At 46.0% G+C, this 121,896-nt stretch overlaps 1 protein-coding gene across 1 annotated transcript; it reads left to right on the forward strand.

The window, feature by feature from the left end:
* Positions 1 to 38,320: 38,320 nt before the first annotated feature.
* Positions 38,321 to 108,689, forward strand: ST6GALNAC6 (ST6 N-acetylgalactosaminide alpha-2,6-sialyltransferase 6). The gene is given in 7 exon segments (XM_073540940.1): positions 38,321 to 38,865; positions 66,808 to 67,036; positions 99,577 to 99,753; positions 100,288 to 100,697; positions 105,383 to 105,490; positions 106,272 to 106,467; positions 106,470 to 108,689. Coding segments are annotated over 6 exon segments (1,089 nt in total). The 5' UTR covers positions 38,321 to 38,865; positions 66,808 to 66,991; the 3' UTR covers positions 106,623 to 108,689.
* The last annotated feature ends 13,207 nt before the right edge of the window (positions 108,690 to 121,896 follow it).

The raw sequence follows: 121,896 nt of genomic DNA on the forward strand, positions 1-121,896 counted from the left end.
TCATGAGGCAATATCCCCGACGCAACCTTCACCACAGGCGCAGGATATTTAACTTGCGCCTATCACGTGCTCGGCGACTGGTGGAGTGTTCCTTTGGCATTCTTTGTGCCAAATGGCGGGTACTCCAGTCTGCCAATCAGCTGAGTGAACAAAATGTTAATAAAGTAGTGAAAGCCTGTGTGGTTCTTCAGAACTTCACCAGGATACATGATTGTTCCTCCTCTGCTGGTGTTGTGCGTAGGCCGGACAATGTGCGTAGGGTGAGACCACTTATCAACCATCAACGTAGACCGATCTCTGGCCTCAAAGTGCGTGATCTTTTCACTAATTACTTAATGGCACCTCAGGGGGAACCTTCTTGGCAAGAGCATGCTGGATCTATGTTGGCAATGTTGGTTTGATGTGTGTCAAAATATATATATTTCTACCCCTTCTGAATCTATGACTGTTGAATTGATTTGGTAAGCGTATTTTGATAGGGGTTTGGACAATTAAGACAGAGACGTAAAGTGTAGTTGCCAAATTTTTACTTTTGCCTTTTTTTGGTATTTTTTTTAGTTTGTAAGGCAAACATATTCTTGCCCTATGAAAAACTTGGGCAATGGCCCAAATTGGCATATTTCAACATTGTTGTTAAAACAAAATTACAAACATATCCTACAACATACATAGTGCAATAACAACATTGCAACTTTACACATTTGTAATCCAAAGTAAAAAAGAGGAGTTATCCATCATCAAAAAGAGCTACACAAGATAATACTAACATTTATTCTGAAGGTTTTCAAATCATATTAATAAGCCACCATGACAGGCAAGGCTACCTTATGCGTTTCTGACACATATTACATGTCTGTAATAAACACAATATTTCACCGCACTATACTGGGAAAGTCAAAGGATCAAATTAGAAGACTGACTTGATAATACATAGAGAGAGCGTGATGGTCTTGAGGCTGTTTGCCTTGATTTTGGAATATAGTTAGCTGGCCTAAATTTGACTAAGTGAATATGGACAGCACGCCTTTTCTATGCATTATCAAGTGAGTACTCTATTTTGATCCTTTGACTTTGCCAGTATAGCGCCGTGAAATATTGTATTTTTAACAGACATGTAATAGGTCTCAGAAACGCATAAGGTAGCCTTGCCTGTCATGGTGTCTTAATCATATGATTTGAAAACCGTCATAAGAAATGTTAGTATTATCTGTTTTAGCTCATTTTGATGATGGAGAAAACCTCTTTTTTACTTTGGGTTGGGATTTTGACCACCAGTTCAAACACACTGGACATCTCCTCCCATCAGACCACTTAAGAACACTCATGTACAGTATGGGTTTACTAATTCCATGTTTTTAGCCACATATAAATTGTGGAATGTTGGGGAAGGAGAAGGCGGAGGAGCAGCCTGTGGTTGCTGCTGAATACTTTGAGCAACATCGCCCTGTGTGGGTGCATACTGTTGCCCATGCTGTTGGTGCTGACCTTCCTCCTGTGCTTGTTGGGGGTAGTGGCCATAGTAATACTGCTGAGGGGCATCTTGTTGTGGCGGGTAGGCCCGTTTCTCATACCCACAAATATAGCCATGTCGTCCCCAACCAGGTTGGGACCAGCCTCCAACACTGGGTGGGAAAAAGTGGCCATATTGGTGGGGTTGGCTAGAGCCAGAAATCTGTTGCTGCTGTTGGGAAGGTTGGGTAGGGGGAGGAAGGGGGTGAGGTGTAGGCCCACGTATTAGAGGATGTTCAGACCCTGCTTGAGCAAGCATCTGTGTGGGTGGTCTCATGCGCATTAGATTTCTGAGGGAAAACTGCCACCTCTCCAGATATTCGAAAAGCTCATATGGGGTATTGGGGGTGTGCTTGCATCAAGCAGGATCTGAAAACATCCCCTAATACGGAGCCTGACCTCACGGGAAAGGGCACGGAGATAAAGGGTCAGGTTACGTGAGTAGGCCTCCTCCCCATCATCTGTAGTGACTCGAGATAAATAATTTAGGACCCCTGTGTCCACATTGGTCCTGCTCTCTTGAACAGCTACCTGGCGCCTTCTTCGGCCTCGCCGGGATGTAACAGCAGCCTGTGGGGATCCCCGGATCTGGGCAGTTGGGCTGCTGCTCAAGTTGCCCTGCTCTTCCAGGATGGGTGATGGGGCAGCAGCAGACGGTCCTGGTGGTGTGCTTTGTTGGGCAGCCAATGGGTTCTCCTGTGATGACTCATCTTCACCCATGCTTCTTGTAGGGGGAGAAGATGGGCCAGCCACCTCATTCCCTACAGGATCAATTATGAGCTCTGTCTCTGAGCCCGTTCCTCGATCCGTAAGGTTGGATTGAGTTCTGTTATGAAATAGAACAGAGGCAAAAATACATCAATATTTTTGGCCCTGTAAAGTATCGGTGTAATGTGGTGTGAGGTATGTACTTACGGTCTCAGATCCAAAATTGGGGCGAGGAAGGAGAGGCGGTAATAATACACATATTTGCGTTTCACGTAGCCCGCATCCCCACTCCTGGACCGCTGCTGACGTTCCCGGCGGTATTGGTCCCGGATGCTTCGCCAGCGTTTCATCACATCTTCCACTGCAATGTGACAGGAAATATTATCAATTTCACATATTTGATCGGTGACATTTGCAACCAGTAGTCTAGGCATGTGGCCTTCTGGGGTGTGCTTTCTAGCCAGGCTGGCATATCTAATTGGCCCATCCAGGCCAGATACACAGGGTCAGAATAGTTTATGTATCAAGTAACTACACTTAATAACTTGGTTGGCTAAGAGGATGAGGAGCTTGTGGCCTGGGCAAAATTATGGCAGTGTGAAACTATGTGTCACATCAAAATCTACCCGCCTCATGAGGCAAAAAGGAGAAGGACGGGAAAGGGAGGGGGGCAGAATCTGTAATCATTTTTGTTTGTGAGGTATTTTAAATAATTTTTGGGCCTTGTACTTACTCAGTTTCTGCTGCTCCTCACGTGGCCGGTCACCAAAGTCATGGAACATCTGGCGACATATGCGCCTCCATGACGCCTCCCTTCTTGCGCGGTTGGCATAATTGGGATCCCTTTGGTCCCAAAGTTCTGGCCGCTCCTGCACTAATACTATAAGCATCTCCACATTAAGGAAATATGGCGCCATGATGCTGCTTTACTCCGAGGAGGCTGACTTCCTGGATGTCTGGAGCGCTTTTTGAGCTCATTTGCATGTCTAGGTTTCCTGATGATGGATTGGCCCATTTCCTGTCAGCAGCCAAAAGACCTGCGTATTTCTCGCAAGTCACACATGTGGTCCGTGTGTAATCCGTATTTTTTGCGCACCCATAGACTTGCATTGGCGTATTACGGGCGTAGTACGCTGACAATCGCAGCGTGCTGCGATTGGCACGGACCGTAGAATACGAACGAGAAATATACGGCTGTTGGGAGCAAACCCATAGAGAATCATTGGTCCGTGTGTAATGCGTGCTTTTAGCGCCTCTCACTCGTCCGTATTCCTCGCTAGTGTGACCCCGGCCTAAAGCTGTGTGCACACGGTGCGGATTCTGCTGTGGAAATTTCCGCGCAGATTTTGCTAAATCTGCAAGTAAAATGACCTGCGTTTTACCTGCAGTTTTAGTGCAGTTTTTGTGCGGATTTCCCCTGCAGTTTTCACCTGCAGATTTCTATAATGGAGCAGATGAAAAACCGCTGCAGAACTGCACAAAAGAAGTGAAATGCTGCAGTTTTAAATCCGCACCAAATCTGCGTGGAAAAATCTGCAGCATATGCACAGCGTTTTTTGTTTTACATAGCCTTAAATGGTACTGTACATCACTTGCAGTTCTGCTGCAGTTCTGCAGGGCCAAATCTGCTGCAGAACTGCACCAGAATCTTCACCGTGTGCACATACCCTAAAGGGGTTGTCCACTACTAGGACAACCCCTTCTTGATTAAAATGTTTTTCCCCCATAAAATAATAAGGGTATGTGCACACGTAGTGTAGTCTCCTGCGGATTTTTCTTTTCAAAAACCGCATCTCTTGGCAGAAACCGCACAGGCGGTTTTGCTGCGGTTTTGCTGCGGTTTTTAACTGCGGTTTTTTGGCAGAATTGTCTGTGGTTTTCTCCAAGAAAAAGATAAATAAAGTTGGACAAACTACACTCCAGAAGAAAAAAAAGTGATGTCATTTCCTGCTCCCACCCCTCCAGGCTCTATTTTGCTTTTAACAAATGATGAGTGACATAAATGAGGAGCAGAGTGTCCAGCGGGCTGAAGATTATAGCGTGCAGTGCCTATCGGTCCACGGGCCATTCAGAATCCTCATGCTGGGGTGTTTGCTGCAAATCCTGATGCAGCACAGAGAGCAGGTATGCGAAAGTAGATTAGGGTTTGATTACGTTCGGGTTGCTATTTTTTGGGATAAGGACTGTGATTATGTTTGGGATTACATTATGGATAGGATTAGGGTTGGTTAGGAATAGGGTTATGGTTTGAATTTGTATTAGGGTTGTGATTGGGTTAGGTTATTCATTAGTGTTTGGATTAGTAATAGACTTGGGATTGGGTATGGGATTATGGATTGGGTATGGGATTAGGGTTATGGTTGGGTTTTGGATTAGGGTTGTGGTTTGGTTAGGTTTGCGATTAGTGTTTGGATTACGAATAGACTTGGGATTGTGTATATGGGATTAGGGTTTGGCTATGGGATTAGGGTTATGGTTGTGTTTTGGACTAGGGTTGTGATTGGGTTAGGTTTGTGATTAGTGTTTGGATTATGAATAGATTTGGGATTGGTGTTTTTTTTAAATCAAACTTTAGATTATGTTTTTGATTATGAATATTTTTGGAATTAGGGTTATGAATCATAGCATTCTTCACATGTCTTTGTTTTTGGAGTGTGCTGTGTACTAAAAGTTTATTTTTATTTCCGGCTCAGCAGTAGCGCAGAAGGAGAAAGCGAGGCCGTAAATTTTGGGTGCACCCACTCTTAGTGGAGAGAACCGACAAAGGGCATTTTAATGTTCTTTATAACGATTTGAGGAGGTAAGTTGGTAAATAAATCAAGCTATTTAACAATTTAAAATGTGTATTAAAGTATGTAATCATTCACTAACCATTTTTTTATGTTTACTTTGCAGATATCCGGAAAAGTTTGTGTCGTTCTGCCGGCTTCCAATCACCGCCTTCGATAATCTGCTAGAAATCTTGGGTCCTCATCTTACATTTGCCGACACGGTCATGAGGAAAGCGATCACTGCTGAGGAAAGGCTGCTCATCACCTTGCGGTAAGTAAATAATTTTCGGTTTGTATGTCATTACGCCCCTTTCACACATTAGTGTATCCAGTACGTGTCATTATATTTTGAACATGTAACGGAGACACTAACACAGGTAGGTAGACACACTCAAATGAACGGGTCTATGTACATGTCAGCGTGTTTTTGCGGACCATGTGTCAGTGGTAAAAACATGCTTCCATGGCATATTTTGAGCAGTTGCACTGTCCACAAAGTGTCCTGCACACGTGTACATGGAGAACACACATTGATATCATCTGTGTGACATGCATTGCACTGTTGAATAAGCGCTATAAGAAGCGTTGTTCCCTAGCGGTAGGTGATGAAAACTCTGGCATCATTCTCCCATGCTCTGCAGGATTTCACCGCCATCAGGGAAGAATGTGATTTGTCTTCAGCACCTGCCACCTTGGAACTGGACTTTCTATAGCGCTTGTTTCCTGCCAGCCATCGATGGGGTAATGATGCAGCCCATGGGCAGCACACGGTTGCCATATATGTGCTGCACACATACTGGCACATTGACATGGATATGTTTGGCACTGTCTTTTACGGTACCACAAATATCCTGATCTTTAAAACACACCTGGAACAGGTCAACATTTCTTGCTGCTATAAGATGCCGCCACTGTGTTTCAGGGCTTATGTACACCATTCTCTAATTAAGCCCCCGGTGAATTCGCTAACGCTCTCCTGCTGGCTTCCTCGCTGCCTCGCAGAGGTTTCCTGCCGCTTGATCACTGTAGGAATTTTTGCTGCCCTCAACATGCCAGATAACTACAGCTGAGCAGTAGAGTGATGAAGCAAGCTGGATAGCGGGTGCTGTGCGAAACATTGTAGTGGCCTCATACTTATCTTAAACTCCCATCTGACGTGAACACCACAAGCATTTTTGGCAACTATTGTGTTTATTTCCAGCTTTCTTTTTACACCGGTGAGTTAGCGACAACATAGAATGCTTCATAGAAGACCTGAAAGGCGGTTTACGCATCTTATAGCGCCCATAAATGCTGACAGATTACATTACATTTTTGTGTGACATTTCTAATTTTTTTTTTTTTTTCTCTTTTCAGGTTTTTGGCCACAGGAGAGAGCTACACATCCCTACACCTCCAATTTAGAGTTGGTAAATCCACCATCTCTCAAATTGTGAGGTGCACATGTGCCATCATCTGGCAGAAGTTGCAGCCCATGGTGATGCCTTCCTCAACCGAGGAGACTTGGCTGCAGGTCGCAGCAGGCTTTCTGTCTGTGGCCAATTTCCCAAACTGCATAGGTGCAGTTGATGGTAAACATGTAAGAGTTCAGAAGCCACCACGATCAGGATCATGCTTCTTTAATTATAAGAAGTCTTTTTCGGTGGTCCTGATGGCGGTGGCTGATGCACATTACAAATTTGTTGCCATTGACTTTGGTGCTTATGGCAGTACTGGGGATTCTCGGGTGTTGCGAACATCACATGTTGTTCAGCAAATTCTTCAAGGTGGCGGAACGCTCCCAGCCCCAAGACCTTTGCCGGGTTCCACACATCCAGTGCTCTTTGTGATGGTATCGGATGAGGCCTTTCCATTAATGACAACCCTGCTGCGCCCATACCCACGAATGGGACTGAATGCCCGGCGGAGGATTTTTAATTATTGGCTGAGTCGTGCACGCAGATATGTGGAATGCACCTTCGGGATCATGACTAGTCAGTGGAGGATCTTTCACACTACCATCCAGTTGTAGCCAGACACCATTGACACCGTTATTAAGGCACGCTGTGTACTCCACAACTACTCTCGTGAGTACAGCTCCGAGGTAGATGTGGAGTACCAGCAGCCACAATGTAATCCAGTGCGCAATGTGGGAAGGCCATCCAACTTGGGTGTGCGTGTGAGAGAAACCTTTACTGACTATTTTATGAGTCCAGAAGGTGCCGTGCACTGGCAAAACTCCTGTGCTGGTGTTGGGCAGCCTGAACAGCAGTGAAATATCAGAGAAGAAGAAGATTGAGCGGCAGCAAAGAAGGACCCGTCAATTTTTTTTTGTTTTTGTTTTGTTTTGTTTTTTTGATTGATAACCACACAGTTTCTATGTTTCATTATGCAATAAAAAATATTTGAATTGCTAGTTTTCTGGTCATCATTTTTAAATTTGCACTAGCTGCAGTTTATTTTAAGAATTTGTAAATAGTATTCTACCTCCCATAGTACCATGAACTTACACCATCATACTTTTCCTCTACCCAATAGTGTTGTGCTGATGTACCCATGACACTGGCCGTATGTAGCCGTAGTGTAGCCCCCATAGACTTTTTAGAAAGAACACAAAGTAAATTTAACAATAAAAATTTATTATAGAAACAATAAATTTAATGACAAACATTGTCATTCATTTTTCAATTTGAAAGATAACAGATGGGCACAAACATTTTGGACCAACAACCAAAAGGTCAACCCCAAAATGTATTATTTAGTTCAAATTCTGGTACTGCGGGTAGTACCCATAGTTTGTTGCAGCATCCGGATTGTAACTTGGATTTGTTGCGGGTCCAAGCAGCTCACTACTGTATGGGCGACTGGGTTGATATTGTTGGTTTTGTGGTTGTCCATGTTTTTTTTTCCAGAATAATCCGAAAACAGACATCAAAATATCATCATAGCCCAAAATTGGTGTGGGATCATGCAAAGCTGTAAGCGACATTTGGACCAGGCTAGTGAAAATGTTCTGGCGATCCAGGGTCAGAGAGCGAACCTTGTTAGCTATTTGTAAGGCAAAAAATCAAATTCGTCTTCCGTGGTTGACTTTTTTTTTATCAAGGCTAGCGTCTCATTTGCTGCTTTTATTGTTTTATCCTCGTATTTTTTTTAACTTTTTTTGGTTTTGCTCTCCTGACACCGGCCCACCAGCCCTTCCTCTAACAACTGTTTCCGCTACAACTGAATGTTCAGCAGCAGCGGACGACGATGCGCCAGCTTCTGCTGACAATGGGGCACCACCAGAACCCTCTTCACCAGCTGAAGAACAGGTCACGGCAGCTCCAGTTGAAGGTCCTGAAGCTTCTTCAGAATCTTCCTCTGCCGGAGGGACAATGTTTCCTTGAGTGCTGTTTTAAAAAAAAAAAAAATGCCATGTTTACATGCTTCATAGCAGCAATGATTTTGAGGCAGCCAAAAGAATGTTCATCCACACATATTGATAACCTGGAATCATGATCATGCAGAATCAACGCATAATCTCAATATACTATTATACTTATCTTGCATAGACAGAGTGCAAACGCAAGACAAGTGACATGCTGTGGGGACAAAACACGTGTCACGTGTCCGGGAACTTAGGTCTGCCACCTCCACTGTTTGTACGCATAGTGGAGAGGGAATTTCATCACATCTCCTCCACTATGCTGTTCTATCTGGGCAACACAAATTTAACGCTGCTGTTGTATGCAGCATTCAATACGCAGCCGATTGTCGTACACCACCTACAAATAGAGGATAGATTTCTTCAAAACACTTTTTAAAAATAATATTTATTTACCTCCGCAATGTCCTGCCAGTTACCAAAAATTGTAGTTCCTCATAAAAAGGGAAGGAGTGTTGGGTGGGAGAGGATCCAATTTTGTTATAGCTTGCCACATATTTGTTGAATCTGTCCTTCACGGACCTCCATCGTTACTTTACATCTTTCTCTAAAAGAGAAAAAAACAAACAAAAATAAATTATAATATTTATGTCCAAAAATTAGTACCGTGTTACGAACATTACAATTACCAATTTGCAACTGTGTTGCATTGTTAAAAGAATCCCATTCAGGATACAGCTGGCGTAAAACTTTTGTCCAGCAGTGATTGCGGTAATATCGGTCCTTGTAGGCCTCGTCAGAGGGGTCCCGTATGGGTGGAAAATCATGTACCTACAATGTAGAGATTCAGCTCATTAGATACTATGTTAACCAAAAAAAATAAAAAAAATAAAAACATACATAACCACAGGGAAAAGCATAACGTCAAAAACCACAAAAAAACCCATAACCCTAACCCTAATCACTACCCCTAACCTTTACCCTAATCCCAACCCTTATCCCAATACCTACCATAATCCCTACAGTAATCCCTACCCTTATCACAGTCCCTACACTAATACATACAGTAATCCCTACCCTTATGACAATCCCTACAGTAATCCCTAACCTTATCACAATCACCACACTAATAAATACAGTAATCCCTACCCTTATCACAATCCCTACACTAATCCCTACCCTTATCACAATCCCTACACTAATCCCTACAGTAATCCCTACCCTTATCACAATCCCTACACTAATCCCTACAGTAATCCCTACCCTTATCCCAATCCCTACCATAATCCCAGCACTAATCCCTACCCTTATCACAATCCCTTCACTAATAAATACAGTAATCCCTACCCTTATCACTAATCCCTTACACTAATCCCTACCCTTATCACAATCCCTACCATAATCCCTACCCTTATCCCAATCCCTACCATAATCCCTACCCTACCATAATCAATATCCCAAACCTAATCCAAACTACATCCGGGGTCCCCAATTATGCCTGGGAAGGGTATAAATGTAGGCATTATGTTCCCAGGCTGTAGTGTCTGCGCAGCCTTTCTGGGTGTAAAAAATGGAGGACCACCCAAAAAAAATGACGTGGGGTCCCCCTATATTTTAGGGCCAGAAAGGCTACGCAGACAGCTGCGGGCTGATATTCATAGCCTAGGAAGGGGCCATGGATATTGGCCCCCCCTTGGCTACAAATACCAGCCCGCAGCCGCCCCAGAAATAGCGCATCTATATGCGCCAATTCTGGCACTTAGCCCCTCTATTCCCACTCCCGCGCAGTGGCGGGATGTGGGGTAATAAAGGGGTTAATGTCACCTTTGATCCGGTTAATAATGGAGAGGCGTCAATAAGACGCCTATCCATTATTATTCCAAAAAAGTAAAATTTGAAATAAAACACAGAGACTTAAAAAAGAAACATTTAATGAAATAAAAACACAGTTTTTGACAAAAATATTATTTCACACTCAATCCAGTGCGACGCCCTCGTTCTCCTAGAAAAAAGAAAAAAAACAAAACAAATTCATACCACCTGTTCCGACGCAGTCCATAAGCGAGGGCCCCACGACGATCTGCCATGGAGAACAGTCACATCATCAGATGTGACCGTCCTCCATGGTTGCAGAAACACACTGACAGGAGCTAAGCTCCTGCAGTGTGTTACTGCGCATGCGCAAGAGTTTACCGGAGTTCATTGACTCCGGTACTCTCCTTTACGGCACTGCTGCGTGGGAAAGGTCACACGCAGCTAGAGTGCCGTAAAGTGAGGTCCCGAAGCGCCCGAACACCGGTAAACTCCGCGAAAAAGTGCAGGAGCATCGCTATGTGGTGAGTATGTATTTAATGTTGTATGTCCTTTATTGTATGTTACATGTATTGTATGTATTATGTATGTGTTTTTTTTTCTATTTAACTTAACAATTGTGCACGGTTGCCACAGGGACTACTCTCCAATCCTATAGCCGGATGGGAGCAGCAGTCCCATACGGCGACTGAGCACAATTGTGGGCCTACCGTCGCATGGGTACTGACGCACACAGACTGACGCACACAGACTGACATACACAGACTGATGCACACAGACTGACACATACAGACTAACACATACAGACTGATGCACACAGACTGACGCACACACATACATACATGCATACATACCAAATCAATGAGACGGCCCACATCGATACCCATGCGACGGTAGCCTTCCATGATGTTAATAAAGATGGCGACTTCCTTCTTGTTCCCTACACTACACTCCGCCCACGCACTTCCTCTTCCTCCCTACATCACTTCCTTCTGCTGCGGTTTTTCACCCAATTCCGCAGCAAAAACCACAGATATTTTTATCTGCGGTTTTGCTGCGGAATTGCATGACTCAATGGAAGTCAATGGGTGCAGAAACGCAGCAGAACCACACAAAGAATTGACATGCTGCGGATTGTAAACCGCAGCAAATCCGCGCGGAAAAATCTGCAGCATGTGCACAGCGTTTTACAGTTTACCATTGAAAACAATGGTACTGTACAACGCACCTAAATCTGCTGCGGACCCGCAGCTGCAGAAACGCTGCGGATCCGCAGCAGAATCCGCACCATGTGCACATACCCTAAAGTCTACACTCATGTCCCGTCCCGGACCCGTTGACGCGTTTTCAGCATTCGCCTCTCGTTCGGTTATACTGACATGTGATGCCAGCCAGTCTGCACTGACATCACTGTCTCAGCCTTCGGATAAATCGAACATGAAGAGGAAGCCCGGGCTGCAGCTGATCTCTGACTTCTTCTTCCTGTTCAATTCGACAGGAGGCGGGGACAGTGACGCCAGCACTGATTGGGCGCCGGCATCACGTGTCACAACAACCGCACAAGAGCCCCGGGAGACTGAGTGCCAAAACTGCGGGAACGGCGCCAGCATGAAAGGTGAGTATAAGCTTTATTCTTTCATGGGGACCTAGCGAGGGGTATGAGAAGAAGGACAACTTCTTTAAGAACTGACCAGTCACTTGCTACTAAAAGTGAACCTGTCACGTCGTACATGCAGTCTAATCTGTGGACAGCTTGTTATAGAGAAGGAGAAGCTGAGCAGAATGATATATACAGTAGGTTTGTGGGAAAGGATTTATTATAACTTGAATTTTATTCATTGAAATCCCTGATATTTGTATGTACGAGTCCAATGGGCCTACTGGTGATTGACAATTATCTCAGCATGCACACTCATACAAGGAAGACTGTCAATCACTGAGCAGGCCATCCCACTGATACATACAAACTGCAGGGATTTCAATGAATAAAATACAAGTTTTTCTGAGACTTTTCTCAATATGATCAATGTTATTCCCTTCATCTGTCATTGGTTTTATCTCCAGAGGATCCTTTGTCCTGAGCAGCCCCCATGGAATTCATCAGCAGACAAACACATCATTGGAGCAGATCACTTGTTGCAGTTTTTTTAGGATGTGTATTGATAAAATTGCCAAGTATTTCAAAGTTTTTATCCTCTTAATAAATTACAATCATCATATTAAACAACATTGTGTACTTACAATTGCTCGTTTTGCCTTTCTACCCAGCTAATTAATTTCTACTCTATGGGGAAACAGGAAGTCTCTTTCCCCTGCATAAATTATTCCCCTCTTCAACTCCTGACCCAGCTATTCCCCCTGCCAGGGATTTTGCAGTGATGATTCTTGCAAGGAAAATTGACCTCCTGTTTCTACATAAAGCTCATACGGATTTAGCTTGTCAGTTTTTAATCAAGTGATGTCATAAACCTAAAGGAAAAGAGAATAATTAGCTGGGTAGAAAGTCAAAATGAGCAACTGTAATTACACAGTGCTGTATAATATGACTGCAATCTATTAATAGGATAAAAACTTTGATGGGAAGAATGCTTCTTTAATATGAATACTTAGACTTTTTAGACCAATACATTGTGTACTGAGTCGGCCTCCCTCATACATGTCTGCACCTCCAGCTCTTATACAGAATGTAAATGCTATAGATGCTGATCCATTGAATTTTAATAAGAAAATCTGAGTACTTGTGGAATATCAAGATTCCCAGTCATTAGCTGACATGATAAGATGCCTTGTGAATGTCAGTTTGATGGGACAATTATAGTATTATGCTCCTATTAGATCTGTCACTCTACATATGAGATGGATCTGGAGAATATGAGGCAGATGGAATCCATTAACATAATAGACAGCACATTTGCAAATGACAGGAAAGTATAAATCACTGAGTTGTCATCGTCTGAAAAGTTATTAAAAGTTTGATTTAGCCACTTCTTATCCACCATATTTTCCCAGACTTCTGGATGGATAGTCTGCTTAGTCCTGCACCAGTATGTACCAGAAGGGCATATCACATATAACTGGGTAGATATGCCATCTCCAAACTGGGAAAGTGTGGCGACAGCAGCTGTCGGAGCAGCGATGAAAACCATACTGGCTGTAATCTAGTTTTTCCAGAAACAGATTTAACAAAAAATAAAAAATAACAGAATGGTTTTGCTTAATGACTCGAAGACTTCAGATTTTTTTTTACTAAAGTTAAAAGGTTACTGCAGCTTCAGACAACTTGATCTTATTTTGCAGGTGATGTGATAAGTTTCCCATCTGCAAATCACTATATTTAGAAAAGATTTCAATTTACCATCAGAAAAAATGTTGCACTCAAGGTGTCTCCCTTCTGTCTAACTTTCTACCTACTTGCTGTTGTGAATCATTGCTTTCTAGCGGCAGAGAGGCTGGGACAGGGAGTGGGGATGGATATGTCTTTCTGCAGGAAGTGGAGAGGGTCTTTATCTCTCTATAGGAAATGGGGAGGGTCTTTATCTCTATAGGAAGTAGGCAGGTCTTTATCTCTCTACAGGAAGTGGGGTGTGTCTTTGTGCCTTTACATGAAGTGGGGAGGGTCTTTGTATTTCTACAGGAATGATGGACGGGTCTTTATCTTTACAGGAAATAGGGCGGGTCTTTATCTTTACAGGAAGAGGGTTGGATCTTTATTTCTTTACAGGAAGTGGGGCGGATCTTTGTCTCTCTACAGGAATGATGGGCTGGTCTTTTGTCTTTCTATAAGCATGATGGGTGGGTCTTTTTCTCTCTACAGAAATTGTGGGTGGATCTTTGTCTCTCAACAGGCAGTGGGGATGGATCTTTGCCTCTCTACAGGAAGGGGGTAGGGTCTTTGCCTCTCTACAGGAAGGGGGTAGGGTCTTTGCCTCTCTACAGGAAGGGGGTAGGGTCTTTGCCTCTCTACATGAAGGGAGTAGGGTCTTTGCCTCTCTACAGGAAGAGGGGTAGGGTCTTTGTATCTCAACAGGAAAGGGGTAGGGTCTTTGCCTCTCTACAGGAAGGATTTTGGTCTGACTACACCAGAGGAACGTGAGGCATTGGCTACACTTGAGGAATTGCTACATGAGCAACACCAAGAAAATACAGGTATGTTCCCCACAGCAGTTTTATCCAAGCCAAAAACATTTCCCCCTTTGTCCATCTGCCCGCAAGTTGAGATATTTACTAAATTAGTGTTGGAAGACTTTAAGAAGCTTCCAAGATATGTCAGAAATGATAACATTACGGCATCACAACGTAGAGCATTGGAGGAGTTGCGACAGATGGATGATGTAGTCATTAAGGCTGCAGATAAAGGGGGCAATGTAGTAATATGGCCTGTGGGGAAATACGAAAAGGAGGCCTTTCGTCAACTAAACAAGGATACCTATATGAGGTTATCCTCTAACCCAATAACATCACACATGCACGAATTACAACTGATTCTTCAGAAAGCATTTGATAAGGGGATTATTCCTAAGAATGTTTTCGAGGGTCTCTTCATAACCTGCCCCAAGATTCCTACTTTTTATCTGTTACCAAAAGTACATAAAGATCTTAACAATCCTCCTGGCCGTCCCATAGTCTCTGGGATTGATGGTTTATGCGATCCTATCTGTAGATTTGTGGACTTTTACCTGAAGACATTGGTGGAGGAGCTACCGTCTTATATCAGAGATACTTCGGATGTTTTGACTAAAATCGAAGGGATCTCACTTGAATCTGATATGTGGTTGGTGGTGGCTGATATTGAATCATTATATACTTGCATCTCTCACTCAGATAGATTGGAGGCGGTCCGCTTCTTCCTGGGACTGACCAATTGGGACAGCCAGTTGTGCGACTTGGTCGTAGAACTTCTTGAATTTATTTTGACCCACAATTTATTTGTTTTCAAGGATAAATTCTATGTGCAGAAGCGGGGTACTGCCATGGGGGCGGCCTGTGCCCCGCCGTATGCCAATTTATTTCTTGGCTACTGGGAACATAACCTCTTCCGGGATGGGGGGGCTCAGGCCGTTCACCATGTGCAGTATTGGCTCCGCTATATAGATGACTTGTTTATAATTTGGCAGGGCCCGCTGGGGGAGTTGAACTCTTTTATGGAGAGTTTAAACTCCAACTCTCTGAATATTGAATTGACATTTAAAGCTAGTCAGAATCGGGTTGAATTCCTGGATGTCGCCTTAGAGGTCGGCCCTAATGGAAATATTGATACTGATGTGTATCGTAAGGAGACCTCTGTCAACTCTCTCCTGCATGCAACATCTGCGCACACTAGATGTACGGTGGGGGCTGTCCCAATTGGTCAGTTTCTTAGGTTGAGGCGGATTTGCTCCACCGATGAGAAGTTTGAGAGGCAGGCAGTAGATTTAAAGAATCGCTTCAAGTGTCGGGGCTACAGCAACCGCAGTATCAAAAAGGGCTATTTGCGAGCTCGGAAAAGCACAAGGCAGGAGTTACTTTTCTCCAAGAAGGCAAAGATTTAAAATCAGGAAGTTCGTTTTATTTCGACACACAATTGCTTTTGGAGGGAGGTCCAGAATATTCTTGGCAGACATTGGTCTGTTTTAAAAACTGACCCATCGCTTAAACCGCATCTCCCAGATAGACCAATGGTGACGGCCAGGAGAGGTAGGAATCTTGGGGACCTTTTGGTACACAGCCACTATGTGGCAAAAGTGTCCAATCCTCTTGTTCCTTCTGGTAGTAGGCCGCGTAGAGGGTTTTTCCCTTGTGGAGAATGTTTGGCCTGTGCTAACATGATTAGGAGCACGCATTTTAGCTCCTCTGATGGCCAAAGGGAATTTGAGATTAAAGAATATCTCTCTTGTAGCTCAACGTATGTTATCTATTATGCGACTTGCTTATGCAAGAAAATTTATGTTGGTTTAACCTCTCGCCAACTACGCATAAGGACTAGAGAGCATGTGCGTGATATCAGTAATGCACATAAAATTGAGGATCTTTCGTTATTAAAAACTTTACCGAGACACTTCAGGACCCATCATGGCTGTAACGCTAAGGGTCTAAAAATCAGGGCGATCGATTGTGTACATGGGGGGATTAGGGGAGGTGATTTAAAACGGTTATTGGCACAAAAGGAATGTCAGTGGATTGTCACCTTGGACTCGATGACCCCGAATGGTCTTAATGAGAAACTTAGTTTCTCGTCTTTTTTGCGCTAAAAATACTTAACTATTGTTTGTTTATTCTTTTTTGCTTGTGGTTCCCTTATCGTATTTTAATTTGTCTGTTTCTTTTGTTTTTTAGCTGCTTACATCTGTGGAATGTATATGCGTACGTTTTGGAGAAGCCTTTTCATCAACCATCCAGTTTTGTGTGTGGAATATGGGACATTTCAACATCACTTTTTTTATTCTTTATTTCTTTCATACATATATAAAGTGTCTTTATTTTTTATTTTCTTCTCTGATATATGTGTGGTTATTTTTTGTGTATTTCATTATTCACACCTATTGTCCTATTTTTGTTCCCCCTTTTTTTGTTTTCTTTTTACATAGTTTTCTCTTGTGGTCGTATTTTTTATTTTTTATTCTCGTACCTTCCCCCCTTTTTCTGGTTTGGGATACCAAATTATGGTGTGTCTCTTACTACTCCTAAAAAATTACTATGGAGGCTCCATATCAATGCTAAATACTATGCTGCTCTATTTATCTGTATACACTAGATATCTTCCTTGTGCTTTTGATTTGTGCTGCAGTGGAGAGAGCATCGATAAGATGGCAGCCTCCATATAGGCTTCTCAAAAATGGCCGCCGTTGTGCGCATGCCCAGTGCGTCTGTACTCCTGCCCGTCCCATCTGGCCTCTGTACTATTAGTGCGCAGGTCTGTGACGTCACAGGAATTTTTCCCGGACCTGCGCACTGTAGGGACGCCGATATGTGATGGTGCTTCCGGGTGCAGCTCTGCACTGCGCATGCGCCGCTTTGGGCACCACGCTAATCAGTCTGCTTATAAAAAGGACAGACTCACTGTACTAACTATCCCTGTTGATAAAGCATACCGGGAAACGCGCGTCCAGGGTCTTCTTAGGGGATCTGTGAGCACTGTCGCTTAGTTAAATGGGTAAGTGTCCTTAATTGGCTTGTTTAATCTTTTTGCACTATGCACCTTATGTTCACCCCACCAGGGTTACCGCTTGTACCCTGGCTATATTATATGGGTGATTGGGTCAGTATGTATATAACTCCAGGCCTTTGGCATTAACCTTCCCATGACAAATCTCCTTTGATTACTTGCGTGGAATCTTTCCTTGTTGTTTGTACTACGTTGTATATTTTTTCAATTTATTAATAAAAATCTTACTTTTTATATATTACTAAAGTCAGCAATACATGTTGGGGCTGTCTATTGCTTTGGGGTCTGTGACGAGGCGTCTCGGACCACTGTAGGCACGCTCCACGGCTACTGCTAGTTGTTGTGGATAGGATCAGGGGTCTGCAATCCGCTAGTTACCAACCTCTCTGGTTTTCTGGGTTTAGCTTGCTTTTTGCTTTCTCCTCCTCGGTGACTCATTCATAACAGAATCACCAGCCATACCGCAAAAGCAGGAGAGAATTGTAAAAAAAAAAAAAAAAGTGTCAGAATTTATTTTTTTTTATATGTATATTTTCTCCTCTTTTTCTCTGGGGCCGTAGGAGGATTCTTTTTTTTTTTTTCTCCTTGATGGAGATTAAGCAATTGTCTGATCGTGTGGAGCAGCTCGCTGCTGAAGTGCGGGGAATTTCCGCCTATCTCACTCATTCACATGCTGTTGAACCAAGGATCCCTGCTCCTGATGTGTTTTCTGGGGATCGGTCTAAATTTTTGAATTTTAAGAATAATTGTAAATTATTTCTTGCCTTGAAGCCTAACTCATCGGGGAGCTCTGCGCAGGAGGTTAAAATTGTCATCTCCTTGCTGCGCGGCGATCCCCAGGATTGGGCGTTTTCTTTGACGCCTAAAGATCCTGTTTTGACTAATGTGGATGCATTTTTTCAAGCCTTGGGGTTGTTATATGATGAACCTAATGCTATTGATCAAGCTGAGAGAGCCCTATTGGCATTGAGCCAGGGTCAGGATCCTGCAGAGTTATACTGTCAGAAATTCTGAAAGTGGGCGGTCCTTACTGCATGGAATAATAGTGCATTGGCAGCTCTCTTTCGGAAGGGTTTGTCTGAGACTTTAAAAGATACTATGGTGGGATTTCCTGTTCCCTCTGGTCTTGACGATTCTATGTCATTAGCCATTCAAGTTGATCGGTGTTTACGTGAATGCAAGACTACACGGGAGGCGCTGCCACATTTTGAACAAATGTCTGAACCTATGCAATGTGATGGAGTTTTGTCTAGGGCGCAACGTCAGGAGTTTAGAAGGCGTAATAAGCTGTGTTTTTTCTGCGGAGATGCCTCTCATGTTATTTCTGTCTGCCCTAAACGAGAGAAACGCTTTGCACACACATTTGCTGTGGGTGGTGTACAGCCTAAGTTTCTTTTGGCAATTACTCTGATCTGCTCCTTATCCACATTTTCAGCGAAGGCTTTTGTGGATTCAGGAGCGGCCTTGAATCTAATGGACTTGGATTTTGCTAAACATTGTGGTTTTCCTATGACACCTTTGCGGACGCCTATTCCTTTGAGGGGTATTGATGCTACTCCTTTGGCGAAGAATAAACCTCAGTTTTGGACCCAGGTGATAATGCGGGTCGCCCCAGACCACCAAGAAAATTGCAGATTTTTGGTGTTGCATAATTTACATGATACCATTGTTCTGGGTTTTACCTGGTTGCAAATCCATAATCCGGTTTTGGATTGGAAATCTGTGTCTGTGGTGAGTTGGGGTTGTCGGTGTGCTCTTGGTGACACTCCTGTTTTCTCCACCTCTCCCCAGTTGGATGATGTTCCTGACTATTTGGCTGATTTTTATGATGTATTTAGTGAGAGTAAGTCTGCGTCTTTGCCTCCTCATAGGAGTTATGACTGTGCAATTGAGTTGAGACCTGGGTGTAAATTTCCCAAGGGTCGACTTTTCAATTTATCTGTACCCAAACACGAGGCTATGCGATCTTATAATAAGGAGTCGTTGGAGAAGGGTCATATTAGACCATCCTCTTCGCCCTTAGGTGCTGGGTTTTTTTTCGTGGCCAAGAAGGATGGTTCATTAAGGCCTTGTATTGACTATCGTTCCCTGAACAAAATTACGGTTAAATTTCAGTATCCATTACCCCTGATTTCTGATCTATTCTTCAGAGTTAAAGGTGCTTGCTGGTTTACTAAGCTTGACCTCAGGGGGCGTATAATCTTATTCGCATCAAGCATGGGGATGAATGGAAGAAGGCGTTTAATACTCCGGAGGGACATTTTGAGTACCTGGTGATGCCTTTTGGGCTCACTAATGCCCCTTCTGTCTTCCAATCCTTCATGAATGATATTTTCCGGGACTTTGTGGATAAGTTTTTGATCATCTATCTGGATGATATTTTGATCTTTTCCAGAGATTGGGATTCTCATGTGGAACATGTTCGGACTGTGTTCCGGATTTTGAGGGAGAATTCCTTGTATGTTAAGGGATCGAAGTGCCTTTTTGGTGTACAGAGGATTTCATTTTTGGGATTTATTTTGTCTCCGTCAACTATTGAAATGGACCCGGCCAAGGTACAGGCCATTTATGATTGGATTCAACCCACTTCTTTGAAGGCTCTCCAGAAGTTCTTGGGTTTTGCTAATTTTTATCATAAATTTATAGCTAATTTTTCTGGTATTGCTAAACCACTGACTGATTTAACTAAGAAGGGTGCTGATGTGCTGAATTGGTCTTCAGAGGCTGTTTCGGCCTTTCTGGAGCTGAAGCGGAGGTTCACTTCTGCTCCGGTTTTGCGGCAACCTGATGTCTCACTTCCTTTTCAGGTGGAGGTAGATGCTTCAGAGATTGGTGCAGGAGCTATTTTGTCCCAAAAAGATCCGGTGACGTCTAAAATGAATCCCTGTGCCTTCTTTTCCCGAAAGTTCTCCCCATCTGAACGCAACTATGATGTGGGGAATCGGGAATTGTTAGCCATGAAATGGGCATTTGAGGAGTGGAGCCATTGGTTGGAGGGAGCTAGACATCAAGTTGTGGTCCTCACTGACCACAAGAATTTGATTTACCTTGAGTCGGCCAAACACTTGAATCATAGACAGGCTAGGTGGGCCTTGTTTTTTATGCGTTTTGATTTTGTGGTCTCCTTTCTTCCAGGCACTAAGAATGTTAAGGCAGACGCCCTTTCTAGGAGTTTCTTTGCTGATTCTCCTATTGTGACCAAGCCTACTACCATCCTAGGTGAGGGGGTAGTTCTTTCTGCCATCTCTCTCGATTTGAGACGTGCTCTGGAAGAATTCCAGGAGGACAAACCTGAGCGTTGTCCTATGGGAAAATTGTATGTTCCTGACCAGTAGAGGAAGAGAGTGATGTCTGAAGTTCATTGCTCCGCATTGGCTGGTCATCCAGGTATTTTTGGTACCAGAGATTTGGTGAGTCGGTCTTTTTGGTGGTCCGCCTTATCTCATGATGTCAGGAATTTTGTGCTGTCCTGTGGGACTTGTTCCCGGTCTAAACCCTGTTCTCGCTCTAGTGGGTTGTTGATGCCCTTGCCGGTGCCTAAGAGGCCATGGACCCATATTTCAATGGATTTTATTTCTGATCTTCCTGTCTCTCAGAGAATGACTGTTATCTGGGTGATTTGTGATAGATTCTCTAAGATGGTCCATCTTGTACCACTCACAAAGTTGCCATCTTCCTCAGAGTTGGTGCCCTTGTTTTTACAACAGGTGGTTCGGTTGCATGGGATTCCTGAGAACATTGTTTCGGACAGAGGAGTTCAGTTTGTTTCCAGATTCTGGAAAGCCTTTTGTTCCAAGCTGGGAATTGGGTAAACGGAAAGAGCAAACCAGACTTTGGAGTCGTATTTGAGATGTTTTATATCTGCTGATCAGGATGATTGGGTTTCATTTTTGCCCTTGGCCGAATTTGCTTTAAATAATAGAGCTAGATCTGCCACCTTGATGTCGCCCTTTTTCTGCAACTTTGGGTTTCATCCTCGATTTTCTTCAGGACAAGTGGAATCTTCAGCCTGCCCAGGTGTTGACACTGTGGTAGAGAGAATGCAGCAGATTTGGGACCAAGTAGTGGAAAAGTTGTCTCTCTCCCAGGAAAAGGCCCAGCGGTTTTCTAACCTGCATAGGACCATTGGTCCCCGGTTTAAAGTGGGTGATATGGTTTGGTTGTCATCAAAGAATATCTCTATGAAGGTGGCTTCTCCAAAGTTCAAGCCAAGATTTATTGGACCTTACAAGATTTTGGAGATTCTTAATCCGGTTTCTTTTCGATTGGCTCTTCCTGTTACGTTGAAGATCCATAATGTGTTTCATAAGTCGCTGTTGAAGAGATATGTTGAGCCAGTAGTTCCTATGGCTGCACCTCCTGACCCTGTATTGGTTGAAGGTAATGTGGAATATGAGGTAAAGAAATTACTGGATTCTCGTCTGGCTAGACGGAGACTCCAGTATTTGGTCAAGTGGAAGGGTTATGGCCAGGAGGACAATTCTTGGGTCTCTGCCTCTGATATTCATGCCGATAGATTGGTCTGTGCTTTTCATCGGGCCCATCCTGATCGGCCCGGTGGCGTGGATGAGGGTTCGGTGACCCCTCCTCAAGGGGGGGTACTGTTGTGAGCTCATTTTCGTGTTTGCCTCTGGCTTCTGGTGAGGGTTATGGAGCTGGCTGTGCTGACAGAGGAGTAGTGAGTTCTCTATCTGGTCTCCCTCTGTTGGTGAAGGGAGGTAATGAAGCTGATCTAAATGGCAGAGACCGGCCACCTGAGGAGGAGGACTGCGATTGGACATCAGGAGTTTCTGATTGGATTTAAGGCAGCCGACTCCCTAGTTTCTTGCTGGTGATTTTTCCTGACTGTGGCTCCTGCCTTCCTAAAGGTAAGTTTTCTCTGCTATTGCTCATATGAGTTTTTGTCTGGTTTACTTAGTTTTTGTGTTCAGCCAGCCCTGGCTGGGACTGGGCTGAATCCCCATTTTGTCTCTGATCACTTGATCTCTTTTGCTCTGTCTTCAGAATATACCTGAGTGCTGATATAGTGATTTGAAGTCTAGCGACTTCAGGGCCTTTTTCTATCAGACGTGTTGGACATTCTTTTTTGCAGGGTTTTTTGCGTGATTGCAGACAGCAGCTTTTCTTTCCTGTCCTTTCTAGCTAGCGAGGGCCCCATTGTTTGCTCAGCCTATCTTTCTACCTGTGTCTGTGTTTTCATCTTGTTTCACCGACAATACTTGTTGGGGCTGTCTATTGCTTTGGGGTCTGCTCTGGGGCAGTTTAGATTTTCCCTTTCTTTCTTTAGGCTTATTTAGTTCTCCGGCTGTGACGAGGCGTCTAGGACCACTGTAGGCACGCTCCACGGCTACTGCTAGTTGTTGTGGATAGGATCAGGGGTCTGCAATCCGCTAGTTACCAACCTCTCTGGTTTTCTGGGCTTAGCTTGCTTTTTGTTTTTTCCTCCTCGGTGACTCATTCATAACACATGTGTGCATGGAGTGGAACAGAGCCGTGTTTTTACAGGGGGTACGGAGCGGAGCCACATTTGTACAAGGTTTACGGACTCGAGCCATGTGTGTACGAGGTGTACGTATCGTGGCTGCGTGTGTACAAGGTGTAGGGAGCAGAGCCGCATGTGTACGAGGTTTACGGAGTGGAGTCATATGTGTACTGAGCGGAGCTGTGTGTGTGCAAGGCATACAAAGCAGAGCATGGAAGCTGACTGGAAATGAGGTAATTTCGGGAGGAGATTGTGACGGAACCATGGAGGCACTTCAGGGAATGCTTCAGATCAATCACCGTGTCCTCCTCCGACAGCATGGACAGCGGGATCGCCTTGGAATCGGGGATGCCGGCCATGTGAGCAGATCATGATATGTCCTGCACCGGGAGGCTCAGGTGGGCACTACAATGGGAGTCGGGCTGCTATAGTATCTTTATAGAATCTTTCTCTGTTTCTCTCTCTTTTCTTTCTTTCCCTCTTTAATCTTTCTTTCTCTCTCTGTTCTTTCTTTCTTTCGCTCTGTTCTTTCTCTCTATTCTTTCTTTCTCTCTCTGTTCTTTCTTTCTTTCTCTCTCTCCTTTCTTTCTTTTTTCTCTCTCTCTGTTCTTCTTTTTTTCTCTCTGTTCTTTCTTTATTTTCCCTCTCTCTCTTTCTTTCTTTCGCTCTGTTCTTTCTCTCTATTCTTTCTTTCTCTCTCTGTTCTTTCTTTCTCTCCTTTCTTTTTTCTCTTTCTCTGTTCTTCTTTCTTTCTCTATTCTTTCTTTCTTTCTTTCTTTCTGTTCTTTCTTTTCCCTCTTTCTTTCTCTCTGTTCTTTCTTTCCCCTCTTTCTTTCTCTCTGTTCTTTCTTTCGCTCTCTGATCTTTCTTTCCTCTCTTTCTTTCTTTCTTTCTTTCTCTGTTCTTCCTTTCTCTCTATAGATATATCTATTACTTATCTGTCTGTTTGTGTAAACACTCCACTGGAGTATGTAAAATAAGAGGTTGGACAAAGAAATTACATCACAATTCTTTTTTTTTTGTTAAATAATAGATCTTTATTTAGGTTACAAAAACGCATACAAATCCGCATGAAAATCCGCATCAAAAACGCACCAAATCCGCACGGATTTTCTAATGCATTTTCTGTCAAGAGATGCAGAATTCATGCAAAAAATTCCTCAGGCAAATCCGCAAAGTGTGCACATACCATTATTGTAAAATCTGACAAACTGACCATACACCAATGACACCTATACCATTTTTTCAAGTATGTGTTTAAACACAGACGTATGAATAAGGCCTTAGAGACTGGGCAGTGATAGAATAATAAAATCCATATTGTAATCCTACAATGTCTGCTGGACATGGTATGGGGAGAGTTTATAGCTCAGTTAGTACACAGACACCATACTTCTTATTGTTTACCATGTAATGCTTTCTTGTCCACCACACTGCAGTGTCAAAAGGGGAAGTCAGCGAGACAGGCAGCAACATCGCATCAGAGAACTCTTGACCTCGAAAAAGAAGATCCTCAGATCCTAATATTGTGACATAATATTAAGAATAATATTTATTAATTGATATTACACTATTAAAGGGAACCTGTCACCTCGTTTTGCCGCTATAAGATGCAGCCACCGCCTTTAGAGGCTTATCTACATCATTCTATAATACAGTAGATAAGCCCCCGATCTAACCTGAAAGATAAGAAAAACAAGTTTTATTATACTCACCCGGGGTCGGTCCGGTCCGATGGGTGTTGCAGCAATTTTTGCCATTCGCGGCAGATCCGGTAGGTTTTCCACAACTGCCACGTAACGGATCTCTTACGGCAACACTGCTGTCATGATCCAGGACGGGGTTTCGCTTTGGCCCGTCCTGGTCTGACTGGGGGTTAATTATTCCGCCTCTCCCTGGCAGAGGGCGGCTATTTAATGCTCACTGGACCTAGGTCCGGTGTCAGTTATACTCCTGCCCTCGGCTGAGTTAGTTGACTTTGTGCATACGTGTGCCTTGTGCCTGATATCTTGCTTCCTTGTTTGGTTTTGATCCGGTTCTGTCCCTGTTATGAGTTCTGCCTGTCCCTCTTGTACTGCGCTACCTCTCGTGTATGACTCTCTGCTTGTGACCTGACTTCTCTCTGCTCATCCCCTTGGTACCACGTCGCCCTCTTGTGTATGACCTTTGGCTTTGTCTGACCTCCAGTCTGTTTATCCCTCCTGTACCTCGCTGTCCGTACTGTGTATGAACTCCGTTTTGCCTGACTCTGAGTTTTCTGTCTTCTCTGAAAGCAGGACGCTAAGCCCCTCCCCCTTGCAGTCACGTGACCGTAGGTCCCGTGCCGGCTTGCTAAACTTCATCACTCAGGTCCTGTGCACCTATACTTTCTGGCTGTCCTGATCCCCAGGGGTCCCTACAGTGTGGGTGAGTCCCTGCTCGGCGGAGGCTGTACGCCGGCGCTGTCAGGATCCTGATAACTGCGTTCGGCCTCATTCATTCCCTATGGGACTTGCGAACATGTGCTGCACTTGCGGCTTTGCACTTGCAGTGAAACAAAGAAACTGTTAGCAGCGTTTTTTTTCCGTTGCTGCAAGTACAGCATTTGCCGGATGGCTGCAAAACCGCATTTGCCGCACATGTCTGCAAGTCCCATAGGGTGCGGAAAAACTGCCGGATCTGCCGCGAATGGGAAAAATCGCTGATTTGACAGTAGCCTAAGTCCAGGGCCGGCGTTAGGGGCAGGCAGACCAGGCAGCTGCCTAGGGCCCCCGCTCCCCCAGGGGCCTCCAGCTAGCGGCACATCATGCCGCCGCTATGGGGCGGCCCTCCTGCCCCCAGCGCTTACTTCCCCCGCCACCGCATTGAAGGAGGCAATGATGGAGGAGAGAGCGTCAGCTGACGCTCCCTCTCCCATCATTCCCCGCTCTGCCTCTGACACAGTGGGTGCACGATGACGTCATTGGAAGTGCAGGAGACAGGAGCCAGGAGAAGCGCAGGCACGAGGAGAAGGAGAGGAGTGGGTTTTTTTTAATCAGTGTGAGTACTGGAATGTGGGGCCATTCTGGGGGAGCTATATACCATGCCGGGCTATATACCATGCTGGGCTGCATACTATGCTGGGCTATATCTCATGCTGGGCTGTATACTATGCTGGGCTATATACCATGCTGGGCTGTATACCATGCTGGGCTGTATACCATGCTGGGCTGTATACTATGCTGGGCTATATACCATGCTGGGCTGTATACTATGCTGGGCTATATACCATGCTGGGCTGTATACTATGCTGGGCTATATACCATAATGGGCTGTATACCATGCTGGGCTGTATACCATGGTGGGCTATATACCATGGTGGGCTGTATACCATGGTGGGCTGTGCTATATATCATGTGGGGCTGGGGTATATACCATGGTGGGGCTGGGCTGTATACCATGCTGGGCTATATACCATGTTGGGCTATATACCATGCTGGGCTATATACCATGCTGGGCTGTATACCATGCTGGGCTGTGCTATATACCATGTGGGGTGTTAGGGTTGCGGATCACATTAAATATAAAATATAATAAAGTGCGATCGCAACCCGGAATCCACCGTGCAGAGATGGTAAAACTGCTGCTCGGTAATGGCGGACGCTAACTGAACACAGGCGGAGTAACCGCTGACCCAGTGTGCACAGGAGCGAACTCTGTTACAGCACAGAGCTGCAGAAAGAGACGTCGAGGCCTGTTACCTCACAGACTACGGCTTAGGGAACCGCTACTGCGGCACCAAGGATTAACCCTAGAGAAACGCTGTGCCCTGTTAGCAGTCACAGGGTGCAGCCGACAGTTGTTACCGCACTGCGTGTGTATGCGGTACAGAGATGTCTCGTGCAGATGACACGCTCTGACTTAATGTGCGAGAGGTGCTGGAAGCACTGCGGCGCTATGCAGTGCCACCGCTCGGCGCTGACTCAGACTCTAAACCCTACAAACATACGTATCAAAGGGAAGGGGTTTCTTAATGAGTCATTCAGCGGTTCACAAGCATCCATCATCACACACATCACTATCCATTACTGTCTATACTAGCACATGGCCGTGGGGCCATGCGACACTTTTATAGCAGCGTCTCTCCGGGACCTTTCTAGTGGTTCAATGGGAACAGCATTAGGACCTGAGCATGTGACCTCAGACCTCCAATGAGAGGACTTCCCACGGGCATGCTCAGTGGACCGAAAGAAGGACTTAGTCCCAGGAGCTGCTCACTGCTGGCTATTGCAGGTTACAATAGCTGAACCCTGATTAGCAGCAGTAACCAAGCCAACAGCAGCAGACTGCTAGAGTTTTAGCATCCTTGGTTCTTTTGTTGTGCTTTTACCACTGATAATATGTCACATTCTTGCCTAAAATTGTAGTTTTATTCCTGAAAGCTTTATATGCTTGACAGCGTCTTTATTTGGCATATTGAGATGTACTTAAGTACTTGGGACCCGTTAAATGCCATTGATGGGTTTTGTAAATACATATTACGGTCAGTGGACCGAAAGAAGGACTTAGTCCCAAGAGCTGCTCACTGCTGGCTATTGCAGGTTAAAATAGCTGAACCCTGATAAGCAGCAGTAACCAAGCCAACAGCAGCAGACTGAGCAAGACGCCGAGACTGACATCTTTGCTGAGCAGGCTCCACTGCGGCTGGAGAGGAATGCGAGACCGCAGACGGCAAGGCTCGGGATTCCTGCTGTGCAGAGACAGGAACCCAACGTGGGGCTGGGCTATATACCATGGTGGGCTGTGCTAGATAACGTGTGGGGCTGTGCTATATACCATGTGCTATTGGGCTATATACTATGCGACTGTGTTATATACCATGGGGGGTACATCTTACATTATATTCCATGGGGGAGGCTGTGTTATATAATATGGGAGGGCAGTGTTATATAATATGGGAGGGCTACATTATATTCTATGGGGAGGTGGGCTGTATTATATTCTATTTGGGGCTACATTATATTCTATGGGGGGCGATTGCATCATACTTTTTGAGGGGGCTACATTGTATTCCATGGGGGTCTGCATTATATTCTATGGGGGGCTAGATTATATTGTATGTGGGCTTCATTATACTATGAGGGGGCTACATTATATTCTATGGGGGCTGTATTATACTATATGAGGAGGGCTACATTGTATTCTATGGAGGGGCTACATTATACTATATAAGGGGCTACATTATATCCTATGAGGGGGTTGCCATATATTCTATGGAGGGGCTACATTATACTATATGGGGGGGCTGCAATATATTCTAGGGGGGTTACTGTTGTGAATTCCCTGGCTCAAACTTCTGAGCCGAAGCTCCCCCTGCTCCCTCCGGTGGTTACTGGAGATAGCGGAGCTGGCCAGATTGACAGAGATCTGCCACCTGATGATGATGATGACGATTGGAGATCTGGGGTTACGGATTGGAGTATTTAAGTCTGCAGACTTCCTGAAATCCCTGCTGGTGATTGCTTTCCTGTGCATTCAGAGGTCTGATGTCTCCTGCCCTGTTCCTGCATTGTTCAGCTAAGTGATTCATTTGCTAATCCTTTGCATCTGATCTGGTTTTGTCTATCTCTGCTTGTTGTGTGGGTTCAGCTTGCTCCTGCTGGGGGCTGTGCTGGACCACCGCTCCATGTTACTGCTTGTGTCAGTTTATTCAGTCCCCTGTGATATTGGTCTTGTTTGCTTTGCTTCCAGTTAATACCGGAGTGCTGATATAGGGGGGGCGAAGTCGTGTTTTTTTGTACATCAGATGTGTTGGGTTTTTCAGGGTTTTTTGCGTGATTGCAGACAGCGTCTTTCCTTTCCTATCCTGTCTAGTCAGTTTGGGCCCCATTATTTGCTCAGTCTTTTTTTCTGCCTGCGTTTGTGTTTCATCTTGTCTCACCGACAATATATGTTTGAGGGCTATCTATTCCTTTGGGGTCTGCTCCGGGGCAGTTTAGATTTCACCTTTCTTGCTTTAGGCTTAGTTAGCTCTCTGGCTGTGCCGAGGCGTCTAGGGCATCGTTGGTACGCTCCACGGCTACTGCTAGTTGTGTGGATAGGATCAGTGGTCTGCAATCCGCTTAGTTACCAACCTCTCTGGTTTTCTGGTGGCTTAGCCAGATCCTGCCATCCTCCTTGGTGACCCATTCATAACAGGTTACATTATATTCTGTGGAGTGGCTGCATTATACTCTGGGGTAGCTGCATTATTCTCTAAGGGGTGGCTGCATTATATTATAAGAGAAGAGCTGCATTATATTATATGAGGGTTACATTATATTGTATGGCGGGGCTGCATTATACTCTGTGGGGTAGCTGCATTATGCTCTATGGGGTGGCTGTGTTATACTATATGTGGGCTGCATTATACTGTATCGAGGACTATGGGGAACACATTATATGAAGAACTATGGCTTGCATTATACTATGGGAAGTGAATTGTACTACATGGATGACTATGGCGGTGCATTATACTATATGGAGAACTATGAGGAGTGTATTATACTATATGGAGGACTGAGGAGTGTATTATACTATATGGAGGACTATGGGGAGTGTATTATACTATATGGAGGACTGAGGAGTGTATTATACTATATGGAGGACTATGGAGGATATTATATTATATGGAGGACTATGGGGTGTAAACTGTAGATGTGCTGCTGATAACATGATACTGTATGATGATCTATTAGTGATCCATTAGTGATCGTTCTGTCCCCATCATTCTTTCTCAGACGGTGGAAAGAGGCCGGGAAACAAGTGTTGAACGACTTCAATATTGTCGATCACACTTATTTAGCGGCCTGAACTCAGCGCATGTAAATACAACCGAAATGCCTTCTGTGTGATGTGCAATATGTTAGCATTTGGGGCCCCATTTTAAACTTTGCCTAGGGTCCCACTTTGCCTAAAACCGGCCCTGCCTAAGTCACTGTCAACAGTGTCTGCATTAGTCATACTCACCAATGAGGGAGGCAGCACTAAAAGTGCCTAGGGCAGCACAAACTCTAAATATGGCCCTGACTAGGGGAATCTCAGCTGTTAGGAGTCGGATTTCTGCGTTTACCCAGCAGGGATCCAGACTCTCACATTCTGCAGTCTCCTGCTCTTTATCTACTGCAGAGGACATTGCAGAGGAGATTGCCTTGCAGCAAATCTCTCCTGAGGCTAAGTCCTTCTGTCCTCCTACTGAGCATGCTCATGGGACGATCTCCCATTGGAGTTCGGGAGTCATGTGCTCAGGTCCCGCTCCAGATCTCATTGGTCCATCTCAGAGATCTGGAGGCTTGCGGAAGGTCCCGGCTGCTATACCGAGAAGGAGGCACCTAAGCCAAAGGCACTGCCGAGAACCAGCTGGCAGTGCTGGAACCTGGAGGGGCAGCAGAAGGAACAAGAGCCAATGGCACTACCGAGGACAAGCTGACGTTACTGGAACCCGGTTGCTAAGCAGGAGGTACCTGTGTCAGAAAACACTACCAAGGACCAGCAGACGTTGCTGGAACTCAGATACCGAGATGGAGGCACCTAAGCCAAAGGCACTGCCAAGAACCTGCTGACGGTGCTGGAACACAGATAGGTACCAGAAGGTACTCATGAAAAACAAAGTTGCAAGACCGCGAGCCGGCCACAGTTACTGAAACCCACAGTCTTACAGGGGGTGCTTGTCCTATTGGCACTACGAAACCAGCCTTTATTGCCAGATCCCACAGCCCACATAGGAAGCACCTAAACTGCAGGCACCATAGAGTCGGCTAACCCGACCGCAACACGACAGGACAACGTATTGGTGGCAAAGTGATGTTGACACAACCCGGAAACAGCTGGCATGCTGGAACCAGGCTGGGCAGGAGGGAGTACCCGTGCCAAAGACACTGCCAAGAACCAGCTGACGGTGCTGGAACCCGGAGGGGCAGCAGAAGGAACAAGAGCCAATGGCACTACCGAGGACAAGCTGACGGTGCTGGAAACCGGTTACTAAGCAGGAGGTACCTGTGCTAGAAAGCACTACCAAGGACCAGCAGACGTTGCCGAAACTCGGATACCGAGAGGGAGGTGGGTCGCCCCTCACACCCAGGGCAGCGGGGTACTCGGTACCGGGCCGGTGTCATGGGGAATGTGTCACAGCAGCAGTGACCCGGTCCGTGGCCCTGGGCGCCCAATATCAATGGCGGTGATGTTAATGGTGTTAAGGTTTATTTGAATAGTTTGTGACGCCACCCATGGTGTTTGGCAAGGGAGATGGTAAGCCAACACTGCATGCAGATCCACTGGGACTGATGGTGTGGTGCAGCAAAGATGGTGTAGCTCCCCACAGGTGGAGCTGTAGTCCCAGGGCAGTGTAGGTGCAATGGATGAGGAGAGGCGCAGAATGGTATGGATGCTGGTACCCAGATGTAGCGGTGCTGAAGGTGTTTGGCGGCGAATGAATGGAGGACACCAGGGCTTGCAATTTCAAAGCTTTACTCACAGTTCATGGTACCCAGTGGTGCCTGCCTCCGTGCTGTGTCCTCCGGGTTAGAGACTCAATCAACCTCCCGGGCAAATCAGGGTTCTCCTCTCCAACACTCCACCAACATGTGCCTTTCCTGAACGACTCCTCTATTACGCCTTTTAGTGTGAAGAACTCCAGTACCATAGTTCTCTGGAATTCCTCCTGCCAGATGTTCCTAGAACTTCACTTGTATGACAGACAGCTGCAGCCTCTATCGGGGAATCCTCTCAGAGTCCTGGCTCGCGAATCGGTTGCTGTTGTGTCCCAAGTCTTGGATGGGAGTAGTGCATTTACAGCCAACTACTCCACCGGTGTCTGCTGCAGAACCATAAGTGCCCATACAACCTCGGGGACCGGGCCCCGGCCTTGCGCTGAGAACCTATAGGCAGGGTTCCTCTTCCAACCCACAACTACTCTCTGTTCTCCTACTTCATTCCGCGCTGTTCCTTCTCTCTCTTATGGAAGCTTAGGTTGCAGTTCTAAGTCTTTCTCCTTCTGTTCCTTTCCCATGCCAGCTGGCTCAGATCACTGAGGCAGCTGCAGCACTCCTTCTCCTCTTCCTCTCCTAGGGAGCTCATTCCACTAAGACCAGTCCTCAGCCTCTCCTGACTGACTGTCTTCCTCCGCCTTGACCTCCCGTCAGGCTGACCTCCTGTCAGCCTGCTCTCCGACACAGACTCCTCTCAGACTGACCTCAGACTGATCTGTAATTCTAAACCTTCCCAACCTTTTATATATCTCAACTCCACCCACCTCCCAGCACATCTCGTGTTACGAAGCCAAGAACCACGAAAGGTGCTCTGCTACCCTCTAAGCATGGAGCCGCAATGTGGTCCTGCTGAACTATCCTGTGTGTGGGATGCAGGTGTTGGAGTGTGGAAAGGAGTTCCCAACTTACCCAGGTGGTGGGGCACTACACCTTAGGAGAAGGTGCAGTACCTCTGTGGCGACTGAGCCTCAGGGGTGCCACATGTACACCCAATAATCAGCCGTGTTGAGAATGTGGGCGATGCGGCGGTCGTTTCTCAGGCACTGCAGCATGAAATCAACCATGTGCTGCAGACTCCCAACTGCCCAAGAAACACTGTCCCCTGCTTGAGGCGTCATCTCTGCCTGCTCTGCATCACCCCACCCTCGCTCTACATACTGACTACTAGAGCATTGTGTACCTCCCTCCTCTGGAGAGATGTCTTCCTCCTCCATTGACTCCTCCTCATCCTCCTCACAAAGTGTCCCCTGCCTAGGCCTTTGTGAGGAACCACGTTGCGCAGACTGTCCAGAAGCAGATGGCATTTGTGACTCCTGATCCTCCACCTCTTCCAAAACCTCCTCCCTTAGTGCTTGCAGTGTTTTTTGAAGCAGGCAGAAAAGGGGGACAGTCATGCTGACTAGTGCATCATCTGCACTCGTCATCCGCGTGGAATCATCGAAGGCACGCAAAACGTGGCAGATGTCCTTCATAGAGGCCCACTCAGTGGTGGTGAAGTGTGACCGGCGCACAGTGCGACTTGTTTGCGCCTGATGCAGCTGGTACTCCATTACTGCTGCCTGCTGCTCACACAACCGCTCCAACATATGTAACGTTGAATTCCACCTGGTGGGTAGGTCACATATAATGCGATGTTCCGGAAGGCGGAATCGACGCTGCAGAGCTGCAATGCGCGATCTTGCCATGCTGGAACGCCGCAAGTGAGCGCACTCTATGCGGACCTTGTGCAGCAGTGCATCAAGATCCGGATAGTCCCTCAGAAAGCTCTGCACGACCAAGTTGAGCACATGTGCCAGACATGGGATGTGAGTGAGGTTGCCTAGGCCCAGAGCTGCCACCAGATTTCGGCCATTGTCACACACTACCAAGCCTGGCTGGAGATTCGCTGTCACAAACCACACGTCGCTCTCCTGCTTGATTTCATTCCAGAGCTCCTGCGCTGTGTGGCTTCGATTCCCCAAAGAAATTAATTTCAGTACGGCCTGTTGACGTTTGGCCACGGCTGTGCTCATATCGGTCGTAACAGGTAAGCGTTCACGGGTCCATGCGGAGGTAGACCGTGACGGCTCCTGCAGCGCTGATTCTGAGGGACTGGAGTATGAGGAGGAGTCAATGTGTACAGACTGGATTCCTGCAATCCTTGGAGTTGGCAGAACACGTACAGCGCCACTCTCAAGATCTGTACCAGGCTCCACAACATTGACCCAATGGGCAGTGAGGGAAAGGTATCGTCCCTGTCCATGGTTACTGGTCCACGCATCCGTGGTCAGGTGGACCTTGCTACTGATGGCGTTTAGTAGCGCATGTTTAATTTTTCCCTCCACATGCTTGCCTGCTGAAATAAAAGCGGCTGGGCACAGTGTATTGTGGGACTGCCAATGCCATGAATTTACGGAAGGTGTCAGTCTCCACCAGCCTGAATGAAAGCATTTCAAGGGCCAGTAGTTTTGCAATGCCAGCATTCAGAGCCTGTGCTCGGGGATGGTTTGCCGAGTATGGCCGCCTTTTATCCCATGCCTGTGCTACCAATGGCTGTAGAGTGGCCTGGGAGTGTGAGGATGACAGGGAGCGTGGTGCTGTGGGTGGAATGTCACTGGGTCTCTGGACAACAGTGCCAGAGGTTCTTCCATGGCGATCCTGTGAGGAAGCCGAACCAGCTGTGTGTGAGCTGGAGGAAGAGGCTACAACAGGAGCTGAAGAGGTGGTAGGTGGTGCTGTAGGTTGGCCTACGTCTTCAGTGTGTCTTTGTAACTCCACCACGTGCTTGGTCTGCACATGTTTCCACATATTTGTGGTTTTGAGGTTGCTGACACTTTTCCCTCTTTTGACTTTCTGATGACACAGCTTGCATTTGACAAAGCAAATGTCATCTGCAACTGTGTCAAAAAAGGACCATGCACTGCAAGTCCTGGGAGCGCCCGTTTTGGGTTTTGGAAGAGGAATGCTCCTAACGGGTGCTGAAGTGGAGGCTACAGGCAACCAAGTCTGCCCCCTCCCTCTCCCTCCTGTTTTGGCCGTTCGGGGAATCTCTTCCTCAGTGCTGCTCCCACCACCTTCCTGTTCCTCACGCCATGATGGGTCAAGGACCTCATCATCTACACTCCCCTCTTCAAACACCTGCTTCTCCTGGGTAGTCTCGCCAGTACAGTACGCACCAGAAAGTGGCACCTGAGTCTCATCATCTGATGCGTACTGAGATGTGCTTACCATAGGCACTGGCCCACCCGCCTCTTCAGATTCAGAGGGACAAAGCAGTTGCGCATCACTGCATACTCCCTCTTCTTCACATTCTAGAATGCTGCTTGGCTGGCCCCCTGTTTCCAAGCCAAGAGATTCAGAGAACAGAAGTACAGATGGCTCCTGTCCAGGGCTCTCTGACTGCCTGGGCAATTTGGCAGGTGGTGAAGAGACAGATGGTTGCTCTTCAGTGCTCTGGCCCTGAGAGGATGTGGAAGTAATTGAAGTCGATGCGTTAGCTTCCATCCATCCGACAACGGCTTCAATTTGTTCATCCCGCAGCAGTGGGGTACGGCGAGGTCCTACAAAGCTGCGCATAAAGGACTGTTCCCTGGTAAAACTGGGGGATGCTGAGTCACTGGTGCCCGCAGCAGCCACATAATCCCCACGTCCTCTCCCTGCTGAAACTCCACGCCCACGTGCCTTACTCCCTGCCTTCTTCATCTTGGTAGACTGATAAAGATAGGCAGAAAAGTACTAAGGGCTTAGTGTGCTTATTCCTGAACAGCGGCTAACAGGTATAAGAAACACTAATTTTATAAAGTGTGTGGACTACACTTTAATATGAGCTAATGTGGCCTACACAACTGTCAAGTGGAGTGTTTGGTGAACTTTATTTACGTGTTTTTTTTTCGAAAAAACAAAAAGGATGTGACCAAAGATGTGAAAGCGATAGTATCACAAACTTTTTGGAGCTATTACAATGCAGGATGCTAACCTACAATGCAATAGATGAGGCTCCAAAAAATAGGCTAATACTAATCTGGCTGGGGCTGCAGGGCACAAGCCAGAAAAAAGGCTCCTCTATCTACTCCTATATAGTGTTTGCAACCAATCTAGCTGGATACAGATGGAAGCACACTAATAGGAGAAGTCCTGGAAAAATAAGCAGCACTACAGCAAAAAAGAACAATGTATGAGGCAGTGACGCACGCTAAGCGGACTACAACCAGAGGTGGCTGCAGAACACTACAGCGTGAGCTGCACTCACACACAGAGACCTCACAGACAGCCGTGAACAGTGTAGAGAACTGGGCACTAGCACTGAAAGACTGCAGAAAGGCTCCGCTATCTACTCCTATAGTGCTTGCAAACAATGTAGATGGATACGGATGGATGCACACTAATAGGAGAATTAATGAAAAATGAGCAGCAATAAAACAAAAATAAATATGTATGAGGCAGTGACTGCAGGACACACTACAGCGTGAGATGCACTCACACAGACCTTGCAGACAGCTGTGAACAGCGCTGCAAGGCAAAAGAAAGCTACAGTGTTTGATAATGCAGCCTGGATAAAGCACATTACAGTATATAGCAAATCGCTATCTCTAACTGTCCCTCAGAGTCTTGAACAGCAGCCTGTCCCTAACTGAATTCACAGCAGAGTGAACCCTAAATGGCGGCGGCGGCTTTTATAGTGCATCATGACATCATTTCAGCAGCCAACCACTGCCATGCCATTAGTTAACAGGATGTGCCCACACTTCTGAGGATTCCTCATTGGCTGAATCAAACCAAACTGGCTCATAGCATTAAGGGAACTTACGATTCCGGTATTCGATATGCAAAAAGTATCGGAACTCAGTATCGGAATTCCGATACCGCGAATATCGGCCGATACCCGATATTTGCGGTATCGGAATGCTCAACACTATCGCTGAGTGAACCGGGCAGACTCTCACAGATATACACTCACTGGCCACTTTATTAGGTACACCATGCTAGTAACGGGTTGGACCCCCTTTTGCCTTCAGAACTGCCTCAATTCTTCGTGGCAGAGATTCAAGAAGGTGCTGGAAGCATTCCTCAGAGATTTTGGACCATATTGACATGATGGCATCACACAGTTGGCGCAGATTTGTCGGCTGCACATCCCTGATGCGAATCTCCCGTTCCACCACATCCCAAAGATGCTCTATTGGATTGAGATCTGGTGACTGAGGAGGCCATTTGAGTACAGTGAACTCATTGTCATGTTCAAGAAACCAATCTGAGATGATTCGAGCTTTATGACATGGCGCATTATCCTGCTGAAAGTAGCCATCAGATGTTGGGTACATTGTGGTCATAAAGGGATGGACATGGTCAGCAACAATACTCAGGTAGGCTGTGGCGTTGCAACGATGCTCAATTGGTACCAAGGGGCCCAAAGAGTGCCAAGAAAAAATTCCCCACACCATGACACCACCACCACCAGCCTGAACCGTTGATACAAGGATGGATGGATCCATGCTTTCATGTTGTTTACGCCAAATTCTGACCCTACCATCCGAATGTCGCAGCAGAAATCGAGACTCATCAGACCAGGCAACGTTTTTCCAATCTTCTACTGTCCAATTTCGATGAGCTTGTGCAAATTGTAGCCTCAGTTTCCTGTTCTTAGCTGAGAGGAGTGGTACCCAGTGTGGTCTTCTGCTGCTGTAGCCCATCTGCCTCAAAGTTCGACGCACTGTGCGTTCAGAGATGCTCTTCTGCCTACCTTGGTTGTAACGGGTGGCAATTTGAGTCACTGTTGCCTTTCTATCAGCTCGAACCAGTATGCCCATTCTCCTCTGACCTCTGGCATCAACAAGGCATTTCCGGCCACAGAACTGCCGCTCACTGGATTTTTTTTCTTTTTCGGACCATTCTCTGTAAACCCTAGAGATGGTTGTGCGTGAAAATCCCAGTAGATCAGCAGTTTCTGAAATACTCAGACCAGCCCTTCTGGCACCAACAATCATGCCACGTTCAAAGGCACTCAAATCACCTTTCTTCCCCATACTGATGCTCGGTTTGAACTGCAGGAGATTGTCTTGACCATGTCTACATGCCTAAATGCACTGAGTTGCCGCCATGTGATTGGCTGATTAGAAATTAAGTCTTAACACACAGTTGGACAGGTGTACCTAATAAAGTGGCCAGTGAGTGTATGTACTCCATAGAGTATATAGGACTCCTGAACGGCTGTATAGAGCGGGTATGAGACAGACTTCTGAGTGTCCTCGGTGCCGAATGGAGGGGGCTGGAATTCTCCATATGTTATGGCAGTGTCCAAATCTGAACCCATATTGGACAGCGGTGCTTAATGCTATAGGAGGAGCGTATGGTTGTAGGATTGAGTGGGATCCTGTGGTGTGTATACTGGGATATGTGGAGGAGGTCCAGGTACATAATAAATATAAGGTGGCTATAGCTAGATTATTATATATTGCGCGAAAACTGATCGCAAGATACTGGATAAATGGAGATCCGCCGACGTTGAGGGAATTTTTCAGACAGTCTGACTATATTGTGAATATGGAAAAAGACATTTGCGTTAAGAGAAAAAGCATAAGAACATTTGTGACACTGTGGATACCTTAGGTGGAGAGAAGATGACCCTGAACTTAGGTTACACCATGCATTATTTGCTGCTCTTGTATGCAAGGGGAAGGGAGGGAGGGAATTTCTGACACTAATGACCATTGTTAATGTTTTCATGGCGATTTTTGTTCTATTGTTTTGTACTTTGAATTTGGTTAAATAAAAAGTTATCTGATTTAAAATAAAAAAAATGTACAAATATGGAATGTGGATTTAGCTGGTTAATCCCGCTGCCCTACACATCGCTATCACTCCGATACCACACATTCCAAGTTTAAAGGGCAACCGAGATGTGCCAAGGTAAAATCAAGACGTGCATGAAAGACGTACATCAAATGTGCCTATATAAGTAATGTCCACATAAGTATCATATATGCAGATAACATTCCCCCGCTTTACTTCTGTAATGGTTACATTATTTCAGCAACACTGTAGACATGTGGACACTAGGACCCTGATGCTCTCATACACTGCTTCCATCTAGCAGCTGCAGACTTTAGCAATCTGCAGAAAGGGGAGAGACCCTCACACAGAAAGAGACCCTTACACACTAAAGGCTATTAGATCACAGACTGATTGGGGAGAAAAAAAGAAGAGATGATTGCATTGTGACAGAACATCTGTGTAGGTGGATTTATGTGACAGACCCTCACATAGACAAAGACCCTTTAATTTTGGATTGAGAGGCCTGGAATATAGATAAGAGACCCTGGAGCTGGAAGATAGACCCTGATAAAGGAAGGACGAAGAGCTCATCCGGGTGAAGGTATAACGTGATCAGAAGAGAGGATCCCCCCAAATGTAGAAGGATTGGCACCAATGTTACGTAGAGGAGGAACTCCCCTCGAATACTTCGAGACAGTCTCTTCTAGGCTGCTCATAGGTAGATGTATAGGGATGTGCTGTGTATTGGGAGCGAAGGATTGATCCAAGGAGGAATATCGTGGCTACCGGCAAGTGTAACTATCCTGACCCCCAAGACCAGGCCTGGTGACCAGAGGGGATCCCTGAGTGCTCCTATGGCCCCGGTGAGTGCAGGGGGGAGGGTGGCAGGAACAGCAATGACAGCTGTTCTTATATAATGAGTCCATGTCATTGCCCCCCTGTCCTGTATTGTGAGTGGGTACTGTGATGCCAGCTGGTCGCCGCTGCCTTCATAAAGCTGTCGCAATATTTCCTATATGGTGGCCGAAATATGTCTCTGTTATGATTCGTAACTAGGAAAGTCGGCACACCAATCCTCTGTGGGTCTAAACAGGTGTTGTTTTGGTGGCCTAGTACCAGGAGAATGTGTTATCCTAATTCTGGGAGAATCAATCCGAGTACGCAGATTTGCCCTATACAGTATACATTGAAAAAGAAAAAAAGTCCTTCATTTAATAGGGTTAATTCACGATTAAAAAAAATAAATAATGAAATAGCGCCACCCCTGACCATGGAGGGTGTCTGGTAGTGAAACTCAGTCCCACTGAAGTTAGTGCAGCTGAGTTGCAATACCACACACAAGTCAGAGTTGGCGCTGTTTCTGAAAGAACACAGCCATGTTTTTTTTTTTTAATTCTTGGACAACCCCTTTAAATATTTGGGACTTTAAAAATAAATGCACTTCTGCCGCTTTGCTAGGGGGTGTGACTCAGTATTAGGCCCCCTTCGTAACCATTATAATCTATGTGGCTACGCACACGTACTGTGTGTCCATGTGACCCACACGTAGACATGTTAGTTTTTTTCTGGCATCACGGATGACAATACATACCATAAACGCACACATGGATGACATAGTGTGTGACATCTGTGTGAGATGTACCGAAATAGAATGCAGAATAGAAATGACAGATTTTTAGGCGTTATATGTGCAAAGATATAAATAGATATTCTTGAGATATATAATTAGTGATATCCGTGTGTAGTTTACTGTACATGTATTAACCTAATAAATAAATGTCCCCAGCATTTTTTGTAAGCAGCAAAGGTAAAGCAGACAACTGAGAGCTGATATTATCAGGCTGGGAAGGTCCATGGTTATTGGGCTCTTCCCAACCCAATATACTAGCCCACAGCTGACTCAGAAGTGGCGCATCACATGAGTGCTGCAATTCTGGAGCTTCGCCTTCGCTCTTTCCGATTGCCCTGATTCGGTGGGTAATGGAGTTTGGAGTTGTCAGCTGTGAATTGTCCAAAAACCCAGATGACATCAAACCCTGGTGTTAGTAATGGAGAAGAGTCTATCAGAGACGTTCCCTGGTTCACCACTTTATAAAAAAAAAAAAAATCCCACGCAGGTCTGCCGTAGTCAACCAAATCCTACTTGGTCCAAGCAAATCCGGCAAAGTCAATCAAATCCTTCTTGTAAAGACTTTGGAACCTCATTCTGATTCTCTATAGTGTTTGCAAACAGCCACTACTGGATTACACTGCCCTCTGCGTGACCCAGCGGCTGATGTCACCACTGTTCAGAGTCGCTAGGTCTTGCACATCACAGTGTGATCCGGTAGTGGCTGTTTGCAAACACTATGGAGCCTCAGAACAAGGCTCCATAGTCTTTACACAAAGGATTTGATGGATTTTACTGGATTCGATTGGACTATGTCGTATTAAGTGGAATACGTCGGACCTTCGTGGGATTTTTGTTTTAATAAAGTAGTGAACCAGGGAAAGTGTCAGGGAGTGTTTATTTGAATAAAGTATTTTTTTCGTGTATGTTTTTTTTTATTACTTGGTTAGTAATGGGGGTGTCTGATTGACGCCTTTCCATTGCTAACAGGGCTTGATGTCAGCTGTATTTTTGTACAATGCACAGCTGACATCAATCCCAAGCTCCACTACCCCTATTGCCAACGCACCAGGGCTAGCGTGAAGAGTGTAGCACCAGGATTGGAGGATCTCATGTGATGCACCAATTCTGGTGCTGCTGTGGTCTTGTATTTTTACACTGGGAAGGGCCCAATAACCATGGACCTTACCAGTCTGATTATATCAGCTCTCAGTTGTTTGCTTTTCCTTTGCTGGTTTAATTTTTTATTTATTAGCGTAATACATGTACAGTAAGCTCCACACGCAAGCCATTAATTATATATCTCACGGATATCTGTCTCTATCTTTGCTCGCCTTTAAAACCTAACAATCAGTCATTTCTATTCTGCATTCTATGCCACTACATGTCACACGGACTGCACATGGTTGTCACACCGAGAGTGCACATGGATAGTACACACATACACACGGACGGCCAGAAGAAAACCACAAGGATAGCAAAAATGGACAGTTTCACGTTTTGTTTTTTTTTAAGTGGATGTGTGATTTTATGGGAGTGCCTGCTTGCGAAATGTGTTCATAACTTAAGAGAATTTTTGTAATAATGTAAGGGGGGGCAGAACTATAATCGTGGTCAGAGACACTAAAGCATCAGTGTACCGGCTTTACCTCACAGAAAATTGCATTTCACTGTTTATCGTACCTGCGTCTTCAGGTTTGGGTCCCCCTGGACACTTCCCAAGCGCCAATAGCCCTTCACCGAGGTGACTCCCAGGAATTGAGACACAGTCCATAGTAACTTGAATGGTTTCTTTACTGATAACTTCACACAATATATCCACAGTTGGCACACCATGGGATACACATTCATCGTTACTTGCTTCCTCAGCTCTCCCTACTTTTCTGTCGCTTCTATACGGCACACGTCCGGACCGGACCGTCTTAGACTGCTTCCCAGTTTCTTCCTGGCCTAACCTCGCTATGATGACAATTCCTTCTGCCTGTTTCGCCCCAGTCTTGAAATCATCCGCCACCCGGTTTGGTTGCCTCTGGAAAAGCATCCGACCCGTCTGTACCGTTCCCTGCGAAGCTTCAACCTCCTTCTGTTCCTCACTCCAACCGACTCCCGCCCTAAAGGCATCTGCCCAGGCTATGAGTCGCCACATCTTCTCTCTACTATACTGGCCCACTGTATTGATGTCCAGTGGCCGTGGATAACGTGGGCTTTCGCTGCTTAACGTTGCGTGGCTGCCGATCCGCACTGGGCCTATAGCCCATGTGGACACTTCGGGCACCCTGGCCTCGTCTGAACTAACTTCCCTTCTACCCTAATCTTAACTCCCGGCAGCCCCTCCTACACTTAACCCTATCCTACCTACTACAAGTCCTACACACTAGAGTGCCCCCTCTAGTGTCCCAAAAAGAGCACTATGCTTTCCCTATACTGGATAGCAAGGGTAGTGAAATCTGGTATATATAACATGTGGGGCAAATAATTATAATGAAACACATATGTATGTATAAATACCAAAAAATATGCCACCAACATGTATTACCTACGGACTATAATTGACCAGTTGTACTATATAACATAACAAAGAGGGGGGGGAGGACGAATCCAAAATACAACCAATGGTCATAGTAAAATTGCTTTATTAGTGGGATCAGGCAAGGTACAAAACAACATGCTGCAGTGCCATAAAAATATAAAAACATAAACAGCACATGGGGACACAGAAACTACAGTTGCCACTGCTGTACATAACAATAAGGACATATTAAGTACAGGCAACAATCAGATGTATACATTCACATGAATTATAAGTTACCTGGACATAATGACATCAAGCTAGTGCACACAATGGAATGACATAATAAGTCCTGGCAACAATTTATGATATATATTTACATGAATCGTAAGTTACCTGGACAAAGTAATAAAGAGCAGATGGCACACTGGGGGTCCCTGTGACCGCCCCAACGCGCGTTTCGGAACACCTTCGTCAGGGGGCGCAGCAGGTAGCATGACAAGCGCTGTTTAAATAACGGGCAGAAACCGGAAGTAATGCTGACGTCAAAACCGGAAGTCATCATCCGTTACCATGGTGACGCGCATAACAACGCTGTATGGCTTGTAAAGCCAAACGGCGATGTAAACTAATAACAGGGAGATGCCCACGCCATCCCCGGCATGACGACAGGAGAATGTGACGCCCAGAAACAGCGGGGCCCCGCAGGACTGGACGCCCATAAAACCTGACGTCAGCACAGGAAGTGCAGTGGGAGCCGCACATATGAAAAGGGATTGCACTAACAGAGGCGCCACCATGTTGGATACTGGCAAATGTGTATAGATCTCATAGATCAATAATAGCAGCTGTACATACAGAACAAATAATATGTCATATTTATATAAGCTCAAAGCTAAAACATAAGGCATTATAATAGATATCATTGTTATTATTCCAGGCAGCAATGATGGGGCTAATACATGTACACGTGTCTAAATAAATATATACACTACTATGTCAATCATATAATGATAATCCAATACCAAATAGATCAAAGACGGATATATATATGTAGCCCCCATATATGCACATATGCACACCCATACACACATGCGCACCACACATACACCCGCATGCACGCACATGAACTGCTGCAGCCCTCTAAAACACAGGACATTATAAGAGATATCATTGTTATTATTCCAGGCAGCAATAATGGGGCTAATACATGTACACGTGTCTAAATAAAGATATATGCTACTATGTCAATCATATAATGATAATCCAATACCAAATAGGTCAAAGACGGATATATATAGCCCCTATATATGCACAAATGCACACCCATACACACATGCGCACCACACATACACCCGCATGCACGCACATAAACTGCACATGCACACACATGCATCTGTCCACATGCTCATATATGTAACAAAAAATAAAGCCGTCCCATACAATAAGAATGAACAGCAAAGGCCACTCATATAATACTTACAGTGTCATATAGACACAAATGCACAGAAAGGATGATGGTAACAACAATAATGAACCAAAAAAGTATATATAAGTCCATAATGCCATATAAAATGTTCATAGACATGCAGCTGTATAGACTCCCGGCGCATCACCAGTAGAGAGGGGATACTTCATGGCTATACACGTCCACACCAACGGATTCATCAAAAAGCCCGTAAAACGACAGGATGCAAACTAAAACAATAACAAATAAATAAAAGATATTAAATATACATAAAATATATAGGCAATAAAGCAAGGGGAACTCCGCAAATACCTATTCCAAAAAAGGGGCAAAACTGAGGTTTTCATTTAACCCCTGGGTATGCACAGTCCTTAAAGTCCAAATCCAGCGGGATTCAAGACGTGCTAACTTAGTAGAGAGCTTACCTCCCCTAATACTAACATCAATAGCGTCGATGCCCCTGAATCTAATCAAACTACTGTCACTCCCATGGAAAAGTTTGAAATGACGAGGAATCGTCTTTAATAGGGATACATCTACCTGGCCAACTGATGCCTCAATGCCCAAAACATGTTCCCGCACACGCACCTTCAACTGACACATGGTGAGACCCACATAGATAAGGCCACATGGGCATGTTGCATGATAAATAACATATCGTGTTACACATGTGATCGATTTCTTAATATTGTAGATCCCACCACTGGAGTCAGGGAAGGTGGCGGCGCGATCCATATTCGGGCAGGCGACACAGTGGCCACATGGATAGCTACCATAACGCAATGCCCTACTATCAAGAAAGGTAGTTCTTGGCTCGCCTACATAGAGGCTGCGAGTAAGGTGATCTCTCAAATTTCTCGCTCTTCTGAAAGATAATGCCGGTCTCTCAGGTATAATCTTTGATAAAATAGGATCTACCTTTAAAATATGCCAAGATTTCTGAAGGGCTTGCCGCATCCTAGATGCCTGGGAGTTATAGCCAGTTACGAATCTCACTTGTGATTCATTAGATGGATTGACACCACCCCTGTCACCATAGAGAAGAGACGACCGTAAACTATGCTTTGCACGATGATAAGCCCTTTTAATAGAGCGGCTCCCACTGCACTTCCTGTGCTGACGTCAGGTTTTATGGGCGTCCAGTCCTGCGGGGCCCCGCTGTTTCTGGGCGTCACATTTTCCTGTCGTCATGCCGGGGATGGCTTGGGCGTCTCCCTGTTATTAGTTTACATCGCCGTTTGGCTTTACAAGCCATACAGCGTTGTTATGCGCGTCACCATGGTAACGGATGATGACTTCCGGCTTTGACGTCAGCATTACTTCCGGTTTCTGCCCGTTATTTAAACAGCGCTTGTCATGCTACCTGCTGCGCCCCCTGACGAAGGTGTTCCGAAACGCGCGTTGGGGCGGTCACAGGGACCCCCAGTGTGCCATCTGCTCTTTATTACTTTGTCCAGGTAACTTACGATTCATGTAAATATATATCATAAATTGTTGCCAGGACTTATTATGTCATTCCATTGTGTGCACTAGCTTGATGTCATTATGTCCAGGTAACTTATAATTCATGTGAATGTATACATCTGATTGTTGCCTGCACCTAATATGTCCTTATTGTTATGTACAGCAGTGGCAACTGTAGTTTCTGTGTCCCCATGTGCTGTTTATGTTTTTATATTTTTATGGCACTGCAGCATGTTGTTTTGTACCTTGCCTGATCCCACTAATAAAGCAATTTTACTATGACCATTGGTTGTATTTTGGACTCGTCCCCCCCCCCCCCTCTTTTTCCCTATACTGGAAATGACAAACCATGACATACAATAAACATTATCACAACTATTGTATGTGCAATAAAGCAATAATACAATAAAATGTACAGACAAAATAATGTTAATACCCAGAAGGGGTAGCAGTACCATTTCATACGTGCGGTAATACATGTAAACATGTAGCAGTACCATACAATAATATTAACTATACATTACATTACAGAAAATGATATCAACCTGTTAAGGGGAAGGAACAAAGGGAAACACATTCCTTCATCCCCTTACAATAAACTTGAAAATCAATCATAAAGCGAAGATGCTGGAAAGGAAAGGAAAGATTGGGGCTCAGCGATATTAATGTCACAATCTTAGAATGTGTCTCTGAATTATTATATTGTAATAATAAAAATAATCATTTAAAGGGGTTTCCCTGATAACAGAGAGCACTTGAAGTTTTCAGAGAGTTCCATTCAGTCTATATATACGAAATTACCTGCCCATTTGAAAGTAAGGAACAAGACCTACTTCATGCTCTTGGCGGATTCCCCTTACCATTCAGGCTGAGGATTAGACCGGATTCAGACGTCCTGACCTGAATCAATATTCGCCTATGATACTGTTGAGTTCGGGTCACAAGTCCGGCGGGAGGTCTAGGCATCACCTACTCGGACTATGTATCATGGACGTCTGAATTTGGCCTTATGGAAAAAAAGTCTTTCAACTAAAAACATATATTGGCAATTTCTCTATGCAATCACTTCCTGTAAACTCTGCCCTGTGTGAGGTTTTGTAGAACAGCAGCCTCTTACTTCCCCGGACGCACTGTGCTCCATTGTACTCGGCAAAACTTTTTGAATAGAAAAAAAACTCAACTTTTGATTTTGACACGTCCCGATCCTATATCTCTGTGGAAGCCCTGCATGTATTTGGACATTCCCTAATTATTAAAAACGGATCTCAAAGTGTCACGCTGCAGGAACCCCCAGCGATCAACAATAATCTGTGTGTGACTGTTCAATTTCTCCTGCAGCGCCACCGTAAGAGAAATGAAGCATTACACAGTGTCTATTCAAATCAGTGGGCTGTCTATGTAATACAGGACAAGTCTGAGGAGGTTTCGGGATGCAGTGAGGCAGCAGAGCAAGGGTTAAAGGATTTAATTAAAGGGAGTCTGTCACCCCATTTTAGCCCTATCACCTGCCGGCACCGCCATCAGGGGCTTATCTACAGCATTCTGTAATGCTGTAGATAAGCCCCTATGTAACCTGAAAGAAAAGCAAGTTAGATTATTAGATTATACTCACCCTGGCGTCCGGTCCGATGGGTGTTGCGGTCCGGTCCGGCGCCTCCCATCTTCATACGATGCCGTCCTCCTTCTTACTTCTGCCGCAGCTCTGGCGCAGGCGCACTGCTCTGCCCTGTTGAGAGCAGAGTAAAGTACTGCAGTGCGCAGGTGCCAGACCTCTTTGACCTTTCCCGGCGCCTGCGCACCCAAGTACTTTACTCTGCCCTCAACAGGGCAGATAAAGTACGCCTGCGCTGATGCCGCGGCAGAAGTAAGAAGGACGGCATCGTATGAAGATGGGAGGACCCGGACCGCGACACCCACCGCCCCTGCCCCCCGGTGAGTATAATCTAACTTGTTTTTCTTATCTTTCAGGTTACATGGGGGGCTTATCTACAGCACTACAGAATGCTGTAGATAAGCCCCTGATGGCGGTGCCTGCAGCTGATAGGGATAAAATGGGTTATCAGATTCCCTTTAACAGGTGAATACTCCACGCAGGGAGATAAAGCAATTTAAATGAGGGAACAGGTGATTAAACGCAGGGTATATGATCGGGGAAAATAGCAGTAACTATAACAACAGAAGTTCTTTTAGTTGACTTATCATGTAGGCCAGTTCTTGGGTAATGGATGTTGCTGAACCGAAGATGGCACCCACTACAGCGGGCGCAATGCTGATCCGATGAAGTCCTATGGATAACGAGGATCCGTCTTCTGGCGGCAGCGGTTGGCTTCCAGTACCTCCCGCTGAGCCTTTAGTCCATTTACTGATGCAGCCAAGAGGGGATAGGTCTCGACACTCTCCGGGTTTAACGTAGACCGGTGGACATATACGGGGGACTCAGGGCACAGCTTACGGTCCCACACTGAGTCTCTCTGAGGTAATGCGTGCACAGTACTCATGAGCTCGGAGCGTTTGCCACCTCGCTTCAGGGTGACCCACATGTGTCCTGCACATCTCCCCTGTCGGACGCTGCTATTCGCCGTGGGGATCTGCGGGCGCGGGTCTGCTCTGTGACAGGACTCGAGAGTCTGCTCTGTGACAGGACTCGAGAACTCACTTCTCCCTGTTGCGTGCTGTCTGTTCTCACCGAAATTAAGTACTTCCGCGTGCGCTTTGGCTGCAGCTGCTTAGCCACACACCCTACTCCCGGATGTGTCAGTTTGTCCGGTATCATTAGCTTTCCCCCGGACAACAGAGGAGACAGCCCCGAACAGTTCCGGACCCGGCACAGAACAGGTATCTGTCGTCCGATCCTTCTTCCTACACAAGTCCATCAGAGAGAGAGATGCTCTCTATAAGTGTTCTCCACTTTTGGCAAGAAATTAGGATCCTTTTCCCAATAGGTTTTTAAAAAAACTAATTATAAACTGAAAAAAAACAAACACATTTTATATGCACTGAAGAAGGTTGGGGAAATATATAATGGCCGCAATAATAACATGTTATACTTTAAAATCCCCAAAATCTCGCATCCCTATGCCTATCCTATGATCTGGCATCCTGATAATTCAAAATGTCACAAAAATGCTCCTGTGCCGTATTATAATAAAAATCATATGATAGTCAAAAACTTTGAGGACCTCAGTCTGTGGATGGCTTCTGAAAATGAATAGGGGATCAGCTACGTAGTCTCCATTAATGAACTACAGTATTTAGGCTGTTATACAAGCCAATATGCCATCCTATCAAAGTTGACGACTTTTGCGCACTATTGGTGATCCTTAGTTAAAGGGAACCTATCAGGGTGATTTTACTATTACAACTAGTGGCATAGTTGTAAAGATCATCAAACAAGAAAACAAATGGTACCTGTCTTGTAGTATTAAGTATATGTAGTATTAGCCTGTTTTGAGAAATCAAGCTTTGAATACAGATGCAAATTAGTCTGGAAGATCATTAGGATGTGTCATTACACTCTGAGTTTATGGACACACCTCCAATGCACTGTCAGACTAATTTACACATCTGATTAATTCATCTGGCTTGGTATTCTTTGAATGGCACACTTGCAGTCATAGAATCATAGAATCGTAGAGTTGGAAGGGGCCTCCTGGGCCAACTGGTCCAACCCCCTGCTCAAAGCAGGATTCGCTAAATCATCCCAGTCAGATGTCTGTCCAGCCTCTGTTTGAAGACTTCCATTGAAGGAGAACTCACCACTTCTCGTGGCAGCTTGTTCCACTCATTGATCACTCTGTCAAAAAGTTTTTTCTAATATCTAATCTGTGTCTCCTCCCATTCAGTTTCATCCCATTGCTTCTAGTCTTTCCTTGTGCAAATGAGAATAAAGTTGATCCTTCTACAATGTGACAGCCCTTTAGATATTTGTAGACAGCTATTAAGTATCCTCTCAGTCTTCTCTTTTGCAAACTAAACATTCCCAAATCCTGCAACCTTTCCTCATAAGACAGGGTTTGCAGACCGGTCACCATTCTGGTCGCTCTTTTCTGAACTTGCTCCAGTTTGTTGATGTCTTTTTTAAAATGTGGTGCCCAAAACTGGACACAATATTCCAGATGAGGTCTGACCAAAGAGGAGTAGAGGGAATAATGACTTCACGTGATCTAGACTGTATGCTTCTGTTAATACATCCTAGAATTGCATTTGCCTTTTTTGCTACTGCATCACACTGTTGACTCATATTCAGTCTGTGATCTATTAGTATACCCAAGTCTTTTTCACATGTGCTGTCACTTAGCCCTATTCCTCCCATTCTGTATATGCTTTTTTCATTTTTATTGCCCAGATGTAGTACTTTGCATTTCTCCCTGTTAAAAACCATTCTGTTAGTTGCTGCCCACTTCTCCAGTTTATTTATATCTTTTTGAATCCTCTCTCTCTCTTCTCTAGTATTAGCTATCCCTCCTAGCTTTGTGTCATCAGCAAATTTAATCAGTTTACCCTCAATTCCTTCATCTAAATCGTTGATAAAGATGTTGAACAATACAGGGCCCATGACAGATCCCTGTGGTACCCCACTTGAGACATTCTTCCAACTGGATGTGCAGCCATTTACAACCACTCTTTGGGTCCGATCACTAAGCCAGTTATGAATCCACCTAACAGTTGCCTTGTCCATTCCATACTTAGTCATTTTTTCAATAAGTATTGTATGAGAGACTTTGTCATCTGATTATCTTTTCTCTCTGGTGATTTAGGTATTTAGGCACTTATACTTTATAGTTATTCCATTCTTATGGGCAAGAACAACTGCAGTGTAAATCACAAAGGGTGGGGGGGGTGAAGAAGAGGAGCATTTTGAGTTTCCAAACAAAAGAACATCAATGGTGAGTAGGCATTATCCATTGCATATCCAGAGAACCTGTCAGGTTTTTGGTATGTAATATGAGAACTTCATGATGTAGCGGCAGAGACCCTGATTCCAGCGAGGTGTCAATTACTGGGCTTCTTGGTGTAGTTTTGACAGTATCCCTGCTTTCTCTGATGTAGCCATGGTTAGAATGCTGAGTTGTGTATAACCCCGCCCACACATTGTCTTGGGTACATTGTAATCAAGTGGACAATCAACTGTGGGGGCGGGGTTACACATTATCCAGACTGGTGTGCCTGTGATACCTTGTCTGGCAGTGATAATCTCCTGCTGATAACACATTGACTGTATTGAAACTACAGCACACAGCCTAATAAGTGACACATCATTGGAATAAGGGTATTTGTCTCTACATCATGCTGCTCTCAGTTAGAATAACAAAAACCTGCTGACAGATTCCCTTTAAGATGCGTCCATACATCCATATAGTTTTTTGAATAAATGATATTGCTACTCTCTGCAAGTGACAAGCGAATACTATAATCATCATTACTCAATAGTGTCCCCTGAGAGATGCTAGTGCAGAGAAAATCACTGATGATGAATCATAAACCAGCCAGTGAGAATGGTTCTTATATGTGAGGAGGGGCGACACAATTAGGTGATTATTTTAATTGGAATTGTGGGTGTTAATTTGAGAAAAGCACATATATTTCAGATCCAAGCTATGATATGTAACGTAAACCTGAAACATAGCTGTACACCACATTGAGTGAATGAAAATAAATAACCCGACAAGACATGATTTATATGGTTTGTGAAGTTTAGTTAATGCAGGATCGGTTCCATCTTGCAATCGCTTTGTCCTGATTTGTTCTTGCCGCTTGTTTTGCAATTTTGGTCAATGCAGTCAATGCTTTCTTGTTAGGCTGATGACTGTAAAAGTAATACGTGTGCAGTCATGGGGTACTGCAGTCCGCCTTGCAGTCATCGCTCACTGAAAGGGAATACAACATCCAACAGTAACGGATTATTTTTGGCCCTGTTTTTGTATAGATCAACAGTATAAGTGAATAGAAGAAGCTTTGTAATATATCTTAGCAGACAAATAGGTTTCTTGCTCCACTTATGAGCCATATCTTTTCTGCCTTCTAAACTCATCAGTCACTAATTTAAAAAAAAAAAAAAAAAAAACATCAGCCAAAATCCATCTTGGCAAAACAAGACAGGGAGTCAGCTCGTAAAGGGAACAGATTATAGCAGCCTAGCGGTCATGTCAGACTTGGGGCAAGAATAGAGTGAATGCGCAGGAAATCACACTTTTTGTGCAACCGCGCATTGTGTAAAAAAAACCCAGACTTTTCAAAATCTGGTGAAAAAAGCTTTGATGAATCGCTTTCTATACATACATAAATCTGCGCATGAACGTGCATCGGTGCCGCCCCTTTACCGAAACCTGAACACTGCCAGGGGGAATAAAGTTAATTTCCTCCTGGCAGCGGGGATTTAAGTGACAGTGCCGGTTCAAAACGCTATTAACCTGCAGACTGACCCTGTATTTGCAGGTTAAAAGCCTTTTTTTATGTGACGGGTTCCCCTCAGTGCGTTCTGAAGCTCCCTTGTGAGCTTTGCTGTGTTGACTTGGACAGAGTCAGCAGATGGCAAGAGATTTAGTGGCAGCTCCTCTTGTGTTGCTGAAGACTATTGTGTAGACTGAACAGGCTGATGATCTCTTGGCGAAGTAGCAAAAAGTTTGTTCATTGGGTGAAATGATCTTTAGATCTGCACAAAAGAGCATCATTCTCGGCAGCACATTGTCCTATGTAAACAATGACAGCCTATGGCCATGACCAATTACAGATGGTAGCGTGCAGTTGAAGCAGTCAGCGGTCATTTAATGCTTCGCATTGAATAGTGTAATTGGACGTTCAGATAAAGTAGGGTAGCAACACTATACACAAAGATAAGGTTCTGGATGTAGCTCCCCTGCCAGTTTTTCAAAGGAAGGTGCTGCCCTATAGACATGGATGAGACGCTGCATGCACCTTCCCTGCCAGGTTTTCCTAAGAAGGGGCCGCACTCCTTCACTTTCAGGAGTTAAGTGGGCTTTTATAGCCTGTGGAGTCTGACAGCCTGCTTGCTCATAGCAAATAGTAAGGCTGTGTGCACACACTGCGGATTTTGGTTTTGGCTGCTGCGGACCAGCAGCAGATTTTGCTGCGGTGTACAGTACCATGATTCCCTATGGGAATCAAAAACCGCAATGCAGACGGTGCGGAATTTTCCGCGCGGATTATCTGCGGTTTTCAATCCGCAGAAAGAATTGACATGTCAATTCTTTCTGCGGATTCTGCTGCGGTTTACCATCTCCTCCATTGAGGAGATGAAAAACCACAGAGCAATCCGCAGGTAAAACCGCAGGTCTTTTGACCTGCGGATTTTACAAAATCCACACGGATGAATCCGCACCTAATCCGCAGCGTGTGCACACAGCCTAATAGTCTGCTTCAATCACCTGGATAAGGTTTCTTTCACATTTCAGTTTTTTAGGCGTCAGTCGAAATCCATTGGCGTGACGGATCGAGTCAGTCGAAATCCGTTGGCGCAATGGATCCGTCAAAAATTCTGAAAAAAACGGATCCTTCACATCCGTTTTTTTTTTCATCCGTTTCGTCCGTTTTTTGACTGATCCGTCGTTTTAAAAAGATACACAGACAGACAGATCTATAGATAGATATCTATGGAATAGATAGAATACATAGATATATCCATAGATATGTAGCCATATATATTTAAAAAAAATCTTGTGGGCTCCCGCGCAACTTTCTGTGCCAGAGGGGGAAAGCCAATGGCCGGGGGCCAATATTTGCAGCCGGGGGGGCCAATATCCATGGCCCCTTCCCAGGCTATGAATATCAGCCCGCAGCTGTCTGCATAGCCTTTACTGGCTACTAAATAGGGGGACCTCAAAAAAATGACGTGGAGTCCCCCTATATTTTATAGCCAGAAAGGCTATGCAGACATCTGCGACTAATATTCATAGCCTAGGAAGGGGCCATGGATATTGGCCCCCCTGGCTACAAATACAAGCCTGCAGCCACCCCAGAAATGGCACATCTACAAGATGCGCCAATTCTGGCACTTAGCCCCTCTCTTCCCACTCCCGTGTAGCGGTGGAATATGGGGTAATAAGGGGTTAATGTCACCTTGCTATTGAAAGGTGACATTAAGCTGGGTTAATAAGTGAGAGGTGTCAATAAGACACCTATCCAGTATTAACCCTATAATAGTAAAGGGTTAAAAAAAAGATACACACACATTAATTAAAAATTCTTTTAATTAAATAATCACACCAAATTTTTGACAAAATTTATTAATCAGCTAATCCAAAAAAAGACCATGTTTTGTAAAAATAAATAAAATAAATAGTACAGACTCTCCGACTGAACGACGGTGAACTGACAGCGTGGAAAAAAGTTGAGAAACTTTCCCATGCTATTAGTTCATCCCCGGTCAGCCGGGGAGCCTGCACAGAGATGAATTCAATCATTCTGCACTGGTTTACAGCGGGGGCCGGTAGCATTAGCACTGGTCCCCGTTGTTAACTAGTTAACCCCTTGTGATGGATTGTAGCAGGAGACCTGATTGAAAGGCAGAGAGGTATGTATATTGTTTTTTTATTTTTTTTTTTTTTTACAGAACATGGTTTTTTTTGGATTAGCAGATTAATAAATTTTGTAAAAAGCTTGGCGTGATTATTTAATTAAAAGAATTTTTAATTAATGTATGTGTGCCTTTTTTTTTAACCCTTTACTATTCTAGGATTAATAATGGATAGGTGTCTTATTGACACCTCTCAAATTATTAACCCGGCTTAATGTCACCTTTCAATAGCAAGGTGACATTAACCCCTTATTACTCCACTTGCCACTGCTACAGGGTAAGTGGGAAGAGCCGGGCAAAGCGCCAGGATTGGCGCATCTAATAGATGCACCTTTTCTGGGCTGCTGCGGGCTGCTATTTTTAGGCTGTGGGGGGGTGCCAAGATCAATGGTCCCTTACCAGCCTGAGAATACCAGCCCCCAGCTGTCTACTTTAGCAAGGCTGGTTGTCAAAAATGGGGGGAACCCCACACAGTTTTTTAAAATTATTTATTTAAATAATTTTTAAAAAAGCGTGGGAACCCCTCTATTCTTGATAACTAGCCTTGCTGAAGCTGACAGCTGAGGGTTGCAGCCCCCAGCTGTGAATTTCGTCTGGCTGGTTATCAAAAATAGGGGGAGACCCACACCTTTTTTTTTTATTATTTATTTATATTCAGCGCAGGAGCGGCAGATGAATACTCCCATCTGCCGCTCCTGCTTTCACTGCAATTAGTAGTAGTAGGTGTCGGATGATGGGATCAGTTGTCCCATCAGCTGACACCAGAGGTAAACTGAGCATGCTCAGTTGAAAAAACGGAATCCGTCGCCAGATTCCGTCATGTGATGGACTACGACAGATCCGTCGCCCATAGGCGTCCATTCTAGCATACGACAGACGGCCATGGATCCGTCGCTGTCCGACTTTTCGACAGAGACAACAAACGTTCCTATGTGCGTTGTCTCCGGCCGACGGACAAAGATTTCCCGACAGATCCATCGAATGACGAATGAAATGTGCGGCCATCAGTCGCTAATGCAAGTCATTGAGAAAAAACGGATCCAGCGGCATCAGACGCAGGATCCGTTTTTTGCAAAAACGACGGATTTCAATTGATGGCAAAAAACTGAAGTGTGAAAGAGGCCTAAGGAGACTTGTGATACCTTCTGACCAATGTTCTTCACTGAGAAGGAAAGGAAGAGGTGTTCCTACTTTCTGCACTGCCAACATCCAGGGAATGCAGGATTCTCTCTTCATCGGAAGAGGTTTCCAGATAAAAAAACGGTTGCTCTAGCTGTTGGTTTATATTAGAGAATGAAGGCACTTTAGAGGTTAAAGAAAGTAGTGTTCTTAACAGGGCTCAATCCTGTAGAAATATAAAATAAGGCCCTCTGGAAGATAAAGCCTGTATCTCACTTACTCTCCTTGTAGACGTAATGGCCACAAGAAACCAGGTCTTGAGGGATAGATACTTTATATCTGCTGACTCCAGATTCAAAAGGAGCTTTATCGAGTTGCTCCAATAATAATAATAATCTTTATTTATATAGCGCCAACATATTCTGCAGCGCTTTACATTTTAACAGTTTCAAAACACAAGTCATAAGTACCGTATATACTCGTGCATAAGCCGACCCGTGTATAAGCCGACCCCACTAATTTTGCCACAAAAAACTGGGAAAACTTATTGACTCGTGTATAAGCCGAGGATGGAATCCATAGACTATGCCCCCTTATGCTGCCCCGTAGAATATGCCCCCATATGCTGCCCCATAGACTATGCCCCCATTTGCTGCCCCATAGACTATGTCCCCATTTGCTGCCCCATAGTTTATGCCCTCATATGCTGCCCCATAGAATATGCCCCCATATGCTGCAAAAAAAAGCCATACTCGCCTCTCCTGGGTCCATCGCCGCTGTCTGCCGCTTCTTGTGTCAGTGACTGTTCAACTAGCAGAGTGGCGGCGCGCACTAATCACGTCACCGCACTCCCTGCTGCCTAAACGTCACTGACACAGGATGCAGCAGAGACAGCAGTGAGCAGCGATGGACCGGGGGACAGGTGAATATCGCTATACTCACCCATCCTGCCGCGGTCTCTGCAGCCTCGCTCGCTTCTCCACTGTCTCCCTTCCTGTCTTCAGCAGTCACGTGGTGCCGCTCATTACACTCATGAATATGCGTATATTCATGAGTGTAATGAGCAGCAACACGTGACCGTTGAAGACAGGAAGGGAGACAGTGAAGAAGCAAGCGAGGCTGCAGAGACCACGGCAGGACAGGTAAGTATAATCTCTGACACCCCCGCTCCCCCTCCCCCGCCGACCCCCAGGTATATGACCCGTGTATAAGCCAAGAGGGGGGACTTTCAGCCCAAAAAATGGGCTGAAAATATCTGCTTATAAACGAGTATATATGGTAACAACGTATACAATAATTAAAGAAAAATAAGACGATCCTGCTCGTGAGAGCTTACAATCTACAATGAGGTGGGGGAGATACAAAGTACAGGTGTGTATTTACAATGATGTATTTACAATGATGGTCCAGCCATCTTGAGGGAGTGAGGGATGGATGGAGATAGTGAATGGGCTACTCATGCACACTTACACATGTAATGATTTTGATTAGTGAACGTGATAGGCCACTCTGAACAAATATGTTTTGAGGGAGCACCTAAAACTATGCAAATTGTGGATAGTCCTAATTTCTTGGGGTAGAGCATTCCATAGGATTGGCGCAGCGCGGGAGAAGTCTTGGAGTCGGGAGTGGGAGGTACGGCTAAGTGCAGTGGTAAGTCGAAAGTCGTTTGCAGAGCGCAGCGGTCGGTTAGGCCGATAGACAGAAATGAGGGAGGAGATGTAGGGGGGTGCTGCACTGTGGAGAGTTTTGTGGGTGAGAACAAGTACTTTGAATTGGATCCTATAATGAATGGGCAGCCAATGTAAGGACTGGCGAAGAGCAGACGTGTCCGAGTACCGATTAGCCAGATAGATGACCCTGGCTGCTGCATTAAGTATGGACTGGAGAGGGGATAGTCGAGTAACGGGGAGGCCAATTAATAGAGCATTGCAGTAATCCAGGCGGGAGTAGATCAATGCTACAGTGAGGGTTTTAGTTGTTTCCATGGTGAGAAAAGGGCGCATTCTAGAGATGTTCTTTAGGTGTAAGCGGCAAGAGCGGGCAAGAGATTGTATATGGGATGTGAAGGAGAGATTGGTGTCATACATAACACCCAGACAGCGCGCCTGCTACCGGGGTGTTATTATAGTGCCACCCACGGAGAGGGAAATGTCAGATTTGGGGAGGTTAGTAGACGGCGGGAGCAGAAGAAGCTCAGTTTTGGAGAGGTTGAGTTTCAGATAGAGAGCGGACATGGTGTTGGAGACTGCGGACAGTCACTGGCGTTCTGTAGTACAGCGGGGTAAGGTCGGCGTATATAGTTGTGCATCATCAGCATAAAGATGGTACTGAAAGCCAAATCTGCTGATAGTCTGTCCAATTGGGGCCATGTAGAGAGAGAGGAGAAGGGGGCCAAGGACTGAGCCCTGAGGTACCCCGACAGCAAGAGGAAGAGGAGATGACGTGGAGCCAGAGAACAAAACACTGAAGGAGCGGTCAGAAAGATAGGAAGAGAACCAGGAGAGAGCAGTGTCCTTAATGCCTAGTGACTGGAGCCTAGAGAGTAGGAGATGGTGGTCAACAGTGTCAAAAGCTGCAGATAGGTCAAGAAGAATGAGCAGAGCGTGGTCACCGTGGTCACCGTTACGTTTTGCTGTCAGAAGGTCACTGGTCACTTTGATGAGTGCAGTTTCTGTCGAATGTAGGGGGCGGAAGCCGGACTGTGAAAGGTCTAGGAGGGAGTGAGTGGAGAGGTAACGGGTAAGGCGGGAGTTAACTAGGCGCTCCAAAAGTTTGGAGATAAAGGGGAGATTGGAGACTGGTCTGTAGTTTTTTGTGCAGGATGGGTCGAGAGTGGGTTTCTTCAGTAGTGGAGTAACGATGGCGTGTTTGAAGGAGGATGGGAAAATGCCCGAGGAGAGGGAGATATTAAAGATTGTAGTTAGGTGAGTGTGATGACTGGAGAGAGAGACTGGAGGAGATGTGAGGGAATGGGGTCGGTAGTGCATGTGGTCGGACGAGAGGAGTCTGGAGACTTCTTCTTCTGTGATGGGATCAAATGTGTAAAGTGAGCCAGGGGAGATGCAGGAAGAGATGGGAGTCACAGCACTTGGTGGTTGGGAGCAGATTTCCTGACGGATATTATCTATTTTTTCTGTAAAGTGTGAGGCCAGGTCATCAGCACAAATGTCTGTGATAGATGCTTGTGCTTTTGGCCTGAGGAGGGAGTGAAAAGTGTCAAAAGGTTTATTGGGGTTGTTGGCTAGTGAGGAGATCAGGGTGGTGAAATAGGTCTGTTTGGCAAGGTGAAGGGCAGCATTATAGGTTCTTAACATGAATTTGAAGTGGATGAAGTCTTCTGGTGTGTGGGTTTTTCTCCATAGGCGTTCAGCACTCCTAGAGCATTGCTGGAGAAGTTGAGTTTGTGGTGTGAGCCTGTTTTATTCTGTGCTTGGAGGTTCTGAGGGTGAGGGGAGCTACTAGGTCAAGGGTGCTTCTAAGAGTGTCGTTGTAGTGATGAACAGCCAGATCAGGACAGGAAAAAGAGGAGGTTGGGGACAGTGATGAGTGTAGTGAGTCTGAAAGTGTCTGAGGGTTAATGGCTTGTAGATTTCTGATTGTGTTGTAGGTAGGAGTGAGCTGGTGTGGGTGAGGATTTGTGAGCGTGAGGGAGAGTATGTTGTGGTCAGAGAGTGGAGGTGGTGAGTTATTTAGGTGGGAGATTGAACAGAGCCAGACAAAGACCAGATCAAGGGTGTTACCGTCCTTGTGTGTCTCAGAGGCTCAGAGCTGCGAGAGGCCTAGAGAGGTGGTTAGTGATAGAAGCTGGGATGCAGATGTGGAAGTAGGGCTGTTAATGGGGATGTTGAAGTCTCCCAGGATAAGAGTTGGTAGTTCTGAGGACATGAAGTGCGGCAGCCAGGCAGAAAATTGGTCAAGGAAGTGGGTGGGTGAGCCTGGGGGCCGGTATATGACCGCTACTCTGAGGGAGAGGGGACGGAAGGCCTGATGGTGTGGACCTCAAAGGAAGGGAATGAGAGTGATGGAACTGGGGGGATGACCTGGAAAGTGTATTGTGGGGACAGGAGTATGCCGACTCCACCACCATGTCTGTTTGTGTGTCTCGGGGAATGAGAGAATTGTAAGCCACCATAGGAAATGGCAGCAGGAGAGACCGTGTCAGAATCCAAGACAAGTCCTAGTTTCCATCTGGGACCTGAATCTGTGATAGTAGGTTGGATTCTTTGGACAACTTTCATAAACCTATGGATAAGTGTTTCCTGGGGCAATCTTTTCCCTAGCAATGCTGAAAGGGCAGATACCTAAACTCTGATAGTATTAGTCTTGAGACCTTTGTCAAAACCTTCTTGCAGGAAGTCCAGGATGTTCTGCAAGGTAGGAGAATGAGAGGACACCTGGTTCTTTACACATCAAGCTGTAAAAACCTGATTCTAGAATAGGTTTTGTTGGTGCTTGCACCTATGGAATGGAGGAGGGTATTGACTACAGCTTTTGGTAGCCGCATCTTATAACAAAGGGGGCAATCAAACTCCAACCTGTCAGATGAATGCGATCCAGGGAGGATAACATTGTCTGTCCTGAGTGACCAGATGAGGGATGATGGGAATTCTCCAATACATTCCCCTGCTCTTAACCATCGGAGAAGTGAACCATGCCCTTTAGGGCCAAAAAGGGCTTACTATTATCACCAAGGCCTTCTCTCTCTTGATCTACTGCAGGACTTTGAGAATCAGCGATATAGGGAGAAACATATATGCTAACTGGAATCTCCATGGTATTGATAGAACGTTCAGTGCCCAAGGTCTGTTGTAGAGGGAGCAAACAATATCTACTTTTGTATTCTCTCGGGTAGCCATCAAGTCTATCTGAGGGCTCCCCATTATTCTGTAATTTGATGGAAAATGCTTTGGTCCAAAAACCACTCCTCTGGAAGGGATAGATCGCTACATAACTTGTGTGCTAACATATTTCAGCTCCCCTTGATACGGCTGTCAATTGTTTCTTGTGCCTCCCTGGTGACATATGGGATACTGTTGTCTGATTGTTGGACCTGGTCCTTATGACTTTCCCTTGAATGGTTGGATAAAGGTGAATGAGAGCTCTCTGAACAGTTCTAATCTCTCTGAGGTTGGATGACAGGAGTTTCTCTCTCGGAGACTCTGCCGCATTCACTCTCTTGCCCTTCAATTTGGGCACCCCATCCTGTTAGAGATGCATCTGTTGCTATCTGTCCATACAGGGGGAGCAAAGTGTCTGCCATTCTTAAAGTGAAGCCACCATCTCAGGGAGGATATCGTTTCTCTGGAAAAGAACATCAACTCATCCAGAGAACGTAAGTTTCTGTCCCCTTTGTGCAGTATCTCCGTTGGGCCTATTCGATCGCCTCACTGGCTGCTACCATCATCCCAATGTCCTCATCATCTGTCGAAGGGACACTTGTCTGGGTTGTTTCAATAATTTGACTGTGGCCGTGAGCGCTCAGAGTCCTTGCACAGGAGGGTCAATTCTGATGACTCCTTTATAAGCCAATCGTCCAGATATGGAAAGATGCTTATACCTTTCTATCTGAGTCCTGCAATTACCGTTCCCCAACTTTTGTAAAGACTCGAGGAGCAGAGGAGATCCCGAAGGGAAATGAGGCGAGCTGGAGAGGAGTTAACTTGCGTTCTACCCAGACCGCTATTGTAGGGAAGTGGACTGACCTATGGACCTGTCTGAAGAGGAACAGTAAATGTAGGATGTGCAGTAAATATTCTTGACGTGAACTGGTGTATACGTATGGGGAAACAGCTAGAATTAGGAAGAGACGGTGCAGTACTGAGGTTTGGCCACTAGAGGGAGACAAAATAAAGCAGGGAAAGGACTTAACAGCAGCTAATGCTTAAGAAACCGCAAAGTGATGGTGGGCGGAGTTACGGGGACTCGAGAGGGGAATTCCCCGGCAGGGGAATAAAAAGGGAGAGAGAGAGCACAAGAGAAGCCATTCCAGGAGGAGGAGTTCAGCGCAGGAAGAGACTGAAGAAGAAAGCGCTCTGGAAGGGACTGGAAGGAGAGACAGTCAGGGGGTGGTCCTGACAGGATAGCCGCAGGACAGAGGACGCCCGGGGGTACCAGACAGATGGACTTGGTCAGGGGAAGCGCTGTGGTGGTGGGCCTAGGGCAGCCACAGTGAAAGAAACGCGAGGGACGTCGCTTTCAGGGAAAGCAGGAGGTGAAAAGTTACCTGGGCCTTTGCGTAGAAGCTGTCGTGCTGCTGTGGTCATCGGGAGGACAGCCAATAAAGAGGACCTGTTTGAACACACGTTGGTTTCTGTCTCCAGTCTGTTTGCGGCGAAAAGGGACCATCCCCCAGTTGGCGCACGTACTACACTATTAGAAGATATCTTCGATGATTCACATGGATGGGAATATGTAGATATACATCCTTTAGGTTGATGGTAGCTAGTTAATCCCCTTGTTCTAAAAGGGGTAGAATCGATTTTATTGATTCCGTGCAGAACCTTGTTTTGATTATGAACTTATTCTAAAACCTGAGATCTATAATCAGTGGCGGATTATAATGAGGTCAATTTGGGCAGTTGCCCCGGGCCCAGTGGGGTTAAGGGGCCCACAGCCCAGGCCAGTAAATTGCCCCATTATAATCCGCCACCGCGCAGGGCCGGATTATAGGCAGGGCAGGCGGGGCTTCAGCCCCGGGGTCCCCACCACAAGAGCTTCTAAGGGGGCCCCCACCACATTCCTGCTGGCTGCTGCAATGGCACTCCATCTTCTCCCCACCTAAAAGTGAGTGACCGTGGGGGCGGCATTATGTGCTCTGCTACCAGCAGCATCTACAAGTAGCGTGAACGCTGATGCTGCTGGTAGCGTGCAAAGGCTTGTGATGAGATCACAGGAGGGAAGGTGTCAGGGCCCCCGATCATGTGACCCCTGTCTCCTCCCCTCCTGTGACCTCATCACAGGTCCTGTGCGCACAGCACAGAGCACTGAGAGCAGCCATGTATGTGGAGTGCGGCTCTGCGGGTGGAGGTCTGTGCTGGAGGCTCCATTATTCTCTATGTGGAGTGCGGCTCTGCGGGTGGAGGTCGGTGCTGGAGGCTCCATTATTCTCTATGTGGAGTGCGGCTCTGCGGGTGGAGGTCGGTGCTGGAGGCTCCATTATTCTGTATGTGGAGTGCGGCTCTGCGGGTGGAGGTCGTGCTGGAGGCTCCATTATTCTCTATGTGGAGTGCGGGTGGAGGTCAGTGCTGGAGGCTCCATTATTCTCTATGTGGAGTGCGGCTCTGCGGGTGGAGGTCGGTGCTGGAGGCTCCATTATTCTCTATGTGGAGTGCGGGTGGAGGTCAGTGCTGGAGGCTCCATTATTCTCTATGTGGAGTGCGGCTCTGCGGGTGGAGGTCGGTGCTGGAGGCTCCATTATTCTCTATGTGGAGTGCGGCTCTGCGGGTGGAGGTCGGTGCTGGAGGCTCCATTATTCTCTATGTGGAGTGCGGCTCTGCGGGTGGAGGTCAGTGCTGGAGGCCCCATTATTCTCTATGTGGAGTGCGGCTCTGCGGGTGGAGGTCAGTGCTGGAGGCTCCATTATTCTCTATGTGGAGTGTTCCTCTGCGGGTGGAGGTCGGTGCTGGAGGCCCCATTATTCTCTATGTGGAGTGCGGGTGGAGGTAGGTGCTGGAGGCTCCATTATTCTCTATGTGGAGTGCGGGTGGAGGTCGGTGCTGGAGGCTCCATTATTCTCTATGTGGAGTGCGGCTCTGCGGGTGGAGGTCGGTGCTGGAGGCTCCATTATTCTCTATGTGGAGTGCGGCTCTGCGGGTGGAGGTCGGTGCTGGAGGCCCCATTATTCTCTATGTAGAGTGCGGCTCTGCGGGTGGAGGTCGGTGCTGGAGTCCCCATTATTCTCTATGTAGAGTGTGGCTCTGCGGGTGGAGGTCGGTGCTGGAGGCTCCATTATTCTCTATGTAGAGTGTGGCTCTACGATTCGTGACCCCCGTCACGTGACGAGGGGGGCCCACAGAGTCTGAACTGCCCCGGGCCCTGGCTACCCTTAATCCACCCCTGTCTATAATAGTTCTAATAATCTATAATAGTTCTCACTTGTTTTGGAGTTTTTTGGAACTAGAAAAATCCCTGGCGTAAACGTCTAAGCTCCTTTCCTTCAAGAGATCCTCCTCCAGGACCCTCATCTCAAGAAATTCTCTGGTAGATCTCTCTAAAAGGAATTTCTTTTTCTCACGCAACCTTGGTGTTGTGACGAATCTTTTAGAGGGATACAAAATAAATTCTATATGATAAACATTTTTTATGATATCTAGGTGTAAGGTAGAGACAGGACTGTAGTCGTGACCTGAATAACTGCTATATCCATGTCCAGTCCTTCCCCTACAGAAAAATGTACTCTTGTCTTCTGCATACCTGCATCTCCAGAATCAGCGTCCTCTGAGCGCTTCCCAGGCGATAACGGTCCCTCTTCCAGGCGACCCCCAGCAATGGAGACATAGTCAGAGTCAATTTTAACAATTTCTTTACTGAGTATTTCACACGTTACGTCCACAGTTGGTACATTGTGATATTTGCTTGTTTCCTCATCTTTCCCTTTTTGGCTGTTACTTCTGTGCAGTACACGCCCGGACCGAACCATCCTAGGTTGCTCCCCAGTTCCTTCCTGGCCTAACCTTGCCATGATGACAATTCCTTCTGCCTGTTTTGCCCCAGATTCAAAATCATCAGTCAGCAGGTTTGGTTACTTCTGGTAAAGCATCTGGCCCATCTGTACCAAACTCGTCATAGCCCCAGCTTCCTTCACTTCAGTTGTCCAGCCGAATCCTGCCCTAAAAGCATCGGCCCAGGCGACACGTCGCCACATCTTTCCGTTTCTGTACTGGCCCACTGATATGACACACAGTGGCCATGGGTAACGTGGGCTGCAGCGGTTGAACGTTGCGTGGCTGCCAAGCTATCCTGGCCTATAGCCCATGTGGACAATAGGGCACCCTGGCCTTGTCTGACCTAACTTCCTACGAGGTCCCCACTTACTACCCGGCAGCCCCTCCTACACTTGAACTTCTATGAACGTCCTATCAGCTATACCTATAGAGCCCACTAGTATGCCCCCCATTTAGTGGCCCGCAACATAACTACACTTACCCATGATTATGTAAACTAAATACTAAAGTGCCCTCCTCTAATGTCCCCAAAAGGATGCACTAACTTACCCTAACTGTACATGCACAACAGTCACATTATATTACGTAGTAACATAATACAGAAACACAAGACAATATGTTACAACTTTACACAATGGTAACACATACATGTGGCAATGTACCATTAAAGACGAGTGATAATACATATTTCTATGAGGATGAGAGGAAGGGAAGCAAGAAAAACATCATATCTCACTCCCTTACATAGGACCCAGAGATACTTTACTAGGCCCTGCCATTGGTGAAAGAAAAAAGACAACTTTCCCCCTACTGGTGGAATCCTGGCTTCAGAAGTCCAACCTCTTGTTGGAAAAAGAGGAGGGTCCCCACGTCCTCCATGCTATCTACTAGAGAATTTTTGCAACGCTGTACCGCTGCTTGAGGGAGGCTTTTGCTCCAAGTCCTGCTTATTTGACTTGGCCTTCTACTTTGGCCCTGAAATGAGAACTGAGATTTGAGGAAAGATTTTCCTAAAGTTGCATATTCACATCAAAGCATATATTTGTCTCAATCTGACAATTTCAACATGACTGGCTTACTAATGTTCACCATACACATTAATTGAACACTACCTCCCCCCCTTTACCTGCTGATTTCCATGGGGCCAGCCCACCATCTGATGTCGGGAGCGAGAAGGATCGGACACCTGGAATTCCATCGCACAATAATTTTGTTTTCAGAAGATAATTTTTTCCCCTTTGAAAATACATAAATACTTGGCCCAGTTCTCATAAGAATCGGGGAGTAAGGAAGAGATAGCTGCCTGACAATCAAACATTCTGCCGTGTTTGGGGACCTTCCTATTCCACCGATAGATTATAAAGGGGGGGGATTGATCAGGCGTCTTGAATTTCAACGGCTGGTTCTTTGGTTCTTGGGGTGTATACGGTAAGCTGCCGTCTCTGGCCACCTTAAGATTTCTTCATCCTTCATGTTTGTACCAGACAAGGCGAGTCTTATTAGAGCAGCATGAAGTCAGATATTTGTGGAGGAGTTTGCCTCCATGTGTAAGGGACAGGCCATATACAGTGGAGCTCCAGGATTTGACCCACTATTCAATGGTTTATGTTGTTTCTAATTATTTTTATAGATAAAAAAAAGGAAACAATCAAAAATTAGGGTTAAGGTTGGAATTAGGGTTAGGGTTCGAATTAGGGTTAGGGTTGGGATTAGGGTTAGGGTTGTGTTAGGGTTAGGGTTGGAGCAAGAATTGAGGGGTTTCTACTATTTACCAACTTTGGGGGTCTAATTTCTCCTGTTACCCTTGGGAAAATAAAAAAAAATTTGGGGCTAAAAAAATCACTTTTGTGGGAAAAGAAAAGATTTTTTATTTTCACGGCTCTGCGTTATAAACTTCTGTGAAGCACTCGAGGGTTCAAATTGCTCACCACACATCTAGATAAGCTCCTTGGGGGGTTTAGTTTCCAAAATGGGGTCACTTGTGGGGGTATCTACTGTTTAGGCACATCAGGGGCTCTGCAAATGCAACATGACGCCAATCCATCAAAGTCAGCATTCCGAAATGGCGCTCCTTCCCGTCTGAGCTCTCCCATGTGCCCAAACAGTGGTTCACCCCCACATATGGGGTATCAGCGTACTCAGGACAAATTGCACAACAACTTTTGTGGTCCAATTTGTCCTGTTACCCTTGGAAAAATAAAAAATAGCGGGCTAAGAAATAATTTTTGAGGAAAAAAAATGATTTTTTTATTTTCAGTGCTCTGCGTTATAAACTTCTGTGAAGCACTTGGGGGTTCAAAGTGCTCACCGCACATCTAGATAAGTTCCTTAAGGGTTCTAGTTTCCAAAATAGTGTTACTTGTGGGGGGTTTCCACTGTTGAGGCACATAAGGGCGTCTCCAAACGCGACATGGCATCCAATCTCAATTCCAGCCAATTCTGCATTGAAAAAATCTAACGGTACTCCTTCCCTTCTGAGCTCTGCCGTGCTCCCAAACAGTGGTTTATCTCCACATATGGGGTATGGGAGTACTCAGGATAAATTGCAAAACAACTTTGGGGGTCTAATTTCTCCTGTTAACCTTGTAAAAATAAAAATTTGGGGGCGAAAAGATCATTTTTGTGGACATTTTCACAGCTCTACGTTATAAACTTCTGTAAAGCACTTGGAGGTTCAAAGTGCTCACCACACATCTAGATAAGTTCCTTAAGGGGTCTAGTTTCCAAAATGGGGTCACTTGTTGGGGGTTTCCACTCTTTAGGCACATCAGAGGGCTGAACGCAACATGGCGTCCGATCTCAATTCCATCCAATTCTGCGTTGAAAAAGTCAAACGGCGCCCCTTCACTTGCAAGCTCTGATGTGCGCCCTAAAAGTGGTTAACCCCAACATATGGGATATTGACGTATTCAGGAGAAGTTGCACAACAATTTTTGTGGTTCATTTTCTCTTTTAACACTTGTCAAAATAAAAAAATTGGTTCTGAAGTAAATTTTTTGCAAAAAAGAGTTAATTTTTTTCTTCCACATTGCTTCAGTTTCAGTTTGCTTCAAAGGGTTGATAAACTTCTTGAATGTGGTTTTGAGCACTTTGAGGGGTCTAGTTTTTAGAATGGTGTCACTTTTGGGTGTATTCTGTCATGTACTCCCCTCAAAATTACTTTAAATATGATGTGGTCCCTAAAAAAAATGGTTTTGTAAATTTTGATGTAAAAATGAGAAATCGCTGGTCAACTTTTAACCCTTATAACTTCCTAACAAAAAAATTTTATTTCCAAAATTGTGCTGATGTAAAGTAGACATGTGGGAAATGTTATTTATTAAGAAAATTGTGTGACATATCTCTCTGATTTAAGGGCATAAAAATTTAAAGTTTTAAAATTGCAAAATATTCAAAAATTTCCCCATATTTCCATTTTTTTCATAACTAATCACAAGTCCCATAGAAGAAATTTTGCCACTAACATGAAGTAAAATATGTCACGAAAAAACAGTCTCAGAATCATCGGGATCCGTTGAACCGTTCCAGAATTATAACCTCATAAAGTGACAGTGGCAAGTCACTTCCCTGCAACAGTGATGACGCCCCGATAGTTCCAGCTTCAGGGCGTATTTCGGACCGATGACACTGTGCCTGTTCACCCCTTTACACAGGAACAAAACAAAGGTGGGTACACCTGAACGAAACTTTGTTTGCAAAATGTGCGTTGGGTGTGGTGGGCACCTGGATATCTGCACTATAGTAAATATGCATGAATTTACTTTATTTACATTCTTGCAATAATCTGGGTTGATCATGTGTAGCATGGTTAGGGTTTGTATTGCATATTGCATAACATTATGTCATATGACTTAATCAATTTGATGAGTTATTATATGTGGATATGTCCTTTATCTTCTGATTGATGATTTACTTAGTCCATTAGCACTTGCACTTTATCTTACTTGGACTGTTTTTTTTTTTTATCCACGTATTCATAATATGTATCCCCCAGGAGTATGCAGTTAATATATATACTGTATGTGTATATATATATATATATATGTATGTACAGTATGTGTGATTGGTTGCTATGAGTAACAGTTTTCCTTGCAACCAATCACTAAGCATCTCTCATTTCACCGGAGCTGTTTAAAAGAAACTGAGCTGTGATTGGTTGCTAAGAGAAAGTTTTTCCACTTGACAGAACCTTAGCAGACACTGACATGGTGGGAGAAATCTAGCATCCCTGGGAACATAAGCTTCCAGCCATTGTCTGCCCCCCAAAAAGGAGCAGAGAGCACATGACAGAAATGAATCCCCCCCCTCCCGTGCCCATATACCCATCACACATCCTCCATCCATAGGCAAATCCATCAGCGCTCTGATTCGCACCCCAGGCTTCTATTAAAGGGATCATTGGTATGGAAGTCAGGGCAAATCCACTCAGCGCTCTGGTTCTGATGCCAGGCTGACTGGAAGATGTGGGATAATAGGGGTAGTAGTCCTGTGGCTCTGGCTGACGGGATGAAGTGGGATAATAGGGGTAGTAGTCCTGTGGCTCTGGATGACGGGATGATGTGGGATATTAGGGGGAGGAGTCCGGTGGCTCTGGCTGACGGGATGATGTGGGATATTAGAGGTAGTAGTCCTGTGGCTCTGGCTGACGGGATGATGTGGGATATTAGGGGTAGTAGTCTGGCAGCTGTGACGGGATGATGTGGGATATTAGTGGTAGTTGTCTGGTGGCTCTGGCTGACGGGATGATGTGGGATATTAGCATTGGTAGTCCGGTGGCTCTGGCTGACGGGATTGTGTGGGATATTATAGTGAATGTGGCTATGGGGAGTGGGCGGGGCGCTACACTCAGCTTTTTTATATACATATATTAGTGTATATTCATTATAATTTGTTATAACTAACCGTATTTAGTTACTATGCCCGGGCAGCGCCGGGCTCTTCAGCTAGTCTCTATATATAAAACTGAATGTGTGTGTGTGTGTGTATATATCACCAACCAATCACGAAGCAGCTTTTATTTCACCAGAGCTGTTCTAAAGAAGCTCAGCTGTGATTGGTTGCTATGAGCAAGTTTTCCCACTTGACAACACCTCAGCAGACACTGACATGTGGGAGAAATCTAGCATCCCCGGGAACATAAGCTCCCAGGCATTGTCTGTCCCCCAGAAAGGAGCAGAGAGCACGACAGAAATTAATCCCCCCTCCCTGCCCATATACCCATCACACATCCTCAGTCCCATAGGCACATCTTCCCTCTTAAAGGGATCTTTGGTATGGAAGTCAGGGCAGTTGCCTTCTAATGCTCTGGTACTGACCCCAGGCTCTCTTAAAGGCATCTCCTGTATGGAAGTTAGGGCAAATCCCTCAGTCATCTGACTCTGACCCCAGGTTTCTATTAAAGGGATCCTCAGTATGGAAGTGAGGGCAAATCCATCCAGCGCTTTGGTACTGACCCCAGGCCTCTCTTAAAGGGATCACCGGTATGGAAGTTAGGGTAAATCCCTCACTGCTCTGATTCTGACCCCAAGCTTCTATTAAAGGGATCATTGGTATGGAAGTTAGGGCAAATCCACTCTGTGCTTTGGTACTGACCCCAGGCCTCTCTTAAGGGGATCCCCGGTATAGAAGTCAGGGCAATTGCCTTCAAATGCTCTGGTACTGACCCCAGGCCCTCTTAAAGGGATCACCAGTATGGAAGTTAGGGTAAATCCCTCAGCACTCTGATTCTCACCCCAGGCTTCTATTAAAGGGATCATTCATATGGAAGTCAGGGATAATCCAATCAGCGCTCTGGTTCTGACGCCAGGCTGACGGGATGATGTGGGATATTAGGGGGAGTAGTCCAGTGGCTCTGGCTGACGGGATGATGTGAGATATTAGGGGTAGTAGTCCGGTGGCTCTGGCTGACGGGATGATGTGGGATATTAAGGGTAGTAGTCCGGTGGCTCTGGCTGACGGGCCAATGTGGGATATTAGGGGTAGTTGTCTGGTTGCTCTGGCTTGCTGCATGCTGCGATTGTCACCGATTTTCGGATCGGATTCGACAATGCATGTCTATGGGGGCGAGAAAAAATGGGAGTCAAAACGGACCCGATGTGTGAGTTGCGATAAAAATCGCACCAAAAGCCGGCAATTTTTTTTCCTAAAGACAGTAAAATCACAGTGTCCAATTAAAAAAAGCAACAAAGTAATAGATATAGACACATTAAATATTATATATATATATATAATACATGTTATAGAGACACATTTATATATATATTTCGAGTTCATACAGTTCTTAATTGCAGAATAGCCGCTGACACATTAGCCGGCTTTTGTATAACATTCTCCTGCCCGACATGAAGTGACACATGGTTTACATATAGTTAACCATTTCATTTCATGTTTTTTATTTTATGTCTCTCACTATTAATTATATGAGGGCTTGTGGGTTAAATTTTGGGCTTGTAGGGGTTCATTTAAGGGGTTAATTCGTTGTATTAAATTACGGGGACTCCCTGCAGCCTCAGTGACGTCAGCGGGAGTCTCCGCAATTTAATACAACGAATTAACCCCTTAAATGAACCCCTACAAGCCCAAAATTTAACCCACAAGCCCTCATATAATTAATAGTGAGAGACATAAAATAAAAAACATGAAATGAAATGGTTAACTATATGTAAACCATGTGTCATTTCATGTCGGGCAGGAGAATGTTATACAAAAGCCGGCAAATGTTTCAGCGGCTATTCTGCAATTAAGAACTGTATGAACTAGAAATATATACAGTATATAAATGTGTCTCTATAACATGTATAAAATATATATATATTTATTTATTTAATGTGTCTATATCTATTAATTAGTTTGTGTGGGGAAACCTGTCATTAGGCTCCATTATATGTCCATTTTGCTTCCCTGAGAGAAAATCTCGCCAGACGGATGTCAAAAGGATGCTTACATGCGATTAAAATCGCATCAATGAAGATAAATCGCATCAAAAATGCATCACTGGTTAAGATACCTTTGTGCGATTTTGGACCATTAAAATGGGACCGATTTTTTTATTCGTTGTGTGTGACTCCAGCCTAACTTCCATACCGGGGATCCCTTTAAGAGAGGCCTGGAGTCAGTACCAAAGCGCAGAGTGGATTTGCCCTCACTTCCATACCGGGGATCCCTTTAAGAGAGCCTGGGATCAGAACCAGAGCGCTGAGTGGATTTGCCCTGACTTGCATACCAATGATCCCTTTAACCCGTTTCCTACATTAGACGTTCTATTCCGTCCATGTGACCTGGGACCTAAGTCCCAAGGACGGAATAGTACGTCTAGCGCAATCAGCTGCGCTCACGGGGGGAGCGCAGCTGATCGCAGCCGGGTGTCAGCTTATTATCACAGCTGACACCCGGCACTATGTGTCAGCGCCGGCATGAGGAAGCCTGCAGCACTGCCTGTGACAGATCGCTGATCTGTCACAGCGATCTGTGATGTGACAGATCAGCGATCTGTCACATGACAGTTATGTCCCCCCTGGGACAATGTAATAAAGTTAAAAAAAAAAAAAAGTGTAAAAATAATTTATATATTAAAAAAAAAAAAAAAAAAATCGCTAAATAAACTAAAAAAAAAAATTCCCTAATTCATTTTTTGAAAATAAAAAAAAATAAAAGTACACATATTTGGTATCGCCGCGTCCATAACGACCCGCCCTATAAAACTGTCCCACTAGTTAACCCCTTTATTGAACCCCTTAAAAAGTAAAAATAAAAAACAAAGCAAAAAATAAAGCTTTATCATACCACCGAACAAAAAGTGCAATAACGCGCGATCAAAAAGACGGATATAAATAACCATGGTACCGCTGAAAATGTCATCTTGTCCCGCATAGAAGGAGCTGCCAAACAGCATCATCAGCGAAAAAATAAAAAAGTTATAGCTCGCAGAATAAAGCGATGCAAAAATATTTTTTATATAAAATTGTTTTCATTGCATAAAAGCGCCAAAACAAAAAAAAGACATAAATGAGGTATCGCTGTAACCGTACTGACCCGAAGATTAAAACCTCTTTATCAATTTTACCGCACGCGGAATGGTGTAAACGCACCCCCCCAAAAGAAATTCATGAAACGCTGGTTTTTGTTCATTCTGCGTCCCAAAAATCGAAATAAAAAGTGATCAAAAATGTCACGTGCCCGAAAATGATGCCAATAAAAACGTCAACTCGTCCCGCAAAAAATAAGACCTCACATGACTCTGTGGGTCAAAATATGGAAAAATTATAGCTCTCAAAATGTGGTGATGCAAAAACTATTTTTACAATAAAAGCGTCCTTTAGCGTGCGACAGCTGCCAAATATAAAAACCGCCATAAATAGTAAATCAAACCCCCTTTAGGCCTCTTTCACACGAGAGAGAGAGAGAGAGAGAGAATTTTTTTTTTACGATCCCGGAACGGCATTACTGGGTTAAAAATGATCCCGGAGCAAAGCTTCCGGGCATGCGCACATGAAAATAGCGGACCGTCAAGAAGAAAAGACGTTGCAGTGTCCGTCTCATCCGCCCGGGAGCCAGAAAAATTTTGGCGGATCGGTCAAAATATGGGGGTGATGGACGACCATCAGTCAAGATCCGCCAATAATGTTAGTCTATGGGGGGAAAAAATGGATCCGCCCCTTTTTTCGCAGATCCGTTTTTTTTCAAGAATTGGCGGATTATGACTGATGTGAAAAAACGGAAGTGTGAAAGAGGCCATAGGGCTAGGGGTGTGTTGGGGTTAGGGTTGGAGTTAGAATTGGGGGGTTTCCACTGTTTTGGCACATCAGGGGCTTTCCAAACGCGACATGGTGTCCGATCTCAATTCCAGCCAAAAAAGACAAATGGCGCTGCTTCCCTTCCGAGCTCTGCCATGCGCCCAAATAGTGGTTTACCCCCACATATGGGGTATCAGCGTACTCAGGACAAATTGCACAATAACTTTTGGGGTCCTGCTACTCTTGGGAAAATAACAAATGGGGGTGAAAAGATTTTTTTAATCGTACGGCTGTACGTTATAAACTTCTGTGATAAGTTCCTTGGGGTGGTCAAGTTTCCAAAATGGGGTCACTTGTGGGGGGTTTCCACTGTTTAGGCACATCAGGAGCTCTCTAAACTTGACATGGAATCCGATCTGAATTCCAGCCAATTTTGCAGTGAAAAAGTCAAACAGCGCTCCTTCCCTTCCGAGCTCTGCCATGCGCCCAAACAGTGGCTCCCCCCAACATATCAGGTATCGTCGTACTCAGGACAAATTGCACAATAACATTTGCAGTCCAATTTCTCCTGTTACCCTTGGTAAAATAAAAAAATTTAACCTGAAGTAATTTTTTTTGTGAAAAAAAGTTAAATGTTCATTTTTTTTTTAAACATTCAAAAAATTCCTGTGAAGCACCTGAAGGGTTAATAAACTTTTTGAATCTGATTTTGAGCACATTGAGGGGTGCAGTTTTTAGAATGGTGTCAATTTTGGGTATTTTCAATCATATAGACCCCTCAAAGTGGCTTCAAATGTGATGTGGTCTGTAAAAATAAAATGGTGTTGTAAAAATGAGAAATCGCTGGTCAACTTTTAACCCTTATAACTTCCTAACAAAAAAAAATTTTGGTTCCCAAATTGTGTTGATGTAAAGTAAACATGTGGGAAATGTTACTTATTAAGTTTTTTGAGTGCTGTATCTCTGTGATTTAAGAGCATAAAAATTCAAAGTTGGAAAATTGCGAAATTTTCGCCAAATTTCCGATTTTTTTTCACAAATAAACGCAAGTTACATGAATTAAATTTTACCACTAACATGAAATGCAATATATCATGAGGAAACAGTCATTTGAAGGCAATTGCCCTGACTTCCATACCGGGGATGCCTTTAAGAGAGCCCTGGGGTCAAAACCGAAGCGCTGGATAGATTTGCCCTGACTTCCATACCAATGATCCCTTGTGACAGAGGATGTGTGATGTGTATATGGGCAGGGAGGGGGGGATTCATTTCTGTCGTGCTCTCTGCTCCTTTCAGGGGGGCAGACAATGGCTGGGAGCTTATGTTCCCGGTGATGCTAGATTTCTCCCACCATGTCAGTGTCTGCTGAGGTGTTGTCAAGTGGGAAAACTGTTGCTCATAGCAACCAATCACAGCTCAGCTTCTTTTAACCAGCTCTGACTTCCATACCAATGATCCCTTTAATAGAAGCCTGGGGTCAGAACCAAAGCGCTGGATGGATTTGCCCTGACTTCCATACCAGAGATCCCTTTAAGAGGGGCCTGGGGTCAGTACCAAAGCACAGGGTAGATTTGCCCTAACTTCTATACCAATGATCCCTTTAATAGAAGCCTGCGGTCAGAATCAGGGCGCTGAGGGATTTGCCCTAGCTTCCATACAGGAGATCCCTTTAAGAGAGGCTGGGGTGAGAATCAGAGTGCTGCGGGATTTACCTTAACTTCCATACCGGTGATCCCTGTAAGAGAGGCCTGGGGTCAGTACCAAACCGCTTAATGGATTTGCCCTCACTTCCATACCGGGGATCCCTTTAAGAGGGGCCTTGGGTCAGAACCAGGGCGCTGAGTGGATTTGCCCTATCTTCCATATCGGAGATCCCTTTAAGAGGGGTCTGGGGTCAGAACCAGAGCGCTGAGTGGATTTGCCCTGACTTGCATGCCAATGATCCCTTTAATAGAACCCTGGGGTCAGTACCAGAGCATTAGAAGGCAATTGCCCTGACTTCCATACCGGAGAGCCCTTTAAGAAAGGCCTGGGGTCAGTACCAAAGCGCAGAGTGGATTTGCCCTAAATTCCATACCAATGATCCCTTTAAGAGACCCTGGGGTCAGAACCACAGAGCTGAGTGGAACGGTCCTAACTTCCATACCAGAGAAGGTAATGCAACAGACATGCCCAGGAGTGATACGGTGGTGGGTTTAGTACAAACTGTATTGGATGACCCGGCTGCGATCCGGAGGATAGCGTTTCCGTTTCCTTTGTGAGTTTTGAAAATAAAGACTTCTAAGATGGCCTAACCTGGGTCGCTGCCTTTTTACCGCACTGTGTGATCATCGCTGCATTACACCCCATTGATTAGTGCTGCAAAAATAATTACTTTGAGTTGCTGTCACATATGGGATGTCACAGGAGATGATATTGATTTATCTCCACTTCTTAAAATTAACGCTGGTCTGCATGCTGATTAAAGGGAAAAAACAAATCCCCCCCTCCCCCAAACCTCTCATCGTTGTATGATCAGGCACTACTCAGTGTTACATAAACTAGATCCTCAGCATCTCATTCCCGCTCCCACTTGCTTCATCCCCATTACTCTCCCACCCTCCCCGTTTCCTCTTGTCTTCGGGAGGGATGGGGGGGTAGACTTCAAACCTTCCGATTTAGTTGCCATAGTAACGCATTCAGCTTCTGTTAACACAGTATGGGTCTCTGACATACAATAAAAAGTGTTATAATGAGAGGTGGGAACTGATCATGCAGTGCAGAATTGGGGTAGGAAAGCGTGATGAAGAGTAGCATAACCTGTGGGTTTATGGCAGGGGTGGGGAACCTCAGGCCCAAGGGCCATTTACGGCCCTCGATGACCTTCTATCAGGCCCCCGAGCAGATTTTCAGGGACCGCATTCTTGAGCAGGGAGCTGTATTTTGATTATCACAATCTCATTAATTTCTTCTTGCTCTGTGAGCACACACACAGTGTTCACTACTGAACATTGAAGGGCATGCAATGAAAGATTAAGTCATGACACCTGTGCCAGAGTCAGGATGTACTTTGTGGGCGGAGTTTGTACGGCCCCCGAAGGATGGAATAAATATCCAAAAGGCCCTCGGCAGAAAGAAGATTCCCCCCCATGGTTTATGGGGTAAACTACCATCAGTGCAGGGGTTTGCGGCACATGATTAATATTAGCCATTAATAAATATATTATTCAGGTTCTTTTGCATGGGTAAAAATGATTAAAAGTCAGATAGAAGAAAAGGAGAGGAGGTGGAAAAGAGTTTGCACAGTGAAACCAAAGATGACCAGCCAAAATGGCAATATAAATTGTCTTCTAAGCGGGCAATAGTACGCCTCCCCTCAAACAATGGGCAGTATACATAGTAAATGGTGAACCCATTCTTGTCAACGGTCTTTGAGGGTCATGGAAAAATGGAACACTCCCACAACAACAGCAGAAAGAGTTGCCAATCTCCTGGGTACCACAGGAAGCCTTCTGCAAAGTTGCACATTCAAGAGGTGGAATAGGGATCTAATAAGGCCTCGGCTGCATAAAGTGCATTTAGGGGGCAGGAATGGGACAGGGCTGCAAAAAATGTACATGTTTATCCCTTTAAAAAAAAAAAAAAAAAAAAAAAAGTGGCAGTCCCATGATTTAAGTAGTTGTCTTCTCTAAAAGGTGATTTTGTTGGAGAGGTTTCGCTGTAAATTTTGTTCTTCTATACCAATAGTAGTGCACCCCCTCTGGGGCCGTGCTGCACCCCCTCAGGCATGATGCTGACCCCACTTATATAGAAATGCCACTAATAGTCTATTAAAGTAAAATTCTATCATAAGCCTTGTGCAATGGATGCATCCTCTGGTTCTGTTTTGGAAAGATTACACCCTTAGTTTAGGTTGCCCCCCTATAGGCATCACGGCACTAAATTCCCATCTTAATGGACGAAGCAGCAAATTAACAAATGAAGCAAACTTTTTTTTTTTTACTCTGAGCCAGAGTCTTCATTACTTTCGTAATTTACCATAATACCTTTCTTAGTGGAGCTAGAAAACTAGACCAAATGTCGGACTCAAAATGTGTTGTACTCTACTTTTAATCCAATGCTCCAGTCAAATTTGTATTTTTTGTGTTTGTTTTTAGCTACCTATACTGACAATTTGGAACCCCAGCTTCCTGCTGCCTTTACCCCACTTATACTGGGCTTCATTAAAAAGGTCCAATCAATAACCTTATATGTTTATACCATATATTTCCTTCCCAGTAGGTGAAAGATGCAAGAATAGAGCCTGAATAGAAGTCACGTTGCATGTTCAGTGACTAACACTAGTGTAATAATGTTTTATACACATGCCCTCATTACTCCTACAATAAAACATGCAAATTTCTAATACCGCATTATGCAACGACTATTATTCCTCACAACTGCTGACCTCTTAACCACGCAATAAATGCAGCACAATAGACTTTTTTAGCTTATGTTGCATCCTACCTTTATCTTTTGTGCTGTGCCCTTTTGCTGTGAACAAAGAAAACCACAAGCAGTATAAGGATGGTTGATATTACAGACCTATAGGGTGGAACAAGACCACTGGGATTTGGTTGTTGTTAGGGAGTGACTTGTGCGTCCCACTTAGGGTTCCCCTTTATTAGCGAAAGTAAGCCGTTAACATAGAGTTGTATGGCTATTTGAAGAGCCGCCATGTAATACTTCATTTCCCCTGCAGTGGCCTCCACCATTATGTACAGCCTGCGGCAGCTTGTTCCTGTCATTTAAGAAGCAGGATGTGTGGTGATCTCTGCTGATCGCCCACCTGGATTTATTTAAAATTCTTAGTAAGTTAACCCCACTAAGCTCTGCTTTTAGATTAGCCGTCCATGGGTGGTTTTCATAATATACGGTATATAATGGACCCTTGAGCAATTTTTTTTTCTTTATGTAAGGCATGATAGTGCGGTAAAGAGGCAGTGACCCAGGTTAGTCCAGTTCAAACGTATTTATTTTTGCAACTTACAAAATATCTCAAACTTTATCCTTCGGTTCGCAGCCGGATTGTCTATAGCAGTCCATATGAAATCCATTGCCGTGGGTGACTGCGCTGCTGTAGCACTCGTCGGTGTGTCAATGGCTTTACCTTCTGCGGCCTGTGTTCAGTCTCACACAGACCTGTCCTGCACAGAGTCTCCTGCTCTGATGCTTGCAAACTGTTACGCTCCTAGGTGGCACACAAGGTTCGTGGACCCACTGTGCCACAGACCGGACTTACCGTGGAGGGGCATGACTAAGCAGCTACCTTGGTGTTCGCTGGAACCTCTAGTGGTGAGGTCAGACTTGTGCGACAGATAAAAAAAAAAAAATCCAAACAGAAAAAAATAGGACCAAAGAGCAATAAATAAAATATGTAAATTTTATTGTTTACAAAAATTGAATAGAATAAGTAATATATGATATATAACAATATGAAAAAGGGAATCCGCGACACCTAGATGCCACATTCAAACTAGGTTTGGTATATAAAAGGCAGGTTAGTTGGTGAAATCCATATATAACATATGCCCAAAGAATATACAATTGGCCATAAGAGAACAGCAAGTGTGGAGATAGAAATAAACAATAGCCGCCAGATAAGAAATTTATGAGTAGCTGAATAAGCAAATATCTCTCAGTCATTGAGTATAAAGTGCAATATACGGTAAGTGGTCCAAAAAACGGACCTACTAATAATGGTGCATAAGAGAAAATAATTGCGCAGCAGATAGCTGCCAGGCGGCACTCCAGGGAGACGCTACGTCTGCTTCTCAGACAGAGCAGGGTGGCCACTTGGGACAAGTTCAGACAGGACAGCCTCTTAGGCGGTAAGTAAGCCGGTGTTCCCGCATGGTGACAGAACGGAACAGCATGCAAGGGCTCTGAGCACAGAGCTATACATACAAAATACTGACCCATCCAAACATTAACTGAAAATTGAAATGGGAATCGTGGACATTGGTCACTCCCAATAGCGGGATTGAAGGGAGAGATCCACCCCACTACCATCCTGCAGATCTCACAAAAAAATAAAAGCCCATGTCATGTTTTCTTAAATCTGACTTGGTCAAATAGATTGACCAAAACGACTTTCTCTCTTTCATCTTCCATTGTAACCACAGCTGTGGCTGTAATTACAATGCTCTCCAGTGGGTTTAGTATACTTCTATGCGCATCCTGGGGGACACATAACGACCCTCATATATGATTCCTCTCACTGCCTCATATACCCCCTCTGTTCAAACTTGGGGGGGTTGAACACCTGTTACCATACAGGATGCCGTGACAGGGCATCCGTCTTTCCTTGTGCCTTCCCAGCTCTGTGGTCCACCATGAAGCTAAAATTTTGCAGACAGAAACCTGACCATGTGAACAGTACCTATATGAGCAGGATTCAGAAAGGTAATGTCTGATGTTGACATGCTGTGTAAAGGCTCATTCATACATCAGTATTTGGTCAGTATTTTGCATCAGTGTTTGATGCCATAACCAGGTATGGAACTTATCGAGAAAAATTATAATTGAAAGACTGACTCCTGTTCTTTGTTTTGGAGACATTCCTGGTTTTGGCATACAAATACTGATGAAATACTGATCAAAAATACTGATGTGTGAAAGAGGCCTATCTTTAGCATAAGGTGCGCAGACCGTGCGCTGGCCGTGCGCTAGTAGGATTTTAGCGTGTGCAGCGCACTTTTGAAGGTGCGCCCGTGTGCGCCGAACGCACCATGTTGCATTTTGGCGCGCTCGGCGCACCTTCAAAAGTGCGCAGCACACTCTAAAATCCTACTAGCGCACGGCCAGCGCACCCTATGCTAGGGTGCGCAGATCGCATGCGGCCGTGTGCGATAGTAGGCGGCGATGACCGGATGGGGCGGGCATGGAGCCGGCAGGGGGCGGGGCTTAGCGGCGCCGAGCGCTGTGTGGAAAATACGCTAGTGTGAAACTAGCCTAAGACGGCTTTATATGTGCATGTGGGTCGCCCTTCTAGGGCTGTGCGGTACTCGGTACCGGGCCGGTATCAGTGGGATGTGTCACAGCAGCAGTGACCCGGACCGTGGCCCTGGGCGCCCAAGCAATAGGAAGATGTAGTGTCTGGCACAGGGGATGTAGCAGTGTCAGGCGGACGGACGCAGGAAGGAATGGTGGACACCAGGGCATGTAGTTCCAAAGCTTTACTCACAGTCTGTAGTGCCCGCTTCTGTGCCGTGTCCTCCGTGTCAGGGACTCAGTCAACCTCCAGGCAAGATGGAAAGCTCCCTTCCACACTCCGCCAACTTATGAGCCTTTCCTGAACGTCTCCTCTATAGCGCCTTTAAGTGTGAAAATATCCAGTACCGTGTTCCACTGGAGTTCCTCCTGACAGATATTCCCAAGAACTCTACTTGCACGGCAGACAGCTGTAGCCTGCTTTGGGGACTCTCTACTCCTAAGTCCCGGCTCTCTATCCGTATTGCTGTTGTGCCCTCAAGTCTTAGATGGGAGTAGTGCATTTACATCCCTCTACTCCATCGGTGTCTGCTGCAGAACCATTAGTGTTCATACAACCTCGGGGACCGGGCCCCGGCCTTGCGCTTAGAACTTCTAGGCAGGGTTCTTCCTCTAACCCACATCCTCTGTGTTCCCTTTTACTCCTACGTTCCGTACTTGTCCTTTCCCTTCTATGGAAGCTCAGGCTTCAGGTCAATGTCCTTCTCCTTCTTTCCTTTCCCATGCCAGCTGGCTCAGGTCACTGAGGCAGCTGCAGCACTACTTCCTCCATCCCTCTTCCAGGGATCCACACTCCTCCCGAGTGGCATCTTCTCTCACTGACCTCCTGTCAGACTGACCTGTAATCCTAAACCATCCCGCTCATATATATATATTCTGACCTCCACCCACCTCCCAGCACGTCTAGTGTTCCAAGCAGGGAACCACCAAAGGTGCTCTGCTTCTCTCTAAGCAAGGAGCCGAAATGTGGTTATGCTGAACTACTCTATTGTGTGGGGTGCGAGTGTTGGAACGTGGTCAGGAGCCTCCAACTTACCTGGATGGTGGGGCACCACACCTTAGGAGAGAGAAAGGTGCAGTACCTCTGTGGCGACTGAGCCTCAGGGGCGCCACATACCCCCCCATTAAACACAGCACGTCCGCGGGCTGCAAGGTAAACAAAGTTGACAGTACAGGAACATACAAATTTTTACAATGCTGAATAAACATTTTCTTATACTAAACTTCCCAATATGAGAGGCACTCATTCTTGAAGGTTGCAAACTGTTATTAATTAACTACCTAAAATTCTAAGTCAAAAGGTGCAATTTTTCCATACCATACTTAATTCAAAGTGCTATTATCTGTTACTCACTATCACTTCAGTATTCTTCATCTTTCCATCTCTAGTACGCATTTTCTTTTCTCTCTCTAGTGCACATTTTCTACTTTCTTTCAAGTGATAACCGTGATGCCTGGTTCACCAAATACGTTTTCAATTCTTTATTCAATTCTCTCATCTCTGTATCAAAAACATTCCTAATTCTATATAAAAGCTATCATAAGACACATTATCAAATACTTCACATTAAAACTTTAAACAATAATTCTTGTAAGTGCTGGACACCGCTCCCAGCCGGGATCTCTTGCAGTGTCCTTTGATTGGAGTCATGCTCCAAATGAGGTAGACTTAATCTTCACAAAGTGTCCATATGTAAAACCAAGAGAGGGCACCTAAAGAGGTGCAACTATTTACAAGTAAAAGTTTTTGGATCACTCCAAGTTCATGATCGCTAGTTCACTAGGAAGGCTGCCAACAACACAGGGCAACACTGGGAAAAACCAAAACTGAACCATGATGGTCAAAAATAGAACAAAAGGCACAACGGTGCAAATAAACCCTCTTGGGTAACGAAAGTTAGTGCAAATTTTTAGTGCTGGTCCCCTCCTGGGGTTCTGGAAGCTTGGGAACTGCTACCAGATGAAAGGAACGCACGGGCAGTCTTTAGGCACTCTTCTTCCTGTGGGGTGAAACCTGTGGCATTCTGTACCTTGGGCACATCTTGACACAAAGGGGCAGTAAATGGTCTCTGCCTGCAGGTCTGGATGAGATCCTCTGGGACTCGCCTGATATTCATGGCATACCAGCCTCTGAAACCTTCATGTCTGGTAAAGGTCACCTTGTCTCCCGGGCTCAGGTTCCTGGCAGGGTGTCCCTTCCTCAAGTGAGGCTCCACATCCCTCCGGTTGAAAAATACATCGGAGATTCGGCTAGGGTCACGAATAAAGCTGAACCCCTTCTCATGGTTCACGTTTAGGTCGTGGCCCCAACCTGCCGCATCTCGGGGACCAAAATGACCGGCATGGACCCGCTCCTTCTGGTCCAAATCTGGGCCTAGTGTTGTGAGTTCATTTTTCCCTTCACCATTGAGGTCTGATGAACTCCCTCCTCTGGTGAAGGAAGGTAGTGAGACTGATTACCAAACACCTGGGCAGCTAGATGATAGCTGGGTGGCTGGAATTGAGGACTGGATATAAGGCTGCCGACGCCCTTCTTCCTGGCTGGTGACTTTCCTGCTGGATTCTTGGAGACCAGTCTGATTCCTGCGTCTCAAAGCTAAGTTTTTCTGCTCTGCTTTGTACTCTTCAGTTTTGTTTTTGTTTTGCCTTGTTTTTTGGGAGTTCTGCCATCCCCGGCCAGGGGTGAGCTGAATTCCATTTTTGTCTCTGATCTGTTGATCTTTTGCTCTGTCTTCAGAATATACCTGAGTGCTGATATAGTCTTTTGAAGCCTAGCGATTTCAGGGCCTGTTTTTCCTATCAGTCGGTTGGCTCATTTTGATAGGGTTTTTGCGGATCGCAGACAGCAGCTTTCCTATCCTGTCCTATGTAGTTAGCTTGGGCCCCATCATTTGCTCAACCTATCTTTCTATCTGTGTTAGTGTTTTCATCTTGCTTCACCATCATTATATGTTGGGGGCTGCCTATTGCTTTGGGGTCTGCTCTGGGGCAGTTTAGTTTTTCCCCCTTTCTGTCTTTAGGCTATGTAGCTATCCGGCTGTGATCAAGGGGTCTAGGGCACCGTAGGAACCCCCCACGGCTACTGCTAGTTGTTGTGGATAGGTTCAGGGGTCTGCAATCCGATAGCTGCCAACCTCTCTGGTTTTTCTGGACTTAGCTGGTATTTTATTTTTTCCTCCTTCGGTGACTCATCATAACAGCCTAGTACCGCTTGCCGGCGCTGCTCCCTCTCCCGGTGTTCAGCTGCCAGTTGCCGGATGGTGGCTTGACAACTAGCCCAGTGCTCATCATACTCCCGCTCCTCCCGGGACCGATCCAGGCTGGTCTGGCACTGCGGCGTCACCTTCAGGGGTTCCGGTGTTCCCCCCTGGGGACTGGTATTCCGATCCCAGACCAGATCTAGCACGACCTGGCCATCCACTGCGACTGTGGTGCATCCCAGGGCCTCCCCAGGTGTCGGGGCATCGGACGTACCTGGGGCCTCCTGGCGACGTGGTCTCTGCTCCAGTGCCGGTGGAAGCGGGCCAGTGGCAGCAGGTGGTGGTTCCGGGTCCGCGGAGGCCTCTGGTGGGACCTGCGCAGCCGCGTCAGGTCCAGGCGGGAGCTTCTCTTCTTCCGTCTCTGCTCCCGGGGCTTCATATAAGTCTTCATGTGGCGGCAGCAAAGGGGTTTTTTCAGATGATGCCGGTGATGCGACGGCGGCAGGCTCCACTGAATCTGCCTGGGGAATCTCCGGTGCAGCGGCGGTGGTCACCGCAGATGTAGGCCCCTCTTGGGCGCGCTGCCAGTTCAGCCTCCACAAGGCCTCCTGCCTCAGCCGCAAACATTGGGTCAGCCGGGCGATTTCATCCTCCAGCTGCTGACAGTTCATCTCCGCTACGGGGTTGGAGCCTTCAGCCATGGCGCGGGGGAGATCCACTACCCGTGCTCCGCAGGCCTCCTTCCCTCTCTCTCCAAGATGGCGTTCTTCTCCCTCCTCTCTCGGCCCCTTTCCCGCCACTGGCTTCTGCCCCTCCTTCCAGGGGCGGCGTCTTCTTCCAGCGCCTCCATAACAAGCCAGTATACGAACCCCTCGGGGGGTGGGCCATGTTGCTGTTACATAGTAATTCAGGCAGGGGAGGCCCAAGACTCTTCTCGGTCTTTTCCTAGGACCTCCCATCTCTTCACGCCCTTCTTCTCCACGCCAACGGCCATTTATAAGGTTCATTTCACAGTCTATTAAACTGGGTCTTCTGCACATTCTCAAAAGTTTTAAGTCCAACGAATCTTAGGCACACAGAACCCGATGGCATCGGGTCTCGTCATCCTGTTCGTGACGCCAAGTTGGGTCGCCCTCCCTGGGCTGCGGGGCACTCGGCACCAGGCCGGCACCAGTGGGCTGTGTCACAGTGGCGGTGACCCGGACCGTGGCCCTGGGCGCCCAAGTAATAGGAAGATGTGAATGGTTTGAATGTTGTTAAATGAATAGTTCGTGACGCCACCTGTGGTGTTAGGCAAGGGAGGTGTTAAGCCGACGCTGCACACAGATCCTCTGGGACAGATGGTGTGGTGCAGCAAGGATGGTATAGCCCTCCACAGGCAGGGCTGTTGTCCCAGGGCAGTGTAGATGTGGAGACACTTAGATGGTGTAGTGTCCGGCGCAGGGGATGTAGCAGTGCCAGGCGGACAGACGCAGGAAGGAATGGAGGACACCAGGGCATGTAGTTCCAAAGCTTTACTCACAGTCTGTAGTGCCCGCTTCTGTGCCGTGTCCTCCGGGTCAGGGACTCAGTCAACCTCAAGGCAAGAAGGAAAGCTCCCTTCCACACTCCGCCAACTTATGTACCCTTCCTGAACGTCTCCTCTATAGCGCCTTTAAGTGTGAAGATCTCCAGTACCGTGTTCCACTGGAGTTCCTCCTGACAGATATTCCCAAGAACTCTACTTTCACAGCAGACAGCTGTAGCCTGCTTCGGGGACTCTCTACTCCTATGTCCCGGCTCTCTATCCGTGTTGCTGTTGTGCCCTCAAGTCTTAGATGGGAGTAGTGCATTTACATAAAAAAAGAGAAATTAATCCAGCTCACCGCACTGCCTTGCTGGTAGGATCCATATCCTGCGCACGGATTTGACTAGGCAGTCAATCAATAATAGGAAAGAAAAAAGAAGTTCCAGCGCCAGGAATGGAAAATTAAAAATCCATTTTATTGTGCCATTGCACATTAAAATTCCAGCAGGTACAGCATATCTGTCGGATGACTACAGAACATCCGACAGATATGCTGTACCTGCTGGAATTTTAATATGCAATGGTACAATAAAATGGATTTTTAATTTTCCATTCCTGGCACTGGAACTTCTTTTTTCTTTCCTATTAGTGCATTTACAGCCCACTACTCCACCGGTGTCTGCTGCAGAACCATTAGTGTCCATACAACCTCGGGGACCGGGCCCCGGCCTTGCGCTTAGAACTTCTAGGCTGGGTTCTTCCTCTAACCCACGTCCTATATGTTCCCTTTTACTCCTACGTTCCGTACTTGTCTTTTCCCTTCTATGGAAGCTCAGGCTTCAGTTCAATGTCTTTCTCCTTCTTTCCTTTCCTGTGCCAGCTGGCTCAGATCACTGAGGCAGCTGCAGCACTCCTTCCTCCATCCCTCTTCCAGGGATCCCCACTCCTCCCGAGTGGCATCCTCTCTCACTGACCTCCTGTCAGACTTACCTGTAATCCTAAACCATCCCGCTCATATATATATTCTGAACTCCACCCACCTCCCAGCACGTCTAGTGTTCCAAGCAGGGAGCCACCAAAGGTTTCCTGCCTCTCTCTAAGCAAGGAGCTGCAATGTGGTTTTGCTGAACTACTCTATTGTGTGGGGTGCGAGTGTTGGAGCGTGGTCAGGAGCCCCCAACTTACCTGGATGGTGGGGCACCACACCTTAGGAGAAGGTGCAGTACCTCTGTGGCGACTGAGCCTCAGGGGCACCACAGATATACTCTGTAACAATTATGTGGGTACTATGGAATCTGCTTGCGTAGGATAAAATGAATCTGAGACCAAAGTTGAGACAAATAAGTGTATTTAACAAAGCAAGAAGTGAAACAAAAACTAACAGAGATTTTCCTGCAATTGTAACGATGTGCACAGCACAAAACAGAAATGCTCAGCAAACTTTAGTGGTCGCGCCCCGCTATTACGCACAAGTCCAGCAGTAATATGAATAGAGAGTACGCACGGCACTTAACGTATAAGTCCAGCAATTATATGAAGCAAAAGTGCGCATGGCTCTTAAACGTAAAAATCCAGCAATAATATGAGCAAGAGTGCGCATGGCACTTAACGTAGAAGTACAGCAATACACAGGTGGAGCATTAACAGGACAAGGTTACTAAATGTACCTTTTGGGCTGAAAAGTCCTGCTCAAGTCCAGCACTGCAGCTCACACAGATACAGTCCAAGAAGTGATAACAATGTCAGAATTTCTTACTGACCACGGAAGTTCCAGAGATGAGTAGCACCACACTAGAAGTCCGGACAATAAGTAACACCGGCCAGGATCAGGATGCCACACCAGAGGACTAAAGGCAGCTGTAAGTGGAGAGGCAGAGCACCGAGTAACGAGCAGCAGCAGGAATTCCAGAAGCAGACCAGGAGGCAGCTCAGAAGCCAGCAGCAACAAAATACTCAGGCAAGGTGTATCTCCTGAGCCGGACTTAAATAGCATGACAGACAGAGGAAGTTCAAGGGCAGGGCGAAGTACCAGTCTCCATCTTGGACGAGGGCAAAACAGGCTCCATGGAACATCCGGAACCCTTAAATACCCTGTAATTCAGTTTTCCAACCTTTTCTCGGACTTCATTTGGCCCTTGCCACTTGGCCATGAGCTTACTTTCTGCGGTGGACACTAAAGGTACCGTTACACTTAGTGATGCACCAGCGATCCCGACAACGCTATGGATCGCTGGTGCATCGCTAAGTGGTCACTAGTGAGCTGCCACACAGGCAGATCTCACCAGCGACATAGCAGGGGTCGGGGGTCGCTACTTACCTGTCAGATGCGGCGATCCTGATGTCCTCCCGCCCGCGTCCACGCGTCGCTCGTCCGCGACACAGGAAGCCCAGCAGGAAACGCCCGACTAGAAATGGTCCAGGACGTTCTCGCGCGATCAGCGATAACCAGCGGGGGAGCGGTCGGAGGTAAATATCAGACATAGCGATATCGCTAGCAATATCGCTATAACGTCACAAAAACCAGTGACGTTACAGCGATATTGCTAGAGATATCGCTATGTGTAACGGGGGCTTAAAACTAATACCTGATCCCCTTGTTTAAAGGACCTGACTGTGGCCTTTTTATTATATGCTGCCTGGGCATCCAGAAGGTGTTACTTTACTATTGGCATCACCGGCGCGACCCGGTCCTAAAAACTGGCCACATGCTCTATTATGCTTTTATGGGGAGTATACTCCTGTTCCCACGTCTCTTTGGCTACGTCCAGAAGACCCCTGGTATGTCTACTGTATAATTGTTCAAATGGAGAGAACCCTGTTGAGGTCTGTGGTGCCTCTCAGACAGCAAACATTAAATGGGGCAGTAGCATATCCCAATACTTCCTATCGCTGGAGACCACTTTTTTTTATCATAGATTTAAGGGTCTTGTTAAATCTTTCCACTAGACCAGGTGTCTCAAACACGCGGCCCGCGGGCCGCATGCGGCCCCTGAGGCAGTCATCTGCGGCCCGCAGTGCACCACATGTCTCACTCCCTGTTGATGGCTGTTCTGTGTGCACAGGACCTGGGATGAGGTCATAGGAGGGGGAGGATTCAGGGGTCACATGATCAGGGCCCTCAGTGTATGCAAGACTCTGCGGTCTGTGCTGGTTGTCATGGTGCTGGATGCCGGTAAGTTTATGTATGGGGTCAGGAGGGGTTTACGGGGTGGATGTAGCAGAGCCGTGTGTGTACAAGGTGTACGGAGCAGAGCCATGTGTGTACAAGGTGTGCGGAGCCACGTGTGTACGGAGTGGAGCTGTGTGTGTACGAGGTGTACGGTGTGGAGCCGTGTGTGTACAAGGTGTATGGACCGGAGCCGCGTGTGAACGAGGTGTACGGAGCGTAGCCGCGCGTGTACGAGGTGTACGGAGTGTTACGTGCTACAGAACCATGTCCCTAATGCATCAGCCCACAGGCTGCGACCCTGGGCAGAGGGGACACGATATTCTCCTTTTGTCCGCCCTCCCCCCACCTTTGTAATTCCCACAGTAAACATCGGCAGGCTCCGGCCACCTGCGGCTTTTGTAATGCATGTCTGGCCTGCCGCTTTTCTATTGGCCTGCCCTCTGTATCTGTGTGATATATTCTGTGTCCTGTGAGTAAAGTGTTGTCAGACTGGAAATACGTGGAGAAGCAGTGATCTTTTATATGAGCCCATGTAACCAAGGAAATTCAGCCAGCGTCATTCATTCAGACTCCAGCAAACGCAGAGCGGACGTCCGAAAACACGGGGTAGTACTGAAAGAGGTACTCCAGCTTGGTAGACCCCGTTACACTGGTGGCAGCGGCGGGATATGTTACCCCTTCTACAGGAGGAAAGGAATGAATGGAAAATAACTACCAGAAGTTAAAGAGGACTACATTAAAAGATCTGGTGGAAGCCCGAGGGTTGATCGCCAGCAACAAAACAAAAGCGGATTTGATAGCAGCCATCATTGAACACGACAGTGCAGCGCCCCCCAATGTGAATGTGGAGGAGACCGAATTCCAGAGGGAGGTAAAGAACAGACTGGCGTTCTATGGCCCAAATCCTGCAGTAGAGATCCTTCATTTCAGCGGGCACACCGCGTTTTCCCTGGCGTCCTCCACTTCAGCGGTCACACCGCAGGATATTTAAGGCTAGAGGAAGCAGCGCCATACAAAATAAGTGACTTAGATCACTATACCAGCGCATTACCTCTCCTTATATATATTAAATTCAGATATGCTTTTTTAGAGAAGTTCTGATGAAGATCCGTTGTCGGATCGAAAACGTTTAACATACAATCTGGATGCAAATAAAACAAAGGATCTAATCCACTTTGCCATTTGAGTGCCAAGTTTTTTTACATTATTACGTGGGCTGGAGACCCTACTTGTGCACCTACTACCATTTATTTGAAGAGTGCCTTGTTGCTTCTATATCATGATGCCAGGAGGCCGCAGTTGTCCGGATCAAAGGTGGTCACTAGGGGCCCGCCCATGGACCTGGAGGGCCCCAAACCACTGAAGATTGTAGGGGGACCAGCTAGAAACCCGGCCTACCACAGTCCCCCTGGGGCGCGATGCCACACCTGTCGTCAGCTGGGTCACCTGCAAAGACAATGTCCCAACCGGACTCCGCATACCCAGTGGCCAAAGGCAGGAACAGCTACCTTCAGCCGGGCTGCTGTACACTGCTACCAAGGTGAAGCTGACCCGGCATTGGGGGCTACGACTAACCAAGGGGTAGAAGAGATGGCGGAAGAGCTGCATGAAGTAGACCCCGTGCAGGCAGCCCGGGCAGATAATCGACAACAGCATCGACAGGTCGTGTGGGTTAATGGGAAACGTATGCAGGGACTAAGAGATTCTGGGGCAACTTTGACCCTTGTGAAGCCTCATCTCGTCCGGGACCAAGAGAAGGCGGACCGGACAGTGGCAGTCCGTGTAGCAGGGGGAGCTATACATCGACTGCCCACTGCCAGGATTCACCTGAACTGGGGAGTCTGGGATGGCCTTCTTGAGGTCGGCTTGATGGAGGATTTGCCTGCAAACGTCTTGCTGGGAAATGACTTGGGGCCCATGTTGTCTGCATTCTCGGTGGCCCCTCTGGCTGAGACCTATCCTGTGACCACCTGGAGACAAGCTCGAGCTGCGGAGGCGGAATCACACTCAGAGGAGGCTCAGGTAAGACATCCCAGCCCTACACGTATTCCCATAGCTAGACACATCTCTTGGGCCACCCCAGATGAATTTAAGAGGGAGTTACTTGAGGATCCTTCATTAGAGGGATATCGTGGGAAGGCACAGGAGGGGAGAGAAGTACTGGAAGGGGAACAGTTTGTATGGAAGCAGGGACTCCTCTACCGGATCACTGAGCAGCACCACACAGGGACGAGCCCCACTATAAAACAACAGCTGGTAGTTCCCAAGAAGTATAGGCAGAAGTTACTGCGAATCTCTCATGATATACCCTTGGCCGGGCACTTCGGCGTCAGTCGCACCAGGCATCATCTGACACAAAACTTCTTTTGGCCGGGGGTAACCTATGATGTTCGTCAGTACTGCCAGACCTGTGACAGTTGTCAGCATTGGCAAGAGGGGGGATCGATGCAAGGCCAAATTACGCCCCCTCCCCATTTTGGAGGAACCATTTAGCCGAGTAGCGGTCGATCTGATAGGGCCGTTAGCCAAACCCAGTCCGTCCGGGAAAAGGTATATATTGACAGTGGTAGATTATGCCACATGGTATCCAGAGGCGGTTGCGTTACCTAACATTCTGGCAGAGACGGTGGCGGCCGCCCTGCTCCAGGTTTTCTCACGGGTTGGATTTCCCCGGGAGATTATCTCGGACCAGGGTACCCAGTTTACAGCAGAGGTGACCAACCAACTGTGGAAGCTGTGCGGCGTAAAGTCCATTAGAAGCGCCCCGTACCACCCGCAAACCAGTGGGTTGTGTGAACGCTTTAACGGGACATTAAAACAGCTCATTGGGACTTTTACCAGGATCTACAGGGACTGGGAGAAATTCTTGCCACACCTCCTGTTTGCCTATTGGGAGGTGCCCCAAGAATCCTCGGGATTCTCCCCGTTCGAGCTGGTATACGGGAGACGGGTAAGGGGACCCCTAGACTTAGTGCTGGAACACTGGGAGGGGGAGGGCCTCATAGAAGGGGTACCTATTGTACCCTATGTGCTGGAATTCTGGGACCGCCTACAGGAGCTGACCCAGGTTGTGCGTGAGAACCTGCAGGCGACCCAGTGGCGCCAGCGCGTACGGTACGATCGGAGGGCCAGAAAGCGCACTTTGGAAATAGGACAGAAGGTCCTGGTGTTAGAGCCCACTAAGCAGAATAAGTTTCAAGCTGCATGGCAGGGGCCCTACCAGGTAGTCGGGAAAATAGCCGACACAACCTATAATGTCGCCGATTGTGACGACCCCAGGGTTATCCGCATGTTCCACGTGAATATGCTGAAGCCCTACCGGGAGTGCCCTGAAGAGGTAGTCGCCATTTGTGCACCTGAAGCAGAGGATTTAGCCGGACTTCCCTTGCCGGATGTCTTAGGGGAAAGGACTCCGTTTAAAACATGGGACGAGGTACACTTGGGTGAAGACCTAGGCCCCTGGGAGAGACAGCAGGCGGAGGCGTTGTTGAGGCTGACACAGAATATGTTTTCAGAGAGACCGGGGTACACTCGCCTGGCACAACACAAGGTTGAGACCCAGGATCAGACCCCCCTACGACAAAACCCCTTCCGCGTCCCTGAGTCTGTACGAGAGGGGATGCGACAAGAGATACAAGAGATGCTGCGTTTAGGGGTCATTGAAGAGTCAGATAGTCCCTGGGCATCCCCCGTAGTGTTAGTGCCCAAGAAGGATGGGACTACACGGTTTTGTGTAGACTATCGTAAGCTCAATGAGAAAACAGTGACGGATGCATACCCCATGCCGCGTGTGGATGAGTTGTTAGACCGGCTGGCAGGGGCAAAGTATTTGACCACCATCGATCTATGCAAAGGCTACTGGCAGATTCCCCTTAGTCCTGACTTTATTCCCAAGTCGGCATTTGTCATCCCGTTCGGCTTATTCTAGTTTCGAGTTATGCCATTCGGGATGAAGAATGCCCCGGCAACCTTCCAAAGGCTGGCTGACCGGCTTCTGGATGGTCTCCAGGACTATGCTTGTGCCTACCTGGACGACATCGCCATCTACAGTGCGACATGGGAAAAGCATCTAAATCACCTAGAGACAGTATTGGACAGGATCCACAGGCCGGAATCACCCTGAACCCAAACAAGTGTCAAGTGGGCAAAGCAGAGGTTCAGTATTTAGGGCATTGGGTGGGAAGTGGGAAACAGCGACCAGAACCAGCCAAGACTGAGGCCATAGCCAAATGGCCCATCCCACGCACTAAAACCCAGGTCATGGCGTTTCTAGGGGCAGCGGGGTATTACAGGAAATTCGTTCCCAATTACAGCAGCGTAGCCAAGCCCCTCACTGATCTGACCCATAAGAACCAACCCAGCCAGGTAACCTGGACCTCAGAGTGTGAGGAAGCCTTCCATCAACTAAAGGACGCCCTCACCAATACTCCTGTATTGGCCGCACCCAATCCAACTAAACGTTTCCTGGTTCACACAGACGCTTCTATGTTTGGATTGGGGGCAGTACTGAGCCAAGTCAGGCCGGACGGCCAAGAACACCCGGTAGCTTACCTGAGTCGGAAACTACTGCCCCGTGAAGTAAGCTATGTGGCCATCGAGAAGGAGTGCCTGGCGGTAGTATGGGCACTCAACAAGTTGCAACCATATTTGTATGGACAACAGTTTTCCCTCCTAGCGGACCATAATCCCCTAGTCTGGCTTAATCGGGTCTCCGGAGACAACGCCAGATTGCTGCGGTGGAGTTTAGCCCTACAGCCTCTGGACTTCACCATCCACCACAGACCCGGCAAACAAAACGGTAACGCCGATGGACCAAGTCGACAAACGGAACTTGTACCAACCCCATAAACTTCGGTCATCCCCAAACCGATCCGTTGAGGATCAGACTGTGTATGCCGATCACGTCGCTGAAAAGGGGGAGCCGTGTTACGTGCTGAGCGAAGATATGCGTGTATTTTGGCATGGGGGGCCCCATGTGAAAGTTCGCACAAGGGCCCATAACTTTGTAGTTACACCACTGCTCACGCTAGAAGAGAGGAAGAGTACGCCGCTCCGTAGTGGCTGTGGCCCTGCGTGATGACATCCCTCTGGCGCTGTGTAATGACATCATGTCAGCGCGCAGAGAGCGGAGATGTGACTTTCCCCCCATTGCTGGATTTTGCAGGTGACTGTGGCTGTGCGTGTACAGCGAGATGATAGCGCCGGCTCACATGCAGAGCCGACAACATCATCCGCTGAGGTAAGCTGTATATCGCAGCTGACAACCTATTTGAATGGCCTCAATCGGTATTAGCACCGATCGCGGCCATTTAACCCCTTAGATACTGCTATCATTTGTGACTGTATTAAGTTTGAAAGGAATGCGGCCCGAATGCTTAAATTTTTTTTATGTGCGGCCCATTCACTCTGCCGAGTTTGAGACCCCTGCACTAGGCCATCGGTCTGTGGATGGTACACCGATGTGCGTAAGTTGTTTAATCTAGCGCAACTTACACAGTTCCTTTGACACCTTGGACATAAAAGAAGTACCCTGATCCAAAGGATCTTTTGAACCCCTTGGTGACCATCCTGCATGTATTTCTTTTGGTCACTGGTAACTTACAAATATAATTCAAACTTTATCCTCTGGTTCTCAGCCGAATCGTCCATAACAGTTCGTATCAAATCCGTTGCCGTGGACGACTGCACCACTGTACCATTCGTGGATGCGTTAATGACTTTGCCTTCTGTGGCCTGTGTTCAGTCTCACACAGACCTGTCCTGCACTGAGTCTCATGCGCTGATGTTTGCATACAAAACACAGACCCACCCAAACCTTAACTTGAAATGGGAATTGTGGATATGGGCCACTCCAAAGTCCCAGACTGGAGGAAGAAGTCTGCCCCACTACCATCCTGCAGATCTCTCCAAAAATAAAAGCCCATGCCAGGTTTTCTTAAATCTGCTTGGTCAAATATTTTGATCAAATCCACACCCTCTTTTATGTTGCATTGTAACCACAGCTGTGGCTGTAATTACAATGCAGTCTAGCTGATTAAGTATGCTTCTATGCGTATCCTGGGCGACACATAATGACCCTCGTATATTATTCCCTTCACTGCTTCACACTTACTTAATTTCAAAAATGGTTTTATTGAAATTTATGACGTTAAAGAGCAAAATGCTTAGAAACATATTCCCTCGCAGGGGAATTTTTAACTTATCATGACTTACATATAACCTACAGGGGTAGAGACAAGACAACTACAACAAGAGGGTAAAACAGTAGAGAAGGGGAACATTAAATCCACAGTGTACATTAAAGTAACTTTAGTACTTTTTCAATAGCCTTTTTGTAAAGGGCGTTTCATTCCAACCTCGTCTGCACCACGAGTCCATGACAAACATATAATGATTATATACCTTGGCTTTCAGTCTAGATTCAATCCCCCACCTCCATTGTCTGGGTATATTATGGTGATATGCGCAAGATTTGGTCCATTTGTGTGTTTGGGTCCAAGTTCATTCATGGCCCCCAAATCTTAAAGAACTGATCCCACATATCATTTCTAGTAGCTTCAATGTGTTCATAGAGCATAATATTGTTCATTTTTTCTTTAACAAGTAATAATGACAGTGTTGGGGATTCCATTTTGCCGCTATATGAATTTTGGTGGCCATGAAGAGGAAGTTTACCAATTTATGGAGACTTCTGGGAAGAGACGGGTGCTTCGCCCCTAGAAGAAAAACCGAAGGTTCTAAAGCAATTTTCCTGCCTGTCAATTGATTCACAATATGTCGCACTCCATGCCAGAGGTCCGAGACCACTGGGCAAGTCCACCAGATATGTTTCATATCTCCCGGAAGGTCACAGCCCCGATAACAAAGCACTGATACATTTGGGTATATACTATGAAGTTTGGCTGGGACAAGATATGTCCTGTGGAGAACCTTCAATGAGGTCTCCACAAGGGATGATTGGTGGCTTCCCTTGGACAACATATCACAACAGGATCTCCTGTCCTTCAATGGCAAATCAAATCCCATTTCCTCTTCCCATTGTATCATAAATTTCAGTTTTTTCTCATCATGGGGTGGGTTAAGAATTGAGTATATTGAGGATATGGTTCCGTTTCCCATTGGGTCATTAATGCACTTTTGCTCAAAACTGGACACACGTAGAGGGTTTTTGTTTGGGAGAAGACTATTTGCAAAGTGGAGGACCTGGTTTATACGCATTGTCTCTCCAACTGGTGGTTCGTATTTTCAAATAAATTCCGGTCTGTCTAGCATAATGTTAAGTGGAGAGCACAAATGCTTTAATGTAGTGATCCCTCTCAAGAGCCACCATGCGAACGTTTTTGGATTGAGGCCCGGTAACATAGTAACATAGTAACATAGTTATTAAGGTTGAAGGGAGACTTTAAGTCCATCTAGTTCAACCCATATCCTATCCTAACTTGCCCTAACATGTTGATCCAGAGGAAGGCAAAAAAAACCCATGTGGCAACAGTAAGCTTCACATTGGGGAAAAAAATTCCTTCCCGACTCCACATACGGCAATCAGACTAGCTCCCTGGATCAACGCAATATTAAGGAGACTAGTGTATATACCCTGTAATATTATACTTTTCAAGAAAGGCATCCAGTCCCTTCTTAAATTTTAGTAGTGAATCACTCATTACAACATCATATGGCAGAGAGTTCCATAGTCTCACTGCTCTTACAGTAAAGAATCCGCGTCTGTGAGTATGCTTAAACCTTCTTTCCTCCAGACGTAGAGGATGCCCCCTTGTCCCCGTCACAGGTCTAAGAGTAAAAAGATCATTAGAAAGGTCTTTGTATTGTCCCCGCATATATTTATACATTGTAATAAGATCACCCCTAAGCCTTCGATTCTCCAAACTAAATAACCCCAAGTGTAATAACCTGTCTTGGTATTGCAGACCCCCTAGTTCCCTAATAACCTTGGTCGCTCTTCTCTGCACCCGCTCCAGTTCAGCTATGTCTTTCTTATACACCGGAGACCAGAACTGTACACAGTATTCTAAGTGTGGTCGCACTAGTGACTTATATAGAGGTAAAATTATGTTCTCATGAGCATCTATGCCTCTTTTAATGCATCCCATTATTTTATTTGCCTTTGCAGCAGCTGCTTGACTCTGGCCACTAAATGTGAGTTTGTCGTCCACCCATACACCCAGGTCTTTTTCAGTGACTGTTTTGCCCAGTGTTTTACAATTAAGCACATAATTATACATCTTGTTCGTTCTACCCAAGTGCATGACCTTACATTTTTCCCAATTAAAGCTCATTTGCCATTTATCAGCCCAAGCTTCTAGTTTACATAAATCCTCCTGTAATATAAAATTGTCCTCCTCTGTATTAATTACCCTGCAGAGTTTAGTGTCATCTGCAAATATTGAAATTCTACTCTCTATGCCCCCTACAAGGTCATTAATAAATATGTTAAAAAGAAGCGGGCCCAAAACTGACCCTTGTGGTACCCCACTGCTAACCGTGACCCAGTCCGAGTGTGCTCCATTAATAACCACCCTTTGTTTCCTATCCCTGAGCCAGCTCTTAACCCACCTACACATATTTTCCCCTATCCCCATTGTTCTCATTTTATGTATCAACCTTTTGTGTGGCACCGTATCAAAAGCTTTTGAAAAGTCCATGTACACCACGTCCACTGCATTCCCTTGGTCCAGTCCGGAACTTACCTCTTCATAAAAGCTTATCAGATTAGTCTGACAGGAACGGTCTCTTCAGTTCAATAAGGAATAAATTCTTGGACTTTGAGTGCGCTGCCGGACAGATTCAATAACCACACAAGGTTAAAAAAGTTAACCCTTTAATCCCTACGCGTTTCGAAGCATAACGCTTCTTCTTCAGGGGTTGATACCCCTGAAGAAGAAGCGTTATGCTTCGAAACGCGTAGGGATTAAAGGGTTAACTTTTTTAACCTTGTGTGGTTATTGAATCTGTCCGGCAGCGCACTCAAAGTCCAAGAATTTATTCCTTATTGAACTGTGGTACGGTTCCGCTGTGGACCGTTGGACGTGCAGCAGGCTGACTTACTATACAGGCTTTATTTTCTCTTTGAGAAGGTGAGTTCAATACTTTCAGTATTTGTACATTTTACCCGGATAAGACCCTATTGCGCTTTTGTTTCAACCCTTTAGTGAAAATAATCAGGAACGGTCTCTTGTAAACCCATGTTGATATTGGGTCATAAGGTTATTCTTCTCCAGATACTCCAGTATAGTATCTCTTAGAACAGAGTTCCCCAACTCCAGTCCTCAAGGCCCACCAACAGGTCATGTTTTCAGGATTTCCCTTGTATTGTACAGGTGATGCAATTATCACCTGGGCAATACTAAGGAAATCCTGAAAACCTGACCTGTTGGTGGGCCTTGAGGACTGGAGTTGGGGAACCCTGTCTTAGAAAACCCTCCAGGATTTTACCCACAGTTGAGGTTAAACTTACTGGCCTATAATTTCCAAGTTCAGTTTTTGTCCCCTTTTTGAATATTGGCACCACATTTGCTATACGCCAGTCCTGTGGTACAGACCCTGTTATTATGGAATCTTTAAAGATTAAAAATAGTGGTCTATCTATGACTGTGCTTAATTCCTGCAGTACTCGGGGGTGTATCCCATCCGGGCCCGGGGATTTGTCAATTTTAGTGATTTGTAGACGCCGCCGTACTTCCTGCTGGGTTAAGCAGGTGACATTTAATGGAGAATTTTTAACCCTGATCATGTTATCCGTCATGGGATTTTCTTGTGTAAATACTGTTGAAAAAAAGTCATTTAGCATATTGGCTTTTTCCTCATCCTCATCCACCATTTCATCCAGGCTATTTTTAAGGGGGCCAACACTATCATTTTTTAGCTTCTTACTATTTATGTAGTTAAAGAATATTTTGGGATTATTTTTACTTTCTCTGGCAATGAGTCTCTCTGTCTCAATCTTTGCTGTCTTGATTTGCTTTTTACAGAATTTATTTAATCTTCTGTATTTATTTAATGCCTCATCACTACCTACTTGCTTTAATTCTCTAAATGCTTTATTTTTATCTCTTATTGCTCCCCTTACAGCTCTATTTAGCCATAGTGGTTTCCTCCTATTTCTAGCATGTTTATTCCCATACGGTATATATTGTGCACAGGTCCTGTTCAGGATGCTAATAAACGTCTGCCATTTTCTTTGTGTATTTTTATGTCTCAGGATATCGTCCCAGTTAATTGCACCAAGATCATCTCTCATCCGTTGGAAATTTGCCTTCCTGAAGTTTAGTGTCCTTGTAACCCCTCTACTACACATCTTATTAAAGGATACATAAAAACTTATTAATTTGTGATCAGTATTACCCAAGTGACCCTCAACCCTTACATTTGATATGCGGTCTGGCCTGTTGGTTAATATTAGGTCTAGCAGTGCCCCCCCTCTTGTTGGGTCCTGAACCAGTTGTGAAAGGTCATTGTCTCTCATCGTTGTCAAAAACCTATTACCTTTGCTGGAACTGCAGGTTTCGGTTCCCCAATGTATTTCAGGGTAGTTGAAGTCCCCCATAATAATGACTTCTCCTTGAGTCGCTGCTTCATCTATTTGCTTTATGAGGATATTCTCTGTTGCTTCCATTATTTTTGGAGATTTATAACAAACCCCTATCAGTAATTTATTATTTTTCCCCCCTCCCCTTATCTCTACCCACAGGGACTCTACATTTTCATTAGATTCATATATATTATCACGAAGGATGGGTTTTAAGGATGATTTTACATATAAACACACGCCTCCCCCTCGCTTATTTGTACGGTCATTTCTGAACAGACTATAGCCCTGTAAATTAACAGCCCAGTCATGGCTCTCATCCAGCCATGTCTCAGATATCCCCACCATGTCATAATTATGCTCCAACAACATTAACTCCAATTCCTCCATTTTGTTGGCGAGGCTTCTGGCATTAGTATACATGCACTTTATGTATCTCTCTGTACCTCTATTCTTTCTTAAATTATTAACTGTTCTAACCCCACCCCCCATGCCACCTCCACCCCCAATGTCATTATTTGTGCCCAGGTCTCTATCTGCACTGTCTTCCCCTCCTATAAAAGGAATACCCTCCCCCCCCGTCCCTAGTTTAAACACTCCTCCAACCTTCTAGCCATTTTCTCCCCCAGCACAGCTGCACCCTCCCCATTGAGGTGCAGCCCGTCCCTAGCGTAGAACCTGTAGCCAACTGAGAAGTCGGCCCAGTTCTCCAGGAACCCAAACTCCTCCTTCCTACACCAATTCCTGAGCCACTTATTAACCTCCCTAATCTCCCGTTGCCTCTCTGGCGTGGCACGTGGTACAGGAAGTATTTCCGAAAATACCACCTTGGAGGTCCTTGCTTTAAGCTTACAGCCTAATTCCCTGAAATCATCTTTAAGGACCGTCCACCTACCTCTAACTTTGTCATTTGTGCCAATGTGCACCATGACCGCTGGATCCTCTCCAGCCCCTCCCAGTAATCTGTCAACCCGATCAGCGATGTGTCGGACTCGGGTTGCACAAATGGGTTGGAGGTCAAAGGGGATGGTTCAGACTGTAGCTTATATTTGAATCTAGCTTTCCTCCAAAGGATAAGGGAGTGTACTGTAAAGGGAGCCGTTAAAATTATACCTTTTGGAATTTTTTCCATGGACCACATCAGACCTGGTGGTGAAAATGGTTTGACAAGATGTGACTCTAAGTGGACCCATCTCGGTTTATTGTCTTGGGAACTTCACACTTACTTAAATGCTAAAATTAACTTTTGTAATTGTCTTTCATTAAAAAACTTTACAGCCTTCGTCTTCTGGAGCCTCTGCGTTGCAGTCTGCAGAATGAGTTAACTGATAATCCATCAGTGAGCTCACTATAACGCTCCAATGGGAGAGTTTGCAATGCTCTTATCTGTCTTTTTCTGAGCTCCTCTCAGCTGATTTATGACCGCAGACAACATAAAAGTTAAATTTGCAGGAAAACAAAGTCTGTAAAAGCCAAAACGGTGCAATATTTTTAGTAAAGCCCAATTGCAAAAATGATTTTTAATTCCAAATACTTGTACATGCATTTAAGTATTAAAAAATATATTGTCTCCAGAAGTGGACAAATCATTTAAGAAATCTGTTTAGCAAAAAGCACAAATTTTACAGGTTCCATGGTGGTACAAAAAAATCCCCACCCCAAACTTGCTTCTTACTACGTTTCTGATTTTCAGCTTTCATTTTCCAAATGATGGTTTCGACATTTATATAAATAAATTTGCTATTTAAATGTGTTTCTTATAAATGACAAATTTACAGATGTCTTTTTATAAAGACAATTTTCAAGAATAATGAACAATCTAAATTATTAACTGTATTTTATATAGTGATACACTGCACCACACTTTCCAGAGGCATTGGCACGGCTTATTCTTAGCAGATCATGCTTTTGGATTGCACAGAGAATGTGGATCCTTCCGGATGGATTTTCACCAAACCAAATGTTGAATTGGGACGAACAGTAACCTTTTGTCATGGTATTGCCACACAATAAGCATTTTTTCTCTTTCTTCCACTCTATGCAGGGTCGTACTGCTGCCCTCCTTCTAATCTTCGCCCTCGTAACCTTCCTCATCATTCTGAGTTCTAACAACTATGAGGAACCATTCAACTATAAGGATCTGAAAATCAAGCATCATAACCCACCCAATATTAGGAAATGGGGTCTGCAAGATGGATACGTGCCTGTGTCTGGAAACAAGGTGAGAAAGTTTATCTCCCCCCCGTTAAGTACACGAGCTCTAGCAGATATTTTTGGACTGATGCATTAAGACAATACTTCCTCACTATTAGAAGAGGTGATCTGGGAGGCTCTTTAATGAAACAGAAATTTGTTTTCCTTTTCTAGAAGGTCAGGCCCTCATTTTTGCCCCCTGAATGTGTGTCTTGGCACCCGGCTTGTACACAGTAAAACGTATGCAAGGGCTTCTTTCTGAGAAGTTTCAGGGAACTTTGGCAGCACCCAGGAGGTTTGTAATCCCTTTTGGGTTTACCCTACTTCCGGCCACCTCCCAAACATACTGACAAGTATGATTGTGACTCGTTGGCTTTGCATTCAATGGGGGTGCATCAAATCATCAAATAACATCTCTTCTAGTGTGAGGTTTCTGATAAAATATCCTGAATTAATTCCAGAAATCTAGACAGTCTTATAGAAAGGTGGCATTAACCCTTAAAGCATTCTCGGTCTCAGTTCTCATGCTATTATTTCACAGTGACCTCTGATCTCTTTGTAGACGCTTCACGCCAAGTGCAACAGTTGTGTCCTGGTCACCAGCTCCAGCCACCTGCTTAATACCGGCCTGGGCCCTACAATTGACCAGTCTGAGTGCGTCATCCGCATGAATGATGCCCCCACCACAGGCTATGAGAGAGATGTGGGCAATAAGACTACGTTCAGAGTGGTGGCACACTCCAGCGTGTACCGAGTGCTGCGGCGACCTCAAGAATTCTTGAGCCGAGCTCCAGGTCAGACTCTTCTATTCTGGGGGCCTCCAGTCAAGATGCAGCAGAACAGCAAAGCTAATCTGTACCACATTATCCAGAGAGCCAGCTCTGCTTTTCCCAATGTGTCTGCTTTTGTTTTGTCTCCTCGGAATATGGCGCAATTCGATGAGCTGTTTCGGGCAGAAACGGGAAGAGACAGGTGAATAATACATTAATCATAATGCTCTTGTGACCTTTAAAATTCTAATATATACACATATATATATTTTGTATTCGGCATTCACTGTGTCCAAAACGGTTATTGAAGTGGGTAGTTAGATTGGTTGGGTAGACACAGGAATGTCGGTATTTCCATTGCTGGTAATGGAGGACTCAGTTCACCCAGATATCTAAAGTGTACGGCCATCTGAAAAATTGCAACTCCAGTTTAACATTTCTATACAAGTGCTGAATACATTGAAGTCTTGCCTAAGTGGGTTTTCTGGTTTTGGAAAAACACTGTCCTCCATCTTTGAAAAATCAAACTGCTATACTCTCCCTCCCTGAGTCTCTGCCACCGCTTCCAGTGTCTGTTATTGTCTGCAACGCTAATGTCCCATCAATAACTAAGCTCAATGGCTCAGCCGAGTTCACAGCACGAGCTGCTGAGCTCAGTTATTTGAGGCAACATTAATCATTTGACATGGGCACTGCAGACAATAACAGATATCGGGAGCAGCAGAGACTTGAGACTCAGCACTGGACCTGGGGAGGGTTAGTAAACAATGATTGTTTTTTTCTTTTACACAAACTGCAGCCGGGGGACAAGGGTTTCCCAAAATTGGAGAACCCTTTTAATTCAATTAGGAGTTGCGTCACTGAACAATCTGACGTGTGCCTGGCTGATATTAATTGATTGAAGATGGTGCACTTTGGTAATTATTGGTTACAAGGTGTTCATCCCTTGTCACATCAGATTTAATATGAATCCAAAAGAGAAAAAATACAAAACAGACATGCTCGGACAGATGATGTGTAGCATTGCAATATATTTCTAGACCTGTACATGAAGTCCTTTGCTCGACAGGATGGAGCTGCAGGAACTCTGCCTCCGTACAGCCTCTTGCACAGTCCTTGGCTCGGTAGCATGGAGCTGCAGGGACTCTGCCTCCGTACAGCCTCTTGCACAGTCCTTGGCTCGGTAGCATGGAGCTGCAGGGACTCTGCCTCCGTACAGCCTCTTGCACAGTCCTTGGCTCGGTAGCATGGAGCTGCAGGGACTCTGCCTTCGTACAGCCTCTTGCACAGTCCTTGGCTCGGAAGCATGGAGCTGCAGGGTCTCTGTCTTAGTCTCCGTACAGCCTCTTGCACAGTCTATGGCTCGGAAGCATGGAGCTGCAGGGTCTCTATCTTAGTCTCCGTACAGCCTCTTGCACAGTCCATGGCTCGGAAGCATGGAGCTGCAGGGCCTCTATCTGCCTCCATACAGCCTCTTGGACAGTCCTTGGCTCGGTAGCATGGAGCTGCAGGGACTCTGCCTCCATATAGCCTCTTGCACAGTCCTTGGCTCGATAGCATGGAGCTGCAGGGCCTCTATCTGGCTTCATACAGCCTCTTGCACAGTCCTTGGCTCAGAAGCATGGAGCTGCAGGGACTCTGCCTCCGTACAGCCTCTTGCAAGTCCTTGGCTTGGTAGCATGGAGCTGCAGGGACTCTGCCTCCGTACAGCCTCTTGCACAGTCCTTGGCTCGGTAGCATGGAGCTGCAGGGACTCTGCCTTCGTACAGCCTCTTGCACAGTCCTTGGCTCGGAAGCATGGAGCTGCAGGGTCTCTATCTTAGTCTCCGTACAGCCTCTTGCACAGTCCTTGGCTTGGTAGCATGGAGCTGCAGGGCCTCTATCTGCCTTCATACAGCCTCTTGCACAGTCCTTGGCTCAGAAGCATGGAGCTGCAGGGACTCTGCCTCCGTACAGCCTCTTGCAAGTCCTTGGCTTGGTAGCATGGAGCTGCATGGTCTCTATCTTAGTCTCCGTATAGCCTCTTGCACAGTCCATGGCTCGGAAGCATGGAGCTGCAGAGACTCTGCCTCCATATAACCTCTTGCACAGTCCTTGGCTCAGAAGCATGGAGCTGCAGGGACTCTGCCTCCATATAGCCTCTTGCACAGTCCTTGGCTCGATAGCATGGAGCTGCAGGGCCTTGGTCTGGCTCCGTATAGCCTCTAGCACAGTCCTTGGCTTGTTAGCATGGAGCTTCAGGGACTCTGCCTCCATACAGCCTCTTGTACAGTCCTTGGCTTGGTAGCATTGAGCTGCAGGGACTTTGCCTCCATATAGCCTCTTGCACAGTCCTTGGCTCGATAGCATGGAGCTGCAGGGCCTCTATCTGCCTCCATACAGCCTCTTGCACAGTCCTTGGCTCGGTAGCATGGAGCTGCAGGGACTTTGCCTCCATATAGCCTCTTGCACAGTCCTTGGCTCGATAGCATGGAGCTGCAGGGCCTCTATCTGCCTTCATACAGCCTCTCGCACAGTCCTTGGCTCAGAAGCATGGAGCTCCAGGGACTCTGCCTCCGTACAGCCTCTTGCAAGTCCTTGGCTTGGTAGCATGGAGCTGCAGGGTCTCTATCTTAGTCTCCGTACAGCCTCTTGCACAGTCCTTGGCTCGGTAGCATGGAGCTGCAGGGCCTCTATCTGCCTTCATACAGCCTCTTGCACAGTCCTTGGCTCAGAAGCATGGAGCTGCAGGGACTCTGCCTCCGTACAGCCTCTTGCAAGTCCTTGGCTTGGTAGCATGGAGCTGCAGGGTCTCTATCTTAGTCTCCGTATAGCCTCTTGCACAGTCCATGGCTCGGAAGCATGGAGCTGCAGAGACTCTGCCTCCATATAACCTCTTGCACAGTCCTTGCTCGGAAGCATGGAGCTGCAGGGACTCTACCTCCATATAGCCTCTTGCACAGTCCTTGGCTCGATAGCATGGAGCTGCAGGGCCTTGGTCTGGCTCCGTATAGCGTCTAGCACAGTCCTTGGCTTGTTAGCATGGAGCTGCAGGGACTCTGCCTCCATACAGCTTCTTGTACAGTCCTTGGCTCGGTAGCATGGAGCTGCAGGGCCTCTATCTTGGTCTCCGTACAGCCTCTTGCACAGTCCTTGGCTCGGAAGCATGGATCTGCAGGGACTCTGCCTCCGTACAGCCTCTTGCACAGTCCTTGGCTCGGTAGCATGGAGCTGCAGGTCTCTTAGTCTCCGTACAGCCTCTTGCACAGTCCATGGCTCGGAAGCATGGAGCTGCAGGGCCTTGGTCTGGCTCCGTATAGCCTCTAGCACAGTCCTTGGCTTGTTAGCATGGAGCTGCAGGGACTCTGCCTCCATACAGCCTCTTGTACAGTCCTTGGCTCGGTAGCATGGAGCTGCAGGGACTTTGCCTCCATATAGCCTCTTGCACAGTCCTTGGTTCTATAGCATGGAGCTGCAGGGCCTCTATCTGCCTTCATACAGCCTCTTGCACAGTCCTTGGCTCAGAAGCATGGAGCTGCAGGGACTCTGCCTCCGTACAGCCTCTTGCAAGTCCTTGGCTTGGTAGCATGGAGCTGCAGGGTCTCTATCTTAGTCTCCGTATAGCCTCTTGCACAGTCCATGGCTCGGAAGCATGGAGCTGCAGAGACTCTGCCTCCATATAACCTCTTGCACAGTCCTTGCTCGGAAGCATGGAGCTGCAGGGACTCTGCCTCCAAATAGCCTCTTGCACAGTCCTTGGCTCAATAGCATGGAGCTGCAGGGCCTTGGTCTGGCTCTGTATAGCCTCTAGCACAGTCCTTGGCTTGTTAGCATGGAGCTGCAGGGACTCTGCCTCCATACAGCTTCTTGTACAGTCCTTGGCTCGGTAGCATGGAGCTGCAGGGCCTCTATCTTGGTCTCCGTACAGCCTCTTGCACAGTCCTTGGCTCGGAAGCATGGAGCTGCAGGGACTCTGCCTCCGTACAGCCTCTTGCACAGTCCTTGGCTCGGTAGCATGGAGCTGCAGGTCTCTATCTTAGTCTCCGTACAGCCTCTTGCACAGTCCATGGCTCGGAAGCATGGAGCTGCAGGGCCTTGGTCTGGCTCCGTATAGCCTCTAGCACAGTCCATGGCTTGCCGGCATGGAGCTGCAGGGCCTCTATCTTGGTCTCCGTACAGCCTCTTGCACAGTCCTTGGCTCGGTAGCATGGAGCTGCAGGTCTCTATCTTAGTCTCCGTACAGCCTCTTGCACAGTCCATGGCTCGGAAGCATGGAGCTGCAGGGCCTTGCTCTGGCTCCGTATAGCCTCTAGCACAGTCCATGGCTTGCTAGCATGGAGCTGCAGGGCCTCTATCTTGGTCTCCGTACAGCCTCTTGCACAGTCCTTGGCTCGGTAGCATGGAGCTGCAGGGACTCTACCTCCGTACAGCCTCTTGCACAGGCCTGATAGCTACATACGTCCTATAGAGAACATTGTGTCGGTGTCGTCAGCAGTCACTGCAAAACTGCAAATTGCCAAAGTTTTGTATTTTACACTTCAGAAGATTTGAGGAAGGTGATAGAAGGAACCCCCCCACACTAATATTTTACATTTCTGTTTTGACAAAAAGCAGTAATCTATTGATTTCACACAAGCAATGAAATGTTGCAGGTAAACTTCGGGTCACTGGCGAGCCTTGCTTTGGCTATCCACAGTGATCTTACAGAATAGTACTGTGTTATTATTAATATTATTATAGCGCCATTTATTCCATGGTGCTTTAAATGTGAAGAGCATGTTACGACTTTTGCCCATATGTAAGATAAAAGGCCGTCTGTGCCCCCCACACAACGTTATCGTGTTGACCATGAGTGCACCCACATAACCGATTGCTTATTACTGACAGTGAATACATTGTTTTTCCCAGGGAGAAGTCCCATTCGTGGTTGACCACCGGTTGGTTTACCATGGTTATTGCAGTGGAGCTGTGTAACAAGGTGCACGTGTATGGAATGGTGCCTCCCAACTACTGCAGGTAATGAAGGTCCTATAATCTCAAATTAACCCTTTATTACTGTTTAGTTAGTTCAATGACCTGGGAATTTAATAAAAATTGCTCAGGGCGGAACATCTATGTCTCCATAGTGCAGTAAAGGACCACATGCTAGTGGGCAGTCGCCACATGCTAGTGGGCAGTTGCCAACTTGACTCTTTTCTCTATTCCTAAATTGATTTTTTTATGATTGCTATATTTTATAATGTAGTTTTCTATAGCTTAAAGAAAATCTGGCAGCAGGTTTTTGCTATTTAATCTGAGAGCAGCGTGATTTGGGGGCAGAGACCCTGATTTCAGTGTGTCACTTGCTCCTCAGCTTTTTGTAGTTTCAAGACATTCAGTGTTTTATCAGCAGGAGATTATTACTGCCTGACTAGGAGTCGCGTGACAGGCAGTCCATCTAATCTGTGTAACCCCACCCCCACCTCTAATTGGCTGCTTGATGACAATGTTCAGAGGAAGCTGCCAATCAGTGTTGTGGGCTGGGTTATACAGTGCTCAGTATTGATAGTACTGCTAGATCTGCAGCAGAGAAAAGAGGGATTTTATTAAAAGTGCACTAAGCAGATCAGTAAGTGAAACATCCTTGGATTCAGGGTCTCATGCTAATTTCAGGTTAAATAGCATAAACCTGCTGACTACCTTTAATTATTACGTCACTGGGATGTGAAGAGTCCAGGTATCACTTTTGCACCACAGTTAAGGTTGTCCAGGACTAGATCTTAGATGACAATATTCTGACTGATTTCTCTCTTTCCAGTAAGCAGCAGCACAAGATGCCATATCACTACTACGAGCCCAAGGGGTCAGATGAGTGCACCACTTACATTCAGAATGAACGCGGACGAAGAGGCAATCACCACCGCTTCATCACAGAGAAACTGGTGTTTGCCCGCTGGGCATCTGTATATAACATTTCCTTCTCACACCCCGAGTGGTTCAAAGATCCAGACAACTAAATAGTGGTGTTCATGTCTTGTTTTGTCCCACTTCACTGGTCTCCCGGTGTGGAAGCAAGTCCTCAGCAGCTTTAGACAAAACTGAGTCTAGGAATTACGTAAAAAAACAGTACTTGTCACCGAGGCCAATGTCCGAGCGCCGGAGCCGGTGATTTCTGTAGTCTTGTTGCATGGGCAAAACCCAGAAATGTGTGAGCAGAGGGCTATAGAAAACTATGTCTGATCTTATTGTGCCACTGATGGGAGATGGCTATCCGACAAGTTGCCCTTACGTTATAGCACTAGAGAATAGTAGTAGCACCAGTTTGGAGGGTGCACAGTGTTGGTAATCTTAAAGGCAAATTTTTAGACTGTGGTGCCCACTATACTTCTCTGTGACCTCCTTCCTTTCTAGCTATTAAATAATGTACCTCTTTGCATTTTATAGACATGGAAGATATATCAATAATTTAGGGTGCAAAGAAGGCAATAGATGACCACAGGGGACGGGAACCCAAGATAGCAAAGATGTGAAAACAATACAGTGCCAGGCTTTAAACTAGGACAGGTTCTTGAAAAAATGCTAATTGTTCTCTACAGGGTGGTGTACACCTTGGAGGACCCATGATGGTGAATCTAGACATTCTACGGATTGTAAAATTAGAGGTGTACTCACCTTTCTCTACTTGAATCCCCAAGTTTTTCTGATTTTAGGATTCTATCGTAACTCATTTTTTGGGGAGTTGGTAGCATGGACCTGTGAAGAGCATTTATATTTTGAGGCCCAAGAGTGAAAGTATTGAGTAGATTCAATATAAAACTGATACTTATATTTCCCGCATAAGCTTAAGCACAATTTTCCTCCGCTCCATGTTACAACTTTTTTTCTGTAGCTCAGGTGTCCTTCACTTCACCTCTGTATTGATCTCCCCTGGCCCATTACTGATTCCATGCTCTCAGAAATGTATTACTTATATTTTTCTCTGCCGTAAATTAACTGTAATTTTTTATACAAATGGTCAAGACAGGGAACATCCGCAGCATACAGAAATTACAGGTCGGAGAATGCTACATACCAAAGTGGGGCTAGTATGCATTAACATGGAGATATGTGGTCTCTATGGGGCAGAGGTCTCTGGTGATGCTGGTAGGCTGCTTTGCAATGTATGGATGTGTCGTGCTGTGTGTTATATATATGATCATGGGTTGTTGTGGTTTTTATGTTTTTTATTTAAATGGTGAGACTTCCAGGGCATTGGGTTTAGTACCTTTGGTAAGATGGCAAATGTTTGCACATACTTGGCGAGGGCATTGTAACTTTATATACTCCAAGAAATAGTCATCTATAGGAGTTTTCATTCCACATGGACTCTTCTGCATTTATGCACTACATGTCGGCAGAATGCATGGAGAGGCAGAGTAAAATGCTGAGTCCATGCTGCATTACCTGGTTGGAAGGGTAAGTACGCCACAGGCTGAACCATTAGGATTTCTTGCATTTGGAAAACACAGTATGGCTCCATGTCCCACAACATGTGTAATGGTGTTGTCCATGTTCCCACAATTATAAGGGTTCTGTGGTCATATTATATTGATCCCTGATAAAAGAATGGTCAGGTCTAAGAAGCACAGTCTGCAGTGCCTGTTTGTGTCAGTGATGTGCACACTGTCACGATTCCCCATGTGACTGGATGGCCAGACGACCTCATGTGTTCGATTCGTATACTTGCTGTCACATGCTGACTAGACTCCTGCGGTTCTCTCATTTCTCTACTATTTAGAGAACCCAGATAAGACTAGTCAGTATGTGATGTGCAAATCACGTTAATGTCGCCACGTGACTGAGCACTTGCATGGGGCATACAAGGGAATCTTGACAGTGTGCGCATTGCACAGTATGATGATACAGCAGTCTGCAGTCATAGAGAGTCACTGTAGACTTTGCTTCTTAGTCTGGATAAACCCTTTAAGATAAGTCACTAATATCAGATCAGTCGGCGTTTGATACCCGGCACACTTATCGATCAGCTGTTATTCGCTCCGTGCCGGCTGGATGTGCATGGAGCTGCACACTGAATGGAGCAGCACAGGTCAGCCCTGTTCAACGTTTACATCTGGTCGCCACCGGAGCAAATAACAGATGATTAACAGTGTGACATCCCCTCCGATGTGATATTGATGACCTGTGACAGGATCGCTCATCAATAACATACAGTGCTGTGCAAATTAATTGGGACAAAGCATTTAAGTAAAATCGTAAGCTGGTTCCCAGTCAGTGATTCAAACCAGTTTTAACTGCTTTGAACAGGTGTGAGTGCTTGTGGTGTGAGTGAGGCACTCACACCACAAGCACTCACACCTGTTCAAAGCAGTTAAAACTGGTTTGAATCACTGACTGGGAACCAGCTTACGATTTTACTTAAATGCTTTGTCCCAATTAATTTGCACAGCACTGTATGACTGAAGATGAAGAATATATTAAAAAATTGCACCGAGTGTGTACTGGTTCTTTTTCTGGACAGTGTCATCTAGCATACCAAGACTTATAGGTAAGGCTGTACTCCCTGAGAAAAAGATATGTAGGGGTCTAGGAGAAAGAAAACTGGCTCTCTAGTGCCACCTATTGGATATTGCCTTATAGAGCTGCTACCTACATTAGGTGGCGATAGAGAGCCAGCTTTTTTGTAATGTTATGCAACGGTCCCCTGCTGCATTTTTCCAGATTTCATCTAACAACCCCAAAATACATTTTATAATTATATGTTGTGACTCTTTAACATTGGTAGTCAATTTTCTGTGTATAGATTAGTCTAAATGAGACGTCCAACCTGTGCCGAATATGTATTAGCTGTGAGGTTATGCGGATGCAGAAGCTAAACCTAAGGCTAAGTGCACACGTAGTGAAAGGTGCTGCGGATTTTTCCGCTCGGATTTGGGAAAATCCGCAGAGCAAAAGGCCTGCGGATTAGCCTGCGGTTTAGCCCTGCGGTTTCACACCTCTACAATGGAGAAGGTGTGAAACCGCTGCGGAATCCGCACAAAGAATTGACATGCTGCAGATTGTAACCTGCAGCAAATCCACGCGGAAAAATCTGCAGCATGTGCACAGCGTTTTTCATTTTACCATTGAAAACAATGGTACTGTACAACGCACCTAAATCTGCTGTGGACCCGCAGAGCCTGAAACGCTGCCGATCCACAGCATAATCCGCAACCTGTGCACATAGCCTAAAGGACATCTACTGATGTAAAAAAAAACTGTGATTAAATGGGCAAAAGGATACAGAGAAAAGTGTGATAAAGTAGTGATTGTGCAGTCAGACATTTTTCTTGACATTTTTTAAATGATCGCAGCCCTTCAAGTCTGATGGTTGCTTGCAAAGATCAGAATGCATATAACTAACAGTATATAGCAAAATGAACTTCAGGGTGTATTCCTTTAAGAAATATAGAATACAGAAAACTATAGCATTGTCCGTGACAAGAAACATTTGGCTTCTTCTAGTCTCATCTGTATATATTATAAGTACAGTAGCAACAAATTCTTTTTTTAAGAACAATTAAAGGAACATCACATGCTGCACTGATAATGTAGGGCTGGAGGGGGCGGGAAGGCCACAGGGGGTTTTCTTCAATGGTAGAAATGGATTTAAGGATAAATCTGCTGTTAGATGATTAGAAAAAGGATCATCATAATATATAAAATGTGAAAGTGGGATTCAAATGATGGTGATCCTATTTTAAGAAAATGAAAGCAGAACAACTTTAAGGCTGTGTGCACACGCTGCGGATTAGGTGCGGATTCATCCGCGCGGATTTTGTAAAATCCGCAGGTGAAACCGCAGGTCAAAATACATGCGGTTTTACCTGCGGATTGCTCTGCGGTTTTGCCCTGCGGTTTTTCATCTCCTCAATGGAGGAGATGGCAAACCGCAGCGGAATCCGCAGAAAGAATTGACATGTCAATTCTTTCTGCGGATTGAAAACCGCAGATAATCCGCGCGGAAAAGTCCGCACCATCTGCATTGCGGTTTTTGATTCCCATAGGGAATCATGCTACTGTACACCGCAGCAGAAACTGCTGCGGGTCCGCAGCGGCCAAAACCGCTGCGGAACCGCAGCAAAATCCGCAGCGTGTGCACAAAGCCTAATAGCCGATGGGGCAGATTTGCTAAAACTGTCTAACTTAGACTACATAGTCTGACAATGCATCAAATTTATTAAAGTGGCTCGTGCTGGATAATAAATTTGGTCCTCATCTTTACACAGTTTAGTCCAACTTTACACCACCTATTAGTTAGATTACCTTGCCCCAATAATTTGCTCCTAAAATTTGGCACAATTTTGACCATAACCCCCCTATCACTGTAAGCCCTGTGCCCAGATATCAGTCATATTAGATGAATGCAGTGCAATGATGAGACCGGTGTGCTGGTGCCAGAACAAGCTTTTGTTAAGAACCCTAATGAAATCCAAATGTATTAAAAAAACAAAAAAAAACAAAAAAAAAACTTTTTTTTGTCGGCGCCAATCAAGTGATATTGTTCCAGAGCGATTTAGAAGATAAAATTATATTTCTGATTGATTGTTTGTTTTGTTGTCTTCAATTTCCTTTAAGAGCCACCACATGAGAAATTAAGCATTACACAGTTCTCAGTGAAATTAATGAGGTGCCCATGTAATTCCTGGACACACCGGGTTCTCCATAGAAAAATACAGTATATTCTTTGCAATGGCACATAGATAAGGATCTTGAATAGAGGACGCCCTCTGAAAACTAAAAACTCATAAAGAGACGGCCGAAACGTCCGGTTTCGCAGCGTAGCACTCCTCATTTCACTTCCTCAGGGCTCAATGTTGTTTGTGGCACTGCAAGCAGAACCAAACCCCTGAGGAAGCTCCATGTGTAGTCAGACAAAGAGTACTACGCTGCTAGACTGAATGTCTCTGCTCAGTACTCAGTAACATTGGTGATGCCAGTGCCACCGCCAAGTACTAATACTCATGAGACTTTTTTTTAAAGCATAACATAGCTTGCACTGGCATCAATGACACTTGTACAAGCGTTCTTACATCTTCTGTAAGGAATACAAATATAGTGGTATGTTATCAGACTGTAGCCTTATAAGACACTACAAAGGACATCAGAAAGTCCAATAGTTTATTTTACTACTGTATTTTTGAAACCCTGGTAAAATGGAAAAATCTGTATGATATGTGAGGTACTTTTCTAAAATCAAAATGTATGAGATGCAGTAGTTTCATGAGTTTTTATAAAAACCATGGAGAATATATTATTCTGTGAAAAATTTAGCTATTCTAATCCAGTCGAAGATCCCATCCATATATCTTGAAACGTATATTCTTGGATTGTTTTGGAGGACGTGTGGCATGTCGATGAGTATATTGCTAAGATAGTTTTCATATAAAGGCTAAAAACTGTGACAATAAAAAAAAGTATTCTTGAAAAATAAATTAAATGTTGGATTTCAAAGTAAAGATAATAAATCTAATTTTAATATAAAATGTGATCTTTTCTTTGTGTGATGTTGTACTAGATATTCTTGCACATGCATCCACGATTGATCTAGCGAACCAGATGATTTTGTATAGGTTCAAGGTTGTGAGTTAACAGTGGGCATCTATAGCATCAACTAGTAATAATGATTCTCTCTCGGTTGTGTGCCATCTTGATTACTACAGGTTTCCTGGTATCCCACAGAATGTATTGCAGCTTCAGCCTCTTTCTCATGCCTCCTGCTGGTGATATGTTTGTCCATGTTTGCTCTTACACGCAGGAGGCAAGGAAAGAAAAGCAAAATTGCATCTCACATGATAAATTGGAGATTCTTCGGAGAGCATTTATAGACACTACAGACAGTGAGAAGGTATTTTATAACTCTGCATGCACTCACCTATTTTATCAACGCTCTCTTATATAAAGCAGAATTAATATCTTTAGCTGTATGTGACACATAAAAAGTAGGTGCCATTGATGGAGAAGAGTTAGACTAAGAAGGATTCTGATAGGTGGTGATGTCATCCTATAGTTCAGAGGAAGTCAGAAACTGACCTGTGTAGGCAGGAGAACATGTCCTGGACTGGTAATCATTCAACTGCATTCATGACACTTTTTATGAGCCAGAACAAGAGTCGCTAATCATCAGCAGCTCCCTCTCTGGTGGATGAGTATAGTGTAAAGTATTACTAAATTTACACAATTAACATCACAATTTTTTGAGTCAACCACAGGCCATTGCAGGAGGCTTCAGAAGATGGATGCTGGCAATCAAATAATATTTATCAAACTGCTAATGATACTCAAGAGATTTCATTTCTCTCCATGAAAAGAAGCGTGGCAGATGTTCAACTCACTAGCAACAGCTGGTGCAATATTTTAATGAATGTGCGGTGACAAACTATGCTTTATAGAACCAGAAGTACAATATAAGCCCATAGCAGGCTGAGAGTAGTACTATGGATCCAGGCACCATTGATCTGTACTATGGATGCATATACTCTCCTCCTACAGACCCACAGTGTGAGTCTCCTCATACACCACTACACCTCCCACAGCGTAACCTCCTGATACACTATGGTTCTCAAACTGTGACTGCTCTCCTACGCTACAAATTTCACGATGTGACTCCCCTCATATGCTACACTTCTCAAACACTACATCTTCAACAGTATAAATTCCCTCATACACAATACCTCCAATAGTGTGAATATGCACATGCAGTAAACCTCATACACTATACCTACCATATTGTGACAGACCTTACACTATAACTTCCACAGTGTGACAGTCGTCATACACTACACCCCCACAGAGTGACTCCCCTCATACACTACCCCTCTCACAGTGTTATAGTTCTCATACACTGCACCTCCAACAGTGTGAAGGTTCTTTTACACTATACCTCCCACAGTGTGACTGTTCTCCTACACTACACTTCCCACAGTGTGAAGGTTCTTTTACACTACACCTCCCACAGTGTGACTGTTCTCATACACGTCACGTCCCATAATATCTCTCTTCATACACTGCACTCCACAGTGTATCTGTCCTTATACACTACACCTATTTATTGTGACAGTCCTCATACACTGCACCTCCTCATTGTGCAAAAATTTAGAGACCACTTTGTTCAGTTTGTCTGATTTTTACGCTTTATTGATATATTTTTGAGTAAAATGTAAATTGTTGTCTTAGTCTATAAACTGACAACATGCCTCCGAATTTCCAAGCAATATTTTTTGTATTTTTTTTTCTAGCAAAGAAAAATGGTCAAAATGAAAAAAAACAGTGCTTTTGGACCTCAAATAATGCAAAGAAAACAAGTTCATAATCATTTAGAAACAACAATACTAATGTACTAATGTTTTTGTGGTAATACCCTGTTTCCCCGAAAATAAGACACCGTCTTATATTAATTTTTGCTCCGAAAGTTGCACCATGCCTTATTTTCGGGGGGTCCTGGGGTGTCTTATTTTCATGAGAAACATTCCAGCGCGCTCTACCCTTACATAAGGAACGTTCTGTAGCGTAAAACCAGTAGTAAGACATATAGACCGTTCAGCAGAAAAGCAGACAACAAATCAAAGTAACACACTACGGTACGGTACTGTAATTGCCTGACTCCCACACAGGGCCACAAAACATAAGGGCTCTAAAATGGCTCCCACACACTTTCTGGACACTGTACCGCTACCGTAACAATCACCCACAGCAGTTCCTTTACCGTAGCAGCCCCAAATATTCCCATCATCCCATTACAGCCCTCATCATCCCTTTACAGTCCCCAATACAGCACCCCCATCATTCCATTACAGCCCCCATCATTCTACAGTACAGTATTGCAGCCTCCCATCATCCCACATCATCCCACTGCAGCCTCCCATCATCCCAGTATCCCACTGCAGCCTCCCATTATCACAGTATCCCACTGCAGCCTCCCATGTGTGTACCGTACACACACACACACACCCTTACACAGGCACACACACACACACACCCTTACACAGACACACACACACACACACCCTTAGGCTGGTTTCACACTTGCGTTTTTTTTCGCGGGATTTTAGCGCTAAAAAACGCATGCGTTTTTTTCCCTATACTTTGCATGGGATGCGCTTATGTGCGCATACACATGCGTTTGCATGCGTTTTTCCGCGCATGCGTTTTTTTGCGGTATGCGCTCGGGCGCACAAAATGCATCCTGTTGCATTTTTTGGGCGTCCGACTGGCCTCAAAAAAACGCATGCCCGCGCAATGCGTTTTTTTACAGCAAGACACCCATTATAAGTCTATGGGTGCGCATATGTGCGCATTGGCATGCTTATGTATGCGTTTTTTTGCGCATGCGTTTTTTTTTTTACCATTAGTTGGACAATGGAATTTAGGGGTTTGGGTTAGAGTTAGGGTTAGTTAAGGGGGTTTAGGGCTAGGGTTAGGGTTAGCTAGGGTTTAGAGTCAGGGTTAGGGTTAGTATGGTTTGGTTAAGGGTTAGGGTTAGGGTCAGGGTTAGGGTTAGGGTTAGTATGGTTTGGTTAAGGGTTAGGGTCAGGGTTAGGGTTAGGGTTAGTATGGTTTGGTTAAGGGTTAGGGTCAGGGTTAGGGTTAGGGTTAGTATGGTTTGGTTAAGGGTCAGGGTTAGGGTTAGGGTTAGTATGGTTTGGTTAAGGGTTAGGGTCAGGGTTAGGGTTAGGGTTAGTATGGTTTGGTTAAGGGTTAGGGTCAGGGTTAGGGTTAGGGTTAGTATGGTTTGGTTAAGGGTTAGGGTCAGGGTTAGGGTTAGGGTTAGTATGGTTTGGTTAAGGGTTAGGGTTAGGGTCAGGGTTAGGGTTAGTATGGTTTGGTTAAGGGTTAGGGTTAGGGTCAGGGTTAGGGTTAGTATGGTTTGGTTAAGGGTTAGGGTCAGGGTTAGGGTTACTATGGTTTGGTTAAGGGTTAGGGTCAGGGTTAGGGTCAGGGTTAGGGTTAGGGTTAGGGTCAGGGTTAGGGTTAGGGTTAGTAAAGTCATGGTTTGGGTTAGTGTGAGGGGCCACATAATGTTGGAAAAAAACGCAAACGCGGTAAAAACGCACTAAAAACGCATACAAACGCATAAAATCGCTGCGTTTTTTTCATGCATGCTCATAAAAATGCTTGAAAAAAATGCAGCATTTGTATGCGGTTGTATGCGTTTTTTCAATGCGTTTTTTTGCGGGAAAAACGCGCTGAAAAGAAAAGCAAGTGTGAAATTAGCCTTACACAGACACACACACATCCATACACACACAAACACTTTCACTTTTTTACTGGTTTCCTCCGCGGTGCTGCTTTCAGTGCTTTGGTGGTGCAGGAGCCCTGGGCCAATCAGAGCGCAGAAGCCCTGGGCCAATCACAGCCCAGGAACAATCAGAGGCTATGGATGACGTCAGCTGGCCCATGGTTCCTGCGCTGTGATTGGCGCAGGGCTCATGGGCGGAGATCGGCACACAGCTCCGAGGCTGTGATTAATTCCTGCGAACAGCGCGGCTGCAGTGTCGGGCACCGGACAGCAGCGACAGCGGGAGCGAGACACAACTGCATGCCCCATGCACAGAACAAGGTATGCTTTATTTTCGGGGAGGGGGGGTGCCTTATATTAGCAGGCACAGTGCTCCCCCTAGCATGCCTTACTTTCGGGGAGCGTCCTATTTACGGGGAAACATGGTAGCAGGTGCGCAGGATGCAGTGACGAGACGCGAGACAGAGATGACTTTAAACGTTAACTTTTATAGATAAATGTCGTTAGGGCTATTGTTACGCAACCAACAGAATAACAGTAGTTGTCCTCGCAGGGAGCCAATACACATAAACAAGGATTGGGAGAACACGACTAATCCGGCAAAGTCGGTCACTATATGGCCGCGGAATGGCCGACTACGGGTCCTTAGTCACTGTGTATCAATTATCCGTCCTGACGTCCCTCGGCGTTCTGTTCCACGGTGTGTCTGCGTTGCAGCCACTGGGCCCAGCCGCTGAAGATCTGGCGTAGTCTTCGGGCGTTCCGATGCCCAGGAGGAGTAGGGGCACAACCGGCCCGCGGAGAGTTCTTTGGCGGGATGTCCCCCAGCTGAGGCAGCGGGATACCGCCTGGGAATGGGAGAGTGGAGGCTGCAACTCCCTGACAGGGACTGGCAGCGGCGGTGATAAGTGGCGGTTGATAGGCCACAGGCACAGTCTGAGGCCGCACTGGAGGATCCACAGCGGGCACAGGCCCAGTCTCTACCGCGGACTAGAGTGGGGCGGTGGCATCTGCAGGCGGCAAAGGAGGAGTCACCGCCGTGGTCAGGAGTGAAGCGACGGTGGCTGCGGGCAGCAGCGAGGAGGCCGCAGCCACGAGCTGGAGTGAGGCGGCGTCGGCCACGGACCGCTGTGAGTAAGCCGCAGCCGAGAGCTGGAGTGAGGCAGCAGTCTTCTTTTGTCGGTAAGCTCGGCGCCGTCTCCCTGCGGTCCACCGAGAGTGTCCCTCCTGTCGCTGTCCTCCTCTCTGGAAGCTGCTCGTGGCTCTCGCTCTCTGGCCCTCCCCAAATCTCCATCTCCTTCTCCCTCGTTCTGCTGACTCACACAGTCTGGCCCTCTCCGCCCCTCTTCTCTGGACTCCTCCCCCAACTGCCCTGTCAGTCTCAGCAGTCCATCCCCTAGCTCTGCTCCCTGGAAACAGATACCCCAGGAACCTGGAAGACGGTCTCCTCGGTTCCGGCCCGGGTACTCAGCGGAGGCCTCTCCTCCTACACTCCCCCATCCTCTATGCTCGCCAGTCCTCAGGTGAGGGTCTTGGTAGACTCGGGTTGGCCTTTTGAGACAAAAGATCCTGTTGCCATACGAACTGATCCTGTTCGTAGCGTTCGGGGGTTTGCCGGCTGTTGACCGCTCGGAACGTCTTAGTTCGACTGTGGTGGAGCTTTCTGGGGTGGTGGCCGATTCTGGTGGGCTGGCGTGACTTGCTGAGATATTGTTCCTTGGATGGCCCGCTTGTACCGCTGGGCTATCTTCTTCGTCATCTAGGTCCCAGACCGTGGGCATTGGTTCGGGGGCCTGAGGAGTGGGTTCGGGTTGCACGGGATCGTTGGATGTACAGGGCCGCAACATATTACGGTGCACAGTACGAGTGGGAAGTGCCCCGTCCCTTTCAGGTCGTACACAGGCCCATCGGGGCTTATTCGGCGCAATACTCGGTAAGACTCTCTTCCTACCGGGGTTCTAGCTTGTTCTGGGGGTGCTGGTCTAGTACGAGTACTCGATCCCCAGTCTGAAAGTCGGTGGGTGGAGGTAGAGTCCCCCTGGGTGCTCTAGGTCCTGGAGTTTTGTCTGGACGATGCGGTGAAGGGTCTGTAGCTGGTGTCGGTGGTTTCGGTTGGGGTTCCTCCGGGTTTAGTTCTACCTCCGTGATCCCTTTGCCTTCTCGCCCGAATAGCAGTGAGTAGGGGGTATAGCCGGTAACTCGGTGCACCCGATTGTTATAGACCCACACTAGTTCAGGGACATACTCAGGCCAGTGGGCCTTCCGGTCACTCTCCAGGGTACGCATAATTTGAATTAGTGTCTGATTAAAGCACTCGCAGGTCCAGTTTCCCTGTGGGTGGTATGGTGTGGTCCGAGATTTATTGATACCATAGAGACGATGTAGCTCCTCCATGACCTTCCCCAGGAAGCATGCTCCCTGATCTGAATGTATCCGTTGAGGGAAGCCGTACACTTGGATAAAGTTATTGCAGATTGCATAGGCGGCTGACTCCTCAGTTTGATCTCGGGTGGGGGTTACCACGGCAAATTTGGTGAAGTGATCCACCATGACGAGACAATGCTCATACCCCTGGTATGCAGGGCCAATGGTCACATAGTCCACCATCAAGAGCTCAAGGGGTGCTGATGTCACTATCGTTTGTACCGGGGTCCGTTGTGCGGGTGGTTTAGCTAGTTTGCATAGGCGGCAGGCCCAGCAAGTTTCTTCCACAGCAGCGTGCAAGCGCGGTTGGTAAACTATCTGCTGCAAACATTGCAAGGTTTTCTGGACTCTGAAGTGAGTCCCCTTTTCGTGGGCTTCCCGTGCCAGCTCACTGAGTTGGGCTCTGGGCACGACTACCTGCCAAGTTGTTGCAAACGTCGCCCGTGTTACTGTCTAACGATACAACAGTCCTTTCTTGATGACTAGTTTCTCCCATTGGCATAGTATCAGCAACATATCCTGAGACGGTCTGTCTCTGGGCATTGGTGGGTAGTCTGCTGGTGGTCACTAGAGTTGAGCGAAACGGGTCGAACAATTTCAAAAGTCGCCGACTTTTGGCAAAGTCGGGTTTCATGAAACGAAACCCGACCCTAGGATGAGGTCGGCCACGAGGTCGGCGACTTACGCGCCAAAGTCGCGTTTCAAAAGTTTGTTTAGCGCTCTTTTTCAGCCAATCAGGATCCACGGACACTGTGGGCAACGTGATGACATAGGCAGGGGTCGCCACCATCTTTCAGAAGGGCATGCAAGTGATTGGCTTGCTTTGGTGGGCGTCACAGGGGTTATAAAAGGGCGTGCACGCCGACCGCCATCTTACTTCTGCCGATCTTAGCATAGGGAGAGGTTGCTGATTCTGTAGGGAGAGCGTTAGGCAGGGAAGAAGACAAAAAAACTGCTTCTGCTGCTAGCGATTTTGCCTGTGCAACACACCAGTCACTGTGTGTGCAGTGCAAGGGGAGGCTATATTGTGGTGGATCAGCGGTGTTGGTTGTTAGGCTGCCTTCTAAGGCTTCCTGACAGCTGCATTGCTGTTTCCCCACTGCTCTGCAAACTGCTTTTTTAAAAGCAATCCCAATTTTTTTTTTGTCCTGCTAAGGTACTGAGCGTGCATTTATTCACACACTATACAGCGGTGTACGCTCCTCACACAGTACCGTGTAACGGCTGTTATCACAGCCACAGTGAAGCTATCTGTGTGTCACTGTGGAAGGATAAGTGGAGGACTTGTTCCGTTCTTACAGACCTACACTCTAGGGAGATTCCTATTCTGCCCAATTCTACAATTCACTTTTTTCACACCTGTGCCATCGAGCCTGTGACATAGCGCTCTGATATTCAGTGGGCCTCACACAATCCAAAAGTGTCCAGTGTCCACAAGTGTCTGCAGAAATTCAAAATCTCCCTTATCCTGTAGTCACTTTTTTCACACCTGCTGCATCGAGCCTGTGACATAGCGCTCTGATATTCATTGGGCCTCACACAATCCAAAAGTGTCCAGTGTCTGCAGAAATTCAAAATCTCCCTTATCCTGTAGTCACTTTTTTCACACCTGCTGCATCGAGCCTGTGACATAGCGCTCTGATATTCATTGGGCCTCACACAATCCAAAAGTGTCCAGTATCTGCAGAAATTCAAAATCTCCCTTATCCTGTAGTCACTTTTTTCACACCTGCTGCATCGAGCCTGTGACATAGCACTGTGATATTCAGTGGGCCTCACACAATCCAAGTGTCCAGTGTCCCCAAGTGTCTGCAAAAATTCAAAATCTCCCTTATCCTTTAGTCACTTTTTTCACACCTGTGCCATTGAGCCTGTGACATAGCACTGTGATATTCAGTGGGCCTCACACAATCCAAGTGTCCAGTGTCCACAAGTGTCTGCAGAAATTCAAAATCTCCCTTATCCTGTAGTCACTTTTTTCACACCTGTGCCATCGAGCCTGTGACATAGCACTGTGATATTCAGTGGGCCTCACACAATCCAAGTGTCCAGTGTCCACAAGTGTCTGCAGAAATTCAAAATCTCCCTTATCCTGTAGTCACTTTTTTCACACCTGCTGCATCGAGCCTGTGACATAGCGCTGTGATATTCAGTGGGCCTCACACAATCCAAGTGTCCAGTGTCCACAAGTGTCTGCAGAAATTCAAAATCTCACAGAAATTCAAAATCTCCCTTATCCTGTAGTCACTTTTTTCACACCTGTGCCATCGAGCCTGTGACATAGCACTGTGATATTCAGTGGGCCTCACACAATCCAAAAGTGTCCAGTGTCCATAAGTGTCTTCAGGAATTCAAAATCTCCCTTATACTGTAGTCACTTTTTTCACACCTGCTGCATCGAGCCTGTGACATAGCGCTGTGATATTCATTGGGCCTCACACAATCCAAAAGTGTCCAGTGTCCACAAGTGTCTGCAGAAATTCAAAATCTCCCTTATCCTGTAGTCACTTTTTTCACACCTGCTGCATCGAGCCTGTGACATAGCGCTCTGATATTCATTGGGCCTCACACAATCCAAAAGTGTCCAGTGTCCACAAGTGTCTGCAGAAATTCAAAATCTCCCTTATCCTGTAGTCACTTTTTTCACACCTGTGCCATCGAGCCTGTGACATAGCGCTGTGATATTCAGTGGGCCTCACACAATCCAAGTGTCCAGTGTCCACAAGTGTCTGCAGAAATTCAAAGTCTCCCTTATCCTGTAGTCACTTTTTTCACACCTGTGCCATCGAGCCTGTGACATAGCACTGTGATATTCAGTGGGCCTCACACAATCCAAGTGTCCAGTGTCCACAAGTGTCTGCAGAAATTCAAAATCTCACAGAAATTCAAAATCTCCCTTATCCTGTAGTCACTTTTTTCACACCTGTGCCATCGAGCCTGTGACATAGCACTGTGATATTCAGTGGGCCTCACACAATCCAAAAGTGTCCAGTGTCCACAAGTGTCTGCAGGAATTCAAAATCTCCCTTATCCTGTAGTCACTTTTTTCACACCTGCTGCATCGAGCCTGTGACATAGCGCTGTGATATTCATTGGGCCTCACACAATCCAAGTGTCCAGTGTCTGCAGAAATTCAAAATCTCCCTTATCCTGTAGTCACTTTTTTCACACCTGTGCCATCGAGCCTGTGACATAGCACTGTGATATTCAGTGGGCCTCACACAATCCAAAAGTGTCCAGTGTCCACAAGTGTCTGCAGGAATTCAAAATCTCCCTTATCCTGTAGTCACTTTTTTCACACCTGTGCCATCGAGCCTGTGACATAGCGCTGTGATATTCAGTGGGCCTCACACAATCCAAGTGTCCAGTGTCCACAAGTGTCTGCAGAAATTCAAAATCTCCCTTATCCTGTAGTCACTTTTTTCACACCTGTGCCATCGAGCCTGTGACATAGCACTGTGATATTCAGTGGGCCTCACACAATCCAAGTGTCCAGTGTCCACAAGTGTCTGCAGAAATTCAAAATCTCACAGAAATTCAAAATCTCCCTTATCCTGTAGTCACTTTTTTCACACCTGTGCCATCGAGCCTGTGACATAGCACTGTGATATTCAGTGGGCCTCACACAATCCAAAAGTGTCCAGTGTCCACAAGTGTCTGCAGGAATTCAAAATCTCCCTTATCCTGTAGTCACTTTTTTCACACCTGTGCCATCGAGCCTGTGACATAGCGCCGTGATATTCAG

This window comes from Dendrobates tinctorius, unplaced genomic scaffold (genome assembly GCF_039654945.1).
Source record: "Dendrobates tinctorius isolate UK_male_01 unplaced genomic scaffold, ASM3965494v1 ptg000120l, whole genome shotgun sequence".
NCBI lineage: Eukaryota > Metazoa > Chordata > Amphibia > Anura > Dendrobatidae > Dendrobates > Dendrobates tinctorius.